This window comes from Amphibalanus amphitrite, unplaced genomic scaffold, assembly GCF_019059575.1.
Source record: "Amphibalanus amphitrite isolate SeventyFive unplaced genomic scaffold, NRLGWU_Aamphi_draft 000265F_arrow, whole genome shotgun sequence".
Taxonomy (NCBI): domain Eukaryota; kingdom Metazoa; phylum Arthropoda; class Thecostraca; order Balanomorpha; family Balanidae; genus Amphibalanus; species Amphibalanus amphitrite.
This window is the reverse complement of record NW_024881760.1, coordinates 546,996-682,769: the sequence shown is the minus strand read 5'-3', so window position 1 is coordinate 682,769 and position 135,774 is coordinate 546,996. Positions and strand designations below refer to the sequence as shown.

Here is a 135,774-nt window from a genome sequence, read left to right as displayed (position 1 = left end):
GGACGTGGGTTTCGAGAAGTGCATCTGTGTCTCATACAGTCATGCTGGTAAACGTTACGCCATAGGAGGCGGGCAAACAAGCCGTCTGTGCCTCACAATGCCCTGTGCCAATATTGTTGGAGTAATTATTGGCGCTAACTCGCAAGAACGCGAATAGCAGAAACGCATAATTTAACCAAATCTAATCGTAATCTCAAGTCCTAATTGCTGCCACACGCGTGAACCTTATCATCAGTTCTCGTATACAATCCTAGCAGACCTTGAACCGCTCTTGATTTAATCAGACATATGATCTAGAACCAATTAACACGCATCGATCTGCCGTCTGGTTGTGATCCACCGTACCATAGTGAATTACTGAATGCTCAAACGGAAATGCCTCCTTGAAACTCGTTCGATAGCTTCTGATGGGCTACTAGTTACCTAAACAAATTATCTTTATAGAGTGCCAGAATATTGTCATAGGGTCCCTAGCCTTTCATAGGGAATCTAATTTAAATCATCCTATTAGCAGTAAACAATGCGCATCAAACGAAGTGCAGTCCTAGATATCATATAGCATATCATATTTAACTGTCTACGTTCTTATCCCGTTGCAACTTTCCGCAACTAACCAGACTCCTATACGTGACCTTCACCTACCGCCCGCGCCCCAATTACGGCTAACCCACTGCCCCTGTTGTGGCTGCTTCTCGCGCCCTCTGGCGGCTCAACGCCCGTGTCGGGAACGACGATTACGACGGCCGCCGGCCGGCGCCGCGTCGACAGTCGACAGTTGTCAAGGCCGCGCCGCGATGGGCGCGTCATCACTCGCGGTGCAGTACTGGTGTGTGCGGTCTCTTCGGGCCGGGAGATTCAACGGCTGTGTCAGTGAGTGTGAATCTGGTAAAATATCGCTTCGATATCTCCCTGTTCGACATCTCATCAGCTCCATTCCACGTAAGTTTTTTTTTTTTTTTTTACTCCTGTCCCATTTGATCGTTTCCCAACAAAGCTGGTCCTTTCTAGTATTTATTCTACAAAGCACAACGATCGGTACCTATATTAGTCGCATATTAGTTCTAACCACAAACATTTCTACATCTACCTGTTACTCGACATTTCGCAATTTCAATGACGCAAAGTGACCATCTAAAGTCGCAAAGTGTCAAACCGTCAACCTCAAACCACTGCTCGCAACTATGCACCTAAGTAACAGGAAAAATTCCGCCGTACGCTCAAGCATTCGTATCTGTCGCAAATCATAATTCATAGCCATATTCATAGATCGATCGCATGAATCAGTCGCCACCTTAAAACATTACATTCCTTTCAAACGTATTTACCTGTTCTATAATTGATTTCGACTTCCATTTTAGCTTCCATTTTAGATTACAGCAATATTACCAATGATTTCGCAATGCAACTTTTAGTGAGTACAGCACGAATCTAAACCCTTTATTTCACAAACGTTCCAACCTCAAAACGCACCTGGCCATCGCCCATAATAAATCGAACGAACCATCTTGACCGAAGACAAAGACATTTCAACGTTGTCACGCATCCTGTCATCAATTTCAGCGTTCGTGACACTGAGCTACTTATGTAAATTTTCGGATCTCGCTCTTGGCCTAATCGTGAACTCCCACTGACAATAACGGTTTGCTGGCGACTCTGACATGACCTCGAAATTCAGATCCTAACATGCTACTAGGGTGTCTGGACCAATAAGTTCAAAGTAATTTAAGTTTTCCAATTCCAATTGAGAGTGCATTTTATGGTAACCGAAAATGTTTGGCAGTCGTCACGGGCACGGCACGCTGGGCAGAGGGGGGGGGGCAAGGATTGGGATTGAGCAGACTTTTCAACAACACTCACATTCTGGAGTTCTCTGCGCTTCCGCTTCTCAGTGTGGTCTCAAGCGTCGGCGGTTGTCCTCCGGCTCTGGTCACTCGAACTGAAGAGGCTTCTCGCGGGTGACCCGGACTGACGGCGGCTCCCAGATGGCGTCTCCGGCTCCAGCTGTGGACTGTGACTCTCGGCTGCTCGACTGTGATTCTGCCTCTGGTTGGGTGGCGCACCCTTTTATAGTTGGGGGGGGGAGGGGTGACTGCCACGCCCATGCGACGTCATCTTCCTCTGCCTTCTTCTGGTGGGTGGGGCCGTAAGATGGCGCCCTCTGTCCTGTTTAGTCACCTTGCTCCTCTGTGCCTGCAATTTTTGGCCGTCGAATCGTCTTCGTGTTGAGTGCTTTATCATTTTAGTAATCGCTGGCATAAAACAATCCCCGAAAGGTTTGTGATTTTCGAGTTTTAATTTTGATTCTTCAATTTCATTTTATTCAAACTTTTGTTTCCTTCCGTTTCGTCTGCCGGCAACGCCCCTTGTGACGTCACTCTTGCTCCGCCCACTGGCCCGGGTGTGGCCGTAAGTCAGCGCCTTCTTCCTCTGCGGAGATCTCTGGAACTACCTCATGAGGCCATTGTGAGGTCGGTCACCCGGTTGTTTTGCCAGGGTCACTCACCCTGGGCTGATGTACCCGACAAAGGAGGCTGTGTGCTCCAGCCGGCATCCATCCTTGACACTGCTCCATGATCTGTTGACATATCTTACTGATCCAGCGCTCCCAGCCGTTATCTGTCCTCGGCGTGGGTCCATGAGCTGTTGACAATGTTACTGATCCAGCTGTTACTTGTTGGGGTTCGAATCGTTCATCCTGCGGTAGCTGTCTCCAAAAGCGCGCGTCTTAATGGGAGTTTAACGGCTGCCCATTCTGTGCGGACAGTGATAGATTAGGGGAACTGGGGGGGGGGGGGGAATTGGGTGTGGGAAAGCGAGCTAGGCGTGTGGCCGGACTGCGAGGGAGAGGGACTGCCGGACCGAGCCGTGCCGAAAAGATACTACGTTAAATGTTCAAGATGTAGCGTGCTACATCTTCAGTCCAAACAACCCTAGTTGCGTCCTCGCAACTCATACGAAGAAAAGTCATACCCCTTACTCATCTAAATCTACACAATCATCTGATCTTCAGCAACGCCTACAACATGACATCGTATACCTAGTACAGTACACACACGCACCTGTTGTTCCTCGTCCCCACCTCAGTTTGTCGTTCACCAGATCCGGGTCACGGGCACCAACCACTTTGGTTAGCCCGATGTCGTCGGTGGCCGTTCGGTAAGTGGCTTCTCAGGAGGGTGAAGGCTGCCATGGCAGCCCAGGTGGGCGGCCTCAACAGCAGTTCGGGTGGCGGCCTCCATGGCAGCCCGGGTGGGCAGCCTTCACGGCAGCCCGGGTGGCAGCCTGGGTGGGGCGGCCTCCACGGCAGCCAGGGTGGGAAGATTCCACAGCAGCCCGGACGGCGGGTTCCGTGGCAGCCCGGGTGGGCAGCTTGCACGGCGGCCCGTGTGGGCAGCCTACGTGGCAGCCCAGGTGGATGACACCTCTGTGGCAGTCCGGGTAGGCGACCTCCATGGCCGGCCCTGCCGCGACCTCTGTGGCCGCCCGGGTGGCAGGCTCCGTGGCAGCTCAGGTGAGCGACCTCCATGGCAGCTCAGGTGGGTGACCCCCGAGGCAGCACGCGAGGGCAACGCATCCCCGTGGCAGCCCGGTTGGGTGACCATCGTGGGAGACCCGTGACAGCCTCCGTTGTAGCTCAGGTAGGCGACTTCCGTGGCAGCCCAGGTAGGTGACCCTCGTGGCAGACCCGGTGACAGCCTCCGTGGTAGCTCAGGTAGGCGACTTCCGCGGCAGCTCATGTGAGTGACCCCCGAGGCAGCACGCGATGGCAATGCATCCCCCGTGGCAGCTCAGGTAGGCGACTTCCGCGGCAGCTCAGTTGAGTGACCCCCGGGGCAGCACGCGAGGGCAATGCATCCTCCGTGGCAGCACAGATGACATCCGTGGCAGCTCAGGTATGCGACTTCCGCGGCAGCTCAAGTGGGTGACCTCCATGGCAGCCCGGGTAGGTGACCTTCGTGGCAGACCCGGTGACAACCTCCGTGGCAGCTCAGGTAGGCGACTTCCGCGGCCGCTCAGGTGAGTGACCTCCGAGGCAGCACGCGAGGGCAATGCATCCCCGTGGCAGCACTGGTGACCTCCGTGGCAGCTCAGGTAGCGACCTTTCGGCGGACCAGGTGACCGCCGTCGCAGCAGCCCAGGTGGGTGATCTCTGCAGCAGCCCATCTGAATGGATCGTTTGGCAGTTGGTCTTGCAGCATCCTGGCACCCTCTCCTCGTTCACCAACATGATAATCGCCTTGGCTGTGTTGTGAAGACGACCGTGTTTGATTTTGATTCAGTACAACACGAGGATTTCGCCTGTTCTTCTTCCTCTTCTGCTTTTGATATTGCTGTCCTTTTATCCTCAATACTCTAGAAAGTTCGAGCTCTCCTTTGCAATACAGCAGCTGACCGAGACTTGGACTTGTTGTACAGCAGAACGTAGAAGAATTGATATGCTGATGCAAACAATTGTCAAGTTTCATTTTCGGCCTGTCTTCTGTATTAGTCTGATCCTTTGTTCATGAGACAGCTTCATTTCCTTATCTTATCTTCAACAACTTCTTCTATGTCCTTTTCAGTATTCGTAAGACCGCTTCCTCTCATCAGCCACCATCATAAGCTTCATCATCTTCACACATCTTTCTTTAGCTCATCCTCTTCCTTCACGTCGACCCCTGCAGCACGTTTATTTCCACTGCTGTCAGTATTTCGAACACCTGCTCAATTCTTCAACTTCCCTGTCATCAGCCACCATCATAAGCTTCATCATCTTCACACAGCTTTCTTTAGCTCATCCTCTTTCTTCATATCGACCCCTGCAGCACGCTCATTTCCACTGCTGCCGGTATTTCGAACACCTGCTCTATTCTTCAACTTCTTCCTCTTCTCCATACGGTTGACTTTCAATTCATCAACTTCGGGTTCGGCGGCTTGTGCCAGTCTACCAGCTTCACAATTTGAGAATTATCAAATCCCCACGTTTTGGGCGCCATTTGTAGCGAGGGGATTTAGAAAAGAAGAAAGAAGGAATAAAGAAAAGCTGCTTCTTCACTGCTCGGATTAGGGATAGAGGTATCCGATCAGCTGGGTTTGCGGCACAGTTGGGCAGGTGAAGGACAGGGCATTCGAAGTCCCGATGACCACTGCCAAACATATGGGTGGTAATTACATTGATAAATTGAATGTGATCATTCGTCCAGTCACCCATTCCTATATCACTGGCCTTCCCATTAAGAAAATTGCCCACTTAATTCGTATTAGCGTTGCTAGTTTTAAGTTGCCCTCGAGATTAATTAGTTTGACTGTCCTAACTGAGCTTCGCTAAACTCCCATCGGCCTTATCCTAAGATTCATCCTTTACCATTCTCACTCTCATCCTCTCTCTACGTTCGTTCGTCATATATTCACCCCAAATTTATTTAGCGCCCCTCGAATTCCCTCCGATGGCGTTAGGTGCCTGACTAATAGCGATCTCCCCGGCGAGATAAATGTCTCTTTCCGAAATCCATATGCATGCTCCGCTAACCGGCGACAAAGATACTTACCGCAGGGCCGTCCAGAATAATTGCATAAATATCCACCCTACTAATTTATGGGATTCACTACACGACCGATAGACTTATGGTACACACATACACGATTTATATCCGACTTATCTCTCTACCGGGAGAGATTACCTATGCCCTCTTCCGGTCCGCGTGTAACATTCCCGTTCACGACCCAGGGACCCTAGTTCATATCCTGGAACTATCCTTAACCATGGGATTTACTATTCAAGGCCTTACGTGTCCTGGAGTACATTCTTCCCTCCCCTGAGGCTGTCCAGTACCGATTAGAGTACCTTTACGAAATAAGTATGAGGACTTATCCGGGACACTACGGCTCGCCTTATCCGCCCTTTGAGTGACTCACCCCTGACCTTCGGCTTCTTGCCTTTGGCATAACTTACTCTCCACTGCATACTGTGCCAATCTTCCCCTTCCCCCCTGCCGTAGAAACCTCTCACTGCCTTCTCACCCAGTGTTACCTAAGCGGGAAAATTAACAGTGGCCGGTACCACTGGCGGAAAACGTGCATATGCCCTGCGTACGTGACGGTGTGTCCCTCTTATTATTCCGGTCTGGACGTGGGTTTCGAGAAGTGCATCTGTGTCTCATACAGTCATGCTGGTAAACGTTACGCCATAGGAGGCGGGCAAACAAGCCGTCTGTGCCTCACAATGCCCTGTGCCAATATTGTTGGAGTAATTATTGGCGCTAACTCGCAAGAACGCGAATAGCAGAAACGCATAATTTAACCAAATCTAATCGTAATCTCAAGTCCTAATTGCTGCCACACGCGTGAACCTTATCATCAGTTCTCGTATACAATCCTAGCAGACCTTGAACCGCTCTTGATTTAATCAGACATATGATCTAGAACCAATTAACACGCATCGATCTGCCGTCTGGTTGTGATCCACCGTACCATAGTGAATTACTGAATGCTCAAACGGAAATGCCTCCTTGAAACTCGTTCGATAGCTTCTGATGGGCTACTAGTTACCTAAACAAATTATCTTTATAGAGTGCCAGAATATTGTCATAGGGTCCCTAGCCTTTCATAGGGAATCTAATTTAAATCATCCTATTAGCAGTAAACAATGCGCATCAAACGAAGTGCAGTCCTAGATATCATATAGCATATCATATTTAACTGTCTACGTTCTTATCCCGTTGCAACTTTCCGCAACTAACCAGACTCCTATACGTGACCTTCACCTACCGCCCGCGCCCCAATTACGGCTAACCCACTGCCCCTGTTGTGGCTGCTTCTCGCGCCCTCTGGCGGCTCAACGCCCGTGTCGGGAACGACGATTACGACGGCCGCCGGCCGGCGCCGCGTCGACAGTCGACAGTTGTCAAGGCCGCGCCGCGATGGGCGCGTCATCACTCGCGGTGCAGTACTGGTGTGTGCGGTCTCTTCGGGCCGGGAGATTCAACGGCTGTGTCAGTGAGTGTGAATCTGGTAAAATATCGCTTCGATATCTCCCTGTTCGACATCTCATCAGCTCCATTCCACGTAAGTTTTTTTTTTTTTTTTACTCCTGTCCCATTTGATCGTTTCCCAACAAAGCTGGTCCTTTCTAGTATTTATTCTACAAAGCACAACGATCGGTACCTATATTAGTCGCATATTAGTTCTAACCACAAACATTTCTACATCTACCTGTTACTCGACATTTCGCAATTTCAATGACGCAAAGTGACCATCTAAAGTCGCAAAGTGTCAAACCGTCAACCTCAAACCACTGCTCGCAACTATGCACCTAAGTAACAGGAAAAATTCCGCCGTACGCTCAAGCATTCGTATCTGTCGCAAATCATAATTCATAGCCATATTCATAGATCGATCGCATGAATCAGTCGCCACCTTAAAACATTACATTCCTTTCAAACGTATTTACCTGTTCTATAATTGATTTCGACTTCCATTTTAGCTTCCATTTTAGATTACAGCAATATTACCAATGATTTCGCAATGCAACTTTTAGTGAGTACAGCACGAATCTAAACCCTTTATTTCACAAACGTTCCAACCTCAAAACGCACCTGGCCATCGCCCATAATAAATCGAACGAACCATCTTGACCGAAGACAAAGACATTTCAACGTTGTCACGCATCCTGTCATCAATTTCAGCGTTCGTGACACTGAGCTACTTATGTAAATTTTCGGATCTCGCTCTTGGCCTAATCGTGAACTCCCACTGACAATAACGGTTTGCTGGCGACTCTGACATGACCTCGAAATTCAGATCCTAACATGCTACTAGGGTGTCTGGACCAATAAGTTCAAAGTAATTTAAGTTTTCCAATTCCAATTGAGAGTGCATTTTATGGTAACCGAAAATGTTTGGCAGTCGTCACGGGCACGGCACGCTGGGCAGAGGGGGGGGGGGCAAGGATTGGGATTGAGCAGACTTTTCAACAACACTCACATTCTGGAGTTCTCTGCGCTTCCGCTTCTCAGTGTGGTCTCAAGCGTCGGCGGTTGTCCTCCGGCTCTGGTCACTCGAACTGAAGAGGCTTCTCGCGGGTGACCCGGACTGACGGCGGCTCCCAGATGGCGTCTCCGGCTCCAGCTGTGGACTGTGACTCTCGGCTGCTCGACTGTGATTCTGCCTCTGGTTGGGTGGCGCACCCTTTTATAGTTGGGGGGGGGGAGGGGTGACTGCCACGCCCTTGCGACGTCATCTTCCTCTGCCTTCTTCTGGTGGGTGGGGCCGTAAGATGGCGCCCTCTGTCCTGTTTAGTCACCTTGCTCCTCTGTGCCTGCAATTTTTGGCCGTCGAATCGTCTTCGTGTTGAGTGCTTTATCATTTTAGTAATCGCTGGCATAAAACAATCCCCGAAAGGTTTGTGATTTTCGAGTTTTAATTTTGATTCTTCAATTTCATTTTATTCAAACTTTTGTTTCCTTCCGTTTCGTCTGCCGGCAACGCCCCTTGTGACGTCACTCTTGCTCCGCCCACTGGCCCGGGTGTGGCCGTAAGTCAGCGCCTTCTTCCTCTGCGGAGATCTCTGGAACTACCTCATGAGGCCATTGTGAGGTCGGTCACCCGGTTGTTTTGCCAGGGTCACTCACCCTGGGCTGATGTACCCGACAAAGGAGGCTGTGTGCTCCAGCCGGCATCCATCCTTGACACTGCTCCATGATCTGTTGACATATCTTACTGATCCAGCGCTCCCAGCCGTTATCTGTCCTCGGCGTGGGTCCATGAGCTGTTGACAATGTTACTGATCCAGCTGTTACTTGTTGGGGTTCGAATCGTTCATCCTGCGGTAGCTGTCTCCAAAAGCGCGCGTCTTAATGGGAGTTTAACGGCTGCCCATTCTGTGCGGACAGTGATAGATTAGGGGAACTGGGGGGGGGGGGGGAATTGGGTGTGGGAAAGCGAGCTAGGCGTGTGGCCGGACTGCGAGGGAGAGGGACTGCCGGACCGAGCCGTGCCGAAAAGATACTACGTTAAATGTTCAAGATGTAGCGTGCTACATTATCAAAATTCTCATAACACCGTTCGACAAACCTGAAGTCTTTTTGAAATAAATATGCTTGTATTTTTCGCTTCAGGCTCTGACGCCAAAATAATGAATTTCGTAGTCGCAATCGCAAGATTTGGCCGCGTTTCTGGCGCATGCCGTTCATTTGTGGCGCAAAATAATACTTGGAAACAAAGAAGAGTGGGCACTATGTACCCCCGAATTAGAATCTAATTAATTCTAAACCGAATTAACTCTAATTCAAATTAGAATCCTTACAACCAAGCAACGACAAGGCGATAACATAAACAAAAACCCAAGCGTCGCTGTTTGAAACAAAAGTGCCATATACTGCGACTTTTTTATAGAGAAGGACAACGCATTTCGGTGGGTGTTACAAGTACTGCAAGTACTGCTTCTTTTTTTGCAAAAATAAAAACCTTTTTCACATACGAAAATGTGCTAGGAAATTTTCATATTTTATAGAAACTACAGTAGAAATAGTATAGATGTCGAGTAATTTTTATGTAAGAAAAAAGAAAGCTCATTATCTCCCTTTAAGCTCTTAAAACGTGTGTCAGCTTTGATGAATTCTGGATAAAGTTTGAGATAAAATGGCAAAACATCAATTTCGACATTCCCCGTAGATCATTTCTTCCATTTTCGGCTTTCCCCGCAGTCCGGGGCAACGCCGAAAAAGTCACTTCTTTGATATTTTTAGTTTGTGCGCTTAACGGTATGCGAATTCATCAAATGCGCCTGGTGTGTTTGAAAGGTAAAAGACTGGCCTCTCGAATGACGCCAACAAGAATAGCTTCTGTTACCTTGCGAATTCTTGTTAACAAGAATTCCTTGCGTGGTACGGGCGTCAGAAAAAAGTATTCGGCGTCCCCCCAACTTCCCCTACCTACGTGGTATCGGGGATCGGAGGAGTTTGCGGACTTGACGGTTTCAGTTTAGGTGCGTTCGTACGCTCTGAGTCAGGCAACTTGGTGACCAAATATGAAAGTGCTCGGGTCGTTAATTAGTTAACTGCCCGATAAATCCGAGTTGTATTGATATTGAATAATCTAATAAATAACTTTTTTCTACTCGAACCTACAATTCGGGGCTGATCGATTATGATTTGTATTTTGTCAATCTAAGATGCTGAGGGTCTGAAAGCTGCCTGACTTCGGGAAGAATCGTGCCTGTCAGAAAACAATCGCACACCTGGTAGGTCCGATTGCGTACCGTAAAGTGGGGCTATTTGAAACGGATTTTAGAGTTTTTGGCCTCTCCCTTTAAGACGGCTCATATTTCTTATAGCATGTAAATTGCAAAAATGTAGTTCTCTGTGAGCTCTTTCATATAGGTGTATTTTGGTTCAGCTAGTAATAATGACTGAGGTTATTTTTTATGTTAAAGCCTGTCTCAAATAGCCCCATAGGGTGGGGCTATTTGAGACAGTTTTAGTTGCAAGGAAATTAAAGAAAATCGGTGACGCTAGAGATAATTTTTTAAACGCCATGCATTTGGAAATTGAATTTTGATCATTTTGGCAAAAATGGTTTTTTCAAAGACTGTTATATGACCTTTATATTCAATCTTTTCCTTTTTCGTAGGACACTTCATTTCGGTAGGGTATAAAATTGCATCACTATATGCTAAGGTTATCATAATATGATGTGACCCATAGCTTTCAAACTGACAGGATGATCATCAAGGACTATTTTAAAGTCATCGACAGTAAAATTTTGAAAGTAAGTTTTTGTATATAGCCCCGGTGACGTGAAAACAGATATACCGAAAGTCGGTGGGGCTATTTGAGACAGTCTCGCTACCTTATGAAGCACACTGTAATGAATCAAACAAGGCAAAAGGTTTCCCAAAACATTTGAGTGAATGGTCTGCATGATTGTTTGTTCCATTGTACATCTCCATGCGAAGAAATAACAGAAAAATGTTAAACGGTTTTGATTTTATGCCGATTTTCCTCGATCGCTGCATGCCGTACCTATCAATTGGCTGGTTACCCTACCACATCAAGTACTTGGATAGGCTCACCTAACAGTACGTTCATGTGTTAAGTAACATTTGATGGTGTTTTTTGGTCAACCAAGGTAGACATATGTTGATTGTCGAATGAGTCAGTGACTGATGAAGCACATTTTAAGCACATATTCATCAGAATAACTAGTTTGGTCACCAGCTAAAGGGTTATTATGTTACACTACGAACATGTAAATATTGCTTGCTGCTAAAAGTACCTACCATGAACCCACTGCACGTTTATGACCACGACCGATTCACCGGTGTTGCTTATGTCGAACGTTCGATGCACTTCAGGTAGATGGCGGTAAGTCTTTTCGGGTGCATCGCATCACCGTTATCATCAGCTATTTGGCATATCCGTTGAGGTTTGTCCAGGTAGGCATCATCGGGATTCTGAGACAATGGGTTACGCAATCGGCAGTACCGTTAACAATATATAATAGTTTCATGAAAAATGTGCTTAACCTATAAGCAAAAAGGTAATAGCTATAGATACAGTGGCGAAGCTGTTAAAACTTCAACTTTTTTAAGCTGCAGGTAGGGGTCCTTTTCGAGCAACTTAAATTGTGCGTTTTTCTGTATTTCGTATTTTATTGCAAATTTCTTTCAGAACTTTTCGAAATTTTCAAAAAGGTTATTCAGAGCATTCATTGTTCAATTCCACATCAGCTTAAGCAAAAATGACGAAAAAACATCAAACGGTTTTCATTTTACAGCGATTTTACTATACCTTTACCTTACTGTCTCAAATAGCCCCACTGTCTCAAATAGCCCCACTTTACGGTAGTCAGTTTTATCTCAAAAGCGTAGGTACGGCTCTCTCCCGCCGTAGATATTACTCTAAGTACAATAAAAGCCGGTTGATGTCACTTCACAGAGAGTTATGAAGCTCCAGTATCTCAGAGGAACGGTAAATGGAAGGAACAGTGTATCTGAAGTTGGATTGTGCTATTTTGATTTTGAGAAAGTGCGGGCCGAAGCGATGCTATTGCGTCATGCGTGAGGAGTGCAACCACCAAAGTGCCCTTTCGTTGGTGTGCCAGTTTTTTTTTTTTTTGGAAGAGTGTAATTTCTTCATCCTGTCTCACTAATTATGTGTCGTATTTGATGACTGATGTTGTTTATCGGTCATATCGAAAGATTTGCAAAGATCATGTGATTATGGCTCTACAGCGATCCTAGGTCAAGGTATGCTGAATGACGCGGATAATCCTCTTTTATTGGATGAATCAAGAAGTTGGTTTTTGGGATATTTTTTCCAGTTCGAGGGTTTAAATATGGGGAAACCGGTTCATTTTCATAGGTGTCAGGTATCTCGGCATCCATTTGCGTCTGTTTCGAATTTCTGAACGGCGATTTAGTAACTTTAGTAGTGGAGAGCGGGGAGAGTTGTATCATGTCCAAGTTGTATCAGGGCGAATTGTGCGAAACTTATCCAATTGATGGCGCTCGTGACACGACCAGCCGACGAGGTTTTCCGGGCGCCATCTTTCCCTGTTCTGTCGTGTGGCTGGGTGGACGCGTCTCGAGGTGAGAGCCGATTTTATGTTTTTTTTTAATGTCATTCTAAAAAAAATAAGTTGCAAGAAAATGTGTGTTTTGGACATTTAGATGTGCACGAATTTGAAAGATCTCCGTAGCGGTGGTGAGGGTAGGTTCTAAGGCTGCGTGAGTGAAAATGGATTTCTCCAGCTGTCCGCTGTTTTTTAGCACGAGGATGTTTTTCCAAGATGGCGGCGAGGTACATGTTGTATCGACCCCCACCAAACACGATTTGGCAGCACTGTAATGACGCCTGCTGGGCGTGAAGTTTTCCCTTCACCATAGGGTTTACACACAAACTGGTCAAAGTTTGAGCCAGGATATACTAGTCTAAAAACGCAAAAAACGAACAAATTTTGGCATCAATAGATTCAACATTTCATCGTGTGCCTCAAACCGTCCATCATTTGGCCTCAAAGGAGGTAAAAATTGTTCAAAATCGAAGTTGAAAAGATGCTTTCTGAGCACATAATCTGGTAGCAATCACGTGACCTGCTATAAGCAGCTTATCGATAATTTACAAACATAATTATTAATATGCTGCTTTAAACAACATTAATAATACATTTTGAGTTTTCAGTACTTTAAATAAGTTTAAAACATCGCAAAACACAAAAGTTAATACAATAGTCACGTGGGTGTCAGGAAATGTCACAGGTGCGTCAAATTTGTGACTGGGGCTTTACTTTCAAACATCGGATCTACCTGTTTCTTATAGGTATCTTGTGTTGTATCAGAGCCGGGTGGGGTATGTTGTAACATGTATGTATGCATGGGTATGTTGCTTTTGATCGCGAAAGCTAAGCCCTGGCTCGCGTTTGTAGGTAGCTAGTCAATACTCGTTCCATTTTGGCACAATGTGTTGGCTTCTTTGCTCTTAACCCGCGCGGGGCTGGGGGGGGGGGTAAATTTTACCCCCCTCGCGAATTTTTGCAATATCTCAAAAACGGCGGCGCTGCGCGCCGCCAAACTTTCAGTACCTTTTCTTACATCAATTTGACACGTTCCCTGAAAATTTGAGCGAAATCCGTCGGAAAATTTTTGAGAAATTGACGTTTTAGTGACGTCATGTTCGCCATTTTCGCCTCAAAAACGGCAAAAGTTCAAACGCCGCTAACATCTTCATTTTTAAAGGAATCAAGACGTAACAAAAAAAAAAGGATATACGTAATTCTACTTTGTCTATCAAATGGCTATCTCCGTTTTTTTGAAAATTTTGGATTTTGGCCCAAATTTTAAAAAAAAACTGACTTTTTTGGGAAAATAATTATAAAATCCAAAATTTTGAGTGTATCGAAAAAACCGGAATATATGTCAGAGAAGTGGTCTATGTGCACTTACATACCAAGTTTTAGAAGAATCGGTTCAAAAATGTGGGAGTTATTCAAAATTTTATGACGTCACGACACACAAAAATTTTGAAAAATGACTTTTTTGGAAGTTCTAGACCTCGTACGGAAATAAAAATAGCACCATTCGATTCGCCGTGAAAAACTGCATCAGATAGACACCTTTTTAGGCCTTAACAACCAACTTCAAAATTTGACCTCACTTGACCTGACCTTGACCTGACCTCGACCTGAAATTCATCCAGAGGTGGTCCATATCACTTATTGAGTGTACCTATTGAATTCTATGAGTAAAATGACCCATAAGACATGTGTCGCACATGCCCTTTTCTATATTTTGTTTTTGGTGACCTGACCTGACCTGACCTTGACCTTGACCTCTGAATGATATTGTATGCATTGAATATTGTCTTGGTAGCCTAAGAACAGGTTTTGGGCGATCAGTCTCAGTCCATGACTCCATTCTTCGGCAACTACGGTGCAAGGCCGATACTGTAGGAACTTGTAATTTGTACCCTTGACCTGACCTTGACCTTGACCTCAAACTTAAAATTAAGTACATGTTTTTAGTTGTTCGTGATGAGATCTTTCGATTGGCGTTTGAATTTTCCAAATCGGACCATTAGTTCGGGAGATAACAGGGGGGGGGGGTAAAATTTACACCCCCCCCCCCCAGCCCCGCGCGTTCGGCTGGAGACCCCAGCCCCGCGCGGGTTAACGGGCCACTTTTTCGTCTAGTCTGTTGATGTTTCGTTCGTTTCGATGTTTCGTTCAGATTGCATTGACCTAAGTTTGGTCTAATAAAAGTGAAGACTTTGAGCATATACATTGTATCAACCCCATTTAATGTTGTTGTTATGCTCAAAACCAGTAGCAATTGCACACTCCCTGAAACGTGAAATACCTAGTGGTACAAATTACCCCACCATGTGATACAACTCACCCAAGCCATGGGGCAAGTTGTATCAAAAACATTGTTCTATTCGGCAGACCGTAGAAGAAAAACTGGTAGAGTTAGCGGAAAAGTTACTTTGCACAAAAAAGCAGAAGAATCAAGGAAGGAGATAGTATGGAAATAATGAGTTTATCACGGATAGTTGCGAGGTTATGGGTCTCGGAGTAAAAACTGATACAACCCACCCCACTCTCCCCTATAAGGTCAACCACGTTCTTTTTGCTCAATAATAACGACTTGACATTATATATTAACATGTACAATTACATATTAGTCAGCTCTGAGCCAAAGTGATGCGCAGCTAGATATACCCAGCAAAGAAGAGCAATCACTGGTCCGGTGGGTGCTATATATTAATATCAATAGTCAAAAAGTGCGCTGAAGCCTCGATCCATCACCGTATCGGCGATCAGGCGCGGCGCCGAGCCTTTGGAGCGCTCGGTCGGCCGTTTTTGTGCAGCGGCCGCGCCAGGAGGCCATTCGTCTTGTGCCGATCTAATTTGACTGTGAATGGTGGTCACCGCGGCTCAGAGAGACAGGGCGGGCGGGCGGCTGCCTAATGGCTCGGCCACCCGCCCCCGGTCGGTCGGATGTGCCCGGTCAGCGTCGCCCGTGTTGGCCGCTGCAGATGATTGCTGCACTAATCGGCCCGACGACGGCCGTCAATTCGCCCGTCAATCCGTCAATCCGACCGTTCGCCCTATCGGGCGCTGCCGCCGCGCTCTCTGGGGATCTAGCCCTGGTGCCACGTCATCGATGGCATACTGGAACAGGGATGGTCCTATTAGTGTTGGCATCGGCGAGTTTTCATCGGGCTCTGCCGAGTCAGTGTCGACTATTGTGCTTGTGTTGTTACGGTGTGTGCAAGGTTTACCATTTTCATTTCGTTCCTTCGTCGTGTTGCGATCCCCCTATCCTCCCTCAAAGGTACCTATAGTGGGATGAAATGGCAGTTGCAAATAAGCAATATTATTACGAGCAGAATCGGAACAGAGTTTAGGAATCGGGGTGAAAAATCTATCGTTTTGTGTCCCACACCGGTCGCCCATATACGGGTGTCATTTGACTCGTGCTACTGCCACCGACCGTAGGCCTTACCGACCACTAGCTGAAATGCGATAATCTAATCCACGGAGAAACTGGTTCTCAGTTCCGGTTGCAGTTGAATGGTCTCCCGACTGATCTACGGGACTGACGGAAATCTCAGAGCCAAATATTTGTTATTGACTGGGTAGGCATAAAGTAGGTCATGTACACGATGTTTTACTAATGTGTGATTCTTATTCAGGAGGCCGGAGCGTTGGGTGGAAGCCATATCGACCAGCATGACATCACAATAAACATAGGGGCCATGAATTATTCATTCACATGATTGGCCCTAATCACTCTACAGATCCCTGCTCCCACATTAGGCCATTGGTAAGAGTCATTTCCATACATGTCTACAGATTTCCCTCGCCACTGGTTGTCTGAATGCTCCCAAATATGCCCTGCTTCGCCGTCATCTTGCATTGTTCTTTCTTGAGCCAGGATGGACTAAACTCGTCTCACAGTGCTGAATAAAAGGCTTAGGAACTGTCTACGATCTCACTACGATCTCGTCGAGTCCCGGCGCTGCTGGTCTAAACCGGCGGAGGTAGTCCGTGGGGTGTGATCTGAGAGCGGTCCAATCACCATTCCCGGTCGGCTGGTGAACATTGAGGTGTGAAAACTCGCCGGTCAGCGCAGAGCCTCGGCGCTGAACCGTGTTACGGCCCGCCGCTGTGTAGGTGCTGGAGGTGCGGAGGGTTCACCGTGACTGCCGGCAGGAGCCTCAGCCATGGATGATGATAGCAATCAAATGCATGCCCGCTTCTCTGATCCATGCGTCAGCCACGTCCGTCTCTGCCCCCGCTGCTGTCTGCCGCCGTCTATCCATCCGTTGCGAGTCAGCCGGGCTCTGTTTTCTGTGAAGCTGAGCTGTCCTCATTAAAGTCTGCCGTGGGCTGCAGGGTGGCAGCGGCTCCTTCTCGGCGCCGGAGCCTGCCAGTCGTGACAGGTCGGCCGATCCCCGGGCTGTCAGCCTGGCACGGGCCATTTATGGAGAGACCTGCATCTCGGACGAGTATTCTATCCCCGTCCCTTTCCTGGGTCACGGTCCCTGTCGCCGTCCTTGCAATGCAAGGGTGCTTGTGTTTGTCGATTCCTCTTCCTTACTGGTCTCCGTCCTCGTTCTTGTCCCTCTCCGAGTCTCCGTTGAGTAATACCCCGTCTCTATCGATATCTTGTCATCGCCGACGTGTCAGTCTCCATTGCTCCTCGCGCCTTCCAGTTTCCTTTATTCTCTTACGACCCCGTCAGACGTGACCCGGGAATGGCATATAACGCATTTCGTCTGGCAGGGCGAAAATTCGCCGGTTTTCGTCAACGACCAGTCGATTTGTGTCGCACTGCTTCCAATTCCCTCCAAGCGGGAGCTGCGGCTGCTAACTAGTCTTCCCCCGACGTGAGCTGAATAATGCTGTGAAATCGACGGAGCTAAATCCGACGTGAAGGCTAATGCCATTTCAGATCAGCCTGGCGGGTTCATTTCACATTATTTCCATTAGGGAGCTGGAAATGCTGATTCACCGTAGAGTGTATTTTGCCGGCGGATGACAGTGATGAAGATGAAAGAGTTGGAGATGGACCGGCGGGCGGCGTGTGTTCCAAATCGTCTTCTAAAGGTGCCAACTCGCTTCAATAACAATTAGTAATTTAATAATTTTGAAACAAAAATGCGGAACCTCGTAAAAGCCACTGCAGGCAATAGCAAACCTGATTTAGTGATGAGTGTTCACGCACCGCGGTTTATAACCTGTGACCGCTATTTTGCCATCTTACCACATCTGTCCGCCGCTGCACTGCTAGAAAAACGGGGCCCATACATAAAAATATGTATTATGTATTTTTTTCGTCACTGGGCTGTTCTATCCCAGCGCCGTCTCATGACCATAAGTTTTGTGATTTGTACCAGCCTACCGGCTATGTCGATAATCTTGCAATGCACTATTGCATATCCGTAGGATTCTTCGCTTATAATTTGAACTAAACACCTCTTAGCAACATCGTCTAGTCGCTATGTATTACATCACCCAAGTAAGCCACCGGAAACCGGCCTGCATAAATATTCAAATCAGTCTCTTGGTTCATTTCACCACTCGCCCCCTCCTTTTGTCTTCGCCGCGATCATCTTTCCAAGCTCTGGTCGTTTGGGAACCAAACTGCAAAGTCGCGTAGGTTTCAAGTGCGGCACTTTTCTCGTGGACACGTCTCCGGCCGTTTTCCGGACCGAGTCAATTGCCGATCATTGAGAGACACCGCTCAGCGTCTCCCGGGGGGGCTGTCCCCGGCTTCTGGGATCTGTCCGGCTGTTGAATTTTCAGGAGGTGCGAGGCCGTCACATCGGGCCGGCGATCGGCGCGCTGTTTGCCGCTGGCTCTGATCGGCTGCCGCGCTGCAATGGTGCGCGCTCCGGTCCAATCTCGGCGCCTGTTTGTCCGCGCCGCGCTGGAGCGGGTGTCGGTGATCGCCGCATTCCCGGCGCCCCTCCGCCCACTCTACCCAGTCGCCCGCTCCTCTCTCCTTCCTCGCCACTCTCTCCCACACACTCATATATCGTCGCACGGCTGGAGTTCAGTGGGTGACTGGGGACGGCGCATTCTTTTTTGACAAGGTCTTGAGGAAGTTTGACCTCGAATTGGCCATGCATCGCGGACTTTTATAGGGGGAATATTTGTTTCTGGTCCCTAAAAAGCTGTTTCTGGCACCTAATTGCTGATCAGCCCCAAAATGCTTATTCGACCCTAATATCTGAATCTGGCACCTAATTGCTTCCACACAGCCTTAAGTTGCCAGATCGTCTAGTTGAACTCCGTATTTGCTGTTTGCTGATTCAGCACCAAAACCAAAACATCCAGCACCTATTTTATTCCACGTTTGCCTACCTAATTCGCGTAATCTTCCTGATTTTATGTATCCTAACAACATGAACGTTGCATTCGGTGATGTCAAGTGCCATTTTCGCCAGTGGAGATAATGATTAATGCCATTTCTAGCCAAAAGAGAATCACTAGCCAGCTATGGTGCAGCATAGCAAGACGCTCCTATACCAGCCCGCTATGTAGAGACTAGAGATTATTGCACCCTCCAGTGGCGTATCCAGGGGGGAGGCCAAGAGGCCATGGCCTCCCCCTTTGGGATCAGACATGCAAGTGGGCCCTTTGGGTCACTTGAGTGCAGTGACGTACCCAAGGGGGCCACGGGAGCCCCTGAGGTCCAAGGATAACTCAGGGGAACCAGCGTGACGAAGGCGTTATGGGTCTCCCTGCCTTAAAGGGACCCTCCCACCTTCAAAAAAGTTAATGAATTGGCACGAAAGTGATGTCGCTCGGTTCAGAAAGAGCGAAAACGAATATCTACCAAATTTCATCGAAAAATATTCACCGGTTTTCAAGATATTAGACTTTTACTTTTGTTTACTTTTTGGGATCTCCGCTGTTCCTAGCGACTTTATTTGAAAGTGCGGCATTTGTTGCGCGCAAAGCAGCATATACCACCGCGTGCTACCAAACGTTTTAGTAAAAGATTTAAAAATCGTTAGATCTCCGCTGACGTCACAAATTCTAAGGGGGCATACCAATGCACTAGCCCCTTAGAATCCGAAAACTGCAAGTTTGAAATTCCATATCTCCGAATTAACCCTCGCCGGCCGAGGGGGGGGGGGGCGGGTGCCGCCCCCCCATAGGGTTTTTTCGCGATAGCTCCGAACACGCTGGCGATAGAGAGCTGAAACTTGGCATACCTGACCTTTGATCCAAGCCGCATCTTTTGACACCAACCGCATTTTTGAGTCAGGTCAGGTCACTGACCTATGACGTCATAAGTGAACCTCTGCACGGTCTTCAGATGTCGCAACTTCGCAACGCCCTCACTGCCAGAGGAGATGTCACAGGGAAATGAAACTTGCAGGATCTAGTATCCATTATGAGTCTCACAACTTGTATATCTCGGATTTTTCCTAAAGGTCATATGAGGTCAGGTCATTTTCGTGACCTCACCATTATAAGTCAATGGGGAAAAATGAAAACTGCTATTCTGGCGCCGGGAACGATCTCCAACTATCTCAAGCACACAGAATCGTGATTTGATGCACTCCTTGCAAGGTTAGATGCGTCACTTTTGCAATGTTGACCTTCCGTGACGTCATTTATGACGTCATCAAGGTCATATTAGTTTTTCGTCAATAACTCCCGATCAAATTGAGCTAGCGAGTTGAGAAAGCCACCAATGGACTCAGGAAGACCTGCCGAATCGAATGATATGCGACATGACCTCTTTCGACCAACTTCGTGACCTGGGGGTGCTGACCTGACCTTGACCTGAGGTCAACACCCTAAGTTGACCTGACCCGAACAAAAAGTACATCATTCGACGCGCCTGAGCAAGGCGAACACGATGCTGCCAAAATCGCGGCTCTGCGGCCGTTTTTTGCGAAGTTATTCACCAAAAACTGAACCGTACCCTGGGGCACTTGACCTGACCTCAGAGGTCACCGGTTGACCTAGAACCTTAAAATCGGGTACCAATCTCTGCGTCTCGTAACGGCGCACACGCTCGTTTTTTCCGCGACGCGCTAGCTCCACCAGGGGCGAAACGGCGAGGGGGGGGGGGGTCGTACCCGCCCCCCCCCCCTCGGCCGGCGCGTATGTAGAAAACCAATAGGTCCGGCGAGGGTTAAAGCATTTGTCGATGTTGTGAGTGCCCAAACCGATATTTGCAGGCCATGGCCACCAATTTGGCTATCTCAACTCAAAACTAATGTTAAGGTGGGAGTGTCCCTTTAATTCCAGTACTACAGAATGTCTTTTACTCGAAAAAAAAAAACAATATCAAAGAGCGATATCTATCACAGTCACAAACACAGAGGGCCCCTAACTACCTGAGAGCCCTGGGTACCTGAGGGGCCCCCTGGTTACCTGAGGAGCCCTGGTTATCTGACGAGCCCCTAGTTACCTGAGGGGCCCCTGATTATCTGAGGGGCCCGTGGTTGTCCGAGAGGTTCCTGGTTGTCTAAGGGACCCCTGGCTACCCAAGGGGCCCCTGGTCACCTGAGGGGTCCCTGGTTATCTGAAGGGCCCTGGTTACCTGAGGGCCCCTGGTCACGGGACCCCTGGTTACCTGAGGGACCCCTGGTTATCTGAAGGACTCCTGGTAAAGGACCCCTGGTTACGATGGCCCCTGGTTACCTGAGGGGCCCCTGGTTACCCGAGGGGCCTCCGGTTACCTGAGGGACCTCTGGTTATCTGAGTGGCCCCTAGTTACCCAAGGGGCCCCTGATTTCCTGGATGGCCCCTGGCCAGTCATCTGAAGAAGCCCTGGTCACCTGAAGGGTCCATGTTTACCCGGGGAGTACCTGGTTATCTGAAGGGATTCTGCAGTCACATGAAGACCCTTAGTTGCCCGTGGAGTCCCTGGTATAACCGGCCTTTGATTATCAGAGGGTCTCCTGGTCACGGTAACCTGGTGGGCCCCTGATCAATTGAAAAGCCTCTGCAGTCACCTGAGAGGCCCCTGATTGCCTTAACGGCCCCTGATCACTTGGATTCAATGACATAGCCAGGGGGCGAGGGACACGTGTCCGTTATGTGGTTTAGGGTCCCCTCGGGCCCGAGGGGCCCTACGGTGCCAATTTACATCAGAGGGTCCGCGCTGGCCACGCTTCAACTGGAAAGGAGTGAAAGGACACCACGGGGCTTTTGAGAACACGTCATGGGCTCTTATGTAGCCACACTTATCTCCAGAAGGGCCCCACCCGAGGTTCTGAAGGACCTTGCCGGCCTCTGAGGGCCCTTGCCGACCAATGAGGGATCAGCTTTAAGGGCCCCACACCTGTTTGTTATTCCCCCACGGCCCACACCAGTATTTCTTGAGGGCCCTTACAATGGCGACTGGGAGGGCCCTCACCGGCCACCGCCACCTCTCAGGGTCCCACACCAGCGCCTCTTAACGGCCTACATCGGCGGCTCTGAAGGCCCGCTCACCGGCGCCTCCGAGGGCCCTATACCAGCGCATCTAACGGCCACTTACCAGCGACTCTGAGGGCCTCTTACCGGCATCTCTGAGGTTCCCTTGCCGGCCTATGAAGGGCCACTAGTAACTTTCAGGGTCCCATACATGCCTATGACAGCCCCTACCAACGTCTCTAAGCCCTAAGGCCCCCACAACGGCGCCTGTGTGGACCCCACACCAGCGCATCTGACGGCCTTTCATAGACACGTCTGAGGGACCAACACCGGTGACTCTGAGCGGCTCGTTCGCTTCGTTTCTTCAGTGGCAAAGAACCGCACCTGTGCGTGGGTTTACCACTGGGGCCCCTAAGGTAAGGGTGGGGCCCCCTTGAGCAGGTTTGGCCTCCCCCTTTTCAAGATCCTGGATACGCCACTGGCACCCTCAGCCATTTTAACGTGACAAGTTTGGATCCGTCACTTCCAGCCAGGCTCTCAGGTCATAAACTGGAGTAAAGCAAAATGTCAACTCTGAACAGACATGCCACACAACCGGCCTTCTTTTCAATATTATTAGCTTTCTGCAATCATCGTCTAACTCCATCTCGATCAAACGCAGCATCCGGTTTCTACAGGGGCGTTTGACTGACCGGCCGGCGGCCACACAATAACCAAAAACAAAATCAAAGCTTCATGCACACATATGCCATACGTAAGAAACGGATGAAAAAGGCACAACCACGGCACAACTCTGCGCGGCAAACAACGGACAATGTCCCACGCAAGATCCCGCGTTTCTTCAGCGGCCTTGAACGGAATGAAAAAATTACATTTCTTTTTTGGAGCTATTTGATGACGTCAAAAAATACAATGCCCGTTTTAATGGTCAAAATCGAGACAATTACTCACAAAAATGTTTCCCTTTAAGCAATACAAATAAATGCTTTTAAATATTTAAATGACATTGTTTTTTTTCAAACAAATTAATATTATTTGCTTACTTAAACGTCATATACAATGCTGAGATCACTACGGGGCTGTCTTAGAGTGTAGCTGCACTGGCAACCTTTAGGCTAGACTCCAGGGGTCATTATACCAGAACAACATGATTCTACCAGCCAGTTGTTCATTTTTCTACTAGATTGGTGCTACGCTCAGCATTTAGGTGCCAGATTCAGAAAAAAGAATAAGGCGTACCGATGAATAGATGCCAGAAACAGCTAATTAAGGTCATTTTCCATGATTGGTGCTGGTATCCACCAAATAGGAGCTGAGGACCAATTTTGGGGCGAGTCAGCTTTTAGGTGCCAGAAATAGCTTTTCTGGGACGCAATTAAATGGCGTCCCTTTTATAGACGCTTATCGCAATTGTGATTTCGGTGTAATCTCGGTCGCCAAAGTTATAATACAAACGGCAGCTCTAATGGTGTCCTCTGGGTCGGACTGGGTCGCTCGGCAGCTGTGGGGGGGGGGGAGGGGGATCGGAAGCTGATATGTTCCGGATAGACAACTGATGGGGCTTGGGTGAGTTTAGTTCGGCAGCTGATTGGTTTTAGGCTTGTCTGGGTCGGCAGCTGATTGGGCCTGTAGCTGGCTTTGTCTGGGTCGGCAGCTGATTGGGTCTGGGATTGGGCTTTTTTGGGTCGGCAGCTGTTTGGGTTTATCTGGGTGGGCAGCTGATTGGGTTTTGGCGGGTATTGGTCGGCTGCTCCAGGACAATAAGTGACGTCAGGTACCAGTTCTCACGACTGACATTTTTTGTGGACGTTCAAGTTTTTGACTAGCTTACCTATAGCACCGGATCATTTTCACTGTCATATGTTATTATCTTGACATGTGGTATTCGTGTACCTATATAACGAAATCAACCTCGATTTATGATTTGCATTTCAGCATTTCTATATTGCTGGATGTTCTTTGCGTATTTTATCAATCGTCTTTGCAAGGTAATGCTTTGCTGATATTCTCGTACGCAACACATGTTGCGAGTAGTTTGTGGTGCCCATCAGACGAGCTGAGCTTGTGACTGATGGAGGAAAGCACTGCTGAATGTAGTCAGACATGTGGTGACAGGTGCTCAATCTTAACCACTCGATACTGATATTTTCTAACGACGCATCATTTCGCAAGGCTGTTTGGAGAGCTATTTCGTTGTTTTGCCGGTGTCTGTTCTAGATCCCCATCATCATTGTCATCCGTGTTTCTCAGATATCACCTCAATCATGACCATTTGATACGTCTGATGCAGATGATAGGCGTGCGTCATTGACATCGTGGAACCTGCCGTTCGCATTATTATACAATTTCGGTCTCTGGACTAACAGTACCAACTGACGGTATTGATCATATAATCCACCACCATGCCTGAATCCCCGGCGCGCCCACGCGGTAGGTGGCTGCGGTCCGGTCGTACAAAAATACTCGGGCACACGGTAACGCGGTAATTACCGACGCTAATACGGTGCACGCCGTCCCTGTCGTTTGACCCCATTAATCTGACGATTTGGTCCGCACTGATCCGGGCGCAATCCGGCACTCTCTCATTCGGTAATGGACTTTGACAGAGGCGCTCTCCCGGTTTGGACTGAAATCTGCCGCCTCACTGCAGCTAGGCGTTTATCTTGCAGTAAGGGAGGCATCAGAGACAGAAAATGAAAACTTTCCCGACCTGACCTGACCCGACCCAACCTAACTGAGCTACCCTATTGTAGCTCCGTAGACAGGCGAAGTAACTGACAGCTCCTCGGCTACGCTTGTAGTTTATAGTTGTAATTCACCCGTTTCTATCGCCTATCATTGTAATCATTTTATCCGGCGCGCTGAGGCCGTTCCAAGTTGGGAGCGCCGCATGGTTTTTTGGCCGAAATCTGTTATGTCGAACGATGCTGAGCGGCAGCGCCGGCACGCGCGCCGGTGCCCTTGTTGCCCGGGCCGGTCGGCGCGCGGCCGGACGGGCGGCGCGGCGGGCCGCGTGCAAGAGCGGCCGACCGGCGCCGTCGTCGGAATCGATAGTGCGCGCCGTCGAGCGTCAGTCGTCCGTCGTCGTCGTCGGCGGCGATCGGGCTGCTGCGGCGGCGGCCCGGCGGCGGAGATGCCAGGAGCTGCGCACGGTGAGTGCCCGGTCCGCGGTCCGACCCGACCCGGTCCGACCCTCGCCCCGACCCGTGTCCCCGTCACGTCCACCCCTCCGTCGCGGTGACCGATGGCGGTCACGCGCCTGCTGTCCTGTCGACTAGCGGTAATCTGTGGCCGGCGCCGCTCGTCGGCCGTGTTTTACAACACCGTTGACGGGCCGACAATTGACTCACGCCATCCGTGCGACTAATGGGGTGGTCGCACGCGTGCTGTCCCGCGCGCTCAGTGCGCGACACAGCTGTGATCAGACGGCGTGCCAACTCTGATGGGCGGTGGTTCTGGCCGGCTGTGTGATCATTTTTCCATATTCTGCAGATGTATGCTTTATAAACGGTGGGTCTGGCAGGCCGTGCGACAATTATTTCATATTCTGTGGGTGTCTCTCCTTGTAAAGCTTTTATATATAAATTGAGCTCGAGTGATTAAATTGACGGATTGACAGAGCCAGGGCCCTCGCTAAGCAGCGCTTGTTGCTAAGATCCTGACTCCTACCGTCCGGCAGGTGAGGGGATAATTAAGATGCCGAACTTAAGTGTGCCCTTCAAAGCTGGGCACGGCCGGTTAATCCCTAAAAAGGTCGGACAGGTTGATTCCTTCTCCAATTTTGAGCATCGCCGGTGAGAGGTGTTTCCCTGTTCCCCTGAGCTATCATTTGGCTTGATGATTGTGATTTGTGCGTGGTCAAGGTTTTCGGTTTTCCGCTTGTGTCATGCATATTGTCGTAACAACTTTATCCTACCTTCATCCAAATGAGCATTGAGCTATGGATAACACGGGGAAAATCGATTCTGCAGTAGCACTTTGCTCTTTTCTGAAGTATTTGTCTACCTCCAAACGTCGTCATTGCTTAGTTCGGCTAAACATGTGTTCCCTCGCGTGCCGTCTCCAGCATTGTCCTCTGATGGTCCTTTGTGGCTGGCTGTCCGTTGCCATTATTGTCTTTCGGTCAGTTATCGGGTACACCTGCCACTGTCTCAAGCCGACGGGCCATGTCGATCGCCGGAAGCGGCACTCGAGTCTGTCTCGTGCGTGGGGCGAGGACGGCCGTTGGGACAGGCAGTCGATCAGCGACATGGTCGGCTCCGACTCGACCGTCCAAGGCACTGTGTTCGCTCAGCTCTCCCATGGGAGGCATCGGCTGGTGTTATCCGTTCTTACTCCGTGAAGTCAGTGACGGCATGTGATCTTGATAGATATAAAATAGATTTCATGGCAACTGAATGCTAATGCCGTGTGATACTTCAAGTGTAATATTCACTCCTATTACAGGTTTTCAGGTTTTGCTTTATCATTGAAAATCCTAGACATCGGACGAGGTTATACCAAGGTAAAATCTCTAAAAAGCATCGCCGCTGTGGTATTTTATTCATTTCTTTTTATGGGGGTTTTCCCCATATTTCAAGAACATCTAACGCTCAAGAGCGCAACATATTGATTTTCGCTGATGTTTTCATCAACGATCCCCAGGGACGGCCTTGCTGTCTTTTGTGTTCCACAAGCCTGTTGCCTCCAGTAAATCTAATTTATATCGCTTCTATTGTCAGGCAAGGACTCTGACGTGTCACACCGATTTACGTAATCACATTTCTCGCGAGCCGCGGGCGATGCGGCGCTGTTGGTGCGCCGCGTTAGGCGGTGTAGCCAGTGGTGCAGCTGGTGTTGCATTGGTGCCGCCGTGCGTGCTGCGCCAGGATCTGTCGCGTCAGTGAAAACACCCGGTGTGCCAGGAGTGGCACCGATCGCCGACGGACTCGTTCCGTCTCTGTCGCCACACGAACCGGTCCCGGCCGGCTGCCAACCCACACCGGCTCCCGGCGTTGGCCGCGAACGACGTCCGTCACTCGACCAGCTGAAGGGGGCGAGCGCTAATCGCTGTCATCTGTCCGCCCACCTACCGCCGGCTGGCGAACGACGCTGGCTGGCTGTTTTTGCGACAGCCTGCCGAGTAGGATCGGTGTCGCAAGTGCTCGATAAGTGGGATTTTGCGTCGTCTTTTTTTGCCAGCTCGTTGATGCAGATGACAATGGATTTGGAAGATGTCTCTTCTTGGAGATGTTTTCTGCGAGAGTCACGTATCTGCACTTGAAGCCCCTGTTGAATCGTTATGAGATGGATAACGGGAACCGTTATTAATGTCGGACCTGTCGAGACTCCTACGTCAATATTTCATCACGATTTCAGCAGCGTTCGTGGTCATAACTTGGTATAGGACTTCTGCGGCAATGAACAGCAGCTGAGATAGCTGCCGCTCGTGACCGCCATAAATAGCCCTGAGGGTGAGCCAGTCTCCAGTTCAACAGGCGAGCGGAGTGGCCGGCCGACAGCCCCAGGTCGGCCGGCCGGCGGCGCGGCGGCACCTTTCCAGTCGCGGCACGCGCCTGCCGTGACGTCCATCGCGTCCGAGTCGAACGGCGCCGGCCGCGCCTCTGACGACCCGGCGGTCCGTGGGCCGCCCACGGGCCGCCGCTGACGTCAGGAGCCGCCCAGAGACCGAGAGCAGTTCCTGCCCCGGCGACTGTCTTTTGGGCATAGTGACCGCGAGACGTAACCGTGGTGCCACAGCCGTGCCTGGCCGATCGCAGCAGATATTCTGAATGTAGCTCACCTGGAGACTGGGTGCCTTTGATCTCCCTGGTTTACATTGGAACTCAGATTATTGTGGTAAAAATTCGATGTAAGACGAATTATAGAGCACGTAAGGGATACAGAGGCCAGTTCTACCAAATGTAAAGCGCCGGCTGCTGTTATTTTTATTCGCAAAAGTCGCCCGCACGTCTCAGCAACCGCGCAAAAAAAAGCTGATGTGAAGAATATCAGGCGGGCAGGTATTATTTTTCACATCAGCGGTTATTTGTTCGCGTGGAGGGCGAAACTCGTGGGCGTCTTTAGGCTAAGGCAATTGCGGCCGGTGATTTTTCTGTTGTAAAAACTGGGATCAGATCCAGATATGAATAGATGCGCATATCAACTTATTGTGACTTTGTCGCTTCACTGCAGTTGAGGGTAAACAGATTGCTGACCGTACTTTCATGCTTACAAGTTACATTACACGGTATACCCGATCTGAGGCTACTTCGGGTGGGACAGGGATGGGAAGCAGTTACTATTATTTTTCTATAATTCACTTGTTTAATTGTTAAATTGATGAAAACTTTCCATTGTTAGGGTTTTTTCAGAGTATTTCCAATACGGTTCGATTGTCAATATTGAGCCCATAAGGCACTTCAATTTTGGTTTTCCGAATTGTTCAAGATTTTAAGTAATAACTGCACGCTTGATTTGCACCTCATTCAATTACAATTTCAGAACTGGTTTTTACGTCTGTTTACAATACTCGTAAGTTCGAGTGTTTGACAGAACCTATCACCAGAGCACTTGGCGAGTTCTTTGTTGTGGGCGGACCCTGTAGTTTTGCAGCTTGTCATCGGGAGGCGCACGGGGCTGTGTGTCCACGGCGCATCTAATGGTGCCTAATGACGTTCGGCCGACACAGTCACGCGCCGCCTTACCACTCACTTCCACGGGAGGTCGACGGTGTGGTGTGCCTCATGGATGGGATTATGGTATCCATAGGTATCTACTTACGTATGGATAGTGGGCTGGGTACTCTGAGATAGTGCACTGTAGATGGGGTGGTCTGCGCCTTTACAAGTCAGTTATTGTTAAGATATCTAATAGTTAGGTATAAAATTTGCGGAGCTAAAAATGTCTGGAGTTTTTGCAGCATCTGCTGATAGGATAACCTACAAATTACAATATATGTCACTTCCGATGATTCGTGTTCACGACGCGTTACCAATCCAATCAAACCAATCAAACCCAATGTACTTAATTTCGCGGTCAGGTTTTCGTTTTTTAGCATGTTCGTGACGTTTCCGTGTTTGCCGCGTTTACGTAGTCTGTGTCAGGTGGCCTTGGCAGGCCATGTATCGAGCGCATATCGCTGTTTCACGTGTGATCGGCCTCCACCGTGCCTGGGAGGCCTTCCATGTTGCATGTGGTTCGCTGCGGTGCCCTGACCGCGACCACGGGTCAGTATGGTAGGTATGCGCACTTGCGCATGACTGCTGTTCTGATAAATGTTTTATTCGCCGCTGAGCCTACCAGAAATTCATAGCTCGCTCTGGGCCCGGCAACTCGCGGTGTTATTGGATAAAGTTGTCTTTCTTGGTATGGAATATGCTCTATACAAGGGGATTATCTACGGGTCGGATAATTCCGGTGCACTGGCTCCCAGTCCTTGCTTGTTTCACCGTCGCCTAAGACCATTAATTTCAGCTGAATAGCTGATAGGGTGAATAGCTGAATGCCGGGGTTGCCTTTGGCCGCCGTTTCACGCTCCCACACTGAGGAGATTAGGCGTGCAATGTTGTATTTACTCCGCGAGACTAGATTGGACTAATGCTGAATTGCATGGTACCCTTGGAACTGATATACGTAATATCGTTATTTACGTGTTCTACGTATCGCCTTATTTCCATTTGATAATCGGTTATCGTGAACTTTTTTAGAAACACAAATCTTGAAAAGTTTTGAGGCTGATTTTTTTTTAAGGTCATATGAATATTGATTAATACTACAGCGCATTGGCCGTTAAAAGATAAATATCAACTTGCTATTATACATAGCCTAGTGACCAGGGTTTGCTTGTTGAGTGCGGCGCGGACCGGTCCGGCTGAAAGTGTCACCGACCAACCGGCCCCGCCCCGTTCCGTGTCGCCGACGGGCGGGGTGTGGTAATGGCACCGCTCCTGTCGCGTTAGGCCAGTGATCAGTGTCCGTCTATTGATGGCCGGTGCCGGAGACACAGGGGCGCGCCCGTACCGACGCTGCCTGATTGTTGTCGGTTATCGACCTGTCAGCTGGTCGTTTGTCACCTGAACTTGAGACAAATCACCGCCGACACAGCGCCGACACAGGAGAAAATATCGCCGGAATGAACAATGTCGTATAGTGGAGTGTACCCGGTACACCATGTCATCTATTACCGACACTAAAATGAATACCAATGTGGTATCCATAAACCCGGACAAATCACTTCGGTGTTCGACCTGTCGTCAAAATAAATTATACCCGGCCAGTACTCGGTAAATGGTCGGTGGGCGGTGGTTGTTCGACCCTGTGGGCGGCACTGGCGGCCTCACCGCCAGGGCAGCTCTGGTCGGACAGTCGCACTGCTGGCGTCACGCAGACACCACTGACGCTCCAGTCCGGTGATATGTTACTCTGGTCCGGTGTCGGTGTTCAGTCTGCAACTCGCGCAGGTCTTCCGCTGTTCAGTGCGGGCCGCGGCCGCGAGTCACTGGACGGGTAGACTGACCCGCAGCACACCGGCGCCTGACAGGTAGGCTGGCCCGCAACACACGCCATTCGCCGGCGCGGCGGACCGCGGCGCGCCGCTGCTTCGTATCTGCGGCGCCCGGGTCCAGGCCGTCTTTGGCTCTGAGCTGGTTACAACGGCCAGGCGCATGGCTTATCCTTATTGATGATGGGTTCGATAACAAATAGGCCGCCATCGCCGGCCGGGCGCCGGCAGTTGCCGCTAAGCGCGGTGATTTACAACGGCTGACGGGGTGGCCTACGACGTCCACCCTCGTCGGCCATGGGGTCCGACAGCGCCGCTGGGTGGGACCGCGGGGGTGGGCGGCAGAACCACACACAGACCGGGCCAGGCACATTGTGGTGTGACATTTGCCTCTGCCGAATGGTGCAGCCGTCGCCTATTTGGCGGGAGTAATTATGCTAGTTGTTGGCGGAATGGGCGTTACAGGCAAAGTTTGGGCAAAATGACGCCTGATTATGCTAAAAGGCTCGGTTGAATGTGTCGATGTGTCTGCTGTACTAAAATGCTTGATATTGTAAAATCTCCAATTAAAAATTTGGTACGAAAGAATCTTCCGATTTTGCATTGTTCAATGCTCATCCGTGGACAACGGTATTCGCGAAAAAGTAAAATTTTAAATAGGAATGGTGAGTTGAATCATCTATGACCAAATTTTATGATCCTAATCCTTGGTACCTACATATTATAGGTAGGTAACTTGAAATTGGATCATTAGATACACTGATGGTGCTAAAACTGAAATAATTATTGGAGCTTACGTCTTGGATTAACCTGCTCAGGCAGTTAACTAAGATTCGTACGCAAACTGAAGAACAAAACCGAAGAGTGCTTCCGCAGTATTCATGTCCCACGTTTTCAAAGGTACAAAAGGTAAGTTGGTGTGCCTTCTGGGCGCAGTGCTTCACTAGTTAACGTGCCTGCTGCGTTTGCTATATCGGCGTTTGTGGCGTGTCATAGGGTCATTCGTTGTTCCATCAACGCTGGAGGGGCGACTTCATGCAACAATGAGGGACTTTGACGACCCCAAATGGCTAAGTGTTTCTGCAAACGCGAATAGCGATTGAGCTGTGCCATTTCCATGGGTTTAGTGCGTGGTGTTTGTGCTTGTGTTCTAAGAGCCGTACATTGATTTTAGGAGCGGCCTTTCACATTGTGATGTTCGTGCAAATTATTGAAAGTGCGCGATGCTGAGGCATTTTAAGTCACTATGGTTTTTATTAGTCAAACACAAACGGTGTTTTCCTTAAAGTATTTGGTGTTTGTTTGCATTGACTGCCCTGTATTTGCTTATAATACCTACAGTATTTTCTGATTTGTTCTGACGAAGGTTGTTTGAAACCGAAACGTCAATAAAAGTAAGTGCATTTAGTTATTTGTTGGCTCCACCGATAACCTCATAACACTACAGTATTTTGTTTTGGTTAAATTGTGGTTAAACAAAACCATTGACGGTTTGTGCATTTGTTTCAGGAGTCTGACCGACCCGTCACCATGGGCTGGCCGGTCAGTGCCGGATTGATGAGAGCTCTGCTCAGCGTGGCCATCACCACCACATTCTTCGTCAGGTCAGTCACCATTCCTGTCTCAATCCGCGTTACGGCTGACCAAGAAGGACGATTAAAAAGAACATTCATCTGAGTGTGAACATGAGTTCCTATGAACACATACCTTACTGTCTCAGAATCTGCATATCAGTATTCCGACCAGTATTCAAGGATTTACCTAAATTCATTGAAATATGGTAACAATGGCGTCACTTAGATTACGCTTTAATTATCTCCATTTTACCAGTCATCGTATCATTGCCGTGAGGTCTTCATGTCTGTTGACTTACACCATTTTTTCGAGAATGCTGCACTGCGGGCACGCTAATTTTCCAGACTAATAACCATAAATATTAGGGAGCCTTATAAGTCTTGTTTACCGGCCAACTTCGTCACATCACGCCAAGTTTAAGCGCTTTCGTCTTATGTGATAAACTTAGAGCCGACTTTCACCGGAAACTATCAGAAACGGCCTTCGGAGTGGAACAGAGAAGCACTTATCTCCCAGACTGATGGGTCCGATCGGAACTGAGCCGTCAGTGATTCCGTAGGTGTGTGGGGAGGAGGGGGTTGGTGGCTGTAAGCTGTACACTTTATTCTTGCATTGTAGATATTCTATGAAACGGTTACCTTATTGGCACACGGTCTTGCGTTTTGTAACGAAGATAGGGAAATTATTTAGAGTTGCAGAGCAGGGATCCAATGTAGGAGCATGGGAAACAGCGGTCGATGTTTGGTATATTATCTCTGCTGCTTTAAGCACTAAATTTAAATTGTGGGCTGATCTCCGATATACTTTCTCGACTTCAAATATAAACCAGTCTTAGAAAAGGGCCATGGATCCCAGTCACTAGATTGCGGAGACTATCACCTGGGGTATCGGGGTCAGTTCTTCGACAGAGCTCCTACAATACGAGGGGCGTTCAAAAAGTTCTCGGCCCGACCATGAAGGAGCAGAGATACGACGTCGACTCATTAGACCAAAAATGTTCATTTAGTCAAATAACCAGCGTTAAGACAAAAATATTTCGCGCAGCGCTTCGCGAGAGGCCCCTGGGTCTCCATAGCCAAGTGGGTTTTGGACGCATCTGGCACGTCCAAGACGGCTGCTTTTGTCTCCTTGCTGTCAGCGAAGTTGCCACTGCTAGGCAATTTCCTTATGTTGGGGAAGAGGTGGCAGCCTTAGGGTGCAAGGTACGAAGAAAAAAGTGGCTGTGACAACAACTCGAAGCCACAGCTCACTGCTTCGCTGATCGTCACCCTGCTCATGTGTGCTGGTGCGTGGTCCTGGATCAGGCGCACACTTTTAGTCAGCTTCCCTAGTCTCTCCTTGATATCTGCTGCTCGCTACTGTTATCGAAGGGAGGTGTAGCATTCATCATTAATTGTGCGCCCCTGTTTTAGAAAGTTAACGAGCAGAGCCCCGCCATCATCCAAAAATGCAACCACTGTCACCTTGCCGTCTGACTTTAACACGTCGCACACATTTGGTGGCCTTTACTCAGTGTGCTTCCACTTGTGCAACTCGGTCACGCCCTGAGGGTCAATGTGTGACACCCACAATCCCTCCACGGTAACAAGTAGTTCAATGAACTCTTTTGGATCTTCGATATAGGGGCCAAAATTTTCGCGTTACGCCTCCTTTCGAGTTTGCCTTTCCTATGCAGTCAGCAAACGGGGGATGCATCTTGCAGAGATCTTAAACATATTAATACGCTGTCGAAGAATGGCTTTGAGGAACCTGATAGACAACTCCGCTTCTGCTACATTGTTTCAGACCAGAACATTTGTCATTTTTTACAAAGAAGTGCTTATTTTTCATATTTTCTTGAGTCAATGCTGTTGATGGCTGGCCACTGCGGGGGTGACCATTAATGATCTGTTGACCAAAATTGAACAGAGATGCCCACTTTTTGACGCTACTGTAAGAAAGACAAACCTCAACATGTGTTGGCACTAGCTTTTCGTAAATAACGTTTGGTGCATTTTTCTGCAATACATGAACCAAATCACTGTTCTATTCTGGGTGTCACCCATTCTGACCGGGAATAGCAAACTATGTTACGATTAATTAGCAGCCTGAACCAATCACAGGGCAGATTGGTTAATGGCTACGTAAGTGGACATCCCAATAACACATCATTGAACACACCGCGTTGTAGGCCGAAATTCCAACTCCTTCATGGTTGGGCCGAGAACTTTTTGAGCGCCCCTCGTATATTGCCGCTGTCCGAACTGCTCACCGGCCGGCTACATAGATTGACCCGCATTTTGCATGCAACATCGTAAATTGCAATGACATTGAGGAATGAACACTGCAAAGGTTAGACATCAAGAACTATTCGTGGACTAACAGTGTTCATTTTGATTGTGCTGGTCGTTTATGTACTCGGGGTCAACGAGAGGCAGGCCCACGGCCAACTACCGCGCTGCGGCCGTGGATCTCCAGTAACCGTTTGTTTTCTGTGGCGTTTTCAGTGTGGTCGGCATCAACTTCCGGGAGAAGGAGAAACGCATCCTGGACAACATCCTGTCGCAGGGCAGCGGAAACTCGAGCGGATACGACAAGCGAATTCGACCTTCCGGCGTTAATGGTACGGACACGGGGCTGTATGAAGTGTGTGTGTGGGGGGGGGGGGTTATAAGGTCGAGTCTCATCCCCCTCAACCGTTAGGGGCCTCTCCTACCCTGGTTCCATCTTCTCCGGATCATCTCCTTCCGAGTCTATTGGTTGCGGGCGATCCGTGGTATCTTTTAGGATGTTGTCCGTTATCAAACCGCTTTACCCATTTGGTAATGTGACCCATACCGCATTGATCCATGTCCCACTCCGATTGCCACACTGGGTCTGTGGTCCACATCGACCCACATAATCCCATTGGCCTTTTTGCCCACACCAGTGTCCTACCAGTTTTATTACCAACATCAACCCACAAGATTCCTTTGCTTCTGTGACCCACACTACGTACACAGACCTGCAATACCGCACATGTGCTCACACAGATCCACAGTTTTGCTTATTGGTCCTGTGACCCACACATGCATAGCCCTTTTCCTTTATATTATTGTGGTGCTTATCTGACACTTGTTTGCCCTTTTATTTTCCTTGATATATTTTCCCCTATCGGCATTAAAAAATTGCTGGAATTTCATGTATTGTAATTCAGCAACAATAACATGTTGAACGAAATTAATATGCATACCACAGCATTTATTATAGATGAGAGAAAACAAATCAATCGGCCAGCTGTGCCATGAGATCGGTCGACGCCGTCTTTCTTCGGATTGAGCTGATGGCTGTTCCATGTCTCACGTCTCCTGCCTGGGATCACTGGTCAGTCGGTGGGTATTCCATGTCTGAGCCAACCACCGTGACCCGATCTGGGGTCGGCTGGTGGCTGTTCCGTGTCTCCAGGACTACACCGTTCGATCGGCCGTGTAGCTACAAGGCCGCACCGGGATACCTCAGGGAGGCCGTCAGGGTCAGTCGCTGAGGGCGGCTGTGGCGGCCGCGTGCCGCCCGCGCCACCGGGCGCTCCATTGACCCAGTGCGCTCGGTCGGGCGGGCGGCGGGCCGCTGTCGATACGGCATCCGGCCGTGAGTCGTCGGCAGGGCGCGCATCCCACCTCCCTGGCGGCCGGCGGCGGCTGCCCGCTCGGTTCCGGCTGGGTGCCGGGCGACGCCGTGATGCCGCGCTGACGGCTGGCCGGTGCGGCCCAGACCGCCGCTCGCTGCCCGCCGACCGGCGCCGGCTGCTGACGGTCGGCAGCGCTGCCCGGAGACGGATCAGCAGGGAGGGGAGCCGGGGTGCCGCCGAGGAAATGGACCGGCCCTGACTGAACACCGGTGGCTTCTGGGAGGAGCACCAACAGTGCGCCCGGAAGGTCAATGAGCCTCTGCCGAGCAGTGGGGCGTAGCTCGGCTGTCGGCACCGAGCGCCGGCACGCGGCCAGGCTGGATAGTGGACCGAGCTGAACTGCGGGTCCGGGGATCAGTCCGAATGGCCGAACAATGATGATGAACCGAACGGTGGATCAGGTCGGAGCGATGGGGACGGATGGCGGCCGCCGCTGCTGAGTGGGTCCGGTGGGCGGCTGGCCGAGGTCGCCGGCGGCGGACTGGCGCGGCCGGCGCCGCGGCTGGAGACGGATGTGGCCTCGTCCATCGGCCGGCTGACAGGCGCGCCGGCCGGCCCTGTCCCGCGCCCGACCGGCGGCGGCTGGAGGCGGCGCCCGCGCGGTCACCGCGCAGACGGCCGCCGTCCGTGCCAGAGATCTTTCCTGATCTTGGTTCATGCCCTACTTACCTTCGTGACTGTTAGGAAAATTATAACACAAAAAGAATAAATTCAATTTATGAATTTAACGGGATTGCTTGTCAAATCATGAAAAATCAAGAGAATGACAAAACATATTATTTTCCCGAGAATGCTGCTGTTTTGGTCATGGAGTCAACTCTGTCAATTCATGAAAAGTTCTTTCGAGCTGGGGCTTGCATTTGCAGAGCGCTTTTCACGAATGTTTGTGAGCTGCCTTCTTTTGTATGCGATTACTGCTCCCACTTTGTGGAGGCACTCTGGACATCCACTTCATCGATAAACCTGACCTCAAAGTGGACGTTGTTTAATGCGCTCCAAGTTGGGCTCGGTTTCCAAGTTTTCACTTACAGTTGGCCAAGTTGGTTGTGCTGACCGGTCGGTGCAGTGGAAGTGACGTTCCGCTTCATTAGCCCGGCCGGGGACGGCCGTCGGTGATGAGGTGCGGTCAATAGTTGGACGGCAGGTGGCCGGCCTTTGTGGATCGGCCGTGCGGCTCTGTCCGTCTGTCCAGCCTCACGCCGTGTTGTGTGGCCCATTGCGGCTGGTCGGCGACTCGGCGGCTCCCGTGGGCCGTGGTGGAGGCGTGAGAGAGGGCGGAGTCGGCCGCCGACTGTTACCGATTCCCGCAGTGTGACGGACGGTGTCTGACTTCACGCCGTTGTGGGAGGGGAGGCTTGCGAGCGAATTGCAGCTACATTGCTGAACTGAAGGCGTCGGAAGCCGGCTTGCTAGTTTGAGACAACCAGCATTGTGATATGCAGAGTTTCAAGTCACCAAACTTGAGCCGTATATCAAACAAGGAATGAACTCTGAACTGTTTCCGATTCTATGGTACATGGTGCAACTTCAGTTAGTAGAACTTCTTTTGGACTGTGGTCTTGTTTACAGCTAGAATTGCGAGTCAAGTGCCGTAATATTTTCTGAGAATAGTCTAAGCCGGAGACACAATAGGCTAGTTTATTTACGTCAAGTTTTATACGATTCATCGCCTGCTACATCACATCTCCATATTTACGGTGTTGTAGCGACAGTCTCCAGTCCACCGAATTTGCCTTATCGAAACCACAGACAGCTCGCCTTCCAAAAGCCGGCGCTGTTCTAAATGCATGCTGTCGCTCAACCTGGCCTGAACGTCGGTCGTCCGGCTGCAAAAAGGTGCCGTGTCCGGTCTGTCGGTCCCAACGGCGGGGCTCCCGTCGGCGGCAGACGCGTCCGCAGATCGAACTGTCGACGCCAGACGGAGGCGGCCGGTCCGCGGCGCCGGCGTCTTTCAGTCGCCGGTTTCGGCTCTGGCCGCAGCGACTGCTCGCTGATTGGCAAGACGTAGGTATGTACGAACGGCGACGAGTTGTGTCACTGGACCGCGGCGGCCCCGGGCTGGCCGCACGGCTGGTTAGCGCCGGCCGTGCCGCGCATCGCTGACGAGCTGACCCCCTCCCCTAGTCCCACGTCGACCTCGCTGACGGCATTCGGTCCGAGCGGTCCGAACGACCCACGACCGTTGGGTTCAGTCAGCTGCTGCTGGTATCGGCTCGCTGGCGTGCTGTATAGTGTATAGGTGTCCATGCTTTACTATGACCCCTTCTCCGTTGGCGGTCTCTGTCCGATTGTGCGGATGCAACTGTTAGATTTACAGCCACGACAGCGGATTCTGCTATTGTCGGACCCGCCACTGTAGAGTCTGCTTCTAGCGGGGCTGATGCTGATGCTTCAGCTACTGTTTCTGTCTCGTCTCACCTTCGCCGATTGACGTGCGTGGCTGTGGCTGCGTGCGAGTCTGCGGCTGGGTCGGGTGCGAGTCTCTGCTGGCCGCGGCCTGCGTCCGTCGCTTCCCGGGTGAGCTGGCGGCGCTGGCCCGTCGGTGTCGGCGGGGAACGACTCCATCCGTCCACATCAACCGTCCGACCCAGCCGGCTGAGGGACACCGCCGCCGCCACAATTTAGGACACTCTCGCCGGACTCGGGCCACGATCAGCCGAGATTGGTGGTGGCCGCACTCCTGAACGCTTTCGGGAAACTCGCCCCGTGGCTATTGGCCTGCAATGGCAGATTTCGGAAACATTGCTGTGAAAAATTATCGGTGCAATGGGTCGTGGACCGGAGTTTCCACTTTGCGTCGGAAATATAGTCGCTGATAGTGTGGCGGCTCGGATGACGCCGGGCGGCCATAGCGACCCAGTATTGTCTGGTCGGCTGAGACTCCGCCATGGGAATAGAGCCGCGTCCAGACGGGCGACCACCGTGCAAAAATAGAACTAATTACGGCGGGGTGCTGAAAATTAGCCAGGCGCCGGGATATTCCTGGGAACAGATGTGGAGTTATATCTATAAAGGTGCAATAAAACTTGGCGCTGGATTACAGTGAGACATTTATCATGTCCATTTTGAATAGCGCTTGCTAGAATGTTTCCATTTCTGTTGAAATTATTTTCGGGGTGAAGTAATCCATTCCCCTTATCTGGTCTTCCCTATATCCTAGAGCGCGGATGGCTGTTCTTGGAGTTAACGAGTTGCGCACGACTGTACCGTGAGCGTCCTCGACCGTCCTCGACTGTCTTCACCGCCACTACTGCGGGTGACTACAGCTGGTTGAGACCAGCCGACCTGTGACGGATGAGCTGCCGTCCCGGATGGATGGCCCGAACGGATTGACGATCTTTGTGCTGTCGAGATCCAGACGTTGTTTGTGTTGATGCATTGTGCTGGTGATTTCAGTGGAGCAGGGTCATGCTTTCAAGAGCTGCTGAGGTTGATAGCATCTTATGACGCAAAACTTTGGATGCTAACATGTGCCATCGGTCATTCTAGCGTTATCAAGGAAAATATTTCAGCGCTTAGCATGGATGATGTACTTCGGACATTCATTCCGCTTCTTGCCACGCTTTGTTTCTCTACAGCGAAGAAAGGCTGGTCTGTTACGATTTCTAGATGTTTTCATCAAGCTGTCTTTTTCATCCGGCAGCCGACGGGCGAGTTGTTTGCTGGGTCATCAGAAGCCATTCCTGTGGTCAGCGTTTGGCGTCATCTTCATTCCCAGCGGTCCCTTTGGATCTGGAGCTGATTTGGCCGTAAGCCTGCCAGCTCAGACTCGCGATTTCAGGAGGAGAGAAGCCGGCCAACAGCTGCCTGGCATCAAAGGCCGCTGGTGCGTTAGTTATCCGACAGATGGGGCTCGATTGGACAACGGTAGCTGCGCTGTAGAGACGCCGGAGCTGGACGGACGGAATACACGAGTCTTGTTTTGTTTGAGTTCGTTTGCATCTTCGGCACACCGCTTGAAGCTGTTATGCCATTGACTATTCACTATTCAGTGTCTCTGTGGCAGATTTCTCGTGCCGGAGAGTTGGGTTAAATTTGGTAAGTCTCCAAAAGTTCACTCAATCGCTATCCGTCGAGCTGATCTTTTAACAACATTCGGTTTTCTATAAACAGGATCATCTGGATGTGATGGACTCAACTTGTCAAACTATCGAACCTGTAGACCTCTGGAACTTCGGCCTCTGGTATGCCGCTCTTGGTTTGAGGCCCTGTAAAACAAACATTTCTGTCGTGGGAATTTGACATTAGAACAAAGCGGATGCTATTAGTCCGCTTCATTAGTGCTTCCCTTGCATTAGGCAGGGCTTCTGTTGAATATTATTTTTTGTAAATAAAGTGGGAGTGATGACTATGGGAAGCGCTGCTATCCAAATGCCTGACAATTGTCTGGTCGTTACACATTATTAGGTGCTGGCTTTATTAATCGTCATATTCATTATATGGCTTTCATTCATTGAAGTTGGATGATGAGTTTGAAGCCAGATACCTTGTCCGTCTGCAGGCGCTGGGTAGTGGGTATCCGCTGACAAAAAATCGTAGCTCCTTTTATAAAAAGACCGTCCCAAATTCAACATTCATATGACTATGATCCATGTTATTCCCCAACCTATTGAGTATGACCTCTGTATCACTCTTTCGTCCCTCGCTCCGGCCCTTACGATCTCTGTGCTATTCCCTCCCCTCTCTCCCTCCTCCATTCCTCTGCCGCCAACGTCCACCGGTCGATCAGTGGCGGTGCGCGGCGTCAATCAGTGCCTACTACTGCCGACCGGCGGCTCGCAGCCCTCTCCACTCTCCATCGGACCGGCGCCGGTGCCGAAATACGTCTCCGAGCAGCTGCCCGGGGACCGTACCGGAGAAATACGGCCACCGGAGCCGGCTGTAACTCGGCCCGGCTCGGCGACCGTCGCGTATACCGACGGCTCGCGAGGCCCGCCGCGCCGGCGACGACGCGCACTTCCGATGGAGCGCAGCGCTGCGGCGGCCGCTGATGGGATTGGCCAGCCGGGAGCGCGGCGCGGTGACAGCCACTCGGCGCTGATTGGCTGTCGTGACACGGTGTCACCGAGGGACGACACTGTGTCACCGCGTCGGGAGGTGACGCCCGCCCGCCGCCGCCGCTGGCCCGGCGAGTAACGGGCTGGGCGGACTGAACGACTGCGGTGTCGTTTGCTCTGATTTTCTTCTTGTGGGTCAACTTAATTCGGTGGTAATTTGTGGCTCTTTCTAATAGGGATCCCGAAAGATAATTTGATGCCTTCTGACTTCTTTCGATTGATGTTGGCTTGAGTTGCCGTTCGGGACAGCCTGTCATGCGGTGCAGTATAACCTCAGGCGTTAACTGGCAGTGACATCTAGCGGCAGTAATGCAAACATGACCAACCAAAAGCTCGCTCTTATCTTTTGTCGCTCGTTTCGGTGGTGGATTCGTTGCCATTGCATTTTTTCTTCAATTTTACCAAATCGAACAAATGACCAAACATATTTCCGTCTCAAATTGGTATCGCAAATGCAGGCGTATCGATCTATTTGACAAAGTGTTTTGCGTACTGTTATGAAAAAGGGTTGCTTTCAGTTTTTTTTTTTTGTCTAGACATGCGAGTGCTCGGACGTTTCGTTATTTTTACGATGCTTTTTGCCTCGTGTTTATCTCCCGTGCCACTTTGCATACAGTTTTTACTGCTCTCGGTGGCACGTTGCGGTCCATATCTTTGCCGCGGAGCGGTGTGGCGCACATTGTTATTCCTCTATCACCATCACCTAGTCAGCATCACGGTGAGCTGGCGGCGGTGTGCGGCACCCCAGGGTCTGCTCAGCGGAATGGCTCGGTTAAGGGCAAAACAGGCTCCACCGCAGCCGCGGTGATATTGGTCCCGCGGGCGTAAATTCAATCTGAGGAATTTGTGTTTAGTCGTTGTGGATGACATCCGTCATTTATTTGCGGTTCGAACGCCCTTTGAGGGTGCTCGGCGTGGCCTCGGTTTCAGAGGCGGACAATGCTGCGGGCGGGGGCGGCAGTGGGAGCGGGGGCGCGTCTGTTGTTCTCCGGCCGCGCTGCCAGTCGAGAGGTCTGAAAGGAGCCCGAGTCGAGGACCGCTCCACCAGCGGGCCGGCCGAGCCGCGTCCGCTGAAAAGCCGAACAAGAGCTTCATTGGCAGCGTCAGTTAGAGCTGCGGGTGCCGCCAGGTATCGCAGAGTGGGAGTGAAGAGCCCTCCCGCAGATGGCGGTGGCGATATGCATCTGCGTGGGATGGAGAAATGCGTTTGTAGTATTTCTGTCAACTGAGGAAGATATGATAAGGAAATTGTACGTTGTTTTATGTTAATTCAAGTGTTTTGGTGCGCGATTCGAGTAGCTTTCGGGAATAATGAATTATTTGCGGTAACGGTTACAACCAAACCACAACCAAACTCATTGGGAGAAAGCATCACTTGACAGTGGGTCATGCTAAATTCTTCCCAATTCAATCACTAATCACAACTGACTGTGAGCTTCATCCTACTTTTGTTGCACACTACGAACAGTGCGTCCCGTCCCGTCCCCTCCCAGCACGCACCAGTGTTCTTCCCTGCCAGCAGTGATCTCCCTCTGGGACCTCTGCTCTGCACGGCTCCTCTTACCTGACCTACCTGACTCGCACCTGACCCCGGCTCGTGCCACCGTGTCCAGCCAGCCTCCAACCTTGGGTGGCCGGCGCAGGGTCGGCCCGCCCGCCCGCTGGAATATTCATGGCGGCCGCTGTCCGGTATTCATGAACTGCACGCGGCGCTCGCCGGGGCGGTCTGACCGAGCAGTGGTCATCGCTGGCGAGCCGCGGCACGCGGAACGGCCGCGGGAGAGACAGAGGGGGGACTGCCGGTCCTGCAGTCATGGTCCGCCGGACCGCCGGTCCTGCGGTCATGGTGGAGAGAGCCCGGCGCGGTGCAGTGAAACAGCAGCGCTGGGCTGTGAGAGGAACGGACGCAGGGAATAAATTGCAGACTTGGCAGCTGTTCGGTTTAGCTGCTTAGTGCCAACTAGCACATTTGGCTTTTGCTGAGTGGCCCCCTGAACCTGCCTGCTGCCTGAGTACGTTTTGGAGCTCAAGATAAATGCAGCTTGCATTGGCCTTTGATTTGGTTCGCGGAATAGCTGTGCTGGCCAGACCACTTGGGCCTAATTGTTAAAGCTTCACTCGAACTGACATACTGCATGTATTCAAATATCAAAGGTAATTACTACGAACTATTATAATAAGCACATCATCCGAACACAATCCTGCGTTCCTGTCGCTCTTATCCGGAGATACTCATGCACCCTATACCCCTATACTACTGTCGCCTTAATTGGGACACGCGCCTGCACCTGTAGTCCTTACTCTCACCTTTGTTTGGACACGCACTTTACATACACCTCCTCTCAGCACATCTCGACTGCTTTGGTCTCGCTTTGTTCTGCCTCTGATCCATCCAACTCCAGCGCTACGAGAAGCTCTATCCCTAGAACGCCTAGGGGGGGGGGGGTTGTATCACCCCCCCCCCTGAGGTTTTTTCGAAGTGCACGCTAAACGTCTTGTCGTAGCGGGCTGAAATTTTCAATACCCTCTGGGGCAACCTTTGCGCATCTTTTGCCGAAAAAAAATTGATCGGGTCATGTCAGGTCACGGAGTTATGACGTCATAAGAGGTACAGCCTCCGGCCGACAGTTACCAAACGTGTGCGCCGAATCCCTAGGTTTTCTGCCGGTGATACCCACATTGTTTGATGGATCATGATGAAACTTCCCATGCATGTTGGGGCAAGCATTGGCTATCGTGTGGTGCAAGAAAATTGACCGGGTCAGGTCAGGTCACGGAGCTATGACGTCACAAGAGGAACAGCGTCCGGTACTATTTTTGAAAAGCGCCCGAACCACTATTTTGCTAATTCTTGTCACCTCAATGGGAATATGCAGCAATATTAGCTTCTATAGGGAGCAAATGGACCTCCCAAATCCAAAAATACAATCAGATTTCAAAAATTTAAATTTTGATTTTTCGAATTTCTGCCGCCGACTGTGACCTTGCCGACTTCCGGCGCTCCCAACGCGCCATTTTTAGAGCTAGGGAAACGAAATACATACCAAACGATAGAGAATTGATCAAGGAACACGATAGTGAAGGTTTCAAGTCGATATCTCCCACCGTTTTGCCGCAATCGCCGCGGAAAGTTGAAAAAGTTTGATTTTTTCGGAAAATTTGACCTTTGACCGGTCATAAGTAGGTCAAATGTTGACCTACGACCAAAAAATATACCACCAATCGCGAGATCTCGTTGAGAGCAATCCGTTGGTTTTTTCCGCTAAGCTCTACGACCTTCCGTTTCGAAACGCCAGGGGGGGTCGTAACAACCCCCCCTGGTCGTTCGTGTTATGAGAAATGGCCTGGTCGTGCGAGGGCTATTGTATTCCTGTGAGTCTGACATTTGCTCGAATCTTTCTTCCTGTGGTCTACACCTTTCATCCTGAGCTCCTTTCTTTGTGGGGGGAAGCTTTAATAGAATGGGAAATTTATCATTATATTGCGTATTTTTCTCGTCCATGTGTGATGTTTAGGTGATTGAAGGTGTAAGGTGCTGGTTATTTGATTTGTGATTTGTTAGTAGTCCACGCCTATGCCTATTAACTTCAGTTATTGATTGACTGTTTTCAAGTGGTAAATGTGTAACAAATGAGGTATGGCTGTCTAGATTATGTCTCGTTAGTGTGTTAACCCGTGACATGTATCGTCTGTGACCTGTGCGTTTCAACAGCTTGTGGCTGACAGTCTGGTGTCCCATGGCCAGTTTCAGAGTCGTATCCACAGGTTACCGGTCCGTTTGCAGTGGCGCCGACCGTCCTCTCAACCACAAGCCCCCTGTGTGACGAGTGTTTACCACCAGATCCCACCCAGCTGACTTGGCCCACGCTCTGGCAGCGGCTTGTGCTGTATATGGGACTTGTCCAGGGCTGTGGGGATTAATTACGTGGCGCGGCGGTGCTACTAGCCTCCATTAGTGTGTGTTTGTGCTGTGTGTTCCGCGGTGGTGGGCCCCTACCCCAGTCGGACCCGTGCTCAGGCGGCGGCCCAGCGGGCGAGGCGGCAGCTGTGTGTCAGTGTCCGCGCAACCCGGAGACCCGCAGAGGCCGCCGGCGCGCTGCCTGGCTGTGTGCGTGCTCCCCCGCGACCCCTCGATGTGGCTAACCCTGCGCCAGTCTTGCCGACCGGAGCTGCACACCGTTTGCCAGCGGCGCTTGTTTTGGCTAGAGCTTAGCGCCGACGGTGCTGGTATCGGTGTGGACGCGCTGCGCCTGTCGCGGGAGAGCCCCGTCTCGCCGCCGCCCGCTGGCCGTCTCTCTGTCTGTATGTCTGTCTGCGTGTTCGGGAGTGTTGGGAGGACGCCGGCCGGCTCTCGCTGGGCCGAGTCTGCGCGTGCACGTCGCCTCACTGACACTGTTGGCGCTGATCCGACCCCGATGACCTGACCTGGCCGGGGCGGGTCCCGGTGTACACTGACACCGAGCACAGTGTCTGCGTGTGTTGGTGTGTGTGTGTCTGGGTGGTGCCACACGGCGCCAGCCTCAGCTAATTCCGGTCCCCGTTCTCCCGCCTAGACGGACCGACCGTAGTGGCCATAAATTTGATGATCCGTAGCATTGCTCGCATTGACGATGTCACGATGGTAAGTGCCCTCGGATCGTGCTCTCTAGCGCTAGCGTTCGGCATGGAATGATCCGCACCTGCCGCACTCGCGGCCGCCGCTGCCGGCCGGCCGGCGCGCTGGTGGCAGTGGACGCTGCCGCCGCCGTCGGCCGGCCGGCGCGGCACTCCAGGTGGCATGCGGCCCTCCGTCCGGCCGGCGCGCTGCTGGTTACTACTATGGACGTCAAACCCCTTGAGACCCCACTTTTTTGCGATAATTTTTAAATGCGTCAACTCTCGTTGACAATATTCTGGCAATGTGTGTTTCAGAACCTGCCGAAACTTTTATTACTAAGGTATTTTGACGCCAAACGATTATGAAAGGTACTTCTCATTCACTCGTTATGTTAAATTTCACGGAACGAATCTGCTGTTTGGGTAGAGGCTACGCGCTCATGGGGCGGAGCCACGTAATGACGTCAGCGCTAAGCTCCGCCCTACCCCTCCGGCGCTCCTTGCCCGGCGACCGGTCACTCGTCTCTCGCTCCATTCAGGCTTGATGATGGGCGGTAGCTGGTAGCGGTAGCGGGCGCTGGTAGATGGCATTTAGAGCAGATGGCGCTGGTGGCGAGGCTCGAGTGTGGCCGAGCGCAAGCCTCTGCCCGGGCCTGAATTGACCTTAGCATTACGAGTGAATGAGAAGTACCTTCCATAATCGTTTGGCGTCAAAATACCTTAGTAATAAAAGTTTCGGCAGGTTCTGAAACACACATTGCCAGAATATTGTCAAGGAATGTTAACGCATTTAAAAATTATCGCAAAAAAGTGGGGTCTCAAGGGGTTTGACGTCCATAGTAGCTCTGAGCTCCCCACCCGCCGCCTGCCGCCCGCGCTGCCCGCCCACCGCCCACCGCCCGCCCCGTCGGCCCGTCGTCCAGCATCTGTACATACGCAGCAGTCAGTGAACAGTGGGGCGGGATAGTGCCGCCGGAGCCGCCCACTGACCTACCGCCGTGTCTGTTTGCGCCAGTGGACCAACCCACACATGTGTCCGTGAACCTCCTCATCAGGTCGATCAGTAAAATAGATGACTACAGCATGGTGAGTTTGGTGTAGGCCGGCGGTCGGCGGCCGGCCGGCGGCGGGCGCTGCTCGACCTGCCGGCTGGCCGCCGCTGCTCGGCGCTGTGGCATGCGCATGCGGCCAGCGCACCAGCGCGCCGGTCTCTCTGTTGTTTTAGTGGCGCTGCTGCTTGATTGACCGGGGAAATAGGATTTGCATCGACGCGCGCGGCGTGGGAGCCGCCGCCGGCCGAGACAGCTGGCGGCGCCGGCGGCGATTGGCCCGCTGGGACCGGAATCGGTCGATGCCTCTTCCACTTCTGTCCATTCGTCATCGCCGATGTGGGTCACCTTCATTTCTTCTCTACCGCTGTCGCTCTCTTCCTCCCTGTACTCTCTCTTTTCTGTCTCTTTCCTTTATGTTTCTTGTTCCGTTTTTCTCCCCTCCGGGTCTGTCTCGTCGCCACCGTTCCGTTTCTGGGCACCCCTGTTGTGTTTCACCTGTGTTTCGCCGTTTCGTTGGTGTTCGGCTGCTGTCGTCGCCTGGTTGTGATATCGGCCGCTACCAATGACGCTCCGCTGGCCAGAATATTCGTTGCTGATGTCCATAGCGGACTCAGCCGGTCCCAGCGGGTCAGGGCGGGGTGCAGCCAATCTTAGTAGGTCAGAGTGGCTACAGCTAATCCCAGCGGGTCTGGTTGGGATGCAACCGGTGAAATAAAAAATTCTTGCTAACCTAGTGCGCAAACTTAGTGCTAGTGCTAACCTAGTTCCATTTTCGGGGATGATGGGGAACTGGGACAGTCGGCGGCGCTGCTTCCCAGAAGCACATCGGCAGTCATCAATCAGTGGCGGGCGTCCGGGCTCGTTTTGCTCCTCGAAGTCCCGCCGGGAGAGTGATGGTGCGGTCCGACGGCTGCGGTCCGCGGCTGGCGTCAGTCCGGTTCGACAGTGACCGCCGCCGACAGTCGGGCCGCCCGGAGCGGCGGCAGGCGGCCGTCCGTCAGACGGCGCGGCGCCTCGGCCGCCGCTGTCCCGCTCCCCAGGGCACGGGCGCAGCGCGCACCGCCGCGCCGACATCGTAAACAGCGCCGGCCGGCAACGCAAGCCGGACGCGAGGCGACGCTCCCGCGACGGCACTCATCGACCTCAGCCGTCTCCCGGGCGGCGTCTGAGGCGGGCGACGGTGGCGCGCGCTGTTTACTGCTGCCGCCAGTTATTAAATGAACACTGGCCCCGGTGGCGGACGCGCCGGCCGGCCGCCAGCGGCGCGAGCGAGCCCCAGCTGACGGCCGGATTATACCGCGCGCCCAGGGAGCAGATAGCGCCCGCCCAGACCGAGACCCGAATAAAGCCCTGTTTTCGTCTTACCGAGTGAATAAGAGATGGCCGGGAGAGACGCACTTGGTTTTAGCGCGGAAAGGATTCAGGGGAAATGGGTCAGTGGCCGCACGACACGTAGGAATCGGGGTAGAATTTACAGCCGGCGAATACCATCGTGTCTCACCATTGGCCTGCAGAGTTTCTCTAACACATCGGTCGGTCGAGACAGTCGGACAGTTCTCAGCCCTGTAACCGATGGTGGCCTGCAGTGTGGGCCTTGAGAAAAGCGTAATTCTTTTTTCCACCCAAAGGAAGGCGCTATACGGAGAATATCCCATTGCGTCATTGAAAAGTGACTTACACCTCTCATCGGCCAGCTGGCTGCGTGGTATAGCGGTGAGCACACTCGCCTCGTGATCTAATAACTAGGGTTCGATCCCCGCCGCCGGCCGAACTTTTTGGCGCGTTGTAGGTTAGGTTGTAGGTTTGTAGGTTGTAGGTTTGTAGGTTTGTAGGTTGTAGGTCTGTAGGTTAGGTTGTAGGTTAGGTTGTAGGTTGTAGGTTTGTAGGTTGTAGGTTAGGTCAGGTGAGGTTAGGTTATGTTTGTTTTTGTTTGGTTTGTTTACCAAGAAGCATCTTCGGGTATAGCGCCTTCCTTTGGTTGGAAAAAAGAAACACGCTTGAGAAAACCGGCAGAGATGGGTTACCAAGTCTGAAATACCTGTAGGCTGCGAGGTGACCACCGACCCCATCATCCCCTCCCCCCCCCCCGACGCGACGGAGCAGAGCTCGACTTTCAGTGTCGAGCCGGTGCTCCCGGAAAGAAGCCCGAGCCATCAACACTTAACCCTTTGCTCTCAATCTCGTGAACAAACCGATACCCGCGGCTTTTCCGGTGTTCCAGAGTGGGAACTTGTGTGCACGTGACCACTTGGGTGCAAAGCTGTGCATGAGAAAAAAGAATGACGTGCATGTGTCATTGGACATGTGGAGGCTGTTGCTCGTATAATGCGTGTCGATGGGCATTGGAGCACGTTGGAATGTATACTGACCTCTATATTGGTTCTCTTTTGACATTGCTTATTTCACTCTATGTAGATATCACATGCTTGTAACGCGATATCGCTTCGAACATTTCTGCTTCTTTTATAGGAACGAACGTATCAATAATAACAACTAGATTTATTGACAGTCATGCTAACTGCCATTTGCTGTTTCGTCTAACTAATCAATATAAGCTGCATTTTTCAATCAGTAAATGCTCATTTCATTTATCACTTGGGCAAGAACATCTCACAGTGTCATTGCTATTGCAGGTAGAACACAGTTGAACTTCGCCAAATGTCAAGTGTAAAATATCGCTGACAGCTCGACCATTCATTCCCCGTCGTCACTTGGAGCAAAGTGAAACTCAGCTACGAAGAAAATGAATTACTTATTTGTATGATAATCGAAAAAAAACTTATTCCAATTATCCCTCGCCCTGGCAGGGGAGGGGGGGTCGATGCGACCCCCCCCCCTAAGGTTTTTCGAAGATAGCGTAAAAACTTTGGCACAGCCTATGGGGCAACCTTTTTACATATGACCTGAAAATTTCAGGTCCGGGTGACCTTGGGTCAGGTCACCAGGTCAGAAAAACCGGTACAAGGTCATGGTCAAATTTCAATTTTCTTTTTGCACCTGTCCAACTCACAGTTTTGCACTGATTTCCTTCAAACTTTCAGGATGTGCTAAGTTCACCGAGTTGTATAACATATAGTTCGGGTTTTTTGAGGTCACTGACCTGAGGTCAGTTAGAGGTCATTACGTCGTAATGTTAAGCCTATGGGAAAATACTAAATTCGGAAAATACTGGAGATATCCGCTTCGTTCTATCACTTTTGTGCTTTGAAACCACAGTACTTAACAGCAGGTCACTTGGTGCTTCTTTGTGTGGTGTACTTATCCATGGGTCAGGTCAAATGAGGTCAACTGAGGTCAAATGACGTTTTTGCCAATAACTTGGCACATAATGCTGCTAGAGCTTAAAAAATGGTATCATTGTGTTCCTGGTGATCAGCCGAATCGAATGATATGCGATATGATGCAATTTGGTTAACTTTAACTTAATTTATTAATTTAAGTTTACTTAAAATTTAAGAAAAACTTTAAGTACACTTAAGCAAGCTAAAAAGTATATCATTCGACGCGCCTTGACGTGCTGAGTTCACTGGTGCTTTTTTTTGCTCTATCTTAATTAGATCAAAAGTTATAAGCGAAAAACTTTTGACCTGTTTTTAGCGAAATTTTTACATTTATACCCCCAAAAACCCCCCTAAATATTGACCTAGAGCAACCAAATTTGCACAGGGGCGAGAACTCCAGGGGGCCCACCTACCTACCAAATGTGGTGTTTCTAGGTGCCATAGGAGCCAATCGCGAGGGGGGGTCGCATCGACCCCCCCCCCCTGCCAGGCCGTGTTATGAAAAATGCCCTGCCAGGGCGAGGGTTATGCTATCACTTTCGATATAAGTTGAACGGTGAAGAGTTTGGCCATACCGATCTCGCTCCACTCGCCTCCTGGCACTTACATGCCGTGCGTGCCTGTGTCACTCCCCACAGTGAAAACCTAGCCCTCCGCTCACCTCCGTTCCACCGTTACAGGAGTACAGCGTACAGCTGCTGTTCCGAGAGAAGTGGAACGACGAACGGCTCAAGTTCGACGACATGGGAGGTGAGTGGCTGAATATGGCCTGTCTTCCGTGCCCCTGACACTGGTCACCGGTCGGGATGCCTGTCTTAGTCTGCTGGTGTGATGGTCTACCATGGTTTGCTGGTCTGGTGGCCTAATGGTCTGTTGGTCTGATGGCGGTCGGCGTTTTGCCGCCGCCGTGTTCGGTCGCTCCGGATGGCGCAAACACTGTGGTTGAGCGACGAATTGCTATCGACTGCGGTCGACCTGCGTCCAGCGTCAGCACAGGTTCCGGGAGGGACAGGTGACGCTGACTGATGGTGGTCTACCACGGGCCCGTCAATGTCACCCTCAACCAACGTCAACCTCACCGCCACCAACACCCCGGCACTGCCAAAACCACCAATTACACAATACAGCACAGGCCAGTGGCATGTCAGGGTCTTACTCTATTGGCATTGGAGACTTCTGCTGAATGCTGATGGAATGCATTTGCTAGACCAATGGAAGACCAATCTAAATTATCATTGAACTCAGGCAAAAGGAGACTAGGAACATTGTTTGAGCAAGACGAAATTACTTGTGATTATATGTCTACCGGATACTTGTTATAAGTTGTATTCCTTTTTAGATTATTAATCTGATGATTATTGCACATTTATTTGATTGGGGTTGTTCTGTACAAAACTGTTTTGCTTAGAGCTTTGCCCCTGACTCGAACGTCGATAAGAGTTCCTAGTTTTCCATCCCCTGATATGTGTGATGTTCGAACACCACCGCGATGGGGTCTGACGCCGCCTCTGGGTCTCCCTCCCCAGGTCGAGTCAACTACCTAACACTGACCGACCCGCGCCGAATCTGGATGCCCGACCTGTTCTTCAAGAACGAGAAGACAGGCCACCTGCACGAGATCACCATGCCCAACATGTATATCCGGATATTCGCCGACGGGGGTGTGCTCTACAGTGTCAGGTAGGTCGGGCCAGGTGGTCTATCGGTGGAAACAACGGTTCTTGTGCTTCAGGTTAAGGGGCGTAATATCCACGCGTGTTGTATGAATAAGCATGAGGCATCGTTGAGAGTCTTGCAAGCTGCGGAGATATTACTCCGCCAAGACGTCGCCAAGTACCTCTTTTAGTCGCCATAGGAAAACCTCTATTCAGGCAATGTTTGACTCTTCATATGCTCGCACCTCGAGTACCCTTACTAAGTAGTTAGAGGTCCGAACGCTGGTCACAATCATGGTTTTCCAAATAGGTGCCATAATTTTGAGGTCATGGCTCTCCGGATGGTGGCGGCTGTATTATAGTCACAGTTAAATGGCACGCGCTGCCTTTATCGCACCGCCTCGGCATAACGGCTGGCTGTTTGTGGCAGCGGCCATCTTTGTGACCCTGTCGACTGTCGAGCGATCGGACCGCGCGCCGCGCTGTAACACTCCCTCGTCAGGGTAACGGTCACCCGGCGCGGCGGACACCGCGAGACGCGTGTGCCCCGGGCGGCTGGTACAATACGGACAGCGGATGAGGTGACGCCAACGATATGAGACTCATAAATAATCCGGGCATTGTTTCGACGCCTTTAGTTCCCGTCGGCCCCCCATTGGCGTTTGTCATCCGAGTTGGAATGGGAGCATCCATCTGGGCCTACAATGGGATGGCGTCTATTCAGGGCGGCCGGTCTCGTATCGAGGCATCGCCGGCTAAATGATGTGATTTGCTTGTAGCATCGCACGCCCTACTCATGACCAACGAGCCTATGCATGCATTTGACTCGGGGCTCAAATCGGATATGGGTGGCATGCAAAGGAAATTTCCGTCGGGTGTCGTCATCAGAAGCGATGTATGCGGAACTGATCGCGTTCTCGCTCCCTGGGCGCCGTCCGGGGCTGTAAGGCGCGATGTGGAACCGGACATGCTCTCTCAGTTTTCTGAAAACACACAGACGTTCTTTGCTGTTACACACGACTCTCCGCCAGACAGAGTGCCGACAATTCCGGCGAATCACGCGAGTGCGACAGGTCACGGGGACCTTCGCGTGATGCTCCGAGGTTCGTTTGTGATTGAGGGCCCTCCAAGCCAAGACTTAGCCCTTCTGCGGCGCGAAGTCGATTCCTAAGAAAGATGATAGTGATTTAATTGAAGTGATAATAAGGGATCGGGCATGGCTCACGTTGATGGTTGCTATCCACCAAAGGTGCTATTTTATTGCTCACCTGCCCACTTATCATCACATCGTGATATTTAAACCAACCTATCACGGACTTGTAATGCTCATAGACAACCGTTCAAAGAGTGTGGTATAAGTCACGCAATACACAGCTTCCGCCGTCGGTATGTTTTGAGATCTTGTTTTGTGAACCAAAACTTCGCAAAGAAAAGTCTCCAATAGCGGTACCCATTGCCGTCTTCGAATGAGCTCACTTGTTGAATTGATCTGGTTCGGTTATCAGCGTTAGTGGGTAAATGAATGCGTTATCTCCCCAGACGATTTAGCCTAGTGCCATGTTACGCAACTATCGGAAACCTTCACAAGCGAGTAGTTTGGTGAACTGCTCATTACGTAACTTTATGGTTCTCTGGCAGGGTCACAGATAGCAGAATCCGCTAATAGATTGGCGCCTTTGGAGGCCGTGCAGCTATAGTTTGGCCGGCTAACTTTGTGCGGTAACGGCGCGCTGAGTTTCCATTGTGCCGCGTTCCTCTCCATTGGTCACATTGTCCGCGGGGCTTGCTGCTGAGTTCGGAACGCTCCCTTTATTGAGTAGCTGCTGCGATTGTCAGCTTATCCCGCGACTGACGCACTTCCTGTTTGTGCCAGTGAATTGGAGTATTCCTGTTGAACGGGCCAATAATAAATATAAAGACTTTATGCATTTGATGTGTATTATCGTGCTCCAAGCTATTCTGAAGGCTAAAGGATTGTTCGGTGACCTCATTACATGTCATTTATCGAAACACGTCAGTAGAATTTGTATGTATTGCGCTTTTAATTACATCATACACACATAATCATTTTCATCTTCTAAATGTCATTTACGTATTGCCGCAAGTTTTCACTACTGAGCGACAAACATCGACTTGAGGAATATCTATTTTTGTAATTGATAGAGAACCAGGAACGATCGTGGAACTAATAAATAACTCTGCGAGTTCCGTGTGCGGCGTCGGCCGCCTCTCGCCGCCGCACGGTAGGCGATCGGGCCGGTCTAGCCTCGCGAAACCTCAAAGACACTTTTTTCCGAAAATTGGAAAACAACGCATACTAGTCGACAGAAAATTCATCAAAGATTACGATTAGTGCATTTGCATGGCTCAGGAGACATTTTTTCGTAGACAAAAGTATCGTTAAAGACAGCGTTCCGTAACACTTCATAGTGAGGATAATCACAGCCGATTTTTACGCTCTTTGAATATTTTGCGGAACGATGAAATTGCTAGGTGCTGAGCATCCATTTTGCATGGAAAGTGAAATTTAGATGTTTAGAGATTCCGCCATAGAAAGCAATTAGACAAAATCAGTTCAAAATGTCTTATAATTAGTTTAACTTTTTATATTTTTTTCTACCACTGAACATTACGTTCACTGAATTAACCAAGCCCAGCAAAAAAAGTTTTACGAGGATGAACTGAAAATAATGCTGTATCGCATGCACTAAGACACTATCTATTAGGGGAGCCAGTGAAAATTTGCAGCCACTTGCAGCCCTGGCATCCAGACACTTTTTTCTTCTAAGGGTTGGCCGTGGCTTGGTGCACTTGAGCACAAGTGGTAAATGCCCCAAAGGGTGTTTTCGCGATAGCTCAAAACACCCAGGCAATAGAGAGCTGCAACTTGGCATACCTGACCTTTGATGCACGCTGGATCTTGTGACACCAACCGCACTTTCAAGTCAGGTCAGGTCACTGACCTATGACGTCATAAATGAACCTCTGCACGATCCTCAGATGTCGCAGCCTTTCAACGCTCTCAGTGCCAGAGTAACTTTCACAGGGAGGTGAGATTTGCAGGACTTATTGTCCTTTAGAGGTCTTACAACTTTTATATCTCAGATTTTTCCTAAATGTCACATAAAGTCAGGTTGGTCACGTGACCTCACCTATAAGTCAATGGAGAAATATGAAAACTGTTATTTTGGCGCCAGGAATGATATTCAATTGCCTCAAGTACATGGAATCGTTACTTCATGCACTCCTTGCAAGATCTGATGCTGCATTTTTTCATTGTTGACCTTGCATGACGTCATTTATGACGTCACTAGGGTCATACGAGTTTTTCGTCAATAACTCCCGATCAAATTGAGCTAGAGAGTCGACAAGGTCACCAATGGACTCCAGAAGACCTGCCGAATCGAATGATATGCGATATGACCTCCTTTGACCAACTTCGTGATTTGAAGACCTCTGACCTGACCTTGACTCGAGGTCAACACCTTACAGTGGCCTCACCTGAACAAAAAGTATACCATTCGACGCGCCTGAGCAAGGTTAACACGACGATGTCAAAATCGTGGTTCTGCGGCCATTTTTTGCGAAGTTATTTACCAAAAACCAAACCCGCTGCTTGGGTCACGTTATGAAATGGGGCCTTGCCGGGCGAGATTTACACTGTTTCATGATATGTATAAATTGGTAGGGCATAATCGTTTGAATAAAAAGTTGGTTTGGAAGCAATTTTCTACGGAGGTACACACCATTTCAATGTCCTACCCAGCTCATATCGTCATAAATTTCGACCTACCCTCAAAAGTATTCATGCGTTATTCGAGCGGCAATAAGGCAAATTGCAAGCTCGCCACAGAGCACAAATCCTAAAAGAGATAGTCCTTATTTGAAACATATGCTCATTGGATATTCAAGAAGGTTGCTCCTAAATTTTGTGGTCCTAGCTTCAAAAACATGGAAGTTATGAATGTCGATAGGTTTCACGAGGCTACACCGGCCGGATCGCCCACTGTGCGCCGGTCGGCGGCCGCTGTTCCGGGAGTGCCGATCGGCGCCTGTCAACGGGCACTGATTGGTGCCTCTGATCAGCGACGAGTTGGGGGCAACTTCTCCGGCGTCAGCGGCCGGGGAGTTCGCCGAAAGGGGCCGTGACCTGATGCCGAGCGCAGGCGAGAGCCGGCGGACCGGTCAGGACAGACGCTCCTCGAGGCGGTGGACGGAGTCCGCTCTCCTGTTCTGCCGTCCATCCGCTGTTTTAAATCTACTCTCACTGCTCACTGGATGCATAGCTCATTACGTAGCGCATATAGTAGCTGCATAACTCATAGAAGTCATGTTTACACTTATTTGACGTTTTTTTTGGGGGGCGGGGGGACGGCGGATATTCTGTCACTGATACTCGGTCCGAAATGAAAGAGCCTGATGACATGTCCGACCACAGCGGTAGATGGTTGACTTGAATCTATGTACTCGTAATTCGGAGCAAATGTTTTTGGCCGTCCCTTGGTAAAAATAAAACAATATTTCCAAAAGAAGAACATAATTTTGGCAGAGACCAAGATCGTTTGTTGTGCCGCTGACTTCATCCTGAAATATAGTGATCAATGCGAACTGCAGGCATCTAAATTTAAGGCTAAGCTTATTTGCCAAGGAATGATGCTGTATGTCGTTCCGTCGCTTCAGTTCTGCTGGTTACCCTCTTTTTCAGCCTGGTTTCAAAAGCTTGAAAAGGGAGTCGGCTACTGAATATTTTTAATCCGTAATGTCGTTTCTGATTGCCGGATCCCATCTCAGCGCGTTCGATAAGTTATTTTCCGCTTCCCCTTCGAGCTGCCAGCAAACATAGAAACAATTAGCTATGCTATTCGTTACCAATCTCAGCGCAAACCTCCCAACCAAGTCCCTCCAGGAAAACACTGTAGCTGTACAAAAAGGGGCTATTGGTATATTCAGCCCAAATGAACACGACACAAACATACTAGCAAGTATACATGTCTCAACCAAGACTGCCCTGCCAACGGGCCGCCACCCCTCCCCCCGCGCGGCGCAATGGTGTCCCCACCCAAACTAGAAACCCTGTCGTGTGTGTCCTCCCCCGGAAAAAGTCCTAACTAGAAAAAAACCGGGGGACCTAGTTGGGGAAAAAACCACATTTTGTGGAAAAACCCATCTTTATTTAAGAGTGTGGTGCGTGTAAAAAAAAAAAAGCCCCAAAAATGGTGGTGGGTGGGTGGGAAACGCAAAAACATTTCAGAGCGAGAACACTGCTGACTTGCGTCAGACCGGGCGGCTTGGAACAGAGTGACCGCGCAAATGCACTCAAACCCCGCGCCGTCACCGTCACGTGACACGAGTCGCTCCACCAATCAGAGGAGGCCGCCGCCTTAGCGGCCTTGCCGCCCGGGGGCGCAGGCGGCCGCCCGCCTGCCGCCGAACGCTGCTCGCCGAGGCCGGCCCGGCTCCGGGGCCGCCCCAGAGAAGACGCTCGTAGTGTCGCGGAAAAACCGGTTATATCTTGTCATATATAACCGGGCGTATTTTCCGCTTCCCCTTCGAGCTGCCAGCAAACATAGAAACAATTAGCTATGCTATTCGTTACCAATCTCAGCGCAAACCTCCCAACCAAGTCCCTCCAGGAAAACACTGTAGCTGTACAAAAAGGGGCTATTGGTATATTCAGCCCAAATGAACACGACACAAACATACTAGCAAGTATACATGTCTCAACCAAGACTGCCCTGCCAACGGGCCGCCACCCCTCCCCCCGCGCGGCGCAATGGTGTCCCCACCCATTCAATACATCCACCCAGACACCAATGCGCCAAAATAAAACACCCCCTTCCCGAGACCAGCAGACCGAATGGGGGATACAAATTAACACAAAAAGACCTATAGTCGCCGCCAGTGTCGAGACCAGTGGCGGAACCCCTCAAATACGTGCTTGGTTGAAGGTAGGTAATTATTTCCTCAACCTGGCCCGAAGCTTACCAGAAACGCCACGATCCCCTAAAACCTGCCAACATGAATGTGAGCGATACAGCGGTCACCAATGAAGAACAATATTACGGCATTTATACCGAAGCCCTTGCAGCAGGACTAACAACCAGTAGCATTAGCCAATACTGCGATTATAGCCTCCACCAACTAAAGGCCCTCGATATACCCGCCGAAAAAACAACCATCCATGAGTTCTGAGGCATCTGACAACAGAAGCTGTATTTTCCTTGACCTTGAACCTATGCACAATGCACATGCCTATCAGCGCGACCATGAATTTTCCCAGAACTTTGGAAGGGGTTATAGAACAGTATCAACGAAGGTCGTTGACAGCCGCCCAGCAAAAAAGGGGAGGGCTCTCGGCCCGCTCCAGGAATCAGCGCTCTAAGCCGCCGTAAGGACACCCGCGCTACCGGGCTCCTAGCGGCAGCCACCTACGGGTAGACTAGCGAGCCGCCCCGCGGCCGTTGTAGAAGGTGGAAGAAGGGAGCATCCCGAGCAGCACCAGGGGCCGTGAGAAACGGCTTCCCCGGGCAGACTAGCGAGCTGCTTTTTTCTTTTATTATTGCTGATGTTAATTATTATTGTTATTATTGTTATTATTGTTATTATTATTGTCATTATTATTGTTATTATTGTCATTATTATTGTTATTATTGTTATTATTTTAGCGCCGTCCCCCCAAAAAAGCATGGTAACCCAATGGTTGTTAGGCAACTGACAACAGAGGCCACAGCTACCGTTACGTGTACCTTAATCCCTGTGATATGCGTGGCAATGATAACGACCATGAATGTTACCTAAAACTTTGCAAAGGTTAAAACAGTGACCACGAAACTATAGGTAATCAGGTCATAGATAGCCGACCAGCAAAAGGGGAGAGCTCTCAACGCCCGCCGGCATCCACATTCAAAGCCGCCGGAATGACGCCTGCGCTACCGGCGTCCTGGCGGCAGCCACCAACGAGCAGACGAGCAAGCCGCCCCGAGGCCGTTGTAGAAAAACACATCCCCGGCAAACTAGAGAGCTGCCCAGAGGCCGTTGAAGAAGGGGACTACCACGGGCAGACTTGCGACTAGCGAGCTACACCCGAGGCTGTTGTAGGAGGGGACGCCCGCGGGCAGACTATCGAGCTGCCCAGAGGCTGTTGTAGAAGGGGGCACCCCCGGGTAGACTAGCGAACTGCCCAGAGGCTGTTGCAGAAAAACACATCCCCGGCAAACTAGAGAGCTGCCCAGAGGCCGTTGAAGAGGGGACTACCACGGGCAGACTTGCGACTAGCGAGCTACTCCAGAGGCTGTTGTAGGAGGGGACGCCCGCGGGCAGACTATCGAGCTGCCCAGAGGCTGTTGTAGAAGGGGGCACCCCGGGCAGACTAGCGAGCTGCCCCGATGCCGTTGTGAAGGACACCCCCAGGCAGACTAGCGAGCTGTCCCGGGGTCGTAGAAGGGGACACCCCCGGGCAGACTAGCGAGCTGCCCCGGGGTCGTTGTAGAAGGGGACACCCCCGGGCAGACTAGCGAGCTGCTCCGATGCCTTTGTAGAAGGGGACACCCCCGGGCAGACTAGCGAGCTGCCCCGAGGCCGTTGTAGAAGGGGCGCCCCCGGGCAGACTAACGAGCTGCCCCGAGGCCGTTGTAGGAGAGGATATCCCCGGGCAGACTAGCGAGCTGCCTCGGGGTCGTTGTAGAAGGGGATAGCTAGGCAGACTAGCCCCCGGGCAGACTAGCGAGCTTCACCCGGGACTTGTAGAATTGGGCATCCCAAGATTCTCCAAATGTTTAGGGCAATTACCCGACCTGAATACCAAAATACACGCTGTTGAAATCTGATAGTATCCGCATCCCCCCGCCACGGGCAACAAGCTTGCCTTCCCGCTAAGCTCCGGATTGATCAGGGACCAAAAGAACGGCATACAGACAGCCCCTACGCTGTAAACAGGCCAATATGGGTAAAAATTGCCGTAGCTTCCTAGCTCGACACGTTTTGGAGGTGTTTACTGCCTCCAAACGCCGAGCTGCCTCAATGTCACCCATAGAAGGTACAGTAACTCACCCACCAACCAATCATAGGCAGGTCCTGAGTGACAAGAGTACATAACCTGAGTACACACACCAGGTTGCTATCATAAAAATGTTAGAAATTACTCGTAACATCGTATGGTAAAATTAAAATTCCAACCACTCAATGACCCCCGGTGACGCCGACAGCGCGAGCAGCAACCGCGCGCGACCCCTGACAGCGCGCCTCCGAATAAATTAATAAAAAATATATAACGCTTGGAAAAAGGCCATACATCACAAAAACAGCTCACCTCCCAAGGGGTACGCTCACTACGCCAACCCCTACGCCAGTATCAGTTGTCCTGTATGGGAACCACGTTTCCACCATAGCCAGGCATAACCAACGACAACTCTACAAACTCAACTCCCAACCCTCAACACCAACACCACCGGTTAACACCGGCCCACCTCAGTGGCCACTCAACACCTAAGCCGGCCAGGTCGCGCGCTTGGAGCTGCTACCCCTTGGAAGAATGAGCTGAATCCACTCAAACGGAGTGTAGAATGCCAATGTCCAGCGTTCTAAGCAAAAGCAAAAAGGTATAACAAATTCCATCTAAAGTGATCAAGTACCTACCTACCGGAGCAATACGTAAACCCCCCAGTTACTTAAATATCCTGGGCAACATTTGGTGTTGACCAGTGAAGCGCCATCAATAAATTGTTTTTTATATTGTTTGTTTGTTTTTATTTTTACTTTACAATTCTTTTGGTTTTTTTTTTATTTCATATACCTACATTTTTTATACCTAACCCCCATTTACCCAAATAACCTAAGCGCAATTGACGTTGACCAGTGAAGCGCCATAAACTACTATTAAAACTCATCGCTCCGACAGCGCCACGCCACTATAGCTGAGCCCGCCATTCACGGGGTGCGCTCACCATGGCAAACCTTATGCCAGTAGCCGTTTACCTGCATGGGAACCAAGGTTCAACCATAGCCAGGCATAACCGGACAACTCTACAAATTCAACCACCGCTCACAACACCATCACCACATCATTGGTGAACCGCACTGGCCCACATCAGTGGCCACCCAACACGTAACCCGGCCAGGTTCTGCACTTGGAGCCGCTATCCCGTGAAAAAATGAGCTGAATTCACCCATACAGAGTGTGGAACGGCTAAGTCCAGCGATCTAAGAGAAGAAAACAATAAGACCCCTTGTTTGTAAATGATGAGTTGTAACCGATGAGTTTTTTTTTTTTTAACCTACCCCTCCCAAAACAAATTAATATTTTAACTGGAAATAAACCATACCCAGCCATAAACCACTCCAAATAACTCCGCAACTAGCCCACTTTCCACCTCTTACTAACCATACACCCGGACCAGTTAGGCATCCCACCAACCCCTCCATTATTAACAAATTGCATACGAACTTTATCAGCCATCAAAGTATAAAAAACAATCAACGTCCTTGCAAAAGCAATATTGCATACAGAACACACATTAATTATTGAAAAATACTTCTTAGCGAAAGAACCCCCCCCAAAAAAAACTGAATTTCATACTCCCTTTGCTCTGCGACGGTTGCACTAGATCGCCAAAAAACACGGCCAAGGCGGCCACAACCGAGCTGCGACCATCCGGACAGCTCAACACTCAGTCAGTACTGAGTGAGTGACGTCAACCCTGATGCTGGCGAGGGGTACCAGTACCCAAAAATTTGTTGATTAAGGCATGGGAAACGTCACCCAAATGAAAATCACTGTTCACTCGCCTCCAATTTTTAATAGCCCATTTTCCACTCCCATTTTTACCCAGAAAAAGCATTCGCATGGATGGATAGCCATTTTACTTCCCACATTATACCAGCCTTTTATGAAATTTTGCCGCGCATCCTTTTTCACTCTTTTTAGGCCTTATTTGACCATCAATTTTCCACCCCACACTATCCCTTTTTGGTGAGAAATTTTCATAGACCCGGGAACAGGGGGGGGGCAGCGGGGGTGCTTGCCCCCCCCCCCCAACTTGAGCCGTGGGGGCGTCGCCCCCTCAACATTGAGGCAGAGAGAAAGGACCTTTCCTCCCTTTTCCGGACTTCTTTCCTTCTTGTTTCCTTTATATATCTTATCAGGACACGGCCTTTCCTTGCCATCTGAATGGTTTCTGCCGATACAGTATCGATTTGATATCTGCTATTGTCATCCCACTGGTTTGGGCCTGATTGATTGGTAGTTTGGCAGGTCAGCTTTTACATACATATACTGGACCATTTTGAGCCAACCCTGAGAAATACATAACGTACAACGGTGGTAAAATCGTTGCTATAGGTATAACACAGTTTACCCGCTCCGGGTGTGAGGGAGGGGTGTGGGGCAATGAGTGCACTGACGTGGCGCCCACGGAAGGCCGGTAGGGATTAAAGCTCAGCGACACCTTGGGCCTGTATGGCGCCTCCGGTTATCGGTAGCATCCTCAGAATCACCGGCGTAGGGCCCTTAGAGCCGCCGGTAAGGGGCCCGTAGAGGCACCGGTGTGGGACTGTCATGCAGGTGCCGGTGTGGGCGCTCAGAGGCACCAGTGTGACTCTCTCAGAGGCGCCGGTGAGGGTCCTACAGGCGTTGCTGTGGGCCCTCATAGACGCTGGTGTGGAGCAGTTACAGACTGGTGTGGGGCCTGAGCTGCTGACGCGAACCCTCTACAAGCCGGCAGGGGGTTCTCAGTGACCGGCAAGAGGCCCCTGTCACCGGTGTGGGGCCCTCAGAAGTCACTAGTGGGTGGTCCCTAGATGCGCACTGCGCAGGTGTTTGGTAGGGATTCGAGTCCTCACTCTCAGAGCCGCCGATATAGGGTTTTAATAGGCACTGGTGTAGGCACTCAGAGTTGGAGGCGTGAAAACCCTCAGAGACACCGGTGTGGGTCCCCATAAGCGCCGATGAGGGCCCCCACAGTTGCCGTTATTGGGCCCTCAGAAAAATAATTGTGGGACCATGACTCAGAGGCCGGAGTGGGGCCTTAAGGAGATCTTAGTGTGGCAATTTAGGGCCCATGCGGTGCTCTAACGAGCCGAATGGGGCCCTCCCGAGTCGAAATATGGCCATCGTTAAGCCTCAGATCAAATGGTGCCGCAGGGCCCCCCGGACCCGAGGGTCCCTGTAAACCCGATTGGGGGGGGGGGGAGTGCGTGTTCCCTTAGACCCCTAGCTACGCCACTGTTTCATATGCATCAAGTCAGGTATTTTAGGCTCGCCTCCCCCCCCAACTTGAAAATCGTTCCCGGGCCCCCAGGAATTTTCCTCAGACACCCCAGCCAAAATACAATTAGGGACACCGAGGGGTACCCCAGTCCTAACAACGTAGGGGAGATCCGTGTAAGACGCCCAGGGTCGGTAAGAGGCCCCATCGCTTTTTTTACCAAACCAATAATGTTATTTATTTTTTAATGTTCTTGTAAAGCAGAAGCCCTCTTGAAACAACAACTCACGAAACCTGAGGTATCAGGTGCGTCGCAGCGACTTTTGGTAAGCCTGTTTCTGTTTTTGCCCCTTTACTTGCTAGATATATGCATCTTTATCACCCTTATATATCTGAAAAAACAATGGCTATCAAATGCAATCTTATCTCATCGAAATTGTCACATGTTAGCTTCAGAATAGACCATGTTCTGGTGCGCTGCAAATGCCTCATAAACCATAAATATTGTGACGTTAAAACACTGCATTTTTTTAAGAGGCCCCCCCTTCGAGGATGATAAAACGCCCCCCCCCCCGATAAAAAAACGCCCACGATGCTAAAACGCCTGCACCTGCGGCAGGCGTGGCATTCTTTTTTCAAGGAGTTTGTTTTTGTTTCTTTTTTCTGTTTCCTTTCTTAGAGGTAATAGGTACAATTTTCGTTGGTCATCAGCGTTTGGTTGTGCTAGTTTTCGCATTGTTCGAGCGCTTTGGAAGTGTTATTGGTTTCGATAACACCGTATTTGCTTAGCTTTTCGAAATAAAAGGCCTTGCAGCTGTGTTCGCAAAGCGTCTTTTACAAGTCGACTTGACTTGTAAAACGCCCGAGGGGGGGGGGCGTCTTACCATACCCATAGTGTAAGAGGCCCTTTTGCAACTTTTTCCAAAATGTTAAAGTTTACGGTTTGTGTACCCCCTAGATTCATTTTGAATGCAAATATGTATGGGAAAATGATGCATGCTCACAGCGCATGCACACGTTAGCTCTTAAATATTATCAGTTGTCTAAGAATAGCGACTGAGCTTAAGGGGGGGCCTCCTGCACCACTCTCCCCTATACTGACTAAATCCTTTTTACCTATTATTGATAGCACCTGACCTGTATTGTTCATTTGCTGATTGCAGGAGAAAGGTCATCCCATATCCTATAGCGACAAGTAGAAAAAAAAAATCAAAGAAACAGACTGCTTTGAATATAGTTATAGACGATTTAACAAGCCTCAGCAGCAGCAGCAAACCAAGATTGAAAACACGTTGAACTTAGAGTTGACTAGATTTCATTTTTTTTTTTAATACCTTCAGGCCTCGTAACGATTTTATCAGAATTTTATTACTATCTTACTTTCCACCAGCATTGCCCCTCATGTCCCTATTGGTGGAACCAAATATCCCCACAAAAATGCCGATATCGCCCATGCCCAAGCGTTCACTATCTACCTTATCGGGTCCCCCTAGAACCTCCATTAACAGATATGTACCGGGCCCGGCATACATGGAACAACGTACCTTTCAAAACCCCGGCCACCTTGGCCTATACCTGACGATGTCCCGTAAGACCTGCTAGGCAGCACGGGCAGCACCACTGGAGCTAGATGAGCTGGGAGGGGTCGGAACTCCCTCAGCTGACGCGGGAGCTGTGAAGAAATCCTCCAGCGGCCAAAGAAGACTCTGGCCCAGCGGGCCGGCCCCGCCGAGTGTGCCGATCCGTCGCCGTTCAGAGTCGGATGCCAACCACCCACCAAGCCATGGAAAAAAAAAAACGGATTGTGTCACATAACCATTTTTAGCCGAAAGCTCGTATCAAAGGAGGGTATCAGGAGGGATTATACATACTGGAGCCATTTATGTGACAATGCGCGCGATGACACATCGGCAGGATATGCATATTGCATACCAACATTACCATGATGATTGATGTCGCTTATGCATGCCTAGGCAATGCTCTATTTATTGACCACGACAAAAAGGCACCTTACTCTGGCAAAAAAAAAAAAAAAAAAAAAACGATTCACAAACGCCACTACCATAAAAAAACTGAAAACAGTTAACTCGCACCTCAATGTAGAGTGAGACCAAAACAATCACGGGCTACCATAAAACTGCATCGTTATAGAAAATGGCATACCTAATGCAGTCTTTAAATATGAGGGTGAAAACTTCCTTTGGGTACTATCCTGTAACTTATACTATATTATCGCCAGTGCATCCAAACTACCTAACATAATTTCCCATCTAATCTAAAATATCCTAGTCCCGACTCCCGAGACTTACCACACAAGTGGTTTCCACTATCACCTCTGCACCTCCGTACCTATATCACCCACTTTACCTTTCACTCCAACCTAACCAGGTAACAATACCATTTTAGACCAATACCATTGCATTGGGTATCATTAGCATGAACTCCATTTACCCTCTCAAGTCTCACCTGGTAGTTGGTACCCTTATTATCACAATCCCTAACCCACTAATGAAAACCCCGCTCGGACAGAGCCAACATCACCAGCAGCTCATTCTCCACGGGGTACGCCCACCTGGCACACCTTACGCCAGTAACCGTTCACCTGTATGGGAACCACAGTTCAACCAATACCAGGCACCACCAAACGGCAATTCTACCAACTCTCTGCACAACCACCGGCCAACACCACGTGGCCACCAAACCCTACGCCGGCCAAGCCCACCTGGCCCACCTGGGTAACCTCCACGGGGTACACCCACCTGGCACACCTTACGCCAGTAACCGTTCACCTGTATGGGAACCACAGTTCAACCAACACCAGGCACCACAAAACGGCAATTCTGCCAACTCCAACCACCGGCCAACACCACGTGGCCACCAAAAAACCCCACGCCGGCCAGGCCGTGCACTCTGAGCTGCTACACCGAGAAGCATGAGCTGATTTCACTCACACTGAGTGTAGGATGGCAAAGTCCGGCGTTCCGTTTCAGGGAAGAAGAAAAAAAAAACAGTTTTAGCTATGTTACACATAGCAAGAACCTACACCCAATCTCCCAAAATCCGAAAAACACCACCAAGCAAATTAGCAGTCCATGTTTCATTCTTTTATCCAACCTTCAAAGAACCTATAATACCAGGCATTTGCCGACCCATTGCTCATCGACCCCTTTCTTACCTCGATAGCATAACATAGGTAAGCACAAAAATAACCAAACCTCATGCCGAAAATAAAAACAAACAACTAACAAACAACAAACCAGTAAAAATAAACATAAAAAACCCGAAAGGAAAAACATCCTCGTCAATCAATATAACAACGATATAAAACCGAACTTATACTCCCCTTGATGTCTTCCAGTTTCCACTGAACACGACCGCAGTAAACGCAAAAACATTTCAGAGCGAGAACACTGCTGACTTGCGTCAGACCGGGCGGCTTGGAACAGAGTGACCGCGCAAATGCACTCAAACCCCGCGCCGTCACCGTCACGTGACACGAGTCGCTCCACCAATCAGAGGAGGCCGCCGCCTTAGCGGCCTTGCCGCCCGGGGGCGCAGGCGGCCGCCCGCCTGCCGCCGAACGCTGCTCGCCGAGGCCGGCCCGGCTCCGGGGCCGCCCCAGAGAAGACGCTCGTAGTGTCGCGGAAAAACCGGTTATATCTTGTCATATATAACCGGGCGTATTTATCGAAGTGTAGCTAACTCTAATATTTAACTGAAGGCATCCTTCCACCTGTTCATCCTGTGCCGGTCCTGACGGAATCCATTACTGTCGTTTGCATTCCACTCATTTCCAGGTGAACAGCCGTGCTCGTTTGATGGACTGACGTCATTTCTCACATTTCTTCCAACGAACGACCTACATGTGACGTTGAATATTTTCCTTGATTCAATATTATTGAACCGTCACCACCGCGCCGTGGCTCATCGTCGGCTCTGATATTGACTTACTAGTTGCGCCGTTGATGCTACCCAAGTTCTTGAAGACCTTGGACGTATTTTAGAGAAGATGTCTGCAACATATAACTTTGCTAATAAAAGCTAAATTTAGTTTGAGCCCAAGTGTGATAACTTCAGCAGAGATTCGTTTCTAGTCTTTTACAGAATAGTGACCATAGTTATGAATAAATCCGTAATAAATATTCCGCCTAAAGATGCTATGTAATTAAAGCGCTAGAGTAATCTTTTCTAAGTGCCATTGCTAGGCCGCTATTTTTAGTTTGTTAAATATCTTGCTCTTTTAATTTAATGACTGTCTTGCGATCAAATATAAATAATGAACTTATAAATTTGTTGAATGAAGGTGTAAATAATACCCAAAAGATGCGAAATCCATCCATCTCGTTCTCCTGCCGGTGGGCAGTGCTGTCGGCCCCTCTGTCTCCCCGGCCGGGCTCGTGCGCTGATGGTGCGGGATCTGCCTAATCGCCGGCCCGTGCGGAGGTGTGTAGCGAATACCAATGGCCCCGGCTATTGGGGCAGCTGTCCTGACAAGTGCGCCTCTGTACTGAATGCCGACCGGCATAGCGTCGCTGGTCTGACATCGAGCATAGAGGCACAGCAGTCTGTCTCGCGCTCTGATTTTCTCAGCGGTTGCCACTCGAAGGCAGGCGACTTTGGAGAAGTTGACAAAAAGTCCTTTGATGAGAATTCTATTCGCAGTACAGAACAGTTCCGGCTATGGCGGAAAAGCGTTCAGCCAACCGCAAAATGATTTGTTCTTCGTTGAAGGTTTCTGCAAAGCTGAGCTGTTTTGCATTCTTATCAAACGGTTGGCGACGGCCTTACCGCTCGGCTTGAATTCATGGATACGAATGACATGGTCGGGTCGCTGGTCGTGGAACGTCGCTGCTCAGACGGCGTGTCTGTGCCACAAACCCCAGACCGCACCACCTACCGCGCCACCGCGCCGCGTCGGCTTCCCCAGCTCGGACGGGGCCGCGGTACGGCAGCTGAGCCGGCCGCCCGGCCGCGATAAAACCAAACGCAACACTAAACCGCCGTCAGCGCCGGCATTGTGTATGGAGATACATTCGGACAGGGGCACATGGCCGTCCGGGTCGGCCGTTTGCCTTCGGCAGCCGAGCGTTATAGGGCCGGCCCAGAAAGCGGCGGCCGCCCGCCAGCGGCCGAGCGGCCGTTCCGAGCGGGCTGTATGACGGCGGCTGGTGACCGGATTTACATGGCGACCCATGCGGCGGCAGATCGCGCAGCGTTTGGCGGACCGGTGCCGCTCGACCGCCGGCGGTGTCCCGCCGTGTATCGGGTCGTCAGGAGATAGTTTCGACAGGAGATAGTTTCCAGGGAGCGCTTCCCTCAAGGGAGTGCTGGGCATCGGCATTGGCCGGCGGCGGCGCTATGTTAGTCATTCCTATCTGGCTGTTACGGCATATATTGCGCGGCTCTCGTCACTTTATTTACTGCTGAGACATTTTACGACTCATGAATACTTGTGAGAAGGAAGCTTATTTTTGTGTGGGATGTTGCCCGTCCACCAATGCTGTTGAATTTTGTTGACACATGTCCTTGTAATACCCCTACAATGGATTGATAGGAAAACGATCCGGCTTGCTTTTCTATTTTCACATATTTTCAAACGCTTTATCCCTTGTGATATTCCTTTTGAAAAGATCTTCTTCCACACGATTAACCACACTGCGGGCGGTTCTAAATGCCTGCTCTCCAAAGGCGGACGGGGTAAGCTTTTTAAATGCTAACGTCTCAATTCAAGCCCAGATTCCATCACTTAAGTGACGGTCGTACATCACAGCTCAAAATGGCCAAAGAAGAGCGCCGCGGACGAATACGGGGCATGTTGCCAGCGGCGGCGCGTGGCGGAGGCGTGGCTACCCCCTCCCCGCGGCGGGGCACCCTCGGTGGCATACGCCGTTTTCCGGGTAACATTGGTCGTGTTTGCTACCCGCCGCAGCCCTGCACAGCTCCGGCGGTATTCCGGCGTGGCCGAAATTAGGCCGGCAACAATCACAGCATCATTAAGCGCCGAGGTCTTCCGGCCGCCGGAGACACGTCGCATCGATTTCGGGCTCCGAAACGACGGCCAGAGTCGGAGACTGACGCAGGGAGGATAGGAATTGTAGGGAGAGTAGGGCCGACTGGCTGGATGGAGGCTCTAGCTCTGCAGAACGGGATAGGAAGGTCTAATGGTAGGGATTTTACAAACTGATGTAAGGGATTGTAGCTGAGTATTGTTTAGAGTGGGCGTCACGGAAGGGTCAGGTCTATTGAGTCTGACCAGATGGAGTCCGCTGTAAGAAGGCATATGTAATTGTGTATTGTGTAATGTGTCTCGGTATCTGTCGGACGAAGTTAAAGGAGAAAAATAGATCCGACGGGGGAAGGTAAATGGGATATTAGTGGAAGAAGCGCAAGGAGGCGTGATGCAGGAAGAATTATGAGGAGACGGAATTAAGGATGAGGCTTTCTGATTGGACAAAGAAGAAGAGCTCTTCAAAACTATATCCGGAAATATTCACACCGTATCCTCTTGAGCAGTCGCACCCGGCTCCATTGTTCCTCTTTGTGCAAAGTGGCCGACCCCTTGAAGTGAGTGCTGGCCCAGTGACCCGTGCATCACGCTTCCTTACGGCTCAGTTTTCAGCTTACAAGACAAGGCAGAGTCGTGTGCTGAGATTGCGCTGACGTTTCACGATCAACATGCCTGTTTCATGTTGCTAGTGGCCGTGTTCATTTCTCAGCGCATTGCAGCACTCTCGTGTTATACGCTACATAGCAGCGCCGAGCACCGCTGTTTTCCATTGTCTGGAGCTGGGTGTGCTCAATTCAGACCGTTGAGTTCACTGAAATGTGAACTGAAAAGTGTGCATCTTTCTGACCAGACTGAGTCGGAAGCGTAGCAAGTAGAAATCGGATATAGACCGTTGGTTTTCCCTTAGGACATGATACATTCTATTACTTGGTAGGCGTTTCTCTAGCATTATCTGTGCTTCATGTGATGCGAGAATGTTCTGTGCTTAGGTGCTTGTCCAGCTCTAAGTTTGTGAAGAACTGGAATGCGAAGAGCAGGGCGGTGCTTATGTACTGATATTACGTACGAGCTAAGCCCATCAATTCATAGGAAGCCGAACGTAATTTTTCTACCATTCCTTTACCCTATAAGACCAATACCTAGATATGCCGCGCTCCTTCTGATTATCGGCTGCCATCCGCCGCTCTAAGATTTATCACATTGTTATGTTTGGCTTTAATTGATTTCTGTCGTGGAGCAGATAGCGGTATGGACGCGTGTGTGTCGCCCGATGACAAACGACTCCGCTCAGCGCCCGACGGCCGCTGATGAGGTGCCGGGGAAATGAGCCCGCCGGATTCGGCCAGATATACGGCGGAATTAGTTCCGTTCTGGTCACTGGACTTCTCGTCGAGCCGACAGCACAATGCCGCATATATACGGAGCCGTCCGTGGGCCGAACCGCCGAGCAGCGCGTGAGCTCTGATTGAGAGAGCTCGCCCGGCGGGCGGCGCGTGAGCTCTGCCTGAGAGAGCTCGCCCGGCCGGCGGGCTGGCAGGCGGCAGGGGCGGATCCAAGGGGGGGTCACATGGGTCATGACCCCCTCCTTGGGGCTCGGGGGCACCACAGGCCCGCCAGGGGCACCACAGGCCCGCCAGGGGCACCACAGGCCTAGCAGGGGCACCATGGACCTGTCAGGGGCACCACAGGCCTGTCAGGAGCACCATCGGCCTAGCAAAAGCACCACAGGTCTGCCAGAGCCACCACAGACCTGCCAGGGGCACCAGAGGCCTGCCAGGGGCACCACCGGTCTCGCAGGGGCACCTTGGGCCTGTCAGGGGCACCACGGGCCTGTGGGTGCACTTCAGGCTTGCCAAGGGCACCACAGTCCTGTCAGGGCCCAGGGGCAGCAGTTGCTTAGCAGGGGCACCACAGGCCCGCCAGGGACACCACAGGCCCGCCAGGGGCACCACAGGCCTAGCAAGGGCACCACGGGCCTGTCGGGGGCACCAAATGCCTGGCAGGGACACCTCAGGCTTGTCAGGACCCAGGGGCACCACAATCTTTCACAGGCCTGCCAGGGGCACCACCGATCTCGCAGGGGCACCTTGGGCCTGTCAGGGGCACGCAGGGGCGGATCCAGTAAAACTCCAAGGGGAGGGTCATGAATCGAAGTGGTGCCCCTACCTATACCCAAAATTAAAAACTCAACGGATTTCGTCCACTTCATTTTGGTGGTGCCCCCATTTTCAGTTTTTTTTTCTTTTATTTTTTATTTTTAGTCAGTATCTTAACTCTTAGCCACAACCACATTTACCAATTGTAAGCAAGTACATATATATGAATGTGCTATGTGCATAGATGCTATGTGTATATATGTTGTGGACGCTGAGTAGTGAGTACTTACCAGGAACGTTATCAGGTAAGCAAATCGTTGTCAGTCCGACGAACTTGACCCTGGCGTCTAAAGGGTCTGTCCTTGACACTTCAGGCTTGTCAGGGGCACCAAAGTCCTTCCAGGGACACCACAAACCTTTCAGGGGCACCTACGGCCTTGTAGGGGCGCCACAGGCCCGCCAGGGGCACCACAGGCCTACAAGGAAGTAGGGGCACCACAGGTCTAGCAAGTATACACGACAGGCCTGTCAGGGGCACAACGGACCTGTTGGGCCCATGAGCACCCCTAGGGGCAGGGGCACCACAGTCCTTCCAGGGGCACCGCAGGCCTGTGAGGGGCACCAGCGGCCTAGCAGGGGCACCAGTCAACACAGGCCTGCCAGGGGCACCACAGACCTGCAAGGGGCACCAGAGGTCTGCCAGGAGCACCACCGACCTCGCAGGGGTAACTTGGGCCTGTCAGGGGCCAGGGGCACCACGGGCCTGTCGAGAGGCACTTCAGGCTTTTCAGGGGCACCATAGTCCTCTCCGGGCGCAGGGGTAGCAGGGGCACCAGAGGCCTGCCAGGGGCACTACAGGCCTAGCAAGGGCACCACTGGTCTATCAGGGGCACCACGAGCCTGTCATAGCCAGGCATCTCAGGCTTGTCAAGGCCCAGGGGCACCACAGGTCTGTGAGGGGCACCAGCGACCTAGCAGGGGCACCAGTCAACACAGGTCTGCCAGGGGCGCCACAGACCTGCCAGGGGCACCACAGACCTGCCAGGGGCACCAGAGGTCTGCCAGGGGCACCACCGGCCTCGCAGGGGCACCTTGGGCCTGTCAGGGGCACCACGGGCCTGCCGAGGGGCACTTCAGACTTTTCAGGGGCACCAGTCCTCTCCGGGCGCAGGGGTACCAGCGGCCTAGCAAGGGCACCAGAGGCCTGCCAGGGGCATCAGCGGCCTAGCAAGGGCACCAGAGGCCTGCCAGGGGCACCACAGGCCTAACAAGGGCACCACGGGCCTGTCAGGGGCACCTCAGGCTTGTCAGGGCCCAGGGACACCACAGTCCTTCCAAGGGCACCGCAAGCCTGTCAGGGGCACCAGAGGCCTGCCAGGGGCACCACAGGCCTAGCAAGGGCACCACTGGCCTGTCAGGGGCACCTCAGGCTTGTCAGGGCCCAGGGGCACCACAGTCCTTCCAGGGGCATTACAAGCCTGTCAGGGACACCAGAGGCCTAGCAAGGGCACCACAGGCCTGCCATGGACACCACAGGCCTGCCAGGGGCACCACCGCCCTTGCAGGGGCGCCTCAGGCCTGTCAGGGGCACCACGTGCCTACCAGGGACACTTCAGGCTTGTCAGGGGCGTTACAGTCCTGTCAGGGCCCAGGGGCACCAGGCCCGTGGTGTCCCTGCTAGGCCTGTGGTGCCCCTGGCGGTCCTGTGGTGCCCCTGTCAGGACTGTGATACCCCTGATAGGCCGGTGGTGCCCCTGGCAGGTCTTTGGGCCCCCGGGCCTCAAGGGGGGGGCCATGACCCATGTGACCCCCCCCCCCTTGGATCCGCCCCTGGCTGGGCACGAAGGGCCTGTGGGGGCACTTCAGGCGTGTCAGGGGCACCACTATCCTGTCAGGGCCCAGGGGCAGCAGTGGCCTAGCAGGGGCACCACAGGCCTAGCAAGGGTACCACGGGCCTGTCGGGGGCACCACGGGCCTGGCAGGGGCACCTCAGGCTTGTCAGGGCCCAGGGGCACCACAGTCCTGTCAGGGACACCACAGTCCTTCCAGGGGCACCACAAACCTGTCAGGGGCACCTGCGGCCTAGCAGGGGCACCACAGGCCCGCCAGGGGCAACACACACAAAATAAATAATATAAAAAAACAAAACAAAAAACTGAAAATAGGGCACCACCAAAATGAAGTGGCCGAAATCCGATGAGTTTTTAATTTTGGGTATAGGTGGGGGCACCACTTCGATTCATGACCCTCCCCTTGGAGTTTTCCTGGATCCGCCCCTGGCAGGCGGCCACCTGACGGTCGTCTCCAGGTGATTCTCTCCCCATCCGTCCGTCTCCCGTTCTCTGTCCACCCCCCGCTCTCTGCTCTCCCTCCCACGCTGCCGGGAGAGGCGGGCCGCAGGGACGGACGCGTTGTCCGGCCGGCTGCCGTGGCGACCGCCGCTCCTCTCTGATGGCAGCCCGCTAACTCCAGACCACTAGCGTTGCCGGGTAGCTATGTTACCGTACTGTCGGAACAATGTGAGCGGTACGGGCAGAGTGGAGCTCACGGCCGTCGGCCGACGCTGATTGCCCCTGTTTCGCGAGTGTATGGCCGGTGATGAGTATCGGACGACCGTCCCGAGCGGAGGGAATTCGCCACAAAGATGGCCGGCCATCATACAGGAGATGTAATGCAAGGTTATTGTGTGGCGTTCTTTCTTTGTAGTAGTTACTTACGGCTTAGCATTGTTACATCTACCTGGCTCGTTGGTATCCCCGTAGAGCTCGTTTTGTTCTTTCTTCATCGGGATGCTACTGTGCGGCACCATTATACCCAGGATATTCGGCCTGTGGCCTTGGTCGCTAAGGGTTTGCTCTAGTCAAACGTTGGCCGACGCATTCGGCGCTGAGCGGCGGATAGTGTCGCTGGGCCGCTACTCTGACCCGGACAGCCGAGACTGCGGACAAACACTCGAGGAGCGGGTCCGGGCGCGTGCTGGCACAGTGCCGCTGGACCACCCGGGGCTCCTACAGGCCCACTGTCACGGTACTGACGGGAGACACATGGCACTGTCCGCGGCCTTCCACGGACGGATTGGTAACAGCGAACTCAGAAATGGCCACTCGGCTGGCAGCGTGTGACTATCAACACAGCGGACTGGAGTTCTGGAGATGATGTTACATGATATAACCCACGATGGAATTTTATTGTTTTCATTGGGATTATAACCATGCATTCTCAGAAAAACTCTCAAGCTCAGAAAAAAAAAACTTGGATGAACTCTTTATAAAGACTACACTTGCCCGTTTTATAAGTACGTCTGGATCCGCAATGGTGTATCAGCGGCCCGTCGGCTCTGAAAGGCACGGTGGCATGGCGCTGAGTCAGACGTCCGGTGGTCCAGCGGCGACGGCGAGCGTCGCCAGACAGCCGTCGAGTAGCGCTCGGCCTCGGACCGTATTTACCATGGGTGGCCAGTTCAGGGGGCGCGTCTGGCGGCCATACAGCGCCGATGGACCTCGGCGGGGGTCGCGGGCGGCGTCTGTGGTCGGAACGGGTCAGCGGCGGCCGGCAGGGCGCCGCCGCTGGCCGCCGGCGATCGGCCTTTGTCGGCCGTCCTCTCGGCTACTGGGCGGCGACAATACGGCCCGAGAACGGCCCATCGATCCGACCCTCTCGGAGGAGATTTCAGCGCGCCGCAAGAAGAGCTGACGCGCTGTTTGTTTTTCGGCCGCCCGGCCGTCCATTTCGGGCCGACCGACGGCCGGTCGTCGCCGAACGCTACGATCCGCAAACGGTCGTTGTGTTGTCTCGAACGGTGCAGGATGGCGGTGACGATAGCCCCAAACTGCTGACACAGGCGGGACGGCGGTAACTGTAACCTCTGAGCCCGGCCGAGAGGCGAGTGCTGGCGATCATCCCTGATCCCTGTCCTCCGAAGGGTTAACGGCGATGAGTGACTGGCTGACCAGCCAACGGTGGTGGCCGGCTGCGACTGGAACGATTGGCTGGCGGGCCCCGCTGACTTAACCGCAAGCAATTCTTTAGGACGGGCAGTGGATCATGGATCCCGCCTGATAAATTGGCCCGAAATATAACCACGAGGTAAATGTAGAAATAAAGTAATGGCTTAATTATGTTGGAAAGGCGTTCCTGAGCTCAGTCTTGCCTAACTAAAATGCCAACCTTTTGAACCTTGCTAATAAGATCCCAAAACTTTGGTCGTTTGAGTCGGGGTCTTTTATCGTTCGACATTCCGCCAACGCTGCCGAAGTTAACATGAAAGCTGGTTTGCTGGTAATATGCTGAGGGTTGAAACTTATAATCACGGCGCTCAAGGATTCACGACATACTCGTTCTACACGCTGGCACATTTCAGAGAAGTGAACGGAACTTTTTATGCAAGATATTGTGTATTATGCAAAATAATGAAATGTATTTTTTTTTTATTCCTCGTCCTCCACACGGGATATGTTTTCCCATTTATGGGAGGGCTCCTGCTCCTCCTCGCTGCCGCTTAATGCTTAAAGGGACCCTCCCACCTTAACATTAGATTTGAGTTGAGATAGCCAAATTGGTGGCCATGGCCTGAAAATACCGGTTTGGGCACTCACAACATCGAAAAATGCTTTAATTCGGAGATATCGAATTTCAAACTTGCAGTTTTCGGATTCTAAGGGGCTAATGCATTGGTATGCCCCCTTAGAATTTGTGACGTCAGCGGAGATCTAACGATTTTAAATCTTTTACTAAAACGTTTGGTAGCACGCGGTGGTATATGCTGCTTTGCGCGCAACAAATGCCGCACTTTCAAATAAAGTCGCTAGGAACAGCGGAGATCCCAAAAAGTAAACAAAAGTAAAAGTCTAATATCTTGAAAACCGGTGAATATTTTTCGATGAAATTTGGTAGATATTCGTTTTTGCTCTTTCTGAACCGAGCGACATCACTTTCATGCCAATTCATTAACTTTTTTGAAGGTGGGAGGGTCCCTTTAATGTATTTTAAGCATAAACCGACACGAGTAACTTTGAGCCTAGACGTAATGAGGGTTTTTAAGTTTCTTGCAAACATCTTCTTTGTATCTATAGGTGCAAGGTGCGCTTACATCGCAAACATCGTTATTCTTTTTGTTTGTGGATGCCAGCCTATTATTGGCCATGAGTCAACATGAGCAGTACATTAGCCATTCGAAACGAAAGATTGCTGACGTTTAGTTATAGTGCATTAGTTATTAGTTACAGTTTGCTTATTGCCCTTTCTGGAAATTTGATCAACGTTGAACCGATGGAACGGTTGGTTCGGCTGTTTACAGACACACAAGATATTGTGATTATAGCATTGGTATTATATAATACTGAACGAGGCCGGTGTAAATAAATTTTCAAGACCGAGGTCCTTACTGGATTTTTGAACGAGGCCGAAGGCCGAGTTCAAAAATCAGTAAGGACTGAGGTCTTGAAAATTTATCACCGGCCGAGTTTGGTATGTATTTTACTGTATGCCAACGATAAATTTATTTTCTGGACCGAAGCTCTTAGCCGACTTAGGAACGAGACCATCCCAAAATGTTCGCTTAAGTGCATTCTGGTAATGCATTTTTGACCGTGGTCAATTTGCTTACACCAGTTATTACCACACCCCTCTGGCTAATGTATTTGAATAGGCCAGGCATACAGTAATAACTACGATGTGGCTGTAGACTGTAGAGTGTAGAGCCGTCTTCCACAGCGGCAGTAGTTTCTATCCAATGCTTTAGCGTTATTGCTTAGCGTAGTATTTGAGAGAAAATGAGATTATTGTGGGCTCGGAGCACGCAGCAACAAGGCTCCCACAGCTTCTGGATCTGTCCGGTGAGGTGATGGGCCGTAAACACGGTTCACTCCGTAGCAAACTTTCTTGTACGAGATTCTCCTCACACACGTATGCGTGACATGCGATTAAATATGCGGCGCGAAACCGCTCTAATTTTGGTGTACATCATCTTGTTATTCTCTTTTGATGGTTTGGCTGACAAAAGTTGCGCGGACCGAGTGCTGCTCCCGACAGTCACAAAGAACCTAATCAGATTCAAGTGCGGCTCAGAAGCCGCGTGACTGCATTTCGTTCTGTAAATCCGTTGTAACGTCAACGTAACCACGGGGTTGTTTGCAGATTTAAGTCGACGCTTTTCATACGCATCAGTTAAATGACATGTTCGTACTTCTACATCACTAATTTAATGAAACATTTTTATCTCCCTCCCGTCAAGCCTGTCTAGTGTGTAATGTGTATCATGTTCGTATTCTTATTTAGCTTCTCTCGGGCAAAGGACCACCCCCGATGCCCCGCCCGCCCAAGGCGGGTCGGTGGGCAAAATAAACGCGCTCTCATTCCCGAGGAGGATGTGGGAGCTCTGCTGACCATCTGAGGTCGTTCGTCTCCCGTATGCCACAGGTGCCACAGTGCCGACCTCCCGGCTCTGCGGCGAGAACGTCACAGACGGAGCGGCTGATAGTCAGTGACTTCTCCGAGAGAACCTGAAAGTTTGCGGACGTGACCTGCTCCAGTTAGAGTTGGTTCAAGCTTCACCGCCGAAAAGTTTGCGTTGAAATTTGTTTGAACAGGGTTTTCTTTTTCTCTTGAGAGCTTAAGTATTCATTTGCCGACGTTGGGCGATTCACTTCTTTCCAGCCGTAGCGCTTCGTGTTTGTCTCATTTTTAATTTACAAAGTAAGCTGGCCTTTGTGCTGGGACGCGTTTATCTCGTTTGAAGTAGAGCTCTCATACAGCTGTCTCTCCACAATCCTCTTTATCTGATGAGATGGCCGTCCGATGAGGTCGGCTGCCAGTGCCACTCGGCCGGCCGGCCGCCTCCCGGGACGGTCAAATGGTGCCTTTTATCCGGTCCGAGGCGGGCGCGTGTCACCGCCGCGCCTTCCCGTCCCTCCGCTCCGCAGAATATCAAATCAGTGCCGGCTCGCTGCCAGCGCCGCCATCGGCAAAAGTCCCTTGCGCGAAACCGCTGGCGGCCCGCGGCCTGCCACGGTCGCCGCTCTATCAGGATAATACATCGTGGTCTCCGGGTCCTCCGGCGCGGCGGTGGCGTTTGGTTGCGCTTCTCTCTCTCTCTCTCTCTCTCTCTCTCTCTCTCTCTCTCTCTCTCTCTCTCTCTCTCTCTCTCTCTCTCTCTCTCTCTCTCTCTCTCTCTCTCTCTCTCTCTCTCTCTCTCTCTCTCTCTCTCTCTCTCTCTCTCTCTCTCTCTCTCTCTCTCTCTCTCTCTGTCTCTCTCTCTCTCTCTCTCTCTCTCTCTCTCTCTCTCTCTCTCTCTCTCTCTCTCTCTCTCATCCCTCTCTATTTCGCTGTCTTTTTCTCTCTCCCTCCTTTTCTCTGTTCTCTTTCTCTCTCTCCCTCTCTCTCTCTCCCCTCTCTTCTCTCTCTATCACTCTGAATGCTGGCTGGACCGCTGGAGTCTGTGCCTCTGCCTTGTCTTCATCTCATCGCGGTCTACGGTTGATGACGGCTAGTGCAGTGGTGACCAGCAATGACCACTGACTGCATTGTCCGGGTCGACCTCCCTGCGCAAGTGATCTCCCGACCGACCGCCTCAGGCCTCAGCCGCAGCCGCAGGCGGTCTGCCCGCCCCTGAACTGACGGGGTCATGGGTCACGAAAGGGGAGGGGTCCATCACAGACGTGAATGCCAGCGAGTCTGCAAAATCGAGTCGCCTAAAGTGTTATTGAAATCAGACAAGCAAATACGCGACAACGTGCGGACAAGCCTGGGATGTCAAGAGAATGAAAGGTGTGTATGCTTACACTCGCAGTGCTTTGTTGTAGGATTGCACTGGGCTAGGTCTTTGAAGGTCACGAGTCCGTGGCGTTATGGATCTGTACGGGATAATAATCTCTATTCAGCATGCTATTTCAGGGTCGAGACGCGGTGCAACATCAAACTTTGTACGTGATGCTGGGGGGAACTATGCGGCATAACTCTTGCTACTTGATGCAATGTTTCATCATCTGGCAAAGTTTTCAACAACTGGCTCATCGTTGTGTCTGCTGACTGTGCTTTCCACTGGGCGTAACTGTGCGGGGCGGAGGCAGCGGTGGCACTGTAGGCCACCCGCACAGCGTAACTGTGCTGCGGTACAGCCTACCTTCCCGCAGGCAGCCGAATCTTCCTTCGCCTCGCAGCCGCGCTGGGTGGATTTCGCTGCGCTTGAAAGAAGCTGTAGCCACAGTAAAGCCGGCTCTGTAAATTGAAAGATAGCTGAGTATAGCTGGCTCTGCACTCGCAAATACCAGTACCTACCATGTTGCTGGTCAGATCACTCGGAAGCTTAGGTAACCACGGCGGCCATTGAGTTGACCAAAAGTCACTGCTAGTTCTGTTTGGCTCTGCGAGTGGGCCCCGGTCTTGGTCTTGGTCTTGGTCTTGGTCTTAGTCTTGAGATACGGCTAGGGCGCACAGCCTCGTTGGGCTCAAGTATCCTTCGAGTGGGCCCGACTCTATCAGGTGCGTCACCAACACTCTGCTCCGCCGCACTCTCGGCAGCGGAAATGAAGCCCATTGGAGGAGCGGAAAACGGCGACAGGCCAACGAGTTTCGGCGGCTTTAGTCAAATTTAGTTGTCCGGCTGTGAACTGAAAGCTTAGGCAGGCGTCCATTACAGCCGGCTGGGCTGACTGGAGAGTCCTACGTGCACCAATGTGCTTGGACGTATGTTTCTGCCGATTCGTCTTGCCGTATCTGCTTTGTGTTTTATTGCCGTGTTGTTTTCTCCTCACATCCATCAGGCACGGTATACGATACATAATGCAGCGACACAGCGGCGAACAAGGCTTATCTGGCCGCCCAGTGGCCTCGTTTGCTGAAATCCATCTTGACTGGCACATTCCGAGCATAAACTATGAGAATGTGCCCGTTCGAGTTGGGCGGGCGTCCGTCGCATGACGTCAGAGGCCGTGCCTGAGCGGTACTGCCACGAGATTCGCTGCGTTTGGCCGGCTCGACGACGGCTTATTTCAGTATCTGGTTCAGTTTGCATGACCCTACTAACCCTTGATTTCGGCTCGGGCCGGAGCTAGTTCAGGCGAGTGCCGTCGTTTGCCGACGTCACGATCCGCTCTGTTCTCGTCGCTGCAGGCGATTCCGCCGCTGGCGCCGCCTACTGCGGCCTCCGTTTCCCTTCGTCCGCCGCCTGTGGCCCTCCTCCCGTGCCCTGTTTACGTGGCGGTCGTCGCGCCGGCCTGGTAAACGAGCCTAATCCCGTTGAAAACGTAATCTGCATACGTTTCGCTTAACCCGCGCACCGACGGGGGTCTGCGCCAACTTCGCACCGACGGGGGGGGGCGGATGACCGCCCCCCCCTGAGATCTCGAGAACGAAGCAAGATAGCGACAAGCGGTAAACGGCATCGGATACGCACGGTCAAAATCTACAATTTTTACTAAGGTCATTTTCAGGTCAGGTCAAGGATGACGTCACAGGGGTCGAAAAAGTCAAAATGGCGGCGCTAGATATTGAGAGAGTTTTTCTCGAATAACTTTCGAACTAGTCAAGATAGGAACAAACTAAGGGCATCATCGTGATCCTCTCGTCAATCCGCATCGAATGATATATATGTTGACCTCGAAAGGTCAAGGTCAAAGGTTGACCTCAGGTCACGTGACCTCGAGGTCATCATGTATATCATTCGATGCGTCTTGACGAGCTGAACACAATGAGACCATCCACGCGGCTGTATCTTGTTCCTGTACGGAGTTATTGGCCAAAAACCTTTGGTGACCTTTGATGACGTCACATGACCTCACAGCTGCCCAACAGCAAAACAGACCTCAAGGTAGTGAAGGTTGATCGTATATAAAGTCATGTATGGTATATGGGGCCATTCCGACCCGTTTTAGTGGTAAAAATAGGGAGTTGATTTTTCCCCCATTGACTTATAATGGGGAGGTCGCGAAATTGACCTGACCTTAGGTCACCGATATCAAAATTCCGAGATATACAAATTGTAGCTACTAATGACCTAATAACATCCTGCGACTTTCAAAGGTCTCCGACATCTACTGTAGCTCTGGCACGGTGACAAAGTTGCAAAAAAGTGACTTGAGGTTGGGTCATTCAAAGTGACCTGGTGACCTGACCTTAAAAGGTAGGAGGTTCAAACTTGCACACCATGTGTAAAATTGATGAGGGTATAGTCATACCAAATTTCGCGGCGCTACGCGCCGCGGTTTTCCCGCTATTCGCGAAAAACCTCAGGGGGGGGGGCGGATATCCGCCCCCCCCCCGTCGGTGCGCGGGTTAATGTCGCTCGGGCGCCAGCGACCGAGCAGACGGGCGCCGCCTGAGTCGCATCTGCCGCCACCGCGCCGTTCCTCGCCTCCCGTGGCGACGCCGCGCCACTCCACGCCACACGCACAATGCGTGCGGCAAGTGTGGCGCGTCGTCCTCGTTGGCTGGCGCCCAACCGGTCGCGGCGACCGAGACGCCACCGCTATTGATCGGGCAGCATTTCCCAGGCGTATCACACCCGGCGGCATCGCACGCCGCTCGGAACACGATGAATAAATATCTATTTAGGGGCCGGGCCGGCGTTTGCCCGTGCGCTCCCTGCCCTGTGTGTGGCGGCCAGCTGACCCACTGGCCTGGTGGCCGACGAGCCGCGGACGGCTGGCGCCCCTCTCCCGAGCGAGGTGCAGCGACTGCCCCGCTGAGAGCCACATCACAGAACGGGGAACGAGACCATAACTTGCGGCCGGGTGATTCCATACCGAGAAATGTCGTCCGCTTCAAAGGCACAAAGTGTTTGATTCTAATTCATACTGTCGAGTAATCTCCATTTTCAGACTTTGTGATACCAAACTCGCTCTATTTCTCTCGTCCATGAGTAGGATTCCCGAAACGACAGTGGATGGGCTATCTACTTTCATTGTTTTCCGTCGCCCGCGGGCTGTCACAGTGCCTGGGATCGTACATTTTCCTCCTGTCCGGCCACGGAGCTGCTGCATTAATGTGAGCTGCCCAGCCCGGATTCTGACTATTCTGTCGGACAGCGGAACTCTACATACTGTAGCGGCGGCTCTGACCGTCGACTGTATAAAAGTACCGCGGTACCCCTCGTACCAATCCCTGTAAGTCGAAGTGCGGTTGCGAGCTGCCCCCGCCGGCTGGCTCTTTCCCAGCAGCGTCCATCACTGTGGACACCGCCGAACCGCCGCCGGACGAAACCGGTCGAGACTGGCCTCGTTTGGCAACTGAACGGGGGCCACTGCTCCCGGGTCGGGTCGGCAGGGCGTGGGAGCGTTGGTGGCACGAGAGGGAAGGGGATGGGTGATACAGGTATCATACCCCTCCTGTATCAGGTCTGATACAGGAGGGGATCGTGGGACGAAAAGGAGAGTGTAGTTGGAGGAGATCTCAACTGAGGAGCGTGATTTGGGTGAGGGCTGAACTTTTCATTTAAACTGGCTATTATGCACAAGGTAACATTATCTGCAACATTTCATCATATACTTCGAATGCTTAGCAGATATGAGCTTGGTGATACTGACCACGCTCTGCGTAAGGTCTTACATAAGTCAGTATCCCTGAACCAATCGCAGTGCAGATGCGTTTATTGAGTAAAGGACTCCTACGCTGTAAAGGACCTGTCCTTCAGCAATACGAGACATTTTTGTAACTTTTTGATGTACATCAATTATATGGCTGATGAAGGAACAGTAGCAATGTGCTCTGAAGAGCTATGAAGACACTTTAAATCAACTGTATTTCAATATATGCATTGTGCATCTGATAGCATTATTTGCGAATGTTTCTTTTTCTGCTATTTTCTAGTGGCTTCCAGTAGTTGGCCTTAGATTTTATGACGATCCCCTAATTGCGCTATATAGCTACATTCGCATTCAGCTCTTAGAACGGGATTCGTAAAATTACGGAATATAGCATTTGGTCTGGAGCTACGAACGATTGCAATGTCCTTACTTGGCTGTGTCCACGGCAACTGCCTGTATACATTTAGGAAATTTATTTCTTCTATCCAGTGACATTTCGAAACATTTAGGTTGCATCCGCGGGTGAAGTAAGCTGAGCGGCATATTTACGTCTGGACAACGAGTTGCGTTGGAGAGGCCGGAAATAGTGGCGATTTCAGGACCGCAAGAATGGACCGTCATTGGAATGATTCTTTTTCAAACCGTGCACTGTTTTCGGTCGCAATTTAATAGTTACTACAAAATATTTTTCAATTACGTTTTCACCAAGAATGAATGCCATCAAGGCTAAATTTTTACTACTTTTGCATTTTGTCAAGAAGCATATAGTGCTGTTATATTGCAGTTTTTGCGCGTTTGTTACAAAATATGAAGCGAATAAGCGTCAGTGTAATTCATCAGTGCCAGAAGTTAACTTGAGGGGAAGCTATGCTAATTGCTCTTGTCCATCCACGAGAAGTTATTCAAGTTATTGAATATTTTGCTTTGTGTATTCCAAAAGGAGAGGGAACTATTTTATTTGTGCCTTCATGTCAGAATTGAAGGTGGATCATTAAATTTTCAAGGCAGTTTACAAACAAGCATTTGGTCTTTCAGTTGTATATAAGCAGTGGCTAAGAAGAAAATGTTGATCAATCCTGAAGTTCAGTCATCGTACCTCAACTTGGCAGCAAGATCCCCAAGGACAGAGGTTATATTGTATACCTGTCCTGTAAATCAAAGCATTTTTGTGCCTGCAAAGGCATAAGTTATTTGTGGTGTGTTCGGAGTGAGGCTATATGGCCGTTTTTGTTCTATGTTTATGTGGAGATTGAATATAACTGTGACCCTTTGCTTGTTTGTATACTTACCATGGTCAAACAGGGAACAGCACATTCACATAACATACTCACCTAGCACCTAACTCATAGCTGTACCCTGCTGGATCTGTACTTGTTCATGTCTCAAGCATTAACAAAGCACTAAAGTAGCTTAGTAATCATTTCCCACATTTTCTGAGCATCTAACATGACATACAGCAGTGCAGAGCAGCTTCAGAGAAGAAACACTTTAAATGCACAGACTCACACCAGCCACCCAATGAGCCAGTTCCTCAGTTGACTGTTTCCCTGGATGCAGCTTGGCAAGGTGAGCTAACTATAGGCAAGTTGAAGGTTAGCAGGTAAGATTGAGTTAGGGTGAGTACCTACCTATAACTGGGTGCTACTGCTAGGTGCTATGCAGGTCTTGGGTAGGCTGCAAATATGTGTGACGATTGACTATTGAGGTTAGGTCAGCTGTCAGGTTATTGAGGTGTGCTCATTGCTCAGGTCACATTTTTATGGACACTTCACAAATTAAAAACCTAACATAACCTAATCTAAGCTAACCTGACTAAACCTACACAACTGCAGACTATAGGAACTAAGCACCTGCCACCGACCTACTTGTGCCTACATCTCATACCATGTCAAAGTAGAGTTTCTTGGTGGAAGATTACCCTCAGTACTTTTTATCCCAGCCTTGTGAAAAAAAAACTATTACTTCTAAGCTCTGAGTCACTGCTGGCCATCCACAGGAAGAAACGCTGAGACTGAGAGCTTTGCCATTGTATATTGGACCAACAATCATGAATCACTATCATGAATGACTATGAACACATTATATGATCACATCGTTGCATGGATTGTCACATTGACAATTTTATAACAATCCTTTTTTCAAGAAATACAGTAATGATTAACATCAAAATCAACATAAAGTGGATTTTGTGATCCAAACTTTCTCCTCCAGTAGCAATGGAATGATCGCATGTTTCATTTGCCAGACACTGAGTACCTGATGCACATTACACTTTGCGTAGCATCTAAGCATAGTAAAGCTGCCAAAGTCCATTCATTCTAGATTTTTAACTTGATAGCACTAATTTATCTTGCTGTTGTAAGTCATCATTCAATATTCATACCAATACATCAATATGCGCAGTGCGCTCATCAGTCAGCATTTTCTGGCATGATCCTGCTCAGCGCGCTCTTCAGTATTGCTCCAAGATCTGCAATATTATAGCTTATTTCGGCCAATAAGCTCTTTTAATTTTACTTTTTCTTGCTGATATATGAGCCCGTTTAACTTGCGTTTATCAACCAAAATTTCATAACTTCAAGTTCAACTTGATATTGATATTGCTCAGGAGTCAGGACCTCTGTCAGGCTCCTGGATACTTCGGATTGTATTTAGTCACATGCTTCTTAAATATGATATAAGTCAATCCTAAGGGATCCAAAACATCCAACAAAACGACGTACAAGAGTACGGAAACCACCAGATAAACTTAAAAAGCGCCTTGGAACAGAGCCAAGTGGTGCGCTCCATTTGTTTGTTTACAATGATTGTAGTGCTGATGTATTTTTGGGACTCTGAAGGTCGGCTTATAAAAAAATGAAACGTTTTTACGAAAGTTGTAAGGCAAGTAATATTTAACTGAAAGAACTAAAATATTCAAAAGCCAAACACTATGAAATACATGAATCGGAACGAAAAAGTAACCCAAAAATCCAGCCTCATCACCGGCTCCTAAAACTGCAACAAAATCAGCACTTTTCCCCGCAACTCGTTGTCCAGACGTAAATATGCAGCTGAGCGGCCGCCATCCCGGCTGCCACTCAGGGAGCCCCGAGCGGCGGACGTTGTTGCGGCGGCGCGTGCATCTGTGATCGGATTTATCCCAGCGGAGTGTGCGCTGCCCTGCTGAATACCAAATAAACTTGGACTAGCAACCGCCCGCGCTCCGGCAGCGGTTGGGAAGTAACCCGCCCACCCCCACATCTACCACGAGGGCAAGAGACATTTCGAAAACGTGTCGTTTTCACAGTTTCCGAAGTATATGGAAACGTGTCGTTTTCCCCGCACATATGAAATGAGCAATACCAATTATGAAAAAGATTGCTTGGAAGGAACGCATATCAAGGATATTCTTTTGTAATTTTGATGAAGATATTTTAAAGTACTTTCATCTGATGTCCCCGCAGCGTCGAATTCCACGAGTCTGAATCGATGCAATGGCACTGCCACAAACCACCAGGCCGCCGCCGAGCCGCGCTGCACGGGCGGCCTTACCAACCTGTTCGCTGGCCTGACGCTGCCATTGATTGCGTCGGTTGGTGGATCATCAACTGCTTGACGGCTCGTTATTTCTCCCCGAGCTGAGAGAGGCGCGGCTCCATCCTGAAATATCCCGTCTCTAATGATCCGCGCTCTTCTGAGCCTGTTTTCTCGGGAGAACTCGTCCGCTCCATTACGGGGCGGGGCGGAAGGCTGCGGAACACGTCTGAAGGAGGCGGCGGCGCTCCGGCGGACATCCCCGCGCTGCCATCAGCCATCGCCCGCCGCGGCTCTGAGTGGCTGAGCAATGAGCGATGGAGACAACTGAGGGGGCAACAGCAACACTCAACAGCAGTGGCAGCTGCACAGCGCTGGGAGCACCGATAGCGACGACGGCGACGGCCTCGACAGACTACTGACGGTCGCGGCCGACATCGGCCGCCGACCCAGAATGAGTTTGGCCCTGATAGCCATCGCCACTATCCGCTCCGGCCGGTCCCCGGGCCGGCCGCTCTCTCACTCTCTCTACCTCTCGCTCTCTCTCTCAAATGGTTGTGTTCATTGGCGGAGTGTCATCGGTCGGCTACTATCCCCGGGACATCCCCGCTGTTTTTTTATGTGGGTGTGTGTGGTCACGATATTGATAATGTTATTGGCATTGCATAGGTCCAAAACAGTATTGACGTTGACACTCATTTGTTGATTACTGATACGTGATGCTTTCGCCATCGATAACGAACATATAGGAGACGAAGGGAGGTGATGAGACATTTCCGTATTATGGGGTGATTAGCAAAAATACGACTTATTTGAGATGCCGCAAAGGTTTCATCGTTACATTTTCGCTCATATACGTTTGTTTTAAAGTCGCCCTTTTATAATACTCAAGACTCAAGAGAACGGTTGTTAAAATAGACCCGTCGAATCGATGTCATATAATCAGATCTACTAGTCGGTTTCCACTAAAGCTGAATTCCTTACCGGCGACGGGTTTTAGAAGGCTCATAAATGAAGTATGTGGCACGCCTATATCATTGGCCTGGATTTCGTTTATATTTTTAATTTGATTAATTTGGGAACACGATTTGCTACACCGTATAACTTCTAAAGCTGAAGCCCAGAATTTCCTCATGGAGTGGTCTCGCTTGCGTAAAATGGTCATTGTACGACACAAGACATAGCTCTGGAATGTCGGGTTAGCCTCGATTGAGTGGACACTGGACAGGCTTGGAACTTTGTATGTAACATGTATATTCTATGCTGTATAGCATAAGAAAATTAGAAGCCACCCAAGAGATAACTACCAGACATTGATATGACATGTGAGATTAGACGATGGTAATTCTTAAACGTGAATGGAATGCTTGCAATCAGACATGTGCTTGGATCCGGAAAAATGGATCTGAGATCTGATCCCATGGATCCCGATCCGAGATCCATTCAGATCATAGATCCAACCCCTCAATTTTGTCGAGAGATCTACTGGGATCATAGATCTGACCCTTCAATTTTGTCGCTAGATCCACTCGGATCATAGATCCGGCTCCCCAGTTTTGTCGTGAGATCCATTGGGATCATAGCTCATAGGTGCTCAAAATGTTAACAACTTTCTTTCATAAGAAGTTATGAATACCAAAGTATGGTTAGAAACAATCTTATATGTACAAAGGCCTTATTAGTAAAGGCATCCAGTTACATTATACAGAATACAAAATAAAGGAGGCTCATGACGGTCACAACTTGAGAGAATTGAGTGACATGAAGATTGTTACCAACAGAAAAGTTTGCATTAACAATTAACATAGAGGTAAGTCAAAGTAATGACTAATGAACAATACATTACTAGGTACCTACCACATCACAATTCATGTTAGAATATACATAATGATATTGATAAGACAATCTTGCATTAGACAACCATGAGGCTTTCCAGTTTCCAGCTAACACAATTGATTGATAAACAATAAAAGATGATACTGTCACATGTGGCTTGGTTGGGTAGATATTTCAATCTATTGAAATAAATATTTGATAAAATAAACTGAGATATAAACAAAAGTATAAAAATATTCTGCGGAAGCGATGGGAAGCGAAATATCAATTGTAATGGCCTTGGATATTTACCGTAAAATGATTATTCAGTATCTAAATAGAACTCGTGACGTCATTTTAAATAACAAATGAGCTAAGCGTTCTACCTTCGAGTACAATGAAAATTAATAAAAAATCAAACTGGAAATTCAAAAGTCTGGAGTTTTTTCCAAAGAATGTTCATTTTTTCTACCTCACATAATTTTACGATACGATTATTTGTGAATATCATCTTTGTAGCGTTGAATTTAATGACGTAAACGTAATCTAAAACGGTATTATATGGCCCTGAGCCGGGTCGCGCCTTACATCTTTATTTCATTCACTTTTCAAAAGCATCACAATATCTTACGTCATTAGGTTGAAAGGCCTATTACGGGGAATCTTTTGGAATCATTACGGTTTTAGTCAAATTAAGATTTTTCATTGGTCAAACGATAATGACGTAATAAAAAATATTACCAAAACGTGAGCTGTGAATTTCGTTTGTCTTTTTTTGGGAGGCTCTCTCATAACGAAAGCACAGCATGGCACCACACGTGGCACGATGCCAAAAGTAGGTAATCTGAAGAAGTTGATGCCATTTTTGAACTTGTAATTTTATTAGGAAAGTATTTGAGGTTGTTTGCTATTCTTACTAAATCGAAATTGTGTTGCACATACTAATAGCTCATACGAACATTCTGGATTGGGATTTCATACCTGGCAGAAGTGGATTGCTGGATTATTTTTAACAAAACTGACCTATTTGGCTTCCAGATTTGATTTCCTAACATCTGTCCATAGGCGGCGGAACAGGGGGGGGGGGTGGCACCAGGGTACAGTGCCCCCCATAGATTTTGGCATTTTAACATTAGCCCTATGGCGTTGCATGGAAAGAATGGGACCAAAATGAAAATCTGCAGTGCCCTGCTGCCACTGCATCTGTCTGTACTGTTTGTCCATTGAATTAAAGTGGCTGTAGCTTGTTGATAAAATTGTCATCAGTGCTGTCATGAAAAAGTTACAATTGGTCACAAAAAGTAGCAATGTGCATGTTCTTGGTTTATTTTAAATGTAGTAGAAATGTTGTTGATTTAAATTCAAATTTAATGCTGATACCTAATGATTACAACTGGTCTTAACCATGTCCACAAGTGACAATTCTCAATTGTATTGCACTGTGAGGTGTACAATTATGTAGGATAAGGGTTTCATTGGCTACATGTTGTCGTGAGATCCATACAGATCATAGGTCCTCCACAAATTTTTGCCCGCTGGATCCACAGAGATCATAGATCCGACCCCTAAATTTTGTCGAGAGATCCATTAGGATCATAGATCCAACCCCTGAATTTTGTCGAGAGATCCACTGGGATCATAGATCCAACCCCTCTATTTTGTCGAGAGATCCACTGAGATCATAGATCCAGCTCTCGGATCCATGCACATGTCTGCTTGCAATATCCTCCCAAATCTAGCGATAGGTATTTCCTGTGCCCATGACATCCCCTCACTCTCCGCTGCCACTCTATCGCACATCCGGGACGTCCGCCGCCGGCCACGCCTTTCGCACGTCGCGGCCTTTTGCAGCCGTGGCGCCGTTCGCACTCTCCGTCAGCCTTTCACGCCGCCCGGGCGTCCTTTCACAGCGGCGGTCGCCGGCCGGCCGGCCGCCGCGCCGCCGGGACGGCCGCTATTCAGAAGGACCGGTGCCGGGCGGCGTTTTTGCCCATCGCTCTCGGGCGATGGCATGATGAGAAGTGTGCTGGTCGTGTGGCTGCGCCCCCGGACGGCGGCCGGGCGCCATCCCTGGCGGGCCGTGCGCGCCGTCTGCCCAAGACGGATCGGGCGCGGCGCACCGCCTCTGCCGTCACCGCCTCCGCCCACCGTCCGCCGCCCGCCGCCCACCGCCCACCGCCGGCAGCACGAAAACGTCCAGCCATTTACCGATTGGCCCGGCTGTATGGAGGACGTTTTGGGTGGAGGAGAGAGGGGAGAGGAGGGCAGTGCGGTGATGTGTGGCGGGCGGTGTGACGGCAGGACCGTGGGTGGCACAAACAGCGCTACAGAGGAAGTGGGGAGAGGGAGGAGGAGGAGGAAAGGGAGGAAGTGCGCCGACCGCATCCGCCTCTCGCTCGGCTGAGCTGACAAGGCTCCCGTGCCGCACCACTGCACTCATCCTGTGGCGGGAGCGGACCGCACAGCAGCCGCGCCGTCCGGGAGGGCCGGAGTCCGACCGCGAGCCGCACTGGGGCGGACACCACCCACCGCACCCACATCGCGCCGGAGACAGCGAGAACTGTCCCAGCGACGCTGCTCAATCGCCGTCTGATCAGTCACATGGATACCAAATTAATTGTCCGACATAACTGCTGGCCGTGCTAACGGGTATTGTTGCGCCGATTAATTATCGGTTATCATAGAGGGTGTAAATGATGGCTGGCGTTCATTGCCCAACTCTTACGCAAAGCTGCAGTCAATTAGGGTGATTGATAGACTCACGCTATGTGAGGTAAGTCTTATATAATCATGGCCGGGACGCCCCATTTGGCGCTACATCACAGGCGTTTCTCGTTGCTGATGAATATGAATACCTGACCGCAGCGTCTTATTTAGAAGCGAGCTATGCAGCAAGGAGAAGGACCGAAGAATGTGCCGTTCCATAAAGTATTTTGCATCGTAAAGCTTAAGCACAGCACAAAAAAAGAAGCATGTGTCGCTATCTGTGTTATTTCATCCCTAATCTTCAGAAAAAGCTTTTTCCTGGACTTGATTGGACGGGATTTGATCATTCAGTATGTGTGCAAGAGATCCGCAATAGAAGGGAACTATCTGGGAAGACCTTGATGTGCTCCATCAATGCTTTCCGTGGTCGCTGCTGAAGACGGCACAGACCATATTGGTAGGCGGGTCGGCCAGCTTCATAGCGTTGAAGATCAGACAGGGAGAGTTTCATTGCAGCTTGTGCAAACAGCACTGGGCGAAAGTCGATGAGGCGCGTCTAATAGAGAGTGGCATCACGTTCCTAGGATTCGGGATGACCTCACTTTCACTGAGTCCGATTGGAGATTTGAGGTCTGCCACCTGCCCCCCCCCCCCCCCCTCATGGTGGCGGAGGTCTTGTATCAGCTTATTAGATAGAGTGCGAGTATCTACGCACTATGCAATATGCAGACATTCAGATTCATCAGATTTAATAGCCAGATTTCTCAACGTTGGCCTATGTAGAGCTTCAACCCGAGCTTTAACACTCCAGTATGTCTGGCGACGGATGTTCACAGGCCATCCCAAGCCAATGAGCCGCCATGAACTTCTGCCTCGTGTGTTTTTATTTTTTACCACATGCCGAGATATCCCTTTAACATTAGCACGTGCATTTGGGAAATGGCTTCGGCCCGCCTCGGCTAATGTTGAAGGTATTTGGGAAACGATTCGGCCCTAGGGCTTTTTGATTTTCCCAGACAAAGTTTTACTGAATATTCTGAGCGGAAGAACCAATTTCAAAGAAGATATTTACGGATTGTGTGTTCACTAACAGCAACAGCAAAAGTAAGTGACTGCGTGTTTACATACTTTTGCTGTCAACGTAATTTAACTAAACAAGGTTATCGTTCCAATGCCAATGTATTTATTGCTGCAGAACATGGTCGGATCATTGAATAATCATTATTTCTGCATAATGCACGCAAAAAACGAACAATTTAAATGCGTGAAGCATCTTAACGTGCCACAATGGAACATTTGATATTGTTCTAGCTGGGATCCAAGACGCGTTTGATTCAGCGTTTCACCCAATTTTTAGTTTTCCTCACGGTTTCCTCACTCCTGCTGGACTCCATATCTTTATTCTAACTTCTGGCGTTTCACCATCTTCATCCTCAGCTTTTTCAAACCCTAAATAAGGAGGAAGTAGGAATTTCATCTTTCATACTCAACGCAGCCTAATAATGAAAAACACAAACAAATAATCACGGTGACTATAAATATGAACATAGTAATAATATAATATTAACGCAATATTAAGATTAAAGTGTAAAATATCAAATGAATATGATATTAACTGTTGCGCCTGGTTGCGCCGGTACGGCATGTGGTAAATCTCTTCCCAACCTTGGGCTGTGAAAATGCAGTTTTATTCACCTCGGTTTTTTGCTACGGACCTCGTGCCTACCGGCACTCGGTCCTCCGCACAAAAACCTCGGTGAATAAAACGCATTTTCCCAGCCCCGGTCGGGAATATATAATTGCTTTCGGTGAAATCATTGGTCTTCAGTGATGACGCTAGAGGTTTAGAATATAGACAAGGGGCCTAGACAGCCGGTACTATTATTATCGACTATGGCTTTCGTCGTTTAGACCAATTTAAGGCAACTATCGATTAAAAGGGCGCGTCCGCACCAGTGGTATCCCAGCGCGACATGATCTACCTCCGTGTCCCAGAAACCGACTGCCGATAAACTGCTGCACGCTTTCGTTTTCTTTGAACAGCACGTGCTTTCCAGCATGCATTTAATGGTCATTTTATGGAGCTGCAACACATTAAGCGATTTGTAAATCCATGAATTATGTAGTTTATGACAAGACTATATCAGATGACGGACAGGGATACGTCGCGCTGCAAATGCGCGACGCCAGGTCTAGACTATCCAATATAATGCCGGAGGGTATCCATTTTCATCCGAAACAATAATCAAATAAACTGCACACTTGGTCGGCCCGCCGAGGTTTTCAGAGAGCGGAAATTAGCGGACGGTTGCGGGACGAGCCCGCCTCCCCTCGCCGGCGCTTGGCCAGCGGTTCTGTGTCATATTGCGGCGCACCTCCGGGATGCCAACCGGCTCTCAGTCGTCACTTTGATGACATTCCGAGCTCCGCCGGCCGGCGGGGTCCGGTATTCTCATCTCGGCTCGCAGATAGTTGACGGCTAGGGGAGTTCAGTCTCTCCTCTGCTCGAGTGTGGAAACAGTGATACACTTACTCGTGTTTTTCATCCGAGTGATACAGTTTTATTGTTCTTTTTTTTTTTGCTGGGACTTTCTCAGCGCAATGGCCACGTCGTTGGCGTGAGACCTCTGAGCCTCAGTTGGTCTCTAACAGAGCTTACATAACATCCAGAACATCCTAAAATCAAATACCTAAGCGATGTGGCGATGCGATGGTATGGAAGGACTGATTCTGGAATAACTATGCTAGTGTACCATTGATGTCATTTTAATAAATGAGTGTGACCATTTCCATGTGCGGATTGGCCAGCTAGCCATTGTTGCGGAAGTTTCATATGTTTCGAATCTCGCACATCTGTATACTTTACCACCGCCTTCCACCTAGTTAAATTCCTTACCATCCCTGAATTATGTAGTAAGGTGAGCCGTGATCTGTCACAGCGTTTTATGCACTCCAACCTCCTGTGTACCGAGTGACGCGTATCATATTTGCACTTCTGAAGAACATTCTAGCCGTTTCAAACGCGTTGTTGTCTTTGACAATCTAGCTTGAAGCGTGTTTAGATCGCATTGCCAGGCCCACAGAGCGAGGCTTACCTGCATATTAGTCTAGTGGACTGTTTGGCACGAAAGCGAGTGGATGATTAATGAACTCGCCGATTAGCCTGAGCGCATCGGTGCCAACCACGAGCCGTATGTCACAACACTCTAATTATACCGCGGTGGGGACATGATTAAGAGGCCGTGATAGCTGTTGGATGTCCTCACTCTGCAGTCATTTATAGTTGATTAATGTGTGATCAAACGGAGCCGACCACATAAATGTCGTCTGTGGTGTTCGTATTGACCTGACTGGTGATACGGCTAACGGCTGACTATGTATAGTCGGCGGTGATCTACCTCCCGGCTAATAATTCCATTCCTGCTCTGTTTCAGAATATCGCTGACGCTGTCGTGCCCTATGGACCTGAAACTGTATCCGCTCGACAAACAGACGTGCTCGCTGAAAATGGCTAGCTGTGAGTACCTACTTACCCGGCGGCGAGACAGCGAGCGCGGCGACGTGGCGACTGAAATCTACCTGGGCGGGGTTCGCGGAAGCCGCGTGACCGGCACTGCTGAGTTAGGATTAACCAGAGAGGTTCTCTTAGTACTGGGGCTCGTTAAACTCTGCTCGGTCTCGGTGTATTGAAGTCCGTTACCTCTTCTCTCGTGAGTCGGTCCTTGGAACTGGCTCGTCAGGGGAGCGGCGGCAGTACCGGTAAAGTTTGACGCTCAGCCCTCGGCGCTCAGTGCTCGTGGCTAGATGGTGGCAATTCGCTAGGGACATAAACTGCAATGAGCCCGGCTGTTGATGGCGCAACCATCCCTTTCAGACGCCTGGAAAACGGACGATCTGATATTCGTGTGGAAGGAGGGTGACCCGGTGCAGATTGACGACGGCCTCCACCTGCCGCGGTTCACGCTGGAAAAGTTCCAGACGGCCTACTGCAACAGCAAGACAAACACAGGTGAGACTGGACCGCGCCGACCGGGCGCGGCTCGTCAGCTCGGCCCCCGCCGGCCCGCCCGGCCGTGGCGTGTCGAGAATTATTAATGGTGCGCCAGAAAGTCGTGCGCCCAACAGGCCAAGATGAGCCCGTTTGGAGCATCATCAGTCGATGTCACCGTCTTTGAGTGCGGAGGACGGTAGGGAGGGAATGCTTTGTTATAAGGAGAGGGAAAGATGATAGCTTATTTTTCTCATTTTGAAGAGGAAGGCGAGTCGTGAGGATAGATTAACACAGGCGGAACGTGTACGGCTGAAGTTTCTCTAGCCTGAGGTATGAAGCCTGTGGAGGTTATGTCTGCAAGGAGCACCACCCCTGCGGCGGCGTCAATGCCGACGTTGGCCGGCTGTCGCCGCCGCCGCTGATGGCTGGCACCTGCCGACCCTATTGGAAACGACGGCAGCGCGCCGCCTCCACCGCCGCTCCCGCCGCCGTCCGAATTCTGCCCGCCCGAGTCATTATACGGAAGATGAATGGGCTTGTTTCGTAGTCGGGAGGTCGGGCCCAGCGCTCCGGGAAGTTTGCAACCGTATTGATCCCAAAGGCTTCAATTAGGCGTGGCTGCATCAAATCATGCCCGACGAACAAATTCACCACCAAACCGGTCTCTTTTGATGTCTTTTCTCTTGCATGCTCTGACTACACTCAAGTGTAAAATTTCAACAAAAGATTTCATTTATTTAGGCTGGATTACGATGATGCTCCAATAAGTAGATATCATTTGGTTCAAAGTTAAAGCTTACCGTCGTTTCATTTTATTTGTATGCGGCACCTACCTCATTCGAGTTCTATCAATAGCATTTAAATTCACATTTCTTGGAGCTTTATTACACCAGGAATCAGGCTGTGTGATTCTGCTAAGTGCTAGCCGCCGTGACTTTGATATCGCCTTAGATCATAATCACCTTCCGGTGTTCATAACTGGCGTTTAATCACCGGACGTGGATTAGGGGCGGCGGCAGAGAGCGCCGTCTCACATTTGGCGCTGACTGAGAGCGCGGAGTGGTCGCTCGCGGGCCTGGTGGCGTTAGTGGCCACGCTCGACGAACAGATCACGCTCGTTGGAGGTGACGTAAAGCGGACTCGTGATTAGTTAGTGGATCGGACTTGACCTGGCTGGGATTGAACATGACGATGAACAAACCTTAACTGGTCATACTGGGTCCATCGAGCATGTTCTTCAGTGCTTTCTAACCAAAATCTGACCATCTGACCAAAATGGGATAGGTATGGGTTAAATATTGATGCAGTGCTCCTATTTTGAGTGCTTATTTAATTCTGTCATATCGATTTAATGCCACAAAACCTACACACTCATGCATAGGTACAGTAGGTCTACTAAAAAAGTCCCCCGCTCCAGCGGCGGCCGGCCGGCCGAACCCCCGGATTCCAGCCCCGACTCTATTGCGCAGGCCGCGGCAGTGACACGGGTCAGGTCGCGGCGCCCGGCGAGTGGGTCAGTTGGCGGCGGCCGGCCGTGGAGTGAGGACGCCGCGTGTGGGGCGCAGAGATGCCGCAGTGCAGAGGAGGGGAAGATAGTGACTCTGCACGATGCCGGAAACGATGCCTTTGTGATCTAAATGAAACACCTGCACTGCAGTGCATATCCTCCCTTGCCCCATTCCTATTATATCATAATCCTTCAATAATCCGTAATGACCATTCAACGCAAGCAAGCAAACAAAGCAACCCGTTTAGTGGCGACATCATCTCGGATAAAAAAAGCGACAGTGATGATTAGAATTGACTTTGCGCGAGGGCAAATCAAGGGGTATATATGTATCGTACCTATGCCGAGTATTTTATTCCCATCTAGCAAATTAAGATTGGGGATCTTGTCCAACAAGTCAGCGGCCGTTCTAGACACAGATAAATGCTTTGTTTTCGGTCGCATCTGCAATAATTCGAAGCGAGGTATAACCCTCGCCGGCCGAGAAGAAGGGGTGGGTGCCGCCACCACGTATTTTTTCGGTAGCTCAAAGCACACTGAATACTGATGATAGAAGGCTGACATTTCATATGCCTTACATTTGACTCAAGCCGGATCATTTGAAATCAACCACGTTTTCATGTCAGGTCACTTAACTATGACGTCTTAAGTAAACCTCTGCAGACTGCACAGTTGTCAGTTATAAAATGATGCAAATCCGTAATGCACTTAGTGTCATATAAGCATAATGGGAAAATATGGAAACTGTTAATTTGGCGTCGGAAATGAGCTAAAACTATACCTCACGCACATGAAATCGTGACTTCATACATTCTTGGCAAGGTTTAATGCTTCACTTTTGCATTGTTCACCTTGCGTGACGGAGTGCTCGTCAATAGGAGTGCTCGTCAATAACTCCCGATCAAAATGAGCTAGCCAGTCGGGAGTGGGACAGCCATCAATGGACTCTGCAAGACTGGTCGAATCAAATGTTGTGCAGCATGTCCTCCTTTCAACAGCTTCGTGACCTGTGTTGCCCTAACATGACATTGACCTAACATCCTAAATTGCTTCACCTAAGCAAAAAAAGCATATAAATCGACGCGTCTGAGAACAGAAAACACGATTGTATCGAAATGACGACAATGCGACCTTTTTGCGAAGTTATTCACCAAAAACCGATCCAATGCCTTGGGGCCCTTAACCTGCCCTTAGAGGTCACTGATATTTTAAAATGGGGTGACAGTCGCTGCGTCACGTAACGACGCAAGCGCTCGTTTTTTTTTTCCGCGAGGCTCTAGCAATTAGCTCAATTATAGGAGCTAAACATGGGGTTGGGGAATCGCTCCCTTCTCACTCACTATTTGGCCGGGATAGTGTTTGCAATTATTGAATCTATCATTTTAAGATTTCAAATGATCCATTTTTCCCGCCCAAGTCTTTCAATTCAAGGTCATAACACCAGGTCACGTCAAGTGACCTTACCTCAAGGAAAGTTCCTGTGCTCATCATATCTAAATACATCGACTAACCGATCACTTTAAAACCTTCAGTGATTTCAATGGGCAACAGTAGGTATATGTATTTGAAACGTTTACTTTGCAAGTTTGACATTGCTGACAGAAAGGTGGGTCAATTTTGAGATCGCTTAAGTCAATGGGAGAAAGTTGAACTGCGCTTTTTTAGGACGGAACGCATGATAAACACTCTGAAAACATGTGGTGCCTGATGAGATACAATACTGAATGAGAAAATTGTTTGTTTTGTTGGGAGCCATCTTTTTCGGTCTGAGAAGGCCCTTGCAGAGCTATGACATAACTATGCTCTGGTGTAGTAATTTGGTTGTGCGAGCCAGCGACAGTGATCTGCGGACTCCGGAAGCGTGACTGTTCCCGTGGGACGATTGCCCTGTCGGGCGGTCCAGCCGTCTCCCCAACGGTCACCCGAAGAGGGTTATGTGTCTTGGAATGGAACCGACATCAACTACAGGTTGGCTGGTGGGGTGACCTCCAGTCCAGAGAGGGAAGCATGAAGACTAGGGGCGATGCGGATTGGTTTTTCCTGAGGATAGCGAGGACGGAAGAAATCTAGCACCCTTGACCCTTCCTTATAATGAATGTATCTCAGGCTGTTAAATCTCCTAAGCGTTTTTTTTTTCTCGACATGGTCAAGGTGTCATTATTAAAAATATGAAGTCCGGAAGGATAAATTAAATATAGAAATTGTGGCCAACAGAACATTATCAGTTGCGTTCAACATACTCGTAAGCATGATCACACACCCAGCTTACACATGAGCCATGTAATAAATATTTTTGATAGACATGTTATGAAATCATCTAAAGTGTTTGTAAAGTTTCACGATACGGATCTAATATCCTGCTATCCATCATGACCATTTCTGGTCAGGTCATGTCTTTGAACATAGGCCAAATTCTTCAAATGACCGATGCAACCCCCCCCCCCCCAAGGTTTTTCGCGAATAACTCGCGTAAAAAGCGGCCGATGGCGACGAAACTTTCAGTATCCTCGCATTGATAAATTTTACACCTACCCTGAAAATTCCATGACCCTGACCCAAATGACCTTTGACCATCTGAATCACCTGAAGATCAGGTCAGGTCATTGACCTTTGGTGACCTCGGCTCACTTTTTCGAGTTTTACATTTTTCTACGCTAGTTTTTGGAGCTGAATTCGAATTTAGCAACCATTTGAACATTAACAAAGTAGTTTTGGTGCCTTCGTATCATGTTACGAAGCTGTCAGAGGCGGATGACACGTATTACGAATACCCGTCGTGACCCCTACCGGTTGACCTGACCTGACCTAACCCGACCTGATCTAAATGCTTTAAGACATCATCTCTGATCAAAACTAACACGATATTCGTGATCAGCACCCCGAAAAACCCCATAGCAGCCACACTTTACGACTTTCTAACAGGTCCCGATTTTCCCGATTTTCGGGTCATTGACCTGACCTGGAAGGTCACCCGATGACCTAGGACCAAAATTGGGTATCATCGGCTTCCTCTCGTGACGGGCAACACGCTCGTTTTTTCCGCGAAGCTCTAGCTCAATCAGGGGCCAAGCGCGAGGGGGGTCGTGCCACCCCTCCCCCCTTGTGCCGTCGAAGGAAAATAAAAAAAATAGCAAAATAGCCTGTGCCGGCGAGGGTTAAAGATCAACTTTTGATTCGTTCGAAGCGTTTTGATAAGAGGAACACGAGGCTGGTAAAATTAATTTCATGCAAGTTTAGCTTAAAACTTTTAGTGTTTGTGGAAAAGCAATTGGTTTTCTCATAATACCGATGGTGGCAGTTGCTGTTATTTACGTGCTAAGCTGTTGACCTTAATTAAATCTGACAATATTATTCAGACATAGCGGTAAACGAGCTGCTTGTTGTGTTAGGTTAGGCTCTTTCGGTCGATTTCAGAATGGGAAGGATGACAGGAATTAGGGGGAGACAGGGGGCCTGGGCGGGAGTCATGAGCCTCATGCTCCGCTGGAGCCGAGCCCATCACGTGAGTTGGATTGCCCTGACACATGGATAGCCATGGGCGGTGTTTCACGGTCCCGCGCTGCAGCACGCTGCGCTGCGCTGCCATGCATTGTAGCGGCGCGGCGGTTGATGTGAATTCGGCTCCACGCTAGCGTTACGAGCTTCCGAGTCTGTTGATGTTTCCATGGAAATTGGAAACCCAATGCACCGGTGCGCACAACGCACCCTGTCCAAGCAAAATTTTACCATCGATGACCTCTGGTGACATGACCTTTTGCTCTGAACCGATCTAAAATTGGCTGAAGTATTTTTTCTTCTTTTTTTCTACTTTCGACGCTACTTCGAATACCACTTAAATGCCCAAATTAGAAGAGTCAGACATTTTGTTTTTCTCACAGACAATGACAATACAAAAACAATGCAATAAGACCAGACGTTTCGACAACAAAGTGCCTTCGTCAGTGGAAAACAAGATATAGGCTTTACATCGATTATTTTTTTATATTTCTTATTTTGTATATTTTTTATCGATGTAAGTAAAGCCTATATCTTGTTTTCCACTGACGAAGGCACTTTGTTGTCGAAACGTCTGGTCTTATTACATTGTTTTTGTATTGTCATTGTCTGTGAGAAAAACTGAATGCCCAAAGCTGAGGTATAAGAATGATGCTCAATCCCCATTTCCCCTTCAACAGGGCGTGAGAGTCTAGGCATTCCTGTGGGGCACGGGCTAACAATGACTATTTCATAATCATTGTGGCCATGAACAATGTTCATGGCTAACCGGTGTTAAAGAATGGCAGTAGATGTTCATTGAACATCTACTGCCATTCTTTAACACCGGTTTCGCTGCACTGAGCGGTGGCCGTCTCGTTTGTTGGATTCTACAGCTGGCTGGCGGAAAGCGTTACCGGCCGCCCGTCCACCGCCCGCGGGCCGGACCGAGCGGCGGTCCCGCTGACCCTACCTGACCTGAGCCCGGCGCGATATGGGACGGGCAGACGGGGGTTCGGCTCAGCGAAGGCAGCGCCCACTGGTGCTGGGGACTTTTTTAATAGACCTACTGTACAAATGTGCTGAAGTTCGTATTACTAAAATAGAGCTGCCTAATGTATTATAATGCTTCTCGAAGTTAAATATAGTTATGTGACAGCTTCCCGATATGTGACAGCTAGTTCCTTGCGAACACTTTGATGGCGTGTCTACTAATGTGATATCATTCCAAAGATTCTGTGCCTTTTATTGTCAATCGGGTCACGTCCGACAAGAGAGTCCTCAGTCGCTGCTCGATAATTGGATAACACCCTAATGAATTCGATTGCACTTAGGTATTGTGTCGTGCCTGGGCAATTAACGAACGAGCGGACGCCGCCTTGCAAGTTGTATTGGCGCTCCCTCAAAACAGGGAGCTGTTATCGTGCTGTCTTTCCAACTTTAATTGCTACTGACAGCTTCGGCAACTTTTATTCCATTGTCTTGACGTATTTGTGGGGCACTGATGGGTTTCTTTTCCAGGTTACGAGTTGTTTAGACCAGTTTCTTAGAGTAACAAATTAATGTACAGTTGTCCTTTATTGCTTTAAATGTAGCAAACACCGACAGTTATAAATGCTGTATGAGATTATCTTCTTCTTTGTGCTGTAGCGATGGTGGAGTGAACTAATCAGTGAAGCATATAATTCTTCTTTGCTACATGTTAAACATGTGGCAGGGTTGTTTTGCTGGTTAAACTATTTTGTTATGACAAAAATATACACCATTGACCTTAGAAAAGCCGTATTGTCGTCTGTTTTATTTCACGCTGGTGCCTGTGCCGTGACTGTGCGCTGCCGGTCGGTTCGCAGGCGAGTACAGCTGCCTGACGGTGGACCTGCTGTTCAAGCGCGAGTTCTCCTACTACCTGATCCAGATTTACGTGCCCTGCTGCATGCTGGTGATCGTGTCGTGGGTGTCGTTCTGGCTGGACCAGAACGCCGTGCCGGCGCGCGTCTCACTGGGCGTCACCACGCTGCTCACCATGGCCACCCAGACGTCCGGCATCAACGCCGCCCTGCCGCCCGTCTCCTACACAAAGGCCATCGACGTGTGGACCGGCGTGTGCCTCATGTTTGTGTTCGGCGCCATGCTCGAGTTCGCGCTGGTCAACTACGCCAGTCGCTCGGACATGCACCGCGAGACGCTGAAGCGGGGCCGCGGCCGGCCGCCGCCGCCGCCGCCCGAGCACGACCACCAGCACACGTCGCTGGGCGAGCTGGGGGACCACGGCGACGACGGACAGACCGCCTACGCCATGGTGAGTGTCGGACGGAGCCGTGAGGGTCGGGAGGGGGGGGGGGCAGTGGGGGTTGAGGGGCATGCCGTGGAGTGGGAAAGGTGGGAAAACGCTCTGCATTGCGGACGATTAATGACCCCTCTTGGTTATTCAGCTTCAACACGCATTCGCTGTTTTTGTACTTGCGGCGCTGCTCATCTATAAGCACTTTATTGCGTCGTTCTAACCAATTTTCGACCAGCTGAAAAGAAGGCGGGGTCTTTAGTTTTATGCTGTATGCACTGGGGCACTTTACTGCTGGATTTGTGTTTCATCTACTTGCGCTTAAAGCAGCTCAGTCTGTAAGAGTACGCTGCGTCACATGCATTTAGAATTGGATTTATTTGACGCAGTAGGTATAAATCAGGCTGTTTTATCACAACACGGGGTAAACATATATTCCGTTTTGTGTCATAGCAGTTGCGAAGAATGATGAACACACTGCCAGTTTACATAATGTATTTGAAGATGCTCTCGACGGTGTAATTTACATATTTAATCTCAGCATCACATACCACGTTAAATATTTGAGATTCTGTGTCTGTACTTTTGAAATCCAGACTCGGCAGTCTAGACAGAAAATCGGAGCAGCGACGTTCATTTCGTTCGTTGCCCTTTGTAATGCAGGACTATGATCATTTAGTTGAACTCAGTTAAAGGGACTATCCCACCTTTAACATGGGTTTGAGTTGAGATAGCCAAGTTTGCGGCGAGGTTCAGAAACCATGATTATCTATCTACACTGTAAAAAAAATTCACTAGCTAATTTTGAAATTAGGCATTTTTTACGAGTGCCTCCCTTGCTCCTCGTTACAACATATATGGACATTAGTAGTCAGAGCCATGCACGTTAACAATGCCGCTTGTGGAACAAATGCCTACGAGCGAGAACATGTTCAGGAACCTAATTTTGCGCAGTGTTAATGAACTACGCACAGCCTCACAGTGTTACCTGCCGTTGGCTTGTTCTCGGCCAGTTTTTAGCGTGTCCCTCAATTAGGTCATTTCGCTATTAGCTCAGCTGACGAGGCCCCGGCTGGCACCTACTAAACGGATAACCTTGCGTGCAACCCCGCTTGTTGTCACGAACGCCTGCAGCTGGTAAACGTGCTGGCAAGCTTGCGTGGTAAGCGGCTTCGGATGGCTATGAGGATGTGCCTCATAGCTATCCTCGTCGCATGTTACAACCTAGGAGTCTGTGGCTGCTTTCAGAAGGAGTCCCCCCCCCCCCCCGCTTCCGGGAGCCGGCGTCCATTTTGTGTTGCGTCGCCATTGCTGTGTGTGTCTGCCCAACTGCTCTTTGGCTTGATTGAAGGTGAGGCATCTTGTATCATTTGCTGTGTGCTCAACAAAAAGGTTGTCCATTTGTAAACAAAAGTTATTATGTTGTTGAGCTTCTTAGAAGATGTATAGTATCGCATAATGTTCCCCGTCGTTGGCAGAAGTGCGCCGGAATCGTCTATCCAAGTCAGAATAGCTATATGTTTGGGACTTAAGCTAGCTTGTGGCAGGAATCTATCACTTTATTCAACTTTAATTTAATCATTTTCCAGATTGGTATGCCTTATGATAATAATAATGTTAATATTCGTTTTTTCACCCATTACAGACTTCTCTGGTGATGAATGGGGCCATGTATGTCCTGGCCTACCTGCACCCCGCGACTGCCGCCGGTGCAGAGCTAATGAAAAAATCACAAATGTTTGATGGTGGTTATTTAAGAAACCTTATTGAAAATTATTCAGTTAGTTGTTGTTGTTGTTGTTGTTGTTGTTGTTGTTGTTGTTGTTGTTGTTGTTGTTGTTGTTGTTGTTGTTGTTAAAGTTATAGTTATTGTCGTGGCGTTGTTATTGTTCTCGTTCTCGTTCTCGTGCCCGAATAAATGTGCTGCAGCGCTACTCAGTCTGTTTACTTGCGGGTGGCGGTCGAGAGTCGGGGGCACTGGTCGACGGAATTCCGTCGACGGAATTCCGTCGACCGTGCCACGACCCCGAAGACCAGTAGTGGTACTAGTTAACTAGTGCCACTACTGGTCTTGAGCTAGTACCATTACTAGTCTTGGGGGCTAGTACCATTACTGGGTATGGATTAGTAGGCAGTGGCTAGTTACCTTACCAGGCAGGGGCTGTTATGACACCTAGTAGACGCACTACCCACGCTATTTACGTGCGTGTTGTCAAACTAGGTGGAGCACGGTGGTCGTATGCATACGAGGCACAGCCTTGTCGAACAAGCTTGTTACTCGGCAACTAGCCTAAAATTAGCCAAATTTACACGCTCCTGCAATGTTATTTTTGCGCTGAGAATTCCTCTACGAGGGGCTTGTAAGTTTTTTTTACAGTGTAGGTTGCAACCCCCGCGGCCTCTTGGTGTTGAAGAAATTCGTTACCTTCATTTGAAAATGGGCCTTGCACAAGGCCCTATCTTCAACATGGAGCGACCGTTAGTGTGACGTCACCTCGTTTAGTCATTCTGATTTAAATGGGTTTGTTCGTTGAAAAATCGCTTAAAACTTGGTCTGAACTTTGTTGTGGTGCCTACAGAGTAAAAGGAATCAGCTTTATGACAGTAATATGGCCTGGGGAAGGAGGAACTTTTGGGCTGTGACGTCACATATTTGAAAGTTTGTGTTTGGAATATGGGAAGCCTAAGATGTTTAATGAAAAATAAATGCCAGAACCGTGTTCCTGGTCATCCAATCTATAAAGTCGGGCACAATTTAACTGGTTTTTACAACATTTTAGAAGGTGGGATAGTCCCTTTAACCACAACGCATTGCTCTCCAGTTTGCTTAATGCTCGCATTATCGATAAGACGAATAAATTCGATTTAAAACCAGTGAAGTGTCTTTCATGGCAAGACATTCGCCGCTCCGCAGGGAAAGTGTCGATCCAATAATGCGATACCGCGATAGTTGAGGCGAAAGACGAAGTTAGTTGGCAAGCATGACGGAAAATCATCACCGAGCAACTCATCTTAGGGTCTCATTAAAAGTTGCCGCCACCGGCCGCGTGTAACCGGTAAAGTTAGTATGACCCAAATAGGCCCGCTCCCAAGCGTACTATATACCGCGGAATTTCCACGATGTTCTGATGAGACGAGGCAAGTGATGGATCTCCACTCTTGTTTATGGAGTTGAAAACTGGGAGCACCAGGCGTGCGCTGCTCGACGCTCAACGACTCTGTTCGGTAGGGGTACTGTGAATTCACATGCACTTGCATATTGCATAGAGATGACTAGGGTAAAGATGCTGAACCTCTGGCTACTGTTTCCATATATAAGTTCTCCGTCGTCGTCCCCATACGCCGCTGTGCCTAGCCACCGTTGTGTCTCCAATGGTCATACATCTGCCATGAGCTGCCGCGTCCCTGATCGATAGGTGGCCGGCGCAGGCTGCCGTTCCCATTACCAGGTGCCTCTCGTGTGGGTGCCGCATATATTTACCGTCATTGTTGGTGTGCATTGTGTGTGTAATGTCGGGAATATTGTGCAGAGGGCAGGTCAGGGGCGCATCGACCCGCCTATAGGAAGGTGGGCCCCAGGGAGTCGTGCGTCGGCCTGCTCTAACGGACCGTGGCATTGTGTTGGATGGGGAAGGGAGAGAGGTCGATACGCCGGCCAAGTGATAGAGAAGGGCACTGGTGGCCGCTCCGAAATTCTGGGGACTCTGTTGTGTGTCAGTTTGGTTTATTATAGTCTGCAGACTGAGGGGTCTGTCTCAGTCTGGCTGGTCTGTCTCAGGCAGTTTGCACCGACTTCGGTAATCCACCAGTACCGACTTTAGTGACCTGACTGTCTTTAGACAAGCTGTCTACAGTCCTCTCTGACCTCCTGTAGACGAGTCTCGGCAGTCTGTATGCGCTGTGTCGACTCGATATCCCGGTGCCCGGTGCGGCACACGTGTCTTCCCGACCTTCCCCGTCCCGGTGCCCCAATATCATCCAGCTCCGGCCGACCGACGATACCATCGGAGATGCGCTGATGACCGCGGTCTCATGCACTGAAAACTTTTTTACCATTTCCTGAAGGGTAAACCCGCCATAGCATGGTAGCTTGACACACAGACGTTTTTTACCACCTTCCAGATGGTAAATTTTACTCTTTCATGAAGAGTAAACTCGCCAGGGAGGGGTAACATGACACACAGACGTTTTTTACCATCTTCTGAATGGTAAACTCTTTTGATTTACTCTTGTCTAGAGTGTAACATTTTTTGGGTTACACTCTTTGAAAGGGTAAATCTTAAACGGAACCCTTTTCTAGGGAGTAACGCATCATCTACTCTGTGCTTTACCCTCCTACAGAGAGTATATTCTTCTGGCCTACCCTTTGTCACATGGTAATGTTTACTCTTTCCTTTAGTGTAAACCCCCCAGAGGATGGTAACAGACTCACAGACGCTTGCTTCAGAAGCTTCACGAAGCTTCTGTTAACCGGAGCTCACCAACTAAAAAAAAAAACATGCTTCAAGAGCAACAATGTATATTTGGCTTCCGTACAAACAATACGAGGGGCACACCAGCCATGATCATTGTGAGACTATTCACTTATGCATACGAATTTATACGAAGCGTTCAGCAATGCACAAGCGGTAAATAAACACCACGATACAACTTGAATGCACTTTGAATGTGAATACAAGACATTCAGCGCCCTCAAATTGGATAAGGCACAGCGCACAATATTTGAAGAGAGCGACGGCGTTCCTGGGTGGTCGCCCGTCTGCGTGAGATAATGAGACTGGATCACTACAGTGCAAGGCTTTTTCAAAGTCACCAACAAAATGCATAAACTTGTAGCATCACAACAAAATTAATGTACGTACTCACAATCTAGGCCACGTGGCCGTGCACGGGGTCCTGTTAACCAGGTCAAATTAGCACCACTCAACGGCATGCAATGCTCTAGCACATCGGTACTTACAATAAAATGTCCACAGAGGCTCTATAGGCGATGAACAACACGCAAGCACAATCACCAACGGCCACGCCGCGCGGCACCGACAGTGCGACACTGCTCACATCCTCTCTCGGAGACCAACGGCCGAAAACTGACAGATGCGCGCGGCCTTCAAACCGCAAACGGCCGATCTCGTTTCTGATTGGCTGAGTGATTCCATTTCAAATATCATCTTCACGAGGGTAAACAAGATCCACGCATGAAACGACTATCTGTACACGAGTCACGATACCCAGAAGGAAAGAGTTTTCGTGATGTTCTGGATCGCGAGAGTAATATTGATATTTACATGGTAATAATACTCTTCGCTGGCGAATAAGGTCATATTAACCACGTACCGTTACTATGCACATAATGGTAGCAAAGAGTTACCCTTTCAATATACTCTTATCTTGCTGGTTTGATGAAAATGAACCCTCCAGGAGGTAGTAAAAAAGTTTTGAGTGTGGCGATGGCCAGGGCGCCCTTCGCTCATCGTGTAGAGCACTACGGCCGGCCGGCCGGCCCCACAGGCCACAGCATATATGGACTGAGACATGTCTGCAGTAGACCCTAGCAGCTGCCGAAATGCCGAGGATGCATGAGCAAAGTAAATGCGTATTACAAACGGATTACAATGGTCAGCGAATGGGAAAGCCGTTCGTAATACGCATTACTTGCTCATTTATTCGGGGCTAGTATCCACTCGGCAACAAGCTTACGCAACACATTTTGTCGTTTTTTGTCCTCGTTTTTGTTGGCAGTGACGTCACACTAATGGGCAGTTCGTTGCGTCATTGATTTACGCTAACACATTTCGTTATGTGTCGCACTACGGCCGATAGCCGTCCCACCAAGTGGCTGAGTTCTTGTGGATACTCGTGCTCATGGGCGGTATCACAATGCCGCAGACCGTTCCAAGTCCAGCTCAGTCGGTGCGAATCCTCGTCTGACGCCGGGCTGCAGACGCGATTGGATGCAGCATCTGAGTTAAAATAGTCCGTGACTGGACAGCACACGGTCGGCTCGCAGCTCTGGCTGACGTTAGCGAGCGCGCCCTCACGTGCTACCAAGGCGTTGAGAAACTCCAGACAGGTTACTTTGGGGCCGACACGTGTGAACTCCGCCGTCAGATGGGTGGGCTATTTTTGTCAGCTCTGAAAACCCTGAGTGGTGATAGCAGTGCTCGTTGTTGTAAAATGTGGTCGTGCCCATGTGCCCAAAGCGCGTGTGTCTGCGACGACCGAGACCATGCTGGCGGAAGCCGTCCTTACTGGGACAGACTGCAAGTACAGAGTTAGCGCACAAACAGCGCTAGCTCTGTCCGTGCTAGCGCTGTTTGTGCTAGCGTTTTCTGTGCTAGCGCTGACCGCGCTGACCGAGACTGTGCTGGCTGCCGTCTACGATTCGTGCGGGCTGTGTCCTTGTGTGATTGTCCGCACTGGACTGTCCGCGCCGACTGTGTCCGCTCTGGACTGTCCGCGCCGACTGTGTCCGCTCTGGACTGTCCGCGCCGACTGTGTCCGCTCTGGACTGTCCGCGCCGACTGTGTCCGCTCTGGACTGTCCGCGCCGACTGTGTCCGCTCTGAACTGTCCGCGCCGACTGTGTCCGCTCTGGACTGTCCGCGCCGACTGTGTCCGCTCTGCTCCAAGGTCGTGTCCACGTGTCCTCACTGGGCGGGCGGCGATCGGTCGTGTATCAGTCCGAGTGTCTCGAACGCCGATCCATCCTGGGACAGCCGGCGCGGCGGTCCGGCCATTGATTCGCACGTCCCTGGGGAGCCCGAGCGGCCAGAAGACTGTCCGGAGATGTGAAATGATGGGGAGTGTCTGGGAGCCCCAGCACGCCAGAAGACTGTCCCAGAGACCTGAAATGATGGGGAGTGTTTGGGAGCCCGAGCGGCCAGAAAATATATCGGGGGCCTGGAATGATGAGGAGTGTCTTGGAGCCCGAGCCAGCAGAAGGATGTCTGGTCTGAGGGACCTGAAATGATGAGTGTCTGGGAGCCCGGGTGGATAGAAAACTTTCTGATAGACCTGAAATGATGGAGCTGTCTGCGAAACGCCGTGTGGCGAGAAGACTACTATAGGAGACCCGGCATGGCCAGGGGGAGATGGGAGGCAGTGAGGAAGACGAGAATGTAGCGAGAATTTCTCGGGCACAGTAGCCAGTGAAGGCTGGCGAGGGGAAACGGAATGACCAGGTAATTGACTGCGCTGGGAAACTCTTCGGGAGCTAATTTTATCATAATTAGGTGTATGTTTCTACTTTGTGTCTCCTGTGACACCCCAGGCGGTTAGCGCCTCTCCGGATGAGAGCCTCCGTCACCGGCCCTCTCGGCGCCTCTCCGCCGCCCGCCACTCGTGCTCCGATACCCAGATGGGACCCGGTGGCCGGAAGCCGCCATTCTGGCCGGCCTGGCAGCCACCGGTGGTGACGTCACTCGTCCGTGTGATGACGTCATCACAGGGAGGCTGACCTGGCGGCGATCGGTGAAGAAAGAGGCGACAGGGACAGCTGAGATGACGCGAGTGTAATGGGGCTTTTTGCTGGTGATGGTGAGCGCGACAGTAAAAAATGAAATAAACAAAAATGAGATGATTGCTTCGGGAGTGCTTTGGTGCGTGCGTCTAAGAAAAGGCAGACCCCTTGATCGTGAGAAGTTCCAATGACCCATCCGGCAGCGCTCGGATCTGTCTCCGGGGGGGGGGGGGGGGTCGGCCCGCCCTGCTCCCACCCCGGCCGGTCCATCAGAGCCGCGGTCCGATCGTTGCACAGAGGTCCGCGCACCATTATGGCTGTGGTCGGCCAAACAATCATCGTTCCCGGCGGCCACTGAGCTGTTGCGGCGCCGATAGCGCCCACCTAGCCGCCCCCGAACCCACCAGGCCGCGGCCCGGGGTTCCCCTTCTCTCTCTCTCTCTCTCTCTCTCTCTCTCTCTCTCTCTCTCTCTCTCTCTCTCTCTCTCTCTCTCTCTCTCTCTCTCTCTCTCTCTCTCTCTCTCTCTCTCTCTCTCTCTCTCTCTCTCTCTCTCTCTCTCTCTCTCTCTCTCTCTCTCTCTCTCTCTCTCTCTCTCTCTCTCTCTCTCTCTCTCTCTCTCTCTCTCTCTCTCTCTCTCTCTCTCTCTCTCTCTCTCTCTCTCTCTCCTCTCTCTCTCTCTCTCTCTCTCTCTCTCTCTCTCTCTCTCTCTCTCTCTCTCTCTCTCTCTCTCTCTCTCTCTCTCTCTCTCTCTCTCTCTCTCTCTCTCTCTCTCTCTCTCTCTCTCTCTCTCTCTCTCTCTCTCTCTCTCTCTCTCTCTCTCTCTCTCTCTCTCTCTCTCCTCTCTCTCTCTCTCTCTCTCTCTCTCTCTCTCTCTCTCTCTCTCTCTCTCTCTCTCTCTCTCTCTCTCTCTCTCTCTCTCTCTCTCTCTCTCTCTCTCTCTCTCTCTCTCTCTCTCTCTCTCTCTCTCTCTCTCTCTCTCTCTCTCTCTCTCTCTCTCTCTCTCTCTCTCTCTCTCTCTCTCTCTCTCTCTCTCTCTCTCTCTCTCTCTCTCTCTCTCTCTCTCTCTCTCTCTCTCTCTCTCTCTCTCTCTCTCTCTCTCTCTCTCTCTCTCTCTCTCTCTCTCTCTCTCTCTCTCTCTCTCTCTCTCTCTCTCTCTCTCTCTCTCTCTCTCTCTCTCTCTCTCTCTCTCTCTCTCTCTCTCTCTCTCTCTCTCTCTCTCTCTCTCTCTCTCTCTCTCTCTCTCTCTCTCTCTCTCTCTCTCTCTCTCTCTCTCTCTCTCTCTCTCTCTCTCTCTCTCTCTCTCTCCTCTCTCTCTCTCTCTCTCTCTCTCTCTCTCTCTCTCTCTCTCTCTCTCTCTCTCTCTGTCTCCTCCCTGCCCCGGCGCGGCGGGAGGTCAGCCAGTCGCTAGCCAATTATTTCAGCCGGATACCACGTGGCTAAATTCAACGGGCATAGCAGAGCTTGAATTATGTCTCACATTGAATGGTTACTATGTGGAGATTTGGGAATTTATATTATGGGATAATGTTGTATGTAATTTATCTCATCAATAGCTGATTTGTGGATGATTGCTGATAACGTTTTCGGAATTTTGCCTGAACCTTTTCTCTTGATTTCTTTTACTTTTCTTATGAAATTATGTAAGGAGCTACATTTTTCATGGTCGATAACGGAGCAGTAAGACGCGGCTCGTTTTTCGGTCTCTGCCCGGGCTGGGACTCGCTGGGGACCAGTTACTCGGTCGTGCCCGCCCTCCGGCCGGCAGTCGAGCGTCGCTTCCTCGGCGATCACCGTCCGGGGAGCGCCGCCGACCGTGGCTTCCGATCGAGTTTTTTCACAGGCCTGATTGGGCGCTGGCGTTTTTCCTGCCTGACTGTCGCCCTCACGTGACGCTTTCCCAGGGCGAGGAACAAAAAATACAGGGAAGGTTTTGTACGCGCGTCTTGAGACAAAGAGCTACCTGTACGAAAGAATCGAAAATTCTGGTGAGAAAGAAAGCCGTAGAGTGCTGGACTTTCTGGAGGTGCAGCTTTTCAACTTGCTTGGCGTGATGCTTTGGTGTTTTTTTTTTTAAGTTCTCTTATGTCTGCTGGAACCGTGTCAGACTCGGCAGAGAGCCGGCTGGCGGCGCTGAGCTGCCTTTGACCGAGGACTCAGCTCTCTGACGGCAGCGTGGGCCGTAAGGCGCCGGTCGTGAGAAGCCGGCGCCACTGCGAGTGGTCACGACGAGTCGCCGGGGCACGTACCGGCCGCCAGCGCGTCATCCCAGCGGCCGGCCCGGCGACCCTGCCAGTGCCGACCCAGGCCGGTTCGCCTGACCGCGGCGGGTCTTGGTAGGGGCCGGGTTAGGGTCATTTCCTGAAGTTCACTTAGTATAAGAGGCTTCGAAAGAGCATTATTTTGGTTTTGGAAGTGGACAACTATTCACCTATAATGGGAAAGATTGCTGGCGTCCACGCATCGTCATTTTTTGTTTTTGTTTTCGTGATCATATATGTACCTATTCTATGTTTCCTGTTCCTCAAATCAGACAACACATTATTTATGCGACCGCTCTTTCCAGGAGCTTTTCCTCCTTCCTCGTTTTAAGCAGATAATGCAGCAGCAATGGTTGATCGCCAGCAGTCTTTCCTGGTAGGAAGCAGCATCATAATTTGAACTGAACGAACGAGTTCCTGACAGGTTCCATTGCATTACAGTTGCGTTCCGGATAGTCTGCCTGAGACTGACTCAAGAGTCAAGTATTCGTCCAAACTTCTATGCCGATGCTGCATCCGGGTCTGAGCCTTTGTTCCTCGCGAACTGCTTTTTGCAAAACAAACTCAGCCACGCCATGTAACGTCATACTATCTCATACTAACTCATGACACACAATCTCGTCTGTGAAAGCTGAACCGTCTCATCTGGGGAAACGATGCATTTCAGCGCTCATGTGGATTGATACATGTGCAGCGGCTGACCGGGAACGAGTTATCTCGTCATATCGAGGCCATTTGTTTCCGGACTAGTTTTGAGTTGGAGAGAGTACAAGAGTCGCCCGCAATCGGCTCCAACTGTCTTGTCTGCCGGGGCTCTCAAGGAGTTCGGTCCGCACCGCACTGCATGTCTTGGTCTCGCGGATACTCGCCATAAAACACGTTTACGGCCGTGCCAAACTCGATTGAATGTCCCGACGTGGTAGGATGAAATCGGCGCGCAGTGCTGGTGGTATGACGTTGTCTGACAGAGTTTGCGACTCTGCATGTCCACTGTTTACACACTGCTGGCTGATGACGTTTTATGGTCCTACAGCCGGCTACTGGCTGAGGTTGTTCCATATCTAAGTTGCCGGCTAAAGCTACTGTGGATCTGTATTTCTGACTGAGACTGGTGGATCTTTCTACCGCCTGCTGAGGTCGTTGAAACTCTTTACAATCGTCGCAGCTGTACACTATTCGCCACGGAGGCTCTTCTGGTGGCGTCTGCTGATACTGCCTGGCTCGCCAAATGATTCGGTTTTATGAACTGTGGGCCAGCGGTATCGCAGCTGATTGCACCTTTGTATACCGTCTACCGATCTAACTCGCTTGGTGGTGCTGTCACGGCAGCAGCCACACCACCGCGACAGCGCAGCTCGACCCGGTGATTCCCGTATACCACCGGGAGGAAGCGCCTTCCCCTCCCGCCCCTCCCGGGTCCCCGGCCCGGTCGGTGATTGCAGGAGTGCGCCAACGGGCTGTGCCGCTTCCCGTGGCCCGGCCCGGGATAGTCAGACGGGCGCGCGTATGCATACTAATGGGACGGCGGGCCGTCGGCAGTATGCACGCCGCCGGCCGGCCCCGCGGCGGTCCCGGCGCCGAGTGACGAACGGCTGCCGGCAGCGGCGCCCGCCGCCCACTAATGAACAGCGTCTCCACACACATAGGGGCGCATACCGGCTTACTACGTCGATAGTACAAAATATTATACTTAACGAATTATTTTCACCATCGCCTTGCTGCTGCTTAGCGTGTCGGAATTAGAGATTGGTCAAAGGTGAACAAATAATTTGACCCTCGTCCCTTGCTATGCATTTAGGCTGTTCTGCAATTTGTTCTACAATCTGGATCCAATAGTGACTAAAGCTTTCACTCCATTCCTAATCTTGAGATCCTTAGAAGAGCTCTCCTATTGCGACTGGAGGGCTCACAGCACTAGTGGCTCAATCGCTGCCAACTGCAACCTTGATCGGCCCGGATCTATCGTGCCATCTCCTCTCTCCTCTCTCTTCTTTCTCATACTCCACTCACCCACCTCTTCTCTCCTTAGTTTTCTCCACCTCTCTTTCTCTTGTCTCTTCCTCTCTCCCATCTCTGGTTTTGATTCCATCCTATCGGACCGTTCACCATGCCGATGCATTGCGGGCGGTCAGGTCAGCCTCAAACCGCCGTCAGTCGAAGCCGACCATCCGTCCGTCCTCCTCTCGCGTAACTAGCCAACCCCGCAGCCGCAAGGGAGCAGTGCCACCCGTGCATATTACATCGGAATTCCACGGCTTCATCCTAGTCTGGAGCGCTGGTTCGAGCACGCATTGGAGCTTAAGCGGCGGACTTTGATGGTCGGGAGCTGGCGAGTGGTGCTGGCACGCTCGGCTGCTGCCGGCATCACCAGTCCAGTGTGGAGAGGGGTCTGTTCAGACCAAGTTCAGACTCCTAATGATGACTGCTGACAGCCAAGTCCTGTGCAGTGCCGGGGGCAGTCTGGGCTTCCGATGCGTGCAGTGCGTTGAATTTGAGCGTGTGCTCCCCCTTAGTTCCTTGTCGCAGACAGACATGAAGTTTTTCTGCAGAATTGCGCACCGAATCACCGAGCGCAGGATCAGTTTCTTTGAAGTTTAACATGGGTAGTTTAAAAATGAAAAGAAGTCCTTTGAACTGAGAATTCAAGCATTGGTTGTGTTCTTTTCAACGGTGGCTTGTCAGTGCTACAAAGCATTTATTACTCTCATTTTAAGTCAACACCAAGCGCTGAGTAGGTATATGTTCCGAGGGAAGGCCGGTTTATGCCTGATTCCACGGCACTTCAGCATGGTCTTCATGTCCATCTGCTCTGTATCGGTCGTTAGCACTGGTAGTGCCGTGGATGCTGAACGGTGCTGGGAACTTCTGTGGCCGTAAGGCTCGGCATGTTGTCCAATGTTGAGTGAGATGGATTGCTCCTGAATGCGCTCTTTACGGAATTCATGTGCTTTTTTAGGATGGTTTCGATATGGAATGTGGAGACAGACAAAGGATGTACGCAAATGTAGATATTATTCCAAGGTATGCTAGCAATTGATGTTAAAGTAGATTCAAATTGCAAGAACTTGCTCGAATCTACATGCTTATTTCTGACTTTGTTGTCCATTCGGTCAATCTCGGAACCCGTGCGCGACGGCGCTCGGGCGGCTTTCCTGAGTTGGTAGGCTGTTCCGCATAGCGTGCCTGTCAGGCGGCGCAGCCTACCTCGCAGTGGTGTGCTGCCGGACCAAATCGAAGTCAAGGAGACGCTTTCTTGGTGGAACGTGAGATCATAAGCTGTGGGAAACTGGAGGAGAATAATGACGGATTGCTCGCTCTTTGCCTTTTACTTATTTCAAACAAACTTGTTTTTTCTTTAAATGGTGTGTCTTCGAATTCCATGGATCATGTAAACGTAGGGCGACGAGCAGCAGTAACTGGGGACACTTGTCGGCTGGCTAGTCTCCGCCGAGGTCGGCCGTCGGGGTCACGTCGACAGCAGCTTAACGGGCAGTTTGCAGACCATCGAGACAGCGGCGCTCTCCAGCGGCGGGCTTACCGCGGGCCGCCCAAACCTAACTAGATTGCCCGACTCTCCCGAGACTCTGCCGTGTCGAATTGGACGGAAAGTGATTTCACGGTGTGCGAACTGGAGTCGCTTTCGTACCTCCTAAATCCGTCGGCTCAGTGTCTGACGACGCGGCCGGCGGCGGCCGCTCGGTGCAATTCTCGCCGTGTGAGACGGTGCCGGTCGGCTCGATGGCTGTCTGGCCAGAACTGCTGGATCGCGGTGATCTATGTGCACGCTTACTGTGTTAGCTGAGTTTGGAGTGGCGTACCTTTCTCATATAGAAGCTGGTTAAAGTGTCGACATTTTAGTCATTTCGACTCGTTATTCTGTTATACGTACTGTGTCGACAAAGCCCAGCATAATCGCTACGCTGTATGCGTTTACATAAGCGCAGAGACAGCACTGTTGAGTGTGTGCTCCTGCATGTAGACTCGATTCCACTGACCCGACCCGACCTGACGTGTCTTGTTTGTTTCAGCGGCCACTGGTGCACCGCGCCGACCGTAGCAACAGCGCCGGTTTCGACAAGAGTCGTCAGTGTGAGATTCACATGCAGGTCGGCGGCGGCCACAAGGGCTGCTGCCGCAGCTGGCTATCCAAGTGAGTGGGCGCGGCGGGGTTGAGAGGGCCTGGGTGTCAAGATGGGGGTGAGTAGAGACTGAACTGTCTGACCGAACGTCAACTGGGTGGGACGCGATCGGTATGGACTATGGGAGTGGCTCGGTAAGGCATCTGACTTTCAGAAAAGAAAAATAGATAAATCATCTTTCTAACTTCCTATAATTCGTGTTGTGTCAAACCCTTCTCAGCTAAACAAGTGGAAAATGGTATTCAATCCTTCTAATCCGACCCTGTCTCAGGTTGGTGTCGCGTCGCCCGCCCGCTCTTACCGCTATCACGGGTCTATTGGATAACAGTCAGCACCCGGGGACCAGACGTATTTGACAGAGCCATTATCTTCGCCGTCCAGATTGTTCCCGGCAGATTTAGCCAATCACATCATCGGATCCTTTAAGCGGCTTGGGCGGGCGAATTTCTCCGAACGATACCCGTCCGATTGCTTTATAATGCATTGGATGTCGGCGTCACTGGCGCTCCAGCTGCCGCTACCCGCGGATTGTGGCCGGCACTGCGCGGAGATGAACGCTGACCGACAGAGGCCCGTTCACGTCGCACAATCGTCCGATTCCGATATTGCTTCCGGAGCACCCTGTAAACTCAGTTTATGACGTGGAGTGTGGCAGTTTTGCTGCGTCCGAAACACATGGTTCAACAAAAGCTCGTAGCGTTTCTCGGATTCTTCAGATTTAGAGGGCCTGCTGGGCCTTCTTTTCTCTGGCGATTTATCAACAGAGGAGCTATTGACTTGGAGCTCGGCTATTCGTTGGCTCAGTTGGGTGGAGGCGACTAGTCATTTTATTAGGGATTTCGTTTCGGGCGCGGAAGTTTTAGCAGGCTAGTAAGCGGGGCTGCTGGCGTCCTGAAGAAATTAACCCTCGCATGTGTAGGGGGGGGGGGGGTCGGATGGACCCCCCCCATGGTTTTTCGCGAATAACTCGCGTAAAAAGCGGCCGATCGCGACGAAACTTTCAGTACCCTCGCATTGATCAATTTTACACCTACCCTGAAAATGTCATGACCCTGACCCAAATGACCTTTGACCTGTGACCTCTTTTCCGAGACCATGTTTGGCCGGAATCGCGATTTCGCGTATGTCGGCTCGCACTAGCCGCGTGTTTGCAAGCTTTTCGTGGTTTCAAACGTTCAAACATGTGATTTGATGTTACTCCCGTGTGTGTCAAGGTCACCTGAAGGTCAGGTCAGGTCATTGACCTTTGGTGACCTCGGGTGACCTCGGGTCACTTTTTCGAGTTTTACATGTTTCTAGGCTAGTTTTTGGAGCTGAATTCGAATTTATCAACCATTTGAACATTTACGAAGTAGTTTTGGTGACTTCGTAACATGTTACGAAGCTGTCAGAGGCGGTTGACACGTACTACGAATACCCGTCACGACGCCTACTGGTTGACCTGACCTGACCTGACCCGACCTGGTCTAAATGCTTCAAGACATCATCTGTGATCAAAACTAACACGATATTCGTGATCAGCACCCCGAAAAACCCCTTAGCAGCCACACTTTACGACTTTCTAACAGGTCCCGATTTTCCCGACTTTGGGTCATTGACCTGACCTGGAAGGTCAACCAATGACCTAGGACCTTAAAATTGGGTATCATCGGCTTCCTCTCGTCACGGGCAACACGCTCGTTTTTTCCGCGAAGCTCTAGCTCGATCAGGGGCCAAACGGCAAGGGGGGGGGTCCAACCGACCCCCCCCCCCCCTACACATTAGAAGCTGGCAAACGCCGCACACATGCGAGGGTTAACGCTGCGCCGGCGGGCGCATGGGACGTCCTCTCAATATAACGCGCACCTCCTCAACCCGCTGGAGCTGAATGCCTCGTCGGGATAACTTCTGCTATATAATGAAATGAATATTTTAGAATGCTTCTCAGCTACTCAGGATAAAGAGAGCCTGGCGTTCTACGCACAAACTGCTATGCAGTATGATGTATAGTTTCATCGGAAACTAGCTCGTTCGCTGCGAATGAGGATGCAAGGTATGTCTCAAAAGTTGTAACGGTACGCATACGAATATATCAGCATAGAACGTGCCTAAGCTCTGTGCGCTTACAATTCCAATGGAAACTGTCTGGTCAGACAATATCACGATACACTGCCGTAATTTGTAGCATATTAGCTTTACCACACCACGTATCCAGTGGGAGAATGTCTCTCATATCGGGACAGCGGCCCTGAGCTGATGTCGCCGCGTTCCACGACAGCGCCGATCCCAGAGGAGCCCTGCCGCGGCCGGCGGGCGGTGGTGCGGCGGGACGCGGCTGCGGGCTGCGGTCGGGTCACGTGCAGTGCCGCGGCCGGTCCCCAGGCGTCGTATTGATCGAACGTGATTGGCGGTGTCATCTCTAGGCACGGGCAGCGACGATGTCACAATGACAACAGGACCGGTGTCACAATAACAACAGAGCCGGTGTCACAATATCAGCCAGGCTGGTGTCACAATATCAGCAGTGCCGGTGTTACAATAACAACAGGGCCGGTGTCACAATGTCACCAGGCTGGTGTCACAATATCAACAGCGTCGGTGTCACAATACCAGCAGACCTGGTGTCACAATATCAACAGCGCCGGTGTCACAATATCAGCAGCGCCGGTGTCACAATATCAACAGCGCCGGTGTCACAATATCAGCAGCGCCGGTGTCACAATACCAGCAGACCCATTGTCACAATATCAACAGCGCCGGTGTCACAATGGCCGTTTTCACGACGGCCATCTGGTACACATTTGGTGCACATCTGGTACAGATTAGGTGCAGATTTGGTCAAATCAGGTTCAGTGTGTCTCTTAGCAGCTATCAGCTAGGGCTGCACTAATTGCTTATATGCCTGCTTTGTCATGTTATCAGAGAGCACCATCGATTAAAACACTGAAATAAATTCATAAAATGAAGATATTTGCTGTAAAAGAAATCAGGTGCAGATTTGGTCAAATCAGGTGCATTCACCGGATAGCCCGTCGTGAAAACGGCTAATATCAGCAGCGCCGGTGTCACAATATCAGTAGCACCAGTGTCACGATATCAGTAGACTCGGTGCCACAGTAACAACAGGACCGGTGTCTCAATATCAGCAGGTCGGTGTCACAATATCAGCAGGCACGTTGTCATATCAGACAGGCTGGTATCCCAATATCAGCAGTCACGGTGTCACAATATCAGCGGGTCCGTTGTCAATAACAGCAGGACCGGTTTCACAATATCAGCAGCGCCGTTGTCACAGTGTCAGCTCGCCACGTCTTTGCGGCGCCGCCGAGTCGATCACCGCACTTGACAACGGCGTCGGTCAATGATAGACAGACCGACGTTAGCACGGCAGTCCACGGTCAATATTTAGCTCTGATTCAAACGCTCTTGATGCACGAGCTGTCGGTCGGGATTTGTGCTTGGTTCCAGTTAACGACCTCAGCTGCTTAGGTAAATAGATATGAGATGTCGTGACTGAGCAGGTCCACGATTTGATAATCACGGATTAATCATTGACTTCGAATTGCGAGCAGATACAATCGTTTCGGGTTCATTTGTGCGGGCAGACGCCGTGACCGCGCTGACCTCTGCCCCGACCTCTGGCTGAGCACGGCCCTCTGCCCAGGGCCCGGCCTGATTGGGTCGAACGTCGTCCGCGCCGGCGACTCCCCGGGGGCTCTCGTTAGGAGGCAGAGCGGAGAGAGCAGCGGCGGTACCTGTCCCGGCCGGCCGGCTGCCGCTGCGGCTCTGTGCAGCCGGCCGTGACATCGGGCAGGGTGGGCGACCGCCGACCGCACACGGCCCGGCAGGCTCCCTGTGGAAGGTCACGGTCTGGGGGGCATCTGACTGTTGGTCTGAGTCGTGGTGTGGTTAGTCGATATCACTCCCGGGTTATCGACCAGTCATCCGACTGTCAACCTGGAGGATATGTTGGTCAGCTCAAACATTTGATCACTCATTTTGATAGATGTTACGAATGTGCACTGCCTGTTTGGTTTCGAATCTTGGCTTGGTTTTCCAATAATCACCACATTGGATGTAGACTGTTGTTTGATTATCCGACACTGGCGAAATCGTTATTGACAGCCGCATACTAACGAAAATTGATGATAATTCCGATGGAGCCTGAAGGAGAAACAGCATTCTCCTATAAATACCACGGGCTATTGGACCATGGCCAATCAAGAATATGAACATGAATATATACTATGTGATAAGCTTCCGCTGGATGATGCTTATTCAGCATCCTCTGAGTCCCTTTTTGTTTCGGCATGGCCGAGTGCCAATGTTTCCGTTATTTTTGTTTCTGTGGTGGCGGTGTATTTCTGCGGCACCCACCGTGGTTCTGAGGACCGTCCTAGAGCCGGCCGCCGTGTTTGCGGCTCTGCTCAGCAGTGTGTGCTCTCCACACAGAGCTGCGAGTGGGCGGCAGCCGCCCCCACCCCCGCCCCCGCACGGGCGACCCACGCATCGCCAAGACGACCGCGTTTACGGCCGATTTGATGTCCTGTTTCGGCTGTTTTCTAAATGATTTGCTCCGTGATGACCAGTTATGACAATTGGTGCCGACTTTATGGGTGCTGACGTTGTCTTTGGCAGGCTGAGATCTGTGCGCTGGACAGTGGGCGTGATTTGAGTGGTCATTAAAGCAGAGAGGCTTCCACGGTGGACGAGAGGAGGGGCTTCACTGGGGGCCATCTTGAATAGCGGAAAATAGGTCGTCAACGGGCGAAGACGGAACTTCATATCAATTGACGAATCAATACGCCGATTCCCTGCTCCTACTTTTCACATCGCTCTCGAAGTGAAGGGCACGCAGTACCTTTTGTTCTATAGTTCATCAATTCGGTGTGCCGTCGACATGGATGCTTCCCTTTTCTCCAAGAAGTCTGTTGGATAGATGGACATGTTGCTGGGCGTCTCTCGTTTGATTATACCTATTCGATGGTCGGCTGAGGCTCCGTATGGTGCAGTTTGTTTCGCCAATGCATGTGGTCGCGTTGCCGTTAGGTTCTTTATTTCCTTGCACTATTCATAGGCCATGCCTTCAATGGACGTCGTAGGTCATGGCAATATTTCAGTGCATATTTCATCATGCTATTCGCGGCGGCGGCCTAGTGTGGGCCGTCTCCGAGCGGCTGATCGGTGCCTTCCCTGCGGAGCAGGCGCAGGGGGCCGCGCGGTGACACCGGCCGCCGGCGCGCTGACAGGAGCGCCGCGCTGCTGACTTCGAACGGATTAATATGACCGAGTAGCGCCGCTATCTGGGCGCGGCAGTCTGCGGCCAGGACGTCGCCGCCGCCGCTAAGACGGGCAAGACGAACTAGGCTGCCGAGCGACTCGTGATGAATGGACCGGCCGCGCCCGGCCAGTGATCTGACCCCATACGGGGTCACGACCTCAGTTGTACGGAAATGAAAGGGTGTTTCGGCTCATCGAAAATTTCCTGTTCTTCAGTAGGTACGGGTGATCGACGGGTGGCTAAGTACGAAAGTTTATCACAGCGATGTTTTTTGTTGTTTTTAAGGGTGAGATTTTGTTGCCGATAGCACATCCATCTTCCCAGTGTTGGTAATGGAAAGTTTGAACAGCGGATGATCAATGATGCTGGCTTTATCGTGTTTGACGGCGTTTGTGCCTTATGAATATCTTTCAGGCCTCTCTGGTGTATTATAGCGATGCTTCCAGCGCTGTTTTCTCTCGGAATGTGCAGTCAGTCGTGCTAAATCGCTTGTCCCAAGTTTGAGAGATCGTACCCAGCTATATGAAACCCCGTAAACTTGCCCCGTCTTAGAGGACAAACTTTGCGACATGCCGTCCTGGGACACATCACAACTTGTTCTGTCACAAAGTGGAAACGCTTATGTTTAGCCAACTGAAGTAATTTGAAAGTTCTTAAGACAATTTCTCTCGCTGTTTTCCGAAATTCCAATAACTATCGCATTGAGTAGGTAACTTCCTGATTATTACTAGGAACATCCGCAGTTCCTTGTCCTTATCAAACCCAACCAAATGCGTTGATCGCTGGCATTGGCTTCTCGGTTTTCTTATTAGGTGTGCTGCAATAGTGCCTTGCAATATCCTTTTGGCTGGACTTTACTAAATATTAGATTACTTGTTCTTGTGGCACCAAATAAAAGATGCTTGTCCGGCTTCGATTTTGCCGCATCATTGTACCATCAGTTCTCTAGCTCCTAGCCTAGAGGATTCCTACTGACCGTGTCTCGTTCGTTCGACAGGTTCCCGACGCGCTCGAAACGGATAGACGTCATCGCCCGGATCACCTTTCCGCTGGTGTTCGCCCTGTTCAACATGATCTACTGGGCGACGTACATCTTCCAGGACGGTGGCCAGGAGATGAAGTGAGCCTCCGCGGCACACGGACAAACTCTGGCGGCCCGGCGCGACCGGCAACGCCAGCACGCTGTGCCAATGTTTCCACTTTCACAGATGTGTATGCGAGGTAGTGATACATATATCAGCAAGCGGTACACGAGAATGGAGTGTCTGGGGTGAATGGCAGTCCGCATACCGCGGGATAGATTACCGGGCTGGCTGAGTGGACCCCGGGACGGAATACTAGCCGCGTCTCTCGTGCAACCCATCGAAAAGTGGTGGTTTAAATGCTCATACCTCGACGGACCTACTGTGGTGGCCCCTCACCGGTGGACTGACGGCTGGGCGGCCCGACCGGGACGGTCACCGCGATTGTGATACTGACACAATGTGCTGCGGTGACAATCCTGCGCCGCCAGTCGCTCGGCTGGACGATTGGCGCGAGCGACGTGGCTCCCCTGCTGTTACGAGTTGTCTCACGTTTATAAGAGCTCCGCCCAACCGTTGGCGTTACTGCGCGGTAGAGTTTATCGTCTTCTCGGCGGGAGGGGCGCGCTCGGGGCTCGTTCGAGTGTTCGAACGGTCGGACCGGGCCGATCCGCTGCTGTCAGGATGCCGACTGTCCGATCGGCTAATTGCCGGTTGGAACGAAGCGAGTGGACGTCCCGTGACGCGTTGCTCAGACGCTGGCCGGCCGCCGGGGTGGCGCGCTGTCTTTCGTTGGCGGTAAGCTCGCTTCCTGCCGCCCGGTGTGTGCCCCGCGCGGCGCCGGCACACTGGCTCACTGCGCGCTCTGAGTTGCCGCGGCGCCGCTGCTTGGGTGCGTCTCGTTGTGTGTGCTCTCTGACTGTTTCCGTGTCGGTTACCCGGGTGTGGGGCCGCCGGGGAGGCGTCGCCCACGTCTCGGTGTGAGCTGTCTCCGCCCGGGAGCGGCTGTTTCTGTTGGCCGCTGGGTGACTCCTAACTCGCCGCGGCGCTCTGTTTCCACCCCGGGAGGCGGTCGTCTCGGGTAGTCCCCGACTGGCCGGTCGTGGTCACACATTCCACCAGCGCTAACCTCAGGCAAAACGAACCGACTCTGTGTTCATGTAGCGACAACGCACCCCGGGACGAGTTTTATAACGGCTCGACCAAGTCACTGGGAGAGCGATTATCAGTTACGGGAGCTAGAAACGAGTAGTGGGGTTGAGTGTATTTGCATTGTGTTCTCTGCTTATTGTTACTCGAGGAGATTTAACTCGTAGTTCCAATCCTCTGATCCACGAAATAGTCCGTCAATGTAAACTCCCGTCGAACTAAGCTCGGTCAATGGTGCGGACATTCACATACATCGCACACACGTCTCATCCTAGGGTCCGACACATCTCATCACTAGTGTCTGAAGCCATTTCGACATGCGCACACCGGCAGGGCGCGCCCCAGTGGTGCCAGCGCCGCTCTCAACGGCCCGTTGTTGCGTAGGTGTTAGTTCGCGTCATTTTAATAAATAAATTCTGAGAAAAAAGTGTTTGTAAAGGATCTACATATGATCGGAGGTTGTTGCCGTGTTTGACACCGTTGCGTGACTTGGACGGTGTGTTTCTGTGAGCGCACCGCGTTGACTCGTGAGTCCTCTCACGCCAGCTCCCCTGGCGCTGAGCGGACGTGTCCTGTCGCTCCGTTCAGCACCCCTGTCACTGTCACCTCTCTTTGACATCTGCGGATCAATCAGCGCGCTGTGAGGGCGCTCTCCGCGCGCGCCTGTGAAGTCGGCCGGTCCCGAGGGAGCGGCGCGCCGCGCTCCGACCAACTCATTACCCGCCGGCACACCTACAAATGTCGCCACAATTTGCCAGCGGACGCGAGCTCAATAGGCGATGATTAACGCCGGGGCGGCGCGCGCTGCAGTCACGGCCGGCGCCGGCTTGGCACGGGGCGGCCGCCGACTCAGCACTGCGGCGCCTCCATCAAACCAGGGAGGATGCGGGACAGCCGCCGAGGCGTCTGGCTCTCGATCGGCGACGTCCGTACAGTGGGTTTGCTGCCAGGGCTAAGTGGATGAAACTAACTTGGACCCTGCGTATTAATTATACGGACTCGCTGATGTAATTTCATTGCAAAACGTCAGCCTGATGGCATTTAGGTACTTGAGCACCCCATGTATCGATAGATAATTCTTATTCTTCAAAGGCTCACGACGATATCTGCCGAGCCAATATTTATGCTGAAACTGTTGACTTGAAAGCACAGGCCAAGTGCAGCAAAGGCATATATATGTTACAGTTAGTATGCGAAATCCGTTAGTTTGCAACGCAACTAGTTTCGTTGCAAACTACCTGACCGGCCAGGTAGTTTGCAACGAAACTAGTTCCGTTGCAAACTAACTGACCGTCCAGTTAGTTTGCAAACTAACTAGTTAGGATGTAAACTACCTAGTTACTTTGTAACGGAACTAGGTGTGTTGCAACGGAACTAGTTGTAATGCGAAATCGACGAGGCAGTGGCTCTATTTGTCGTTTATATTCGTCTTTTATGTAAATTTTAGCAGCGGTTGTTAAAACAAAGCTGTGTTTTTCTAACGGATGACACTAGACATACGTGTAGGACGGGTGGTCACATTTATGGATGAAAATTGAAATAGTTTCGACTACATAATGTGACGATCACTGGCGAATCCAGAGGAGGGGCAGTTCCGGGGGGCATTTTACGATTTTGATTTTTTTTAGACACCCACTAACACCAGTCACCACCGCCGCCGCACAGAACAGAACTGAACTGTATTGTCCCATTTTGTCCCGTGATCCGGGGTTAGCGTGCGATCAAGAATCTGTCTCACCGGCCGACTCCTACTGCGACTTGCCTAGCCAGGTGACCTAGCGGTGCCGGGTCATTCGGTAACAGCCAGTGATCAGAGGGCAGGTTGCGTCACAGAATGATCGGCTGTGGAGGTGGGAGCTCGTCAGCGACTCGGTTCTGGAATATTCCGAAATCGGCAGCAGAACCTTTACTTTCCGCTTATCCCGCGCCCCACTGGGGTCTGTGTATAACACTCCCTACTGGGGGGGGGGGCTATTCATAGACCTCCCCTCCTTACTCCGAAACTACTGGGCCGATCGTCAAAATTCAAACGGCATCTAATAGCCCTGGAAAAACTGTCGTACGAAACAAAATTTCATTGACCTCGATGTCACCGATATCGTCACAGGTCAGGTCAAAGTAAAAATTATTGATATTTGGCTTGTTCACCTTTTGGGCTCTGTGGCTGCCGTCTTACAAGTCAGATCAGGCTGGTTTTTGGTTTACACACTCGTGAACAGATGCTTTAGATACTATGAGAGTACCAAACTTGTAGGTACTTTGATTTTCAAGTCAGGGTCAGGTCATCATAGGTCACGGAAATCTTATGTCATAAGTCGGTCACGTGACACATGGTTTATGGTCCATTTAGGCTATAGATTTCGAATTCGGTGTCGCCTGTGTCAGTTGAGGCCATTTTCATCTGAATATAGCTGAGGTCAGGTCACTTTCAGGTCGAACAAGGTCAAATTTTAAAGTTGAAATTTTTCAACAAAAAAAAACATGTCTATCGGATGCAGTTTGAGCTCAGGAACACGATGGTGCTGTTTATATTGGTGTGCGATGTCAAATTGGTACAGAAAAATTGATTTGAAAATTCAAAATTGTGAAATTTTTGCTATAATGCGTATAACTTGGCCATTTTTGAAGATATCTGGCTAAAACTTGCTAGATTAAGTCATAAGCATGTGTTCTATAATATTTATTCCGTTTTTTCGAAAAGTTCAAAAGTTTTTGAAAAAAGATAAAAATACAAATTTTTAAATTTTAATATGTATAATTTTCAAAGTCAACAAAAATTTGAAAATTTTGAAAATTTTGAAAATCGAACATGACGTTACTCTGACGTCATTTCCGGCCGACCTATGATAGATACGTAGTTCAACTTTTGACACAAGGTGTCAAATTGATGCAGCCGAAGGTACCTACTGAAAGTTTGGCGGCGATACGTCAGCCGGTCTAGAAGTTATTGCAGAAAAACGGGAGGGGGGCTATGAATAGCCCCCCTCCCCCAGTGGGGCGCGGGTTATGTCTACACATTTATGGTGATCACTGGCGGTTCCAGAAAGATGGTCTTAAACGTTGCTGGAGACATAATCCCAAAAAAGTTTTCCAAAAACCTTTCGAATTTTGATTCCAATCCTTACACACGGCTGTGCAATCTGAAACAAGTATTTGATTATAAAAGTTGTTCAGTTTTCGTTTCGTTCTCAAAATAATAAGTAAATATTTGTCGCTTTCGGGCGCTGCGTGGATGGCGGAGCGATTTTGGGCGCCCCCCCCCCCCCCCCCTCTGGATCCGCCAGTGATCGTAACGTTATGTAGTCGAATCCGGTTAATTCACTGTTTCTATCCTAAATGTGACCACCCGTCCTACGTCTAGTGTCATCCGTTAGAAAAACACAGCTTTCTTTTTAACAACCGTTGCTAAAATTTACATAAAAGTTGAATATAACCGACAAATAGAGCCACTGCCTCGTCGATTTCGCATTACAACTAGTTCCGTTGCAACACACCTAGTTCCGTTGCAAAGTAACTAGGTAGTTTGCATCCTAACTAGTTAGTTTGCAAACTAACTGGACGGTCAGTTAGTTTGCAACGGAACTAGTTTCGTTGCAAACTACCTGGCCGGTCAGGTAGTTTGCAACGAAACTAGTTGCGTTGCAAACTAACGGATTTCGCATACTAACTGTAACATATAGACCTTTTCAAGGGCGTTACGAGCATTGGACTAATTGAACAACTTGTGGTATCGAGTGGTAGGAGTTGTACACTAATGTGACAGTAAACTAGTAACTTAGCTTCAGACTTCTCTTCAGCTCTGAATCTGAAGAGCTCGGAGAAAAAGTTGACGACCATCAACCGCCCGACGTGCCGCTCCGTCTGCGTCCGTCTTGTGGCGTCGCTGTTCCGGTCTCTGGGTCCTCGGCTGCTGCCGGTCGGGACACCTCACCAATAACAGCGCAGCGGATTAATGACGGCCATTCCGCCGAGGCGACGGTCGCTGTTTTGCCGTGCGATGAAACGACGCCATTGTCGCTCGAGAAATTCGCCAATGTTTGCTCAGACCAGGCCGCTGAGAGGAATTCTCTCATGATATCGCGATGCCTCGGTCACTCAGAAGCCCCACTTGGTTTCACTTCTGACAACAAAAGAAAGCCTGATATGAAACGCAACAACAAAAAGGAACACCAAATTGACAGTGATGTGGAGAAAACAGCGGCGAAACCCTTCTACCCGTCGGCGATATGCGCGATCGCGGCTCTCCGATCGAGAGAAGGGCGGTCTCGACCGCAGCATATTTCCCGATTGATCAGTTCTGACAGAGCGCTGACGTTTGGGAGCGCGGCGGCGGAATCCCTTTGATCTCGCTCGGGGCGTCTCGGTGCAGGCAAACACGCCTCCATCGAGGGCCGTCTGTCGAACCAAGCAAGGGGACGCTACTGGTTAGCTGAAACCTTTCGGGGCAACCGGCCTGTGCTTCCCGAGCTTTCAGGGTGACAGGTGTGTAAGGTCACGAGTGGGTCAGCCCAGGTCAGGATGGAAAAGACATGGAAGGCTGAGCCCAATCGAAAGTTATCAATGCATATCGAGATTAGTGGTGCGGGGTATTTGCCTGGCCAAAGTACCGCTTAACTATTAGTAGCCCTTGTGAGATTCGATAGCTGCCAGTCCGTAAAGCGGGTGAGAACTTCTCATTCGTACAAAAACGTGCGCGACGACAATATGACCAGCGCCTTCCCTACGTCTTACCATCTGTCTCCGTAAGTAAGGTCCCGCTCCTCTGTTTCATACCGCCGACCTCTCTGTCGTCTTACCGATCCCGGCGCGGGCCGTCCCAGTTCCGGTCGTTCGGTATCCCAGGTCGGCGCCTCGTTACCGTCAGGCCCTCTGGCTGTCGCCGGCAGCCGTCGGTGGCGGCGCTGGCGGCGGACAGGTCACAGCGGGGGGCCGACAGCGGCGCTGCCCGGCCCGATAGACTGCTGAGTGGAGGGGCCGACGGCTGTGAATATTCAGGGAATATTTCCGCTCCGGCCCGGGAGAGCCGCGGCAAACGATGCCCGGAGTCGGGGAGCTCTATTGGACGGCCCGGGCGCTGGCTCGGACGGGGCACGGGGAGGCAGGAGGGGAGGGGCCCAGCTAATGGATCCCGCCCCGCACACCGATCAACTACAGTAACAGCTCTGCCACAGTACGTATATAGCCGAATGTAAAAAAAAAAAAAATGAGCGGAGAAATGGTAATATAGCAATGCAACCGCGATTGCATTGCGTATTAATTTTTGTTGACCTATTCGATATTGCTGCACATTTGTTGCCGCTTACAATTAATATTGAGAATAGTTTCAATACACGTTTAACACCGTCATTGATCTGGATTTCTCATTTGTTTGCTTCCAAACGAACGATTTGTTTGTTAGACTTAGCATAATCGATTGGCGCAGAAAGTGACATCCACCCCCATACTCGCCGTTCCGAGCAAATATCAACAAAAATAACACCATACATTTACCCAATGGTACAGTGAGATTTGTATTGGCTCGCTTCCATAGACGCGCTCACAAATGATCTCAACATGAACACACAACAATTGTGTTCGTTCGGTGCCTGCACCTTACTTTTACGGATAAGTTCGAAACGTGAGTAGCGGGTCATTCTGAGACTTCCAAATGATGGAGAGTGTTAACAGTTGTTCAGGAACGGACTTAGCATTGGTGATGACTGGAGTTTCATTTGTACAAAAGCGTATGCCACAAAAGTCTGACCAGCACTTTTCCTACCGCAAATCTGCCTCCGTAAGTTGGGGACATGCCACGACGCCACCGTGTGCCTAAATAACGGATCCACGCGGGCGTCACCAGCCAGCACAGAGTCCAGAGATTGAAACACAAATAACATATGCACGTCAGTTTACTATCACTTCTTAGAGTCCTTTTTGTCTTTATCGTCCTTTTTGTCGTCACTCTTGCTGTCCTTATCCTTGTCCTTATCCTTATCGTCCTTCTTGTCCTTGTCCTTTTTGTTACTTTGCGACTCCTTCTTCTCGACATCCTGGTTGGAGAGCTTGTTGTCGATGAGGTTGTGCAGCGCGATCACTGAGCGGATCATCGAGGCCAGATACACCACCAGCATCTGGTCGTTGGTCTTGACGTACAGCGACTTGACCAGGTCGCCGTGCGTGATGTCCGGCAGCAGGTTGAAGATGTCCTGCAGCGCGTACACGATCTGGTGGTTGACGGGCAGCTTGCCGTCCACCACCTGCTGCAGGTAGTTGCGGATGCCGCGGATCTGACCCAGCAGGCCCTTGAGGCCGACCAGCTGGTTGGTGATGCGCTGCGACAGGGTGCCGACGGTGGTGTCCTTGACGTCCCGCAGCAGGTGCTCCACGCCCACCTCCTCGGCCTCCTCGGCACCGATCTCGGTCGGCACGTGCTCGAACGTCTTGGAGGTGGGCGTGCCGTCGTCGTGCACCTCCTCGTAGGCGACGTACGCCTCGGTCGGCAGTCCGATCGACTTGGGCTTGGCGTCAATGATGATGAGCACGGAGTCGGCGCAGTACTTGCGGATCAGCTCGTTGATGGCCACGTCGTTCTGGTGCAGCTTCGGGCCCGTGTGGTACCAGCCGACGATCTTCTCGCGGGCGTTCACCTTTTTGAACATGCCGTACATGCTCTCGAGGTAGTCGTGGTCCAGGAACCACACCGACTTGTCCTTGTCGTCCTCGTCGAACGGCACGGCGAAGCTGTTGGACACGTCCAGCACGCCCTTCTTCTGCCAGCTGCCCAGCAGGACCCCCACCACCCGCTTCTGGTTGCCGATCTTGCTCATGCGGTTGAAGTGGTCGACGACACTGAGCAGCACCAGCGGGTGGACGATGATCTTCTTCACATTCAGCTCCAGGTCCTTGGGACCGATGGAGACCTTGAGGTCCTCAGTTTTGGAGCTGGACACAGCCGCAGCAGCCATTTTGAGTGTTTACAGCAGAATTCACCAGAAATAGGTACTCAACAGCTTCACCTGAAAGAAGAGAAACATTGTGTAAGATATACAATATCTTGGTCAATTACCTTCTTCCACATACCACTGTTGCATGAAGTATTAAGTAAAGACTACATAGCTTGAGTACCTTGTTCCAATGGAGTCACGTCTTTTTGGAATTTCTCCAATAGATCAGTGATGCTATCACCATATCAATATCGATATGCACGATGTGTTTGAAACAAGCTAAATAATAGGTACATCTTGTGCAAAAGCAAATTAGTGCAGTGTGTACTTATACTTACAAAGAAAACATTGGGAAAATCATGCGATAAAACATCTTACAGCCCAATATACTAATGGTATATTTGTATTATGGAAAACATTATTTCTTAAAGCTGGAAATATTAATCAATTATCCATTTTCTTAGGATGAAATGGTGCACTCCTGGATATCCTATTCAAAGCAAATATTTCCACTTAACTTTTTAATGAAAATAAATAGAACAAGCATAACCAGGGATGCGGAGCCATGGAAATTGCAGACGGCTTCGGCTCCGGCTCCGGCTCCGGAGAAAGAAATCGGCTCCGGCTCCGAGTAAAATGGTCCGACTCCAATGCTCAGTACATCCCCTATGCAATTAAATACGAGTGGAAGAAAAAAAGACGATGGGATTGGTGCACGTTGCTTCTGTATTTGCATAACAAAGCTACCTATTTTCATATTTAAATACCACATGTTTTATTGTTTTACTGCCTTGAACTGTCAAACCGAACTAGGTCAATAATTTTTTCCTCTTCAAAAAAAGGAGCCGGAGTCGCCCCTTTTTTGACGGCTCCGGCTCCGGGCTTTCACGGCTCCGGCTCCGGGCAAAATATGCCGGCTCCAGCTCCGCACCCCAGAGCATAACTAAACCTGATTCAAGATTGGTCAAATTGTGAAAATGCCCTTTTTCTGATTCACAAATCAGCTCATCAATTGCTGCCCAGATTACCAACTAGAAGGCAGTAGCCAATGCTTGCATAGCAAGCTTTCCTTCACTGTAGTGCCCAGACTCTGAGACACATGGGTTCAAATTCTGTCAATCTGTGCATTCCATCATCCAGACTGCAAAGTGTGGCAGCAGCAAACAATTGAAAAGCCATACCAGCTAGATAAGGGTGACAATCCACACCAGTAAAGAGCCAAAAAACAGCCAAACTGGAAATCAAAATCTGCACCAGCCAGCAATGAAAAATTATAATTTGAATTTTACCATCAGATATAAATATTGGCACTTCAATTTCCAATGTGAAAAACTGCAACAGAAGGATAACTTCCGTGGCCCAGCCCCCCCTAAACACCCGAATAGAAAGTAATACACCCATGCAGTAGTCCAGTAAGCATGTTATCAGGGCGCTGTTTGGTCACAGCTTTTTATCAGCAGCAGCTTTTTGCGAGCATGCTGCTGTTTCTTGGCTCCTCATTGGTCAAATTCATGTGGTTCATTCATTCATTCGACCAATGAGAGGCCAAGAAGCGCCAGCAATAACTTCTATATTATATGGGAAAACCAGCATCCCAATGCTGCTAAAAGCAGCGACCAAACAGAGTTCAGGCCTGCTTGAGTTTGCGTCGGGCCGGCTTGAGTTCGCTTGTCGGGCCGGCTTGAGTTCGGCCCTGTACTGCCCCAGGTAAATTCCACATCACACACAGGAAACGTGCACCCCATGCTGCCTGATTGCCCCTGCACAGTCAAAGCTCTTATTATAACTACCACTCTTTGCATTTCAATCTGTACTTTGCAGTCTGGTTCATCACAATATTCCAATGCCAAAAAGCCAAATTCATCAAACAAATCAAAATAAAAAGCAACCAAATATTGAACAAAGACATGATGACATGGATAATCCTCAGTGGCATATTGTTGTTCATGATACCGCCGGACCAGCACTAGCCGAATGTCATGATTGCCATCCCCAGTGGCCAGTACAGGCCAAGTGGCCTCTTATCCCGATGACCAACTAAGGTGATGTAAGATGAGGTAACATGTGGTCATACCGACACTTTGCTAAGAAAACATTAAACACAAATTTAGGAATAAAAGCGTGATACGAAGGCAATGATGCATGACAGGTGACTCAATGGCAATGATGCCTTCGGCCCTGCGTGACTCAGACTCGTCTTGAACCATCTGACCTAAAACCCAAATGCCTTCATTCTTCTTTCGCTCCGTAAACATACTTACTTACTTACTTACTTACTGAATTACAGGAAAGGTGATAGGCTAGTAAAAGGAAGCCTGTGGATTTCCTGCTCATTGGCTTGTAGTTTAGTCGGTTCTGGTTTGGTACAGCCAGTTCTTCCAGTGTTTGTCTAGAGCATTTTTGAATCTGTTGACTGTCCTGGCATTCACTACTTCTTCAGGGAGACTGTTCCACTTGTTCACAACTCTGTGCGAGAACGCGTTCTGCCTCTGCGCGCGATTTGCCGATGGTTTAATCAGCTTAAGTGAGTGTCCTCTTGTGGTGGCGTCTGGTGGAGCCCTCTGAAAGATCCGGGTGTGGTCGATCCTAATTCCTCCTGTTAGAATCTGATACACTATGATCATGTTCCCTCTTTCTCTTCTGTAGTGCATGCTTGGTAGCTTCAGTTTCTCCAGCCGCTCCTTGTATGCTAGATGCCTGACTGATGCTACCATTTTTGTGGCCCGCCTCTGAACTCTCTCAACCTTGTCTTGGTCACCGCAGTAGACAGGACCCCACACACAGTTTCCATATTCCAGTATCGGTCTAACCATCGCCTTGAAAAGTAGTGGCAGTGTGATTTCGTCTAGGGTCAGGAAAGTGCGTCGTATCAGACCCAAAGTGCGGAAGGCCTTTCCCACTGCTGAAGCTGCCTGTGCATGAAATGTTAGGGAGTCATCAACCAGGATCCCAAGGTCTCTCTACTTGTACTTTATATTTGTGGCTCCAAGGTGCATGACCTTACATGCATGTAAACATGCATACACAGCCGGGGCATTCCACGATAGATCGACCAAAGCTGTGCACCCTCATATTTTATTTTTCGCTCAAAATTCGTCTAGGGGGTTGTTTTGGGCCGGAAAGCCAGCTGTGGCGATGATTTTTTTTTTCGACGAACGGTTAACGAGATATAGCCTCAGGCAATTTCTGGAGGTCACGCTTCAACCCTATGTTTGGCGGCTCATAACTAAAAAACTATTGACTTTTGTATAAGGATAACTTTATGTCTTCCAACTCAAAATCAACCAAGGAAACTTTTGGCTATCTCGGATTTTCGATTTTCGAAAATTTTGGTCACGTGACCTCTTGACCTATTTTTTGAAGAGTGACCTTGACACTTTCCCACCTGAAAGTTAAAATTTGGTCTGATGACGATTCAAGCCTTATCAATGGTCGTTCATATGCGACAATAAAAAACATGGCTATCGGCCTGCATTGACCTCAGGTCAGGTCATCTTTGTGACCTGCCCATTATAAGTCAATGGCAAAAGTACCGGCTAGGCCACTAAAACGCATCGGACTGGTAGAGTTACTTCATAATCATACCATATTAGGTTATTATTGATCACTCTGGTGCAATTTTGCATCAGTGACCCGCGGAAAGGTCATCCGAGGTCACATTATGACTCACGACATTCATATGCCTTTTATGTCTATATCTTTTGATAGAATAGGTATAGGGATTTGGGAAACACATCAATTAGTTCACTTTGGCCAGGCGCATCATGCCATACGCAGCCTTATATGTTAAGGTCATTTCGTGACCTTGACCTAGGGTCAAATTTTGGTCAAATTTCATATTTGACCTTTCGAAATAAAAACTTATACAATTCGATCCGACTGGAAAAAGCAAACACGATGGCGCTATTTTATACATCTGACTTCATAAACATAATAAGATATTGGCGAAAAACGTTTTTATTCCGTGAAAAATGTTTATTTTCAGCCAGATTAAATAACAATATTTTGGCGTGGTAAAGGCATTCGAGGTGCATAGACACGTTGGCGTAAGTACTTGTACCTAAGCAATTCACGCTCATATGACTCGGTGTTGCGGTCATTTCTACAGGTACCAATCTAAAAAAAATAGCATAGGTAGAATATGTGATGATCAGCAGTTTCGTACATTTGGCATGAATAATAATCACTCACATAAAACATTTTCCTATGTACACCCTAATCGGCACGCACGGCACACAGCAAACCGACAACATATTCACAACAACACAACACAACATTGGTCCGATCCAACAGTGCAACTTTCCAAGCTCGTCTTCTTTGTATGTGCTTATCTAAGACACTTTGACTTCCTTGCCCTCCCGATCTTCTGAAAGCTCGTGGACGTGGACTGTGGTCAGGTCAACTGGACAGAATCTGTGGTACTGTCTCGTCCCCTTCACAGTTTTGGCCCTGGCGAAGCGAGCTTGTGAGTGATTTATGTGAGTGATTACTATTCATGCCAAATGTACGAAACTGCTGATCATCACATATCTACCTATGCTATTTTTTTTTTTAGATTGGTACCTGTAGAAATGACCGCAACACCGAGTCATATGAGCGTGAATTGCTTAGGTACAAGTACTTACGCCAACGTGTCTATGCACCTCGAATGCCTTTACCACGCCAAAATATTGTTATTTAATCTGGCTGAAAATAAACATTTTTCACGGAATAAAAACGTTTTTCGCCAATATCTTATTATGTTTATGAAGTCAGATGTATAAAATAGCGCCATCGTGTTTGCTTTTTCCAGTCGGATCGAATTGTATAAGTTTTTATTTCGAAAGGTCAAATATGAAATTTGACCAAAATTTGACCCTAGGTCAAGGTCACGAAATGACCTTAACATATAAGGCTGCGTATGGCATGATGCGCCTGGCCAAAGTGAACTAATCGATGTGTTTCCCAAATCCCTATACCTATTCTATCAAAAGATATAGACATAAAAGGCATATGAATGTCGTGAGTCATAATGTGACCTCGGATGACCTTTCCGCGGGTCACTGATGCAAAATTGCACCAGAGTGATCAATAATAACCTAATATGGTATGATTATGAAGTAACTCTACCAGTCCGATGCGTTTTAGTGGCCTAGCCGGTACTTTTGCCATTGACTTATAATGGGCAGGTCACAAAGATGACCTGACCTGAGGTCAATGCAGGCCGATAGCCATGTTTTTTATTGTCGCATATGAACGACCATTGATAAGGCTTGAATCGTCATCAGACCAAATTTTAACTTTCAGGTGGGAAAGTGTCAAGGTCACTCTTCAAAAAATAGGTCAAGAGGTCACGTGACCAAAATTTTCGAAAATCGAAAATCCGAGATAGCCAAAAGTTTCCTTGGTTAATTTTGAGTTGGAAAACATAAAGTTATCCTTATACAAAAATCAATAGTTTCTGAGTTATGAGCCGCCAAACATAGGGTTGCTGCGTGACCTCCAGGAATTGCCCGAGGCTATATCTCGAAAACTGTAGGTCAAAAAAAAAATTATCCTTGCCACAGCTGGCTTTCCCGCCCATTTCTACCCTATACACCAATTTTGAGCGAAAAATAAAATATGAGGGTGTCAATTTAATTTTTTTTGGTCGATCTATCGTGGAATGCCCCAGCCATGATATTTTACGAAGTACGGAAGCTTATGAAATGCACAATGACTTAGAATAAAGACAATTATAACCTCAGACGTCCTATACCATCACGCCGGTTACCAACAACACGCAACGCGCTGTATATAGAGTGCGGCACATTTGCGCTATAAGTGCGCCATATTTGAGATGATTTCGAATCATTGTCGTCGGTCTCTACAAATAAAAATCAATTGGTAAATGTATATTGTGAATGTTTAAAACTTTCTCAGTCAAAAAAATTACAACTTAATTTCAGAAATTTTCAAAAAGTATTTGCCATCGCAAGCAATTATGAATAATTACTTTGATGTATTTTTGTTGGTCTTGATTGATTTGAATTTGGCAGCTGAGCAGAGGAAAACAGCATAGCAAAGAAAAAAACTATCAAGGAAACAAATACAATTCACGGCAATCCTTATCTTGCGCTTCGGCTTATAAAATGTGTTGCGATATATTCTCGGTAATCTTTATATATGCTGTAGTATCGGAAAGCAGGAAAGATATAAGAGAAAAGCCGTAAAACTAATGTCTCGGTGCTGTCGACCACTAGCCTGACGACTTGAACGGAG

At 50.2% G+C, this 135,774-nt stretch overlaps 2 protein-coding genes and 1 long non-coding RNA gene across 10 annotated transcripts; 1 reads left to right on the top strand and 2 right to left on the bottom strand.

Moving 5' to 3' along the window:
• The first annotated feature begins 24,949 nt into the window (after positions 1–24,949).
• On the top strand, positions 24,950–123,038 carry LOC122386881 (glutamate-gated chloride channel-like). Of its 4 annotated transcripts, XM_043376581.1 has the most exons (12): positions 24,999–25,019; positions 31,859–31,953; positions 34,411–34,526; positions 45,181–45,248; positions 46,239–46,309; positions 50,237–50,306; positions 51,083–51,236; positions 93,506–93,588; positions 93,946–94,080; positions 100,894–101,342; positions 115,070–115,191; positions 121,438–123,038. In XM_043376581.1, the coding sequence occupies exons 5-12, from the start codon at positions 46,307–46,309 to the stop codon at positions 121,562–121,564; spliced, it is 1,143 nt and encodes a 380-aa protein (XP_043232516.1). In that variant the 5' UTR covers positions 24,999–25,019; positions 31,859–31,953; positions 34,411–34,526; positions 45,181–45,248; positions 46,239–46,306; the 3' UTR covers positions 121,565–123,038. The 4 variants fall into 4 exon arrangements, with proteins under 4 accessions (XP_043232513.1, XP_043232515.1, XP_043232516.1 ...); XM_043376578.1 differs by lacking the exon at positions 45,181–45,248 and having other exon boundaries at positions 24,950–25,019; XM_043376580.1 differs by lacking the exon at positions 46,239–46,309 and having other exon boundaries at positions 24,956–25,019.
• On the bottom strand, positions 63,660–65,739 carry LOC122386882. Its single transcript, XR_006257443.1, has 2 exons — positions 65,299–65,739; positions 63,660–65,115 (listed from the first exon to the last, which is right to left on the bottom strand). It is a non-coding gene; the product is annotated as an uncharacterized LOC122386882 (long non-coding RNA).
• Positions 123,039–128,108: 5,070 nt separating the features above from the next.
• Positions 128,109–135,554, bottom strand: LOC122386880 (26S proteasome non-ATPase regulatory subunit 7-like). 5 transcript variants are annotated; one of them, XM_043376575.1, is made up of 2 exons: positions 135,509–135,554; positions 128,109–129,606 (listed from the first exon to the last, which is right to left on the bottom strand). In XM_043376575.1, the coding sequence occupies exon 2, from the start codon at positions 129,553–129,555 to the stop codon at positions 128,506–128,508; it is 1,050 nt and encodes a 349-aa protein (XP_043232510.1). In that variant the 5' UTR covers positions 129,556–129,606; positions 135,509–135,554; the 3' UTR covers positions 128,109–128,505. The 5 variants fall into 5 exon arrangements, with proteins under 5 accessions (XP_043232510.1, XP_043232507.1, XP_043232508.1 ...); XM_043376572.1 differs by lacking the exon at positions 135,509–135,554 and adding an exon at positions 135,256–135,358; XM_043376573.1 differs by lacking the exon at positions 135,509–135,554 and adding an exon at positions 135,272–135,333.
• Between the last annotated feature and the right edge of the window lie 220 nt (positions 135,555–135,774).

Excerpts from the sequence above, each read along its gene's own strand:
- LOC122386881 (XM_043376578.1), top strand. The coding sequence starts at position 31,880 with ATGGGCTGGCCGGTCAGTGCCGGATTGATGAGAGCTCTGCTCAGCGTG. Across the intron at positions 46,310-50,236 it reads AAATAGATGACTACAGCATG|GAGTACAGCGTACAGCTGCT; the intron begins GTGAGTTTGGTG and ends CCACCGTTACAG. Across the intron at positions 51,237-93,505 it reads GGTGTGCTCTACAGTGTCAG|AATATCGCTGACGCTGTCGT; the intron begins GTAGGTCGGGCC and ends GCTCTGTTTCAG.
- LOC122386880 (XM_043376575.1), bottom strand. The coding sequence starts at position 129,555 with ATGGCTGCTGCGGCTGTGTCCAGCTCCAAAACTGAGGACCTCAAGGTC.